Source organism: Larimichthys crocea, chromosome XV, assembly GCF_000972845.2.
Source record: "Larimichthys crocea isolate SSNF chromosome XV, L_crocea_2.0, whole genome shotgun sequence".
Taxonomy (NCBI): domain Eukaryota; kingdom Metazoa; phylum Chordata; class Actinopteri; family Sciaenidae; genus Larimichthys; species Larimichthys crocea.
In genome coordinates this window covers 6,785,194-6,927,381 of record NC_040025.1, presented here as the reverse complement: position 1 = coordinate 6,927,381, position 142,188 = coordinate 6,785,194, and the positions used below count along the sequence as shown (strand labels likewise).

Sequence of the window (142,188 nt, the reverse complement as noted above, 5' to 3'; positions counted from 1 at the left end):
AAGTAACTCTTAGTATTTCTTGTTAAAACGTTAATCCAATGACTGCAAAGACAGGCCAAATTACTACATAGTCTAAAAACAACCACAAAAATAAAAAATTACTCGAAATACAAGGCTGCCATGGAGGTATGGCAAACGGACACAGACAGCAAAATGACCGTGAAGAGATTGAAAATGACTTCAAACAAAGCAAAAGCAAAAACAACACAAAGCCGCAAAGCAACTAATGACCACAAAGAGAGACAAAACCACCACATATTGATAGATACAGAATGATCATTAAGACATTCAGCACAGTCAGAAAACTAGATAGGTGCAAAAACACACAAGACAAGACAACTACAAAGAGGCTACAAGAAGAACTACAAGGAGACGCAAAACAAGCACAGAAAACTAAAAGTGAGCAACAAAAAGACACAAAACAACTATATGCAAAACAACCACAAAGGAAGGTTTGCAACAATGACCAGAAAGAAAAACAAGATGACCACAAAGAGACATGAAATGACCACAAAGAGATAAAAAACAACCACAAAAAGACAACGACAAAGAGATGTAAGACAACTACAAAGACATGCAAAACAAATCCAAAGAGAAGACAAATGACTACAAAGAGATGCAAACTGACCATAAAGAGGCGTAAAACAAGCAAAATGGAATGCAACACAACTACAGAGAAATGAAAAAGGATTACAAAAAGAGACCTAAAGATGCAAAACAATCATGAACAGTCATGAATTGTGTGTCTCTTGTCCCACAATCCATCCTCGCTCACACATTGCAGCGCATGTGTGTGTGTGTGTGTGTGTGTTGAGTTAGTCGGGTGCCTAACTGATTTCAGATAAGAGCTTCAACAGGAAACACACCAGTTTAACCTCATCGATAATTTAGCCCACATCCTCTTCACCCTGCTCCACTCCCTGCTTCCCTCCCTCACTGTCTCACGTTCTCATGCCTCCTCGCCCATCCATCCGTATGTATTTCCCTCACTTCATCTCTTGTTTACCCCATTCGTGTGCCCTCTTTCACTTTCCTGTCTTTCCCCTTGCTCTCCTGTGTTTCTCCATCCCTCCCTTAATCTGAGAGAGAGACAGAGGCTGCAGATTGAATCAATTATTGAAAGAGCAGGGAGGCAGCCTGAGAGATTCAGGGAAGAGTGTTGGTTGGTCAACGCATGAAGCATTAGTCTATGCTCAGATTTGTTTTGGAAGGGCCCTGCAGTCAGACCAGAGCTGCATACAACAACAGAGGCTATACATACTTTTAGAAGCACTTAAGGTTAATATTATTACCAGTGCATCCATGCTTCTACCACTGCAGCTCTCACTCCTGCATGGGAATGTGTGCAGTAGTGTTAACATCTTGAAAAGGAGACTGTAGCATCCTGGACTGCAGAAATGGAGAACAAATAATAATAAAAAAAAAAACTCTTATTAAGTTTAATCTGTGCACTAGGATGTCTTTCAGTCAGTGCAGCAGCATCTGTGTGCTGGATCATTCAGACAGTCATTTACTGGAGCTAATACATTATTCATAAAATTCTACTAATGCCATAACTTGTTAGTTTTTCCTCATGCAATGTGGGTTTGCTATGGGGCTGTTCATTTTTCTCTTTGATCTGTCTCTCATATTAAGATTGTGCTTATAATCAATTAATTTTTAAAAATTCTATACATCACAAACATTCTACTAGTACACTTTGTGCGTACAAACATATGTACTACTTGAGTTTTTTATTCTTCCCCTTTTGCTCTCTTTTGTTGTCCCTTTTTGCCAAATCCTTTCATGTGCCCACCAAAACCTTCCTTCTTCACACACTCCCCAAACAGAGGGCAGTACTCAGCTGCTCATCTCTACAGATTCCAGTTACAGAACAGTCACCAATGGTATGTGAGAATAAAGTTGTCTGCCCTGTCCTGCTCCTTCCCTCAGCCAGTGAATGGACCCCAGTACACAGTGCAGTGAAAGTGACAGTGATGGACAGTGACATATAAAATGTCTCTTACTCTCTTGACCCAGTGTATGACGATGTGTGTACCTTTATCACTCTTCCCTTTAGTATTGTTTCTTTGTGTTATTTGTTTCTGGAACTGTGTTTGGCTGTCCTAAGATCAGAAATATAAAGTGATGATTACATGCTGACACATGTGAACAGTTTTTCTTTCTATGTATGTTCTGTTTAACCCACCCTCCCTTTCTGTCAGGAAAACAACCTGATGGAGCTGTGGAGAACAATCAGAACAAAGGTGAGAGCCCATGACGTGTGTGCGTGTGTCTATGTGTAAAAACTCAAGTGCTGAGCTTACTTCATCTGCAGGTGACGTACTGAAGAAACTGCGTGTGCTGTTTTTGTGTATGTGTTTCAGCCAAGAAGCAGGATGGGGGTGTTGCCATGGAGATGCAACCCCTGAAGAGTGCCGAGGGAGGGGAGGTAGAGGACAGAGAGAAGAAGAAGACCAACATTCCAAAGAAAGAGAAGAGCGTGTTGCAGGGCAAGCTCACCAAACTGGCTGTTCAGATTGGCAAAGCAGGCAAGAACTGTTATTTCTAAACTTGGCTGGTTTCCTGCTCTTTTAGCAGCCAAAGGCTAAAAAAACAACAACACATAGAGTAGATTCTGTAGCCGTCGGTCCTACAGAGCTTTTGTGGCAATGATGTGCATTTTGTGAATATGTGAAATGAATTGTGAGGGTTGTGTGATACTCTGTACATAAGGTGTAAAGCATCATAATTATATTTTATCACTACTCAATAACAGAGATGTGTTAAAGATTATCTTCCCAAATACTATAGACGGTAATAGAATGTGTGTCCCCTTATTGAATCTCCCCACAGGTTTGGTGATGTCGGCCATCACCGTCATCATCCTGGTGCTGTATTTTGTCATCAACACGTTTGTCGTTGAAGGTCTGTTTGCATAAAACTTCCCAACAAATACACCCCTCTCACTTCTCATGCTTACCACTCTGCTGAGTATGACTCGCTCTTTAAAGTGTTTGATATGTGGTATGGTGTGTGTGTGTGTTGCAGGTCACACATGGTTGACAGAGTGTACTCCGGTCTACATCCAGTACTTTGTCAAGTTCTTCATCATTGGCGTCACTGTGCTGGTAGTGGCTGTCCCAGAGGGCTTACCTCTCGCTGTCACCATCTCTCTGGCTTACTCTGTGAAGGTAGACCCACACGTCCTGTTTAATGACGTGGAAATGTTTGAGCTGTTTAATCAATGTAACAATGTGCACAGAGACTATATTGGAAAACAGGCTACAGTGAAAGTGTAGAGTGAATACTGAAGAAGGCATATGATAATTAGACTTGATTAATATAAACTCCCACTCACAGTCTGAACAAACCGAGCTATCATTAGCTAACAGCAGCTATAGTACGCAGCGGTTTATTTTACTGTCCATCAGGGATCACTAAAATCAATGAAATGGTTGGTGGTGGACTTTAGCTTTATGTACTCATGGGTAATTGTACCCAGAGCACAAAGTTAAATAGTGTGAGAACAGACAGAGTGGCAATGAAAGAAGCACCATTCACCTGATTACAAGTCAGTGTAGAATCAAAATCATGGCAGGACAATGGTGGAGAATTTCTGACTTAAATAGACGACCTATGGCGGGGTTATATCCACAGCCTACTTTCTGTGAGCCAGACTATTATAAAGCTAGAGGTCCGTGACAGAACAAGGTCAATTTGAGTGTCATAGTTGGGATAGTTGATTTTATTGTTTTGTATAATATGGCCTAATGGAAGCATATAAATGTTAAATAAAGGAGGGCCGAGGTTTGAACCTTGGGGAATGCCACACATAATGTTAGTCTGCACATATCCATAATTACCATTTGAGACAAAATTGTTCCTGTTGTGAAGACAGGATTAGAATCACTTTCGCACTGTGCCTGAGGGCCCAATGCATTTGCAGTCTGTCCAGAAATAGTCAACAGCTTGAATGGATTGATACAGCGCTATGATTAGTCTAGGACTGAAATCCTGTCTGAATCAGTTTCTAAACATATTTCATTGAGATCCTTGATTCAAGTGCACAGCTTATTTTAGCAAAAGTGTAACAGTAACTAATTAATACAATTAATTTGCATCAAAGCATTATATATCACAAAACATTTTTTCTTATTTTTTCATATTTGGTTTACATATAATTGTTCTGCTGCACCATTTTAGCCTACATAAATTACAATTCTTTACCCACACCAGGTCAATGTCAGCACAGGTTATATGCACTGCAGTGTTTATGGTGGAAATATATATTACACAAAACAAAGTCTTTCATCTGCCCCTGAATTTCCATTGAAAGAACAGTCGCTGATTTTTCCCTGCCTCCTTCTCTGCTTCCGTCCATCAATCAATTTGTCCCTGCCTCTGTCCTTCTGTCCTCTATCCATCTTCATTCACTCCGATCTCGCCCTTCCATCCACCCCTCACACACCCCTCTGCTCTCCATCACTATCTCATATGTAGAAAATGATGAAGGACAACAACCTTGTACGCCACCTGGATGCCTGTGAGACCATGGGCAATGCCACAGCCATCTGCTCTGACAAGACCGGCACCCTCACCACCAATCGCATGACTGTGGTGCAGACTTTCTTAGGTAAGCTGTCTGTGGTCCACCATTAGGGCAACACAATGTAATGCTAATATTGAATAAATGTTCAAAAACATCCTCACTGTGTGAAAGGGTTAGAAGTCAATCGTGTGGTCCAATTTCTACTTTAATAAGATCAGTGGTTCCCAGAGTGCTATGGCATCTTTGTGTGCCTTAACAATGGTGAAGGGATCCTGCAAGATTTCCCTTTTGCTTTCAAAGTATATTTTTAAAAGATTTCATCACACAAAAAACACAGTAACTACAGTACATTTTTTACAGTGCATTTTACAGTACAGTCAGCTTTCAATCATGTGAAAATGGAAGAAATAAGCAGTATACATCAGTTGTCATTTTCAAACTGTCTGTTTGAACGCAACTACTCACCTTACTGCTCCATTATAGTTTATTTTAGTTTTTATTTAGCATTATTGCAGCAGAGCAGCAAATCATTCAAAAGTTAGATTCACTCATTTGTTCACTAAATACTGTTCATCGTCATGGTTCAGCTTGATAGGAGAAGCTTAAACATCAATTCGATATATTCTAAATCTTAACAAACATCTGGAGGAAGAGTCAGATGATGGGGTGTTGTCAATAATCTTGTACTTTCTTACATCCACATCCACAGCTTACTTTTCGTTAATGTGTATAATTGTCATTTTAGCCTTCTGTTTTTTTGTTCCAGCTGTTTTGTTGCTGCATCTTGTCTAATTTTCTGTGGATTATAGATGATTTTAGATCAGTTTCATCGAGAACATGACAAAGACATAATGTTACAGAATGCAAGATGCAAGATTATTAACTTCAGCTGCAACATGTCAAGTGGCTAAATTAGCTGATTTTGGGCAATGGAGAAAATTGTCTTATTAATCAGGAGCTAGGCTACGTTTAGTTTTTATGTGTTATCAGAAAAATGAAAAACATAGGTTCCTTTGTTTTGTTTAGTTTCATTCATATTTGCCTCATGAAAGGTCCAGTGTGTTAGGTCATTCCTGCCCAGAAACTTCATTCTTTTTAAAGCTAAAAAAAAATTCTAATGGCATTCCTCAAGGTACTATTCTTGACCCAGTTCTATTTTCTTATACATGCCCACTAATATTGCAAAAATATTTCTTTAAGTCTTATTATGGAATTTTCTATCCTTAGGTTACACAAGGTCACCGGTGCCAGTCTATCTCAACACTGTGGTGGCCAGGGTCGAATAGACCTATTGCTGCTTTCCTAGACATAATAGATATCTTGCCGTTGATGTTCCAATCTGTGTAAACAGACATCTGTGTCTCCAGACTAGAATATGCTGACAATAACACCTCCATGGCTAAAAACATTCTCTTTGACTAATTCTGGGTGTATAGTATTTGTGGTGTTTAAAGTCTGTCCACCAGGATGAGTTGGGCAGAATGTGAGACCGACTCAGGCACTTCTGATGAACTTTGGGAGTGTCTCTAATTCTCCTTGGCCAAGCATCAATAAATATTACAGCATAAGACATCAGAGGCTCCTGAACACTTTCTTCCTTCCTGACCTCACCATTGACCTTTGACTTAGGCAATTTCTCCACAACAAGTCTTACTGATACAGTTTTTATATGTAAAGTACTAATTCATTAGTCACAAATGAATTATGTACTGTGCCTCCACTATATTTCAGCTTTTTACTGCAGATGTAATGCAAAATTTTATAGTTTTGTTTTTTTAATCATAAACATTGTTTCTGTTTTCTATTTATTGTTATTTAGTGCAGTCTTTGCTAGTTGTAGAGAACCCCTTTCCATTGTCACAGGACATTCAGTCATACTACTTTTTTACTCAGTAGTACAACTGAAGTGTAGCTTTTTCTTGACCTCACCACTGTAACCAATATACCAATATACAATATACCAATCAAATTTTGAGAGCAGAAAATGTTAGCTATTTTCATGGTCCGCTCACAGATTGGAGAATATATATGCAAAAAGGTGTCCACATGTACTGATCTCATCAATATCATAAATAAATCATTATCTTTTTCACGACAGAGGTAACACTGAGCAGGTTTGCTGGATGTACAGAGATTATGATTGATATGTATTAAAATTAGATTGTTGTTTCCCAGGTGACGTGCACCACCGTGTGGTCCCAGACCCTGGACTGGTCAATCCCCGGACGATGGATCTATTAGTCAATGCTATTGCTATCAACAGCGCCTACACCTCCAAGATTTTAGTGAGTCATGCACAGACAGAGTTGCCATTGTTTTGCAGAGAGTCATTTTCTGCCTTTATTGTTTTGTGTGCAGACCCTTCATCAGTCCCTCATCAGAGCTTCAGTAGTCCTTTAGTAGTCCTTTAGTAGTCCTTCATCAGTCCTTCATCAGTCCTTCAGTAGTCCAATGTTGGAATCTTTGTTTTAATAGAATCCTTTTTCCTTTCCTTTTGCCTCATCCATGTTTAATCTCTTCTCTGTCTTTCTACCTCACTTTTTTCACTGCCCCCTCTAATATCCTAACTTGCTTCAATGTTACGCAGCCACCTGATGTGGAGGGGGGTCTGGCTAAGCAGGTGGGCAACAAGACGGAGTGTGGCCTGCTGGGATTTGTGTTAGACCTGCAGCAAGACTACGCCCCTGTCAGAGAGCAGATCCCTGAGGAGAGACTGTACAAGGTAGGGAGACATGCACCACATCCACCTTCAAGTTTATTTATAGCTTTGTAAAAGTTACCTACTGCAAAAAAGTTAACTACAGGAGATTCTGTTTAGTTTATTTAAAACCTATCCAACTGATAGCATCGTCAATAGACAATTATGTTATATTACAATTATGTTGTTCTGTCTCATTTTTTTATTTTACTACTTTGTTTGCCCCATGATTCATTGTTTTTTTTTTACACATATACATATGTGCATGTATGAAGTGGAGTGACAGAGCAGAGCAGGGGCGTCCTTCTCTACCTTTAAAAACCTCCTAGCACTACATGACAAATCTACACCTTAAGAATTGTCACTAGCATTTATTGCTGCACTTCTTATCGCACTATACCATGATTGTTCTCTTTTCTGTAAGTCGCTTTGAATAAAAGCGTCTGCTAAATGACTAAATGTAAATGTGGTGCAGACATGGTTGCAGGAGGTTTTTAAGATAAATGTATTCAGATTTCTTTGATATGCATTCTGCATACATATTTTAAAAGATAATAATTATAACAATAAATAACAAATAAAAGGCAATGGTAGGATTGTATCAACTACATATTTTGGCAATATCCTTTACAGACACATTTGATATCACAGTTTGAAGCTTTCTGTAGCTTGGCACACTCGCAGACCCAAAAGGTCTGCAGTCTGTTGCACTTTAGATAATTTAGCGGGTCCAACTCTGCGTTGTGTTGTACAGTTTCAGCAATTCATTGTAAGACAATACAGACGACACCCGCATAACCTCCATGTAACTGTATAGGAGCAAAGAATTCACGTTCATCAATGCTCTGTACAGAAAGGGACAAAATTACAACAAAACAAACAGCTAGCCTCTGTGCAGTTCATTCATTCATTTTTCAATCAATTGCATTATGTGGATTCTACATCCTGCAACCAACATCATTGTTTAGTACATATATTGTAAACTGTACATATATTGTAAACTGTATTGTAAACGGTACACCATCCAACACACTCCCCACACCAAGAGAACTCACAGCTGGGTTTGTGATCAGAGATATGTCTGTCTGCCTCTTGTTTTACTCTCCTGAATCATCCATCTCTCTCTCAGGTGTATACGTTCAACTCAGTGCGTAAATCCATGAGCACGGTGATCAAGCTGCCTGACGGATCCTTCCGCCTCTATAGCAAAGGAGCCTCTGAGATCATGCTGAAGAAGTAAGTGACAGAGGAGGGTGAGGAAGGTGGAGTGGTCTGGGGTGACATTAGCCTGGCAATTGTTCAGAGGGGAGTGGGTTTGAATATCTTTTTCCACTTTGTCACTATATTCTGTCCTTCATCTCTCTCTAGGTGTTCCTACATCCTCGATCCCAATGGAGAAGCACGCGGTTTCCGCCCTCGTGACAGAGATGAGATGGTCAAACAGGTGAGACTTAATGACTTAAAGCTCCAATATGCAAAATAGTATCTAAATTATAATATATCATTCTAGGATTCATTTTGGTGGGTCATACTGGTGAACACTTTAACACAGATCAGTATGAGAACGACCAAAAATGATTTAAAAAAAAAACATCTTTAGGAAAAGATTTTTTTTTTTACATTAACTTTGATTGAGGCCTTTCTGTGTTGAGTTTGCATGTTTGTCCCCGTGTCTGGCTAGGTGATCTCCAGGTGCTCCAGCTTCCTCACAGGTTAATTGGTGACTCTAAATTGCCCATAGGGTAGGGTAGGGTCCAGGGTGTACCTCGCCTCTCACCCAATTCTTTTGGCCTTTTTAAGCTCTTGTTGGACAGAGACAGCTAAAATGTGACAGGAATGTGGGGAGAGAGAGGATGGTTTGTAGTCCTCCTCCTGACTAGAGTTGTGAAAATGGCCTCCGAGGCAAATGTAAGCCCTCTGAGGCAAATGTATTTTGTGACTTTGGGTTATACAAATAAGATTTGATTTGATTTGATTTGATTTGATTTGATGATTGATTAACAGGTGATTGAGCCAATGGCATGTGAAGGGTTGAGGACCATCTGCATTGCATACCGCGACCTCCCATCCAATCCGGAGCCAGACTGGGAAAACGAGGCAGAAATAGTGACAGAGTTGACCTGCATAACAGTGGTTGGGATAGAGGACCCTGTGCGGCCTGAGGTAAGTTACTGTGAAGTGTGTGTGTGTGTGTCTTAAGATTTAGTTTGAGCTCGTAATGTGTGATCCATAACATGTGGCTATAACCTGCATTTTAGAAGTAATTGGCACATTGGTGTAAATACATTTCCCTGTCCCTCTAAGGTGCCCGATGCCATCCGTAAGTGTCAGCGTGCAGGCATCACGGTGCGGATGGTGACTGGTGATAACATTAACACAGCCAGGGCCATCGCTGCTAAATGTGGCATTATCCACCCTGGTGATGACTTTATCTGTCTAGAGGGAAAAGACTTCAACCGACGAATCAGGAACGAGAAAGGAGAGGTGAGTTGGGTCAAGTACAAGATAAACTCACATAGCATATTCCTTGTGTATTCAATCAATCTACTTTTGGTAACTATAGGAACCACAAGGAACCCAGCGTCCTGAGAGCGCAGTGTTCTAGAAGGGTAGTAAGGTACTATGAGCTCTTTTAGATATGATGGTGCCTGACCATGAAGAGCTTTGTATATAAGGAGAAGAATTCTAGTCTATATTTAACAGGTAGCCAGTGCAAGGAAGCAAAAATGGGAGAGATGTGATCTCTGATCTTGGTTCCTGTCAGAACACGTGCAGCAGCATTCTGAATTAGCTGCAAAGTCCTAAGAGACTTATTGGAGCAGCCTGATAACAAAGAGTTACAATAGTCCAGCCTAGAAGTAACAAATGTGTGGACTAGTTTTTCTGCATCCACTTGAGACACAATGCGTCTGATTTTAGCGATGTTACGTAAGTGGAAGAAAGCAGTCCCTGAAATTTGTTTTATGTGGACGTTAAAGGACAAATCCTGATCAAAAACAACTCCAAGATTCTTTACGGTGGAGCTGGAGGCCAGGGTGATCCCATCTAAAGTAGTTAAGTCTCTATTAAGAGAGTTTCTGAGATGTTTGGGTCCAATTACAAGAACTTCAGTTTTGTCTGAATTTAACATCAGAAAATTGTAAGTCATCCAACTTTTTATATCCTTAGGGCATGCTTGGAGTTTAGTTAACTAAATGGTTTGATGGTTGATAAATATAATTGGGTGTTGTCGGCATAACAATGAAAATTAATGGAGTGATTCCTAATAATGCATATATAAACTGAATAAAAGTGGTCCTAGTACAGAACCTTGTGGGACTCTGTGACAAACTTTGGTATGCATGGAGGATTTATCATTGACTTGAACAAACTGAGATCGATCTAAGAAATACGATTTAAACCAGCTTAGGGCGGTTCCTTTGATGCCAATTCGATGTTCCAGTCTCTGTAAAAGAATTTGATGGTCAATGGTGTCAAATGCAGCACTAAGATCTAACAGGACAAGTACAGAGATGAGTCCTTTGTCTGATGCCATTAGGAGGTCATTTGTAACTTTGACTAATGCCGTCTCTGTGCTATGATGCACTCTAAATTCTGACTGGAAATCCTCAAATAAACTGTTCTTATGGAGAAAGTCACACAGCTGATTAGCTACAGCTTTCTCAAGTATCTTGGAGAGAAAGGGAAGATTTGATATTGGTCTGTAATTGGCTAAGACCTCTGAATATAAAGAAGGGCTAAATAGAGGTAAAACATCCTTGAGCAGCCTGGTTGGGGTGGGGTCTAAGAGACAGGTTGACAGCTTAGATCAAGAAATTATTGAAGTTGTTTGATGAAGGTTGATGGGAGAAAAACAGTCTAAATACACAGACATGCAAGAAGTAAACAGACACATTTAATTTGAATTTGAATAAAGGTGTCTATTTACTTCTTGCATATCTGTGTATATATCAGGTTTTACAGCTGTCCAAACTTGCTGTATCAGAATGCAGATCAATGCCTGTTGAGGGCAAGAGGTGATGGATTCGTCTCTAATAGTTTCTGCTCAGAGCTCAGTACCTTACTACCCCTCTAGAACACTGCGCTCTCAGGACGCTGGGTTCCTTGTGGTTCCTATAGTTTCCAAAAGTAGATTGGGAGCCAGTGCTTTCAAGAATCAAGCTCCTCTTCTGTGGAACAAACTGCTATTCTGGGTTCGGGAAGCAGACACAGTCAATACTTTTAAGAGTAGACATTTCCCCTATTTGATAGAGCTTCATTGTAATTCATTGTCATTTTATCATTCATTGTAATTGTACGATATGTCTCTGTTGATTTGTTCTGTACACGTGACATCTATTGTACATCTGTCCGTCCTCTTTCTGAGGTTTCTTCCACCTTTTTTCCCTGTTAAAAGGGTTTTTTGTGGGCAAGTTTTTCGTCACTCAAACCGAGGTTCTAAGGACAGAGGGTGTCACTGCTTGTACAGATTGTAAAGCCCTCCAAGGCAAATGTACTTTGAGCTATACAAATAAAATTTGATTTGATTTGATTTGATTTGATGTGAAAAATATACGAAAATCTGTTTAGGTGAGCAGAGCAGAGAGCACCGTGGCAGTATTACTGATAACCGTAGGTGACAGAATACGCTTACCGTAAAGTGAGAGTGAGACTTGTGACTCACAAAAACACAAAGAAAGTCTCCATATCAAATCTAAGCATCTAAGCATAAAGAAGTTCTTTCCAATCAATTTCTCTTGAATCAGATAAACAGTGAGCTCTATGAAAACATATTGTTGACACATTTCCTGTCATCTAAACATTTTGATTTCATTTTTTTCTTTTTTTATCCTTCATACAGAAAACAAACTGCATCCATGAACAGATGTTAGTAATCATAGTGTATACATTTATGCACCTCATTTATAGACATACACATAATTAAAAACAGAAATGGGGAAAAGGAAAAAAGAGAAAAGAAAGGCTTTGATATGTGATAAATAATTTAAGTTACACCCTACACTGTAGTTGTCATGAGATGATTTGTTTGCAACCAGAAACTATTTTCATACCTGCCAATTATTTTCTCTATAAATCACTTAGTCTGTGAAATGTCAACAAGCTCTGAAAAAAAAAAATCCCAAATAATATTTCCAAGTGCTCAGGGTGACATGTTTAAATCTGCTTTTGTCTGACCAGCAGTCCAAAAATCCAAAAATATTCAATTTACTCCAATATGTGACAAAGAAAAACTGCCAATATTCTCATTTAAAAAGTGGAAACCGGGTCATATTTGGCATTTTGGCTTGTAAAATAAGTTTTTCAAATTATTTTTATTGACACCATAGAAAGAAAAAAAAAGCCTATCCCAGCTGACTTTGGGCAAGAGCAGGGTACACTCATAGACACATAGAGACAAACAACCATTCACACTCACGTTCACCCCTACGTATGATTTAGAGTCACCAATTAACCTGTTATGGTTGGACTGAAGCTAGAGTACCCGGAGAGGACCGACACAGACCAAACACCTGTCTGGAACATTCCATTGACATAGAAGTCGGACATGTAGAGAATAAAGAGGAGAGCACCAAGCATTGAACTCTGGGGGACATCATGGGACAGAGGAGCAGTGGAAGAGGGGCAGTTTGAGGAGGGATTGTCTCTGCTGTGCTGTGAGCAGTCCTGGAGCCAGATTGAAATGGCTCAAATAGGTTGTTGGAGATGAGTCAGGAGGAGACAACACATCCGTACAGTGTTTTTGACAGAAATAGAAGATTGGAGATGGAGATGGGTCAGAAGTTTGTCATGGTATCCAGATTTAGGTTTTTTGATGATGGGGGTGATGGCTGCGTGTTTGGGCAACTGAACCAGAACTGAAGGAGGAGTTCATGATTTCTGTGATGATGACTGGGAGACTGTCTTTAACAAGATGGGATCCAGAACACAAGTGAAGCTTCTCATTGTTACCATGAAGATGGACTACAGGGTAGAACTGAGACAGGGGCTGAGTAGTGAAAAAGGGGAAGTGGGATATGGTTAGGTTGCTGAAGGAGTGAATGAGTCCCAGTTTAAGACATATTCACAAGTCGATTCTTCTCAGATCTATGTCTGATCACCACTGATGATTGCTATATACACTGTATTTAATGCTTTAATTTAAAACCTACTAAAGCCAAGCATTTGTACAGTCATTGGTTTTAATCCATAAACCATTTAACGGTTTGAATTGAGCAGAATGTTAATGTGATGGATGGCTGCTGATTAGTGATGTCGCACTCTAAAATTCTGTGTGTAAACTGTCATTATGTAAGAGCCACTTTCACAGTGCGTCTTTGATGCTTTTTCCTGCATCACACCTGCGTACACTTAAACACTCTGGACCAACAGTGACACCTAGTGAGAGTTGTGTTCTTCATCATCACACCCCTTTTCTTTCTTGTCTGACAGATCGAACAGGAACGTATCGACAAAATCTGGCCCAAACTCCGCGTGCTGGCCCGGTCCTCGCCTACAGACAAACACACACTAGTCAAAGGTGGGTCTTGAGTTTGCTAACCAAAACACTTGCACACACAAACATTAATTCACACACACTTATAGCCTGCTTATTTACCCTCAGGCATCATCGACAGCACCGTCATAGAACAGAGGCAGGTTGTCGCAGTAACAGGAGATGGAACCAATGACGGGCCAGCTTTGAAGAAAGCTGATGTGGGCTTTGCCATGGTAACCTGACATATTATTCACCATTAATGTTTATTTCTGTAGTTACATGTGTTAAAACATCGCTTCTTTCTCATCCCTCTATGTTTTAAGTACAGATAGTAAATGTATTATTGACTTAAGATAACTAATACATTCAAGTGTATTTTGTGAGGAGTTTTATTCTTCCCATCAATAATATACTATAATTATATTAAGCTATGACAGTATTATTATTTTTTTAGATTATTATTTTTGGGCCTTTTCAAGCTTTATTTTGATAGCTTTATTTTTTAATAGTATGATTTCTGTCACAGTTCCTAATCGCTTCAACTGGCAGAACAACAGAGTATTGAGACAGCAGGACACCAGAATAAGTCAGATGCTTGAATGCTCGCATGAATCATGTCTCCTCCTCAAGCTGTCTTAACCTTTGTCAGGGCATCGCAGGGACAGACGTGGCTAAAGAGGCGTCTGACATCATCCTGACTGATGACAACTTCAGCAGTATTGTCAAGGCGGTGATGTGGGGACGAAATGTCTATGACAGCATCTCCAAGTTCCTGCAGTTCCAGCTCACAGTCAACGTAGTGGCTGTCATAGTGGCCTTCACCGGGGCCTGCATCACTCAGGTAGACAACTTTATTAATATTGTAATAGTAAATTCAATTTCTTTGTTTCAGCCACCAGAGATGCACAACATTCCCCTTCTTAACATAAGATACCAGGTCCTTTTGTCTTTATAAATTGTGATACCTAGACTCAAATTTGCACCTAAATACAAGATCCTGCAGGATACCTCAGGTGTAAAACACACCAACGGGGGGTCGGTGCCAATACCTGCAATAGACAAAAGGGTGTGAAAACACTTCCTGGAGGGGCCAACTCCTGCAGCAGACAAAGGGATGTGAAAGGAGTGCCCCTCAGGTATAAATGTTTAGGTCTCCCCATGCTCGTGGGTCTTTCTTCATCTTTGACCGCTTGCGTGTTGATTGTCCTTTAAACCTTGTCGGCCGGGAGAAGTCTCTGTTACATTCTTCACCAGCAGCAGAGAAATTTCCACAACAATTTATATGTATATTAACATGTATGCTGACACGCATCCCTCATCCTATATCTGCTTCCTATGCATTTTTATATAAGCTAGAATAAGCAGAGATACGGGCATAGAAACAACTACATAATTTGATATGCAAGACATATCAACTTGCATTATTAGTAGTATTTCTCGCAATATATTTTAGTGAAAGAGAGTTAAATACATATAGATTTCCTCCCCACCCAGAACATCATCAGACAAAACAAAATGAGACTGACACACATTCATAACTAACCTGCCCTGGGCACGTCCCAATACTTTCTGATTCTGATATTTTATTTGGAGTGACAATGAATCTATTACTCAAGACAATAATCCGCAGGTCAACGGGCCAGCATGCAGTTGACTAGAAGAAGAAGATATACTTTATTAATCTCACAATGGGGAAATTCTTTTTACACTCTATTTTTTTTTTAATATGCTACATGCATTTTAACCCAGACACACACATGCAGTTGGAGAGAGATGGTGGAGTGATGGGCAGCCCCCCTGAGAAGCACCCAGTGAGCAGGGCCCAGGAGGTGAACTGGCACTCCTCCAACTACCAGTCCACCTTCCATATTTTGGTCCAGGGACTTGAACCAGCCACCCTCCTGTTCCCAAGCCAAGTCCCAATGGACTGAGCTACTGCCGCCCCCTATGAAAACCTCTAAACCTCTAAGAACATATACTATATATCACCATTATAATTATGGTTCATTTTTTGGGTTAATCTAATTATTTTGGTATGACAGTAAAAATTACAACAGAAGTAGCTCATTTGTCTGGTGTGACTATAAGGTTAGCATTAGCGCCAACCTCCTCGGGATAACAAGGCAGATGTGTTTCCCATTCTGCTGACAGTGTAACATCAGCCTCACCTAAGTGGACGCTACCATCTGCTCAGGTTACCACGGGGTGAAGTCAATCGATACAAACTTCCAAAGCATACACAATAAAAAAAAAAGTTCATCCAAGACTCCTCTCACTGTTTTACATGATTTCCTCACTGACCTCACTGATACATTTACAGATTTACTGAAACTTTGGACTCAAAGGAATGATTTAATATAAAGACAGCTGTTGGGAATCATCTGTGTTTGGGTTCATGAACTCAGACTCATGTGAACATGGTTTGTGACACAGGCCTTTGGTTACAAATCTCTCTGCAGGACTCTCCTCTGAAGGCGGTGCAGATGCTGTGGGTGAATCTGATCATGGACACGTTTGCTTCTCTGGCCCTGGCCACCGAGCCCCCCACGGAGGCCCTGTTGCTACGGAAACCCTACGGCCGGAACAACCCACTCATCTCACTAACCATGATGAAGAACATCCTGGGCCATGGAGTGTACCAGCTGGTCATCATCTTCACCTTGCTGTTCATAGGTGCACACACACACACACGCATGTGCAGGAGACAATTGAGCTGTTGAAGCAGCCAGAAATAGTTTGATCAATAGATTTATTCTAGAGTTACAGTTGTAGGATGGTCAGGTTGTGTTTCAGCAAGCTTTTAACCAAAAACTTAAAAAAAAAAAAAATGCTGCATTGATATCGGAGAAGCACACACAAACTCACAGCCACCTCTGCAGCACGTCAAACACACTTCCTAATGAACAACACAGCAGAATCTTTCTTCACACCTCATCTACTCCTTTTTCTTACCCTCCAGGTGAGCGCATGTTTAACATCGACAGTGGCCGCAACGCCCCACTCCACTCCCCTCCCTCTGAGCACTACACCATCATCTTCAACACCTTCGTCCTCATGCAACTTTTCAACGAGATCAATGCTCGCAAAATCCACGGAGAGAGAAACGTCTTTGACGGAATATTTTCCAACCCCATCTTCTGTTCCATCGTTTTGGGGACGTTTGCTGTGCAGGTTAGTAATGTTGATGTTTTTTTTTGGCTTGCTTTTAGTTGATAGCGATAGTAGAGATACAGAGAGGAAAAGGAGAGAGAGAAACAGAGAGAGGGGTGATATGCAACAAAGGTCTCTGACTAAAATGTAAGCAGACATTGTAGAAAGTCTTCTACAGATGCAGCACTCTGGTGATGGCCTGTGCTGTCTTTTTTTTGTAAGCATAAAAAATGAATGTGATCATCTTCAGCTTGTTAAACGTGATATTGTCTTTCACTGTGTAACCCAAATCTACCCCAAATACAGTCCAGATTTACGATTCCAAACTTCACCAATCACCGGAGGTGGAGGGAATTATGGGTACATAAAATGGAGAGAGAAGAAGAGGGATATTTTCTGAAACTCTTTGGTTCTCGGTGGCACTCTGGGGAGAAACAAGAGAAGAGAGAGAGCCTGGAGGAGGGGTATGAGGGTGATCTGCAGTGTGAGAGCGACAGAGACAGTGGAGAGGAATTCATAAAAGAAGAGATGAGAGAGAGAGAGAGCTGAAGACTGCAGACAGCTTGAGAGAGGTGAGAGAGGTGGAAGAGAGAAATAAGTAAGAAAGATGGATCCCTCCTCCCTGCAGTAACGATTACTGTATGTGATACACTGTATTGTACTCAGAGTGAGATTTATGACTCTGCAGTTTGGTGTCAGGATGATAGTGTCACTCCGATAAGCCTTGTTTCTGGTGTAAATGAGCATGTCGCCAAATAAAATGCTGTCACTACATCTACTGAGGCAAGTGGAGTGGACGCAAGTGGGAGCCCGGTGTTACGGTCCAAAATGCAGGTTAGAAACAAACCACAGGGCTGCGTGTACCACTCACTGTGTCATTTCTCATTGTTAAACAGTGATATAAGCTGAGATAGACTGATCACTGTGATGAATATAGCCGAGGCCGCGTGCCAGCTCAGAATACATCTTAATTCACTTTAAGGCATTACAGTAACACCACAGTATAACACAATTTCTGCTCTATTTCCTCCTAAATAGATTAAATCGACATCATATGGTCTTGAGAAACTTTGAAAAGTTCCTAGTAAAAACACAGAACTTCTTTCTATACCGTTAAGGAGCTAAAAGTAACTTTAATCAAAGCCTCATTGTCAGATCACACTGAGAAAAAGGACACAAACCGAGAGAGAGAACCAGAGATGTGCAATCTTCCTCTTAGTCAAAAATAAGTGTCTACATTACCCGTAATGCAATGGTAGTTGCCAGTTGACTGGTTGGTCTTATGCTAATGTGGCTTGGAGGTCTGTTCAGCTCAAATATTTTCAAACTTAAGGTCCTCAGCCTCAGCTGACGCTGACTCAAGTGACATCACTCAAGGACATTGATCAGACTTCACACAGCTTCCTCTGGAGACATTGATGCTTTCATACAGCTTGTTTCAGATATTAATTCTTAAATTAAACAGACTTTAACAGACTTTAAGTCACGTTGATGCTACACTGACTTGTAATCAGGTGAATGGTGTCTCTGTCATTGTTATGCATTCTTAATTATAAGAAAAGCAAAATGACCTTAAGCTTATATAAAGAATTATAATTAAGATAATAATTTTGATGCGTTTAAGAACAAAACTTGACTCTAAGCAGTTTTTACACATACTGGCCAGAAAACATGATGTTCTCTTACAGTGTTCCACACACAGAGTTTCCACAATCTGATGTTAATCAAGACACATTTTGAAAAGGCAGTTTATAATGTTGAGGAGGAGTTACCTATACCTCATTAACAACAGAAAACTTTACACATCTTGGTTTGATTTTTATTCAGTGCAGCAGGATTACAGCGATAATGCTACCTTGTATTTCCTACTTGAACTTGTGACAGACTGGAGACATGTTGATGTCCTGGTGTTTGTCTTCATGATTCAGACTGTGGTGCAGTGCCGGTTTTCTTTCTCAACACTGTTCTTGTATGTGTTTCAGTAACGTCCCTCCCTGTGTTTCTGCTGCAGATCGTGATCGTGCAATGGGGAGGGAAGCCCTTCAGCTGTGCCCCGCTCAACGTGGAGCAGTGGCTCTGGTGTCTGTTCGTGGGAGTTGGAGAGCTGCTCTGGGGGCAGGTAAGCAGCTCTTCAGCCTGCTGAGTCAAAGCACACTGAACGAGTGTACAAGTGTAGGCTGACAGACCTGGTTCACCTAGTTTTCTTTGAGCTGACTGGCTAAGGAAACATTTTCACTTAGATAACACCTCTGATCTGCTCCATTCTCTGCTGACTGTTGAAATAATCTGGTATCATCGGATTTGATCCTTCAAGTGTGTAAGATGTTCGGAGAAGCTCACACATGCTCAGTATAACACCATACTAAGCGTCCTGTGGTGAAATGACAAACATGGCTTCCAGGTGATCGCCACAGTGCCGACAGAGCGTCTGCCATGCCTGAAGGAGGCGGGCCTGGGCCTGGAGCCCGGGGAGGAGGAAGGGGAGGAGCTGGCAGAGGACGAGGAGGAGATCGACTGCGCTGAGAGAGAGCTGCGCCGCGGACAGATCCTCTGGTTCAGAGGCCTCAACCGCATCCAGACCCAGGTACCGTTTAACCTGACACAGCAAAGCATAACCAAACCTCTTTCACATGAACACACACGCACAGCACCTCAACCAGGAGCTTCACATGGTCATGACACACATGCAGTTTGTTTAAGGTGAATTACAGATAGATGGAGTGCAAAAGTATGATGAAAACATCACAAAGAAATAATTTGGGGGGAGGTGTTCTGAAGTTGTCTAAATAAACTGCCAGTGTCATGGCCTTTACACACTGACAAAAGAGACTTTTGAAAAGAAAGACATCTTCTGACCCCTCAATGATGTATATGCAATCTTAGCGTATCTGATTCGTTCTTACTCTTCAAAAGTCAATCTGTCTCTCATCCTGTCTGTGCTGTTCTTCTGACTTGTGCCAAACATAATAATTCCAGTTTTTTTTCCTCTCCAACACAGCTAACTTCTCTGCTCTCTAATGCTTTCTCTAACTTGGAAGTGGTATTTTTAGTCGCTCATAGACAACATGAGAGAGGATAAATGCTGTGTGTGTGTGTGTGTGTGTGTGTCGCTGCCACGGCACTTGTGAGTGTTTACACATTGTGTACAGGCTAATGCTAAGTAGACAGGTTGTTGACTTCCTTGATTGCTTTAATTGATTGATTCTCACACTGCTTTGTGTGCGAATGGACATTAAGACAGCGAGACAGCGTCAACATGAACAACAATCTGCTAACAGCCTCCTAAACAGTGTTAGAGAGCCAGTCCAGACTCTCTGCTTAAGTGCCTGTCTTTGCGTAAAGTGGTCAGTTTTTCATTAAGAGGGTTTGGTCTGAGTGTGCAGACAGTGAATACACATGCAGGCACACACACACACACACACACACACACACACACCTCAATTACACATGCAGTCATCATTTATAATTCTCTTTGTCAGTAATATTCAGACAGCAGTGTGATGCGCATTACTGATGCACATTTGCCATCAAAGGGAATTAGAATGCAGTTTCTCTCATTGGCTGTGACAGGAAATGTTTTAAAGGGACCACACACACACACACACACACACATGCACATACACACTCAGACCGGCCTTTCCTGCCCTCATTGAGTGCTGCTGTTTTGTCTCTGTCCTACAGATGGAGGTAGTGAGCACGTTCAAGCGAAGCGGTTCGTTTCAGGGAGCGGTGAGAAGGCGCTCCTCTGTGCTCAGTCAGCTCCACGACGTAAACACTATCTCTACCCCCTCTCACGTAGCTCTCTCCACTGCAACAGCCAATACCAGCCCAGCCCCCGGGAGTGAGTCCGCCGAACGCATGTACACACATAAACACACACACACACACACACACCTGCATACACACCTGCAGTCACTCTCTCTCTCACACACACTCATTCGTAGACACGAACACACACTGCTGCACGGCACGTGGACTGCAGTATTTTGACTCTCTATGGTTGTGTCCCCCCTTCCGGCTCGCTCGCTGCTCGTGTGTGTGCAATGTCTCCTCTATTCTTTTCTCTTATTCTCCCTTTCAAACAGCACCCCAGTCCTGACCGGCTGTGTATAGTTCTGGTCTGATCTGGTCTGGTCCAAATCCAGTCTCAGTCCCGTCAGTCCAGAGTCTGTTTTGTTGTTGAGTGTTGGTCGGTTACGGGAGGTCAGCTCGCTTGTTTTCTCTCTGTGCCTGAGGTGTCCTGACAGAAACGGAGCAGCACACAAAGTGACTCATGTTTGAAAGAAGGAAATTGAAGTAACCCAAAAAAACATTCACTCCAACAAGGCGAGGATGCATCCTACAGTTCAGAGAGCAAACGGCAGCTCCTCCTGCACCGTGTGTTCCTACAGTTCAGAGAGCAAACGGCAGCTCCTCCTGCACCGTGTGTTACCTCCTGTTTGTGACTGAGGTCAAGCGTGGTTACTGTGGTTGACCCCCCCCCCTGCAGACATCTCTCAAGTGAAGGAGAGGTGTCATTTCTTTCAGAGAATGTAGTGTAACAATTCTGTCACTCCTGTTATACTGTAGAAAATGCTTAGATCTCACTGCCATTACCAACTGGCTTTCATATGGCTTCTGCAATTCTCTAAACTGTAAACCTTCGAGTATAAAAGCCCGATAACACACTGCTGTTTCCAAGACTACAGTAAAAGAAAAAGTTACCTTTTCCTCTATCGCTCTTGCTTTCTTTCTCCTTCTTGTTCTCCTCTCACTTTTGTCCGGTGCCGCTGTTGTTGTCAACTGGTTATTTTTGTAACAGTATTTCCAGCTCCGACGTCACAAGTTTGGCCCCCCTGATGTCTCCAAAAAGTCCTGATTTTTCTCTCTGTCCAGTCTGTTTTTCCCCCTCTCTCTCTCTCTACGTCACACTTCTCTCCTCTTTCTCCTCTGTTGATGAGATATTACAGGTTCCCCGTTTGCAGAAATATTCTGTGAAATGTCTTCTTATTGTTCTTCATAAGTAGAGTTGTTCTTTTGTAGAGGTATTTAGATTTTTACCAGATCTAAATACAGGCTCTTGTGTAGCATACTGATAAGATTTCTTTAGTCGGTTTCTCTTCATTTTTCCCCTTTTTTTGTATCTTACTTTGTCCTTTACCTCATCCCTTTTTGTCATCCTCTCATCTCCTTACTAGAATAGTGTCCACCCCTCATGTTTTCTCTTGATTTCTCTGTATGTCAGTTCTGCGCGTGTCTGTTTGCAAGTGTGTTTACGTGTGTGCATTTGCTGACATATCCGAGAGCCGTAGTCTGACCTCTGTGTGTTTCTCTGTCAGTGTGTGAGTGTTTGTGTATGAGTGTGTGTGCGCCTGCGTGTGCATGTGTGTGGTTGTGCTTGTCTCTTCATTTGATTGTCTTCATCCGTCTTCTCAGTTGCTTCTCCTTACCTTCCTTGCTCCCTTCCCTCCTTCCATTCCACGCTGCCTTCCTCCCCCCACGTTGCTCCATCACCTGTAGGTGTAGATACAGAGAGGCCCAAGTCGGCGCTGCTGACCCCTCATTGTTGTGATCATTCTGCACAGACACTAGAAGTTACTTTGGAAACACATCCTTCTCTCCATCACTTTGATCATTAATATAAGATTATATGCAATAAAATGTATGATATCAGTATTCAGAGCTGGACTTTGCTACAACATTGGCTGCCTGATAGAAAAGACTAATGTGACAAAGGTGTGGAAAGAGGGATGTACAGTCAAAGTATGGAACTAGAGTTCAGGCCCCGCCACTGCTAGCTCATTGCTTGCTTTTTTAATTCTTTCCCCTCGATTCGAAGAAGCTTGTCTTGTCCAAATCTATTATTCAGCAGCAGTGTGAGACATACTTTCATCCTCTTGTGGTAAAAATCCAAATGAATTTGAACGAACAAATGGGACAAGGAGGGAACGTGAAGGAGCAAGCATTAAATTTGAGTTTAATGTGACCCAGGTTAGTTTCTCTGAATCCTGTCGTACGGAGGCAGCCTGTGGTCAAAACAAATGTGCTCCCATCTGCTTTAGCTCTCATGGATGGGGTTTACACAAAAAGCAGAACTCACATCGTGCCAAATAAACCAGCACAAAAAAGTATATCAGATCTGGTTTTACTTAAAGGATATGTCTGTTGATATTCTATCATTTCTTATTGTCAACAAATCCCATGGAGAGACCAAAACAATGAGTGTACCAACAAGTACAAAGCCCTCATATATCTGATTCATGCTATATCATTTGGTCAGGTTAGAGAAAATAAGATTTTGACCTGATAATAACAATCAATCCAAAAAGTGGAGATATTTTAAATCCATGAAAGGTCTGGACCCAGTTTTCGTGGTGTAGATATTTAGATTTTACTGCATGTGAGGAAGTAAAGTCCTTGACCTGCTGGTCACCAAAGTGTTGAGATATTTGGGTTGTGGACTGACTGAACGACCTTGACGTGGCTCAATGAGCCACACTGTTCTTGTTCTTTTTATGGGATTTGGTGACAATGCCACAAATACAGAACATCTCCATCCTTCTCCTTTAAGTACCTCCCTCAGGTCTGATGAGACCCTCTGGTGTGAGAATCCCCAAACAGCAAACACACACTAAAATGTACAGCCTGTGTGTTATCAGGACAGACTGACCTCCCCCCCTGCGCTGCTGCTCGTCCACAGTTAGCTTCAGGGTCATTACTTTACTCCACTACCCAGAATTCTTTGCAAAACAGACCCAGCCTTCAGATTTGGCACTGTGCCCCATTGCAGTATGATGTGCGTAAGTTGTGACGTCGACACCATCACCTCCCCTGATTTATTTTTTTTACAGCCAAATCTATCATCACTGGGTAAGAAAGGAGTCCAGGGATATCTGAAAGAAACATCTAAAATATTAATCAGAGATATCAAAATGATAAAAGTAGATGTCTCTGTTTCATGCTTTCATCCACCTGAGCTCTGCTGGACTGTAGTGATCCCTCTAGATCTTAAAAACCGATCTATGGATCCAGTTTGTTTTCATTTCAGACTGGGCTAGTTTCATCTCCCTGCCATTACAGTACAGCTGGGATAAGAGATGAATATGGAAGTTTAGGAAAAGATAAAGGGGTTATAGGATGTTTAGGCTGAATCTCAAATCCATCCTCAGCTCCTCAATTCTTTGCTTAAGTTCTTCATTCAAAAAGATTTCAGCCTCCGCCCTCAGTGTGTGCTCCTTTCATAGTACACAAGACATGAAAACAATATGCATCGAATTGAGGAAGGTGTTGCTGATCTGTTGCTATGGATTAGAGCTCAGTCATCACATATCAGAGGGTGGGTGCTGCTCACAGTCGGGCCACACGGTGGGAAATGGGAGCCATTAACCAATCATGTACCTCACAGCTTCTCCCTGTATTTATGTTGCGGTTTCTCCTCATCAGCAGTTGTTTTGCACACAGCAGCCTCTCTACCTCCCAGCGCCTATTTTCCTCTTCGTACTTTAACCATCATCGTTTTTCCATCAAGCACTGCTGAAAGAGCCGACAGGGAGAGAGGGAGAGAGAGAGAGAGAGAGAGAGAGAGAGAGAGAGAGAGAGAGAGAGAGAGATAAAGAAAGGAAGTGGGTGAGAGAAATAAGTAACACGGCAGTGCCCTGACCTCCAGGCATGTCTGGTCACACTGTGGGCATCATATACTCGAAAGTTTACCATGGAGACAAAATGAAAACAAACCAAGCGAAGTGAGAAAGTAACATTCTGAAACCTTCTCAATCTGCATGAGGTGTTTTTCTACTGTCTGACAGGCTCTTTGGAAAAACAGATAAGCACTGAACCTACTGCTTGACCGTCTGTCTGTGTCTGTCTGTCTGTCTATACGTCTGTCAGTCTATCATATATGCCAGAGTCATATATAGAGACTCCTCTTAGTTTGGCCAGCTGCAGCACTGATCTCCATTCAGCTGCCTGACCATCCACACCTCATGATCACAGTTTGGACTCCAGCTGGTGCTGCAGTGGACATAAAGCTCCTTCTTTGTTGATCTCATTTGGCCAAACTGTCTCTATGTAGGGCTCTGTCTGCCTGTGCCTGTCAGTATATCTGCACTGAACTGTCTGTTTCTTTTGAGCTCATGCTGCTTCTTTTCCTCTGTTTGGGCTTTGGGGGTCAGAAGGGTGCATGGACCAACTGCCATGGCAAAGGAATGTGTTTACGCACGCATACACCATAGACTGCATAATTCACCTTGAAGTACACTCATAAACTTCACTCGGGTGTGTGTTTGTGTGTGTGTGTATGTGAGAGAGTGAGAGTGTATGTGAGAAAGATCTGATTCAGCATGACCCGGCTGCCTCTCTGTGTGTGACAGGGCTGACTCCCGAGCTTCACTCCAGCCTTTGAACCAGTCACCTTCTGTTTCTAGTAATCTGACCAATCACATGCTGTTCTAACCTGCTGATTCTCCGTGATGTCACCTTTCTGTTTTGCAAGATTTTTTTTTCTTCTATCCTGCAGCAACTTCATCATCAGCATCATCATCATTTCAGTCACTTTACTCTGCGCTGCTCGTCGCCACTGCATGGCTACAGTACACATGTGCGTGTGTGTGTGTGTGTGTGTGTGTGTGTGTGTGTGTGCAGTGATGCTGACAGACCATCTCACTGTCTGTCTGTTGATGTGTTTGTTTGAACCAGATCTCTTTAACAAACCCACAATTCCAAACTGGCCGATGCATGTAGATGTCAGACTTCAACTCAGCTGTTGGGTCACTCAGTTACACTGCTGCTGCATGCACTTTTGTGTGTGTTAATGTGTGTGTGTGTGTGTTAGTATGCGTGTATGGTCACTGCTATAGGTTCTTGCTAATTTCTTATTTTATTATGCGTTAAACTAACACTCACCATTCCTGCTTCTTTTCCATCTGTGCCTAACGACCACCCTCATCTGTGTGTGTGTGTGTGTGTGTGTGTGTGTGTGTGTGCATGATGAGTGTTTTCCCCACACATACTGTATCATCCTCCCTGACACACACACACACAAACACACATGTATGATGTGAAGCAGCATCTGTGGTCTTTGTGGTGGTGGCTCCTGAATGCTCTCATCTCGATGTGTCTGACTGTGTGTGTGTGTGTGTGTGTGTGTGTGTGTGTGTGTGTGAGAGAGCGAGAGAGAGAGAGAGAGAACTGACAAAAACATTGTGTGTCATTAGCCAACTCATTTTTTTAAATTTTTTTTTGGTCTGGTGGAGACGCACAGGATCAGGTGGACACTCCATTGGTGCTGAATTAGTTCAGACGCTGTATTTGTGATCTCAAGATTAAAAAATGTAACTGGAGAGTTGTAAAAAATTACACTGAAATCGTCAAAATGAATCATTCACTCTGCATTAAATATGTGAGGACAAATCTGATTTGTCTCCTGATGGAGTCCTGAACAGGAGATGACAGCATCTTCATAATGAAATAGAGCAGTGGAAAGACGAGGTTGCCCTGCCTTCAAATTTGGTGATACAATCTCGCGCCAGGACCTCCTGTCAAATTCATTAATGTTGTTTTATATATTTTTTATTTCTTTGTTTATCCATTACCAGATAAATTGATATCAAACCTTGTTGTCTTGCCTAAACAAGACCACATGTTCCCCTCTTCGGCATTAAATTTGTGAGTTGCTTAAAGAAACATTTGGACTTTTAGAGAAATGACCAGTTAACTTAGCCTCAGCTTAAAGACTGGAAGCAGGGGGAACCGCTAGCCTGGTGCTCTCCAAAGGCAACAAAATCTGCTGCTGGGACGATTATTTTCAGACAGCGTGAGTCTAAAAAATAATAATTATAACTGATTTCTCAAATGTCAAAATATTACTTTAACTTATGCTCTATAAAAATGTTGTTTGTTCTGGTTTAATCCAGCCAATCAGAGTCAAAGATTTTTATATAGAATCAGTGTGAGCAATACAAGTTATCTTGACACCACCTGGTCCTGAGCCTGTCTGTCTGTCTGTCTGTCTGTCTGTCTGTCTGTCTGTCTGTCTGTCTGTCTGTCTGTCACTCTGTTTGTCTGCTGGAGGACACAGTCTGCCTGTCTCTGGGTTTCCCTTGTCTCCTTTTTCTCTTTTGTATATCTGACTTTGTCCTCTCTTTCTTGTGGTCCTTCTCTCGTCTTTCTTCCTCTCGGCAGATGCGAGTAGTGAAAGCATTCCGTAGTTCGCTGTACGAGGGCCGGGAGAAACCGGAATCCCGCAACTCCATCCACAATTTCATGGCCCACCCAGAGTTCCTCATCAACGACCTCATCCACAACATCCCGCTGATCGACGACACTGACGTGGACGACGAATCAGAGCTCAGCAGATACCAGCACCTGCACCCGGCCTCCGCAAGCCACCACCCCCCCCTCCCGCCCGCCCAGCCCCGGCCCGCACCCGCCCCACCCGCCCCTACCCCAATACAGCCCTCCGCGTGACCCCGGGCAACGAACAACAACAACAACAGCAGCAGCAGGCAGCAGCAGCATCAGTTCAACAGTTACCCATTGCAACAAATACAGCACCAACGCAGTTACCCCCAGCAACCGGAGCCCCCATCACCACCAACACCACCACCACCACTATAACCATCATGGCAGGGACAGGCCGGTGAAACCCTCTGCCCCTCACCTGGCCCATCTCTACTGCGTGGAGACCTCCTTATAACTGAGCTGAACGTGGGTCGGGGGAAGAGGAGAAGGGGAATGGAGTCTTGGGGAGAGGGGAAGAGAGGGGAGTGGAAGAGAGGGCTGAGGACTCACACATGACATTTTCATCCAATCTCCCAACGACAAGCTGACAGGAGGGAATGAAGGACGAGGGAGGTACAGGAGGGAGTGGACAATGGCTGGAGACTTCTGCTCGCAGCTCCCTGAGAACATTGCGACTTTCCCTCCCTTTGCCCTTGCTCCAGCCCTCTCAGTCTGACCCCCTGACACCACCAACACCCCCTCCACCCTCGAACCCACCGACTCATCCCCGAAGAACAACCCCACCCCTGCCCTCTGCCCAACCTCACGCACAGTCGCCACACACATGCACAGGTCAGCTCTTGCTGCTTTGTCCTGAGCGACACGGGGAAGGGGGGACATTAAAAAAAAAAGAAAAAAAAAAGATGACACATCCCTCAATGTTTCAGTAGAACAGGGCCGTGACTCACTCTGTTTCTATTGGTGTTCATCATTAGTGTTATTGTCATTACACACCCACCCACCTGCCATGGCACCATAATCACCTCCACCATCTACAACTACAGCCAGTTTGAAGTCACCACTTTGCTTGCGGTAGAAGTAAAACGCTTTGTTAAAGCTTTAACTCGTCACCTCCATCCTCTGATTCATTCATTTCTCAACATAATGGTGCTCATTTTCTCTTTCTTTCACATCAGTTTCTTTATTTCCGTTCTCTCTCTCTCTCTCTCTCTCTTTCTCTTTCTCTTTTACATTGACTTCATTTCCTTTCCTTTCATTCCTCTCTCTTTCAGTGTGTGTATGTGTATTGTCTTGTCTCTTCTGAAAAAACTTACAAAAACACAACAAAAACAGAAATTGCAAACAAAGATACTGTTTATTTAAACCTAATAGTAAATAGAATGGCTGCAAAAAAAAAAAACAAATAAAGGAGTGGGGGTGGGTACATATATATACTCTGTATATGTATATGTATATATAATTTGAATGTTTGGGAAGCGACAACACAGAACTCTTTCTGTTCATCACTGTTCTTTCTCCAGCCCAACCTGCCCAATCCTTGAACGCCACCCCATGATTCCACACGACCTGTTATCTGTAATACGGTCCACCTGCTGAGATGATACAGTGTGTGGGATCTCACATGATTTGTGATGTATACATGTATACATACATTAGCCCCATAATAGAGGACTAACTTCATTTCCAGCCTCCTGCCATGTTGATGAACTGATGAGTGTGGTGTGTGTGTGGGTTAATATCTCGGGACGTCACTCGTGTGTGATGTTCTCTTCCAGTCTCTTCGTTTCTGTTCATCTTCTCTCTTGCTGTTCCTCGCTCCGTCTTGTTTCTTTGTTCATTTTGTCTCGCTTCATCCTGTCTGGTCTCTCGTCAGTGTGTGTGTGTGTGTGTGTGTGTGTGTGTGTCAGCTTTCTTTTTTTTGTTGTTTTTTGGGAAAAAAAAGCTGAATGCTTGTAAAGCATTAACCCTTTAATTGCCATCAAACACACAATGCACAGGCGATGGCCCTTTAAGACTAATGTACACTCACTCACTTCAAACCTGCTCCTGCTCACGTGCCATCGGGTCATCTCCACCGTGTACCAGTTTCCTTTCTGCGAGTGTTGTGGACAAAAGACATTGTTTCATTTGCTGTGTTGGATGTTCGAGCCAGTTATTTTCACAGAAGAAGAAAAAATATATATCACTGTTTGATGTTGAAAAAGCAAACAACCACCGGAGCGATCAGGCCCACGTCTAAATGTTAGTGTTCAGTTTTAGCTTTAGGCCCAAAGCCCGCTCAGATCTATCAGGTACGACCAGTGAGAGCTCATGTGTCGTGTCTTGTGTCACATACTGTGCATCCCCCCCATCATCATGATGTGCAATTAGCTGATTAGTCTGACATTTTGGAAAATTCACTTTCATATCTGTACGGTAAATATGAGCCTACAGCCACTAAAGACTGGAAACAGGGGCAACCAGTCAGCCTGGCTCTCTCAAAGGTAGCACCTCTGATCACTAATTAATATGTTAGATCTCCCTTCTTTAATCTGTACCAACAGGGTCTCTGCAGGTTTTGAAAACACAACACAGTTTCCTCAATCAAAAAAGGGATTCAAAATTTCATTGACCAAAGTCAAATCTTAACAGTGGCTTTGTTTTTAATAGTGGATTATGTTGCAGGAGGCTGTTTCAGTCAGCACCATCACACCTACAGTGAACACTCAGTGCTGCGCATTATAGGATGCTCATCGGCTATCAGTGTGTTGATTTTATTAAAAACCTAAATGGAAATCATTCTTTTATAGTTAGTTATTGGGAAAGCTGTTACCTTGGGACAAACCCTGTTCCAGTCTTTATGCTAAGCCAAGCCTCAGCTTCAGGCTGAATGGACAGAAATGAGAGCGGTATCCATCTTTTCTCGGATGCGCGTTTGCCAAAATGTTGAACTGTCGTTGAGGCGTCAAAGGACGTAAACGCAGCATCGCGAGAAAATTTTTAAAAAAGAGGAAAAAAAAATCCACAGGAACATTTGGATAGCTGCCCATGTGACGACAGGTAACAGCGCTCATGGCATCACAATCCACCGTCACCTCGTCGAACTCCACCTCAACATTCCATCGAACACGTACATTCCAAACAAACTGCATCACATTCCAGGCTGAGTGTGAGAGCGCCCTCCTGTACCCCATGTTGCACTAAGTGTGGGTGAACTGACTTCATGTTGCCTCGGAGCGTGACTGCAATGCAAAAACCCCTCCTCCTCTCCCTCCCATCCCCGTCCATCCTTTCCTCTTCCCTCCCCCCCCCTCCCCCCTGTGACTTCCCTGAGTTATCAACTGGTTCCATCGCCAGAGAAAGACAAGGGCAGACAATATGCAACAGACTGCCATGTTGACACCTGTACCCAGACGTAGGATTAGAAGTAGAGATGAACACATGCAAACACGGCGAGAGAACATGTCTGTCCTGCTAGTTCTGTTTCAGGATGCACGCAGGGCTCTCTGGGAACACCCTAAACCTGTACAGAACTCTGTCTTCTTGAATGCTCATCATCATCGTCACCACCCTGACCTGACCTGTTGGAGCGGGCGGGTGGTGACATTGTATTGGTCTGTCTGTTTTGAAGCATGCATTTGGTATCATTAATGTCACTTTATGTGTTGGTAAATCATTTAGGCTACTGTCACTACTGTGTGCTATGATCTCTCCACATCTGCTCTCTTCCTCTCTCTCTCTCACACAAACACACGCACACACACACACACACACACACACACACATATCCTTTTCAAGTCTAACCTATTCTATTTCAGCACCTCTTAGCACAGCTCTAAATGCTTTCTGCGGTATACAAAAATACACACAGAACACACGCGCATACACACACAGCAAACAGGCGAAACATAATCGACAGTGGTGTAAATTTGACTGTCCAGTTCCAGCCATCTCTGTCCATCCGTCCAGCCACGTTACATCATGATGTTGTGAGACAGTTTCACAGAAGGCAGAACACAATGTGAAAAAGAATATATTATATTTATCAAAATTATAAATTGTACAACTGCACCACTACTGTACAGACCGCCCAAATGTGCACATGTGCATCTTTGATTTACAGGTACTATGTTCCTGTTACACTTCTTTTTATTTTATTTTATTTATTTCTTTTAATCCTATTGCTTTTTGTAAAGAGAGGAACAACAAAATGGAAGCGCTTGTATATTATTATGATTAATATTATTATTTTTGATTTTCTCCACCGGTGCGCCCACTGATGGAAAAAGACAGTTGCACATTCTCCTGAGCATATTCTGAGGGCTGTGTTTTCTGTCCACTGAACAGCCCTGAAGTGTGCAGAGGTGTGGAGGTGCTTATAGTCTCTTAAGACCAGAGACACCACTCTGTAAATAGAGAACAGGAGATACAATTGTACCTCATTATGATCTAAAGGACTGGACAAAGTGTGGACCCAGGGAGGACGGAGAACTGGAAGGTGACGCAGAGCTAGAGACTGCAGAAGTGCAATGCATCCACGCGTTGTTTAGGCTGCTCTTTTAGATCTGCCACAAGTATTTACTGCCATGTTACAATGGGAGGAACTTAAGGTTTTACATTATTCATTATACATACTGTTGTAAATATTATGTGTGGAATGGTCCCCCTTCTTGCACAATGCAGAGCTGTTCTGCAGACAGAAAATGCAGCCTTAACTGTGCTGAAACGAAAAAGACCAAAAAAAGAAAAAAACAAAACAAAACATAAAGACTATTGAATATATTAAAGAGTTACCTGCCTGTTATTTAAGCGAATAAATATCTATATATGAGAAAGAACACACCTGTATACTGTAGACTAAATCTGTATGGAAATCTAAGAGAATTTAATGGGAATTAAGTCCAACACCTTTTGTCTGTATGAAAGAAAAAATACATCAAAGTATTCTACAATAATAACTTTGACAAAGTCTGTGTGGTCCTGTGTTGTTTGTTCACAATGATGCGAGTGTTCATGTAGCACACTGAAACATCCATTAACCCTAACCATGTGAAGTCCACGAGCTCGTGATCTCAACAGAGGCTGAGGTTTATTGCCAAGTATGATTTTTCACATACGAAGGGATTTGTAAAGAAAATCTAGTATTACAAGTATAAACAATATAAATATATTTACACCATATGTTTTAAAATAAAGAGCAGTACAGCTGTGCGGTAATTGCAAGTACCATATTCATGTTAATGTGAGTTTGTTCCATTCAAAATCTCCCTCACTGAACCCTTTGTGGGCACAACCTGTTCAGGTAAAGGTGCAGAGACCTTTTCACAGCAGACATGATGACAGGCTGACCTGAAAAGATGGGGCACGATCAAGCGGCAACCTCCTGTGGCCAGAACCTGCAGTTCCTCAAATAGCCACTTGGGGCTGGCTACACAACGTCAGTCTCCATAAGTCCCCATGTTCAAATGTCCAACTTCACAGCAGAAATAAACATGTTTACAGCCTGGTAAAAACAGTTTTAGTCTCTATAGCTAATTTCCCCGTTCATGACATCTGTACTGAGTTTATATTTATATACAACTAACCTGTTCAAATGATATTAAGGCTTAAAGTTATGCAGAATTAAGAGTGTGGCAGCTTTGATTGTGTAACCCGCCTAGAAGATAAGTGCACACTGGACCAGTTCAATCCAGATTCATAGGGAGGGGTAATGAATTGAACACGACGCCACCATGAGTAACCAGGACACAAAGTTAAGTTGTAGCAAAATTATTGTATTAACATAGATTTGTAACAGTCACTGTGTCATTATTCACCGGACTAAACACGGATATATACATGACACATACGTCATACGTCTGTTCTGTAAATGACTGATGTCACAGCAAAGTGTGAAGGCCAGTGCAGCTAAACTTGCTGACTCAGAATGCACATCTGTAAAAATTATTGTATTAAGATAGATTTGTAACATTTCACAACAGCAGACCGGTCTTACTTAATACTTACTCAATTAAATGTCTTTTGAATCTGGTGCACTAAAAATAAAATATTCCCCCCCATAATGAAAGAGTTTCATTCAGTTCAGCCGTCTCCTGAAATCCTTTTCCACAATCCTACCACGCTGATAGCAGGGCAGATGAATAGCTCATAGGCTTCCTCAATCCAGGTACTCGACAGGTCCCCCTCGTCAGGGAGAGAATCCAGTCCAGTCCAGGATCCAGGATCAAGAATCCAGGGGTATCTTTTTTAACTGTACAACTTTAACTTTTTTAAAATCTGTTTTAATACAACCTTTAATACTTAATCCATGAATTTAAGATAATTGTTGTACTGCAATGTTAACATGTGAAATGTCAACTTTTACATTGTACAACCAACTTATTTAATGGCCATAAGCAAATGTAAAAATAAACTGAAATGCCGTTTGTAAAGTGGCTCGCACTGAAAATAACAGCAACGTTTTGTCACATTTAGCTTCAAACAATGTTTAAAAAACTAGTTTGATTTTTTTGAGAGTCACTTTTTTGCACATTTAGAACAATATTTGTGAATTTGAGAGTCACTTTTTTGCACATTTAGAACAATATTTGTGAACTTAAGATATATTTTTAACATTTAAATCTAAATCTAAATGCTAAATGTTAAATAAACGGCACCCCATATTGTGCAGCACGTGTATTATACTCAAAACTCAGCGAGAAACAATGAACACATGTCATCAAGTTTTCTCCAACTCTTTTCCTTCCACGTGAAGTTTCATTAACGAAAGTTTCACTCGCATTTTCAGCTTGTGTTCATTCATTCGCTGTGCTCACGTCAGACCGCGAAAAGGCGGGACTTAGTTCATGTTACACCAATGGGAATGAATCATTCCTCCTGAACCAATAACGTATTTGTTATCAAGTTCTTTGCTTACTGACTGAAAATTAGACATCTGAGTTAAACAAAATAATGATTTAAATATGAAATAGCGAATTTCATTGAAATTTTTTTTTCATTGAAAGGAAATAATTTGTCTTTTAGTAACACTAATTTCCCAACGGGTTACAATTGACAGGTGGGTCAGGTTGCTGATTGCAGCACCCAGGCGTCATTCAGATGATGATCCACGTCTTTGAGGATTTGTAAATGAGCCGGGAAACGTGTGGCATCATGCATACACTGTCTATTGTTCATACTACACACACACACGACAGGAAACATTTGTCTTTGTTCTGAGCAGAAAGAATTTGGATGAAATGTTTATTGTTTCTATGAGGTTCTTACAGAGGAAAACTGTGGAGAACTAGTTTAACCCAGACAGATTATATCCAGTAGGCCTACTTACAACAAATGTGAAAAATACTCTTCGGATAAGATACTTAAATATGTTGTCAGATTTCTTTAATGGAAGATAAGATACTTAAATATGTTGTCAGATTTCTTTAATGGAAGCACTAATACATTTATCTGTTAAAAAAGACAAAGGTACTTTTAGATTTGTCTTTATTGTTTGAGTCTTTAAAGCTAAAATAAAGTTTCATGTATTTTCTGTTTGTATGAATGAAGGTGTCACTTTAGATCTGTGCCCAAACAACAAGCCCTCTTTCAGTCAGAAGATGTATATAAGCAAGCTTCTGCACCCACCATGTTTCTCTGCTCATTCATTCAGGTTTGTCCTTTATCACCTTGAAAAAGCTCATTTGATCAGCCATGTTGGTACCGAGTATTTGATACCTGCAGCAATCTTCCAGTGTGACTCTACCTATGCTGGTGTGGTCCTGGTACTGTGGGGACTAACCAACCTGTAAAGCCCATTTTAACCTGCAGTCATTGTCATGGTTAGTAAAGACTGGCATTGGCGGTTTCCGTTTTTCCACCAGGTAAAACAATGGCTCTGGTGTATTCAAGGGTCCCAATAAGACTTGACAGTGAGCCAGCATTAACAGTACCAGGACCATGAAACTGAGGCAGCTAAATTTAAATTATTTAACCTGAGCTCCTTCCAGAGGAGGACATGAAACTGTGTGTATGCATCTCTTTCACTTTACCTGCATCTGACAGCTGAAGTAGGGCAATAAGAAATGTCTTCTGGTTGTGGAGAAATCACTGATATGTTTGTGTTCTGACATTTCTCTGTCCCGGAGATGTTGGTACCAGCCATGGTGTAGAAGGGGGAGTAAAGCAGACATTTACAAGGGTAACCCCCCGATGCAATAAGGGTCTCTCCTTTTTATGGTCTCAGACGAAAGGGAGGGGGAGAAATGTCTACAAAAGGAGCAGTTGAATGTATTAGCAGCAGAGAGAACTTTGCGACTGTTGTACTCGTACTGTTGTCGCTCCTTGGCCAAGAATAAAGTTCTCATTTAATACTGATTGTGTGCTCAGTCTTTATCGAGTTTTGTCTTGTGCTGTAATATTTATTGATGCTTGGCCAAAGAGAATTAGAGACACTCTCAAAGTTCATCAGAAGTGCCTGAGTCTGTCTCACATTCTGCCCAACTCAGGCTGGTGGTCAGACTTTAAACCCAAAGATAACACCACAAATATTATACGCCCAGATCTAGTCAAAGAGAATGTTTTTATCCATGTTAGTGTTACTGTCAGCACATTCTAGTTTGGAGATACTATTGTCTGTTTATGCTAATGAAACATCAATGGCAAGCTATCCATTATGTCTAGGAAGGCAACATTCGGCTTTGACCCTGGCCACCATAGTGTTGAGATAGACTGGCCCCTGCTGTTCTAAGGCAAAACCAAACAACTAATAGTGCAGAGGACCTCGAAGCCTACACGTGACCTGTGTAACCTAAGGATAGAAAATTCCATAACACTAGTTTGCAAATACAGCGGTTTATCTGAGCTACGATGTCTACCAGGCTGCTTTGTCAAAATGACCAATTCAATTTTGTAAACATTGAATTTATCAGATTCTGTAGTAGCTACTGCATTAAATGGATCATGGTCAGCTTTACATGCACATTAAAACTACATTACAAAATGTATCAGACACTGCTAAATTAAAACAGTTAATCAATTATTGATACAGGGTGGACCAGCATGTGTTTTTTGTTCAGCACAGGTAATCAGTACTTGATGAGCAATCCAGACAAGTATTTTAAATCATGACTCATCTTCAGCAGGCGGGCTCATTTATAACAAACTAAATTTATGAAATCAGTCTTTAGATTATTTCTGATGGAGTGCTTGTGTTAGACTCATAACAGATACTGAGCATAATGAAAGAACTTGCTTATACAGGCTCTGAGAAGCCTGTTTGTAATTTCTGCTCGGATGATCTATAAATCTCAAATTTAAGACTAGCTGCACCTCCCTTACCATCGCTCATTCCCTCTTTAGAACGCTGGACAACAAGAGAAAAAGCACATTTACGGTCTCAACGGTACAGGAGATTGAAGCCAGTCACTGTGTCGTTTTGCACCGGACTAAACATGGATATACAGTCGTCCCTCGCTATAACGCGGTTCACTTTTCGCGGACTCGCTGTTTCGAAGATTTTCAAGTGTAATTTTGCATGCTTTTTTTTTTTTTTTTACAGTGTACTGTACAGTATGAACGTGCATTGTGTTCTGCGTCCTGAACTGGCTAAGGGAGAACCGCACGTGTACTGCGTCCTGATTAACTAAGGGAGTACTGTACAAAATGCGTGTAAAAAGGTGTATAAAAGTGTGTGGTTAGGGGGCTATACGGCCTTAAAACATGTAGAATAATTGTAAAACTTACTTCGCAGATTTTGTTTATTGCGGGTTATTTTTAGAACGTATCCCCGCGATAAACGAGGGACCACTGTATACATGACACACTATAGATCATGGTGTCCTGTTTCTCATTCATTACGCCTTGTGTCTGGCAATTAATACTTCAAAACTTTGACTGATACTTCCTCATAAAACTAAGTTCACTACTCCAACATGAGCAGCAGGAAAATTGTGTCAAGTCTAAATTTTGTTCCAAGATCCTAACTGATCATACGTCTGTTCTATAAATGACTGATGTCATAGCAATGTGCGAAGGCCAGTGCAGCTAAACTTGCTGACTCAGAATGCACATCTGTAAAAATGTGAAGCTTCAGTAGCAGCCTTCAGTTGGCGGTATACAGAGAAACAGCTAGGCTGGCTCTGTCCTAAATATGACCAGGACCAGATCACTGATGAACACGGCATCTTGTTTAAATCTGTGATTTACCAGTGATGTAAACTAATCTTTTAAATCTGAATAACATGGAGGAAAAAAGATTTATTGTGGCGTAACAGATTTCAAATTAGTGGCAGGTCTGTATTGGATCTGTAGTGTTTTTCCAGTGGGGTGGTCATGCTATGCCAAGAACTGTGGAGCCCTGCTGACGATGAGTTTTTCCACTGCACTTCACAGCAAAGGTAACACAGTTCACCTTGACTATGCGCTGGTGTTGTGCTGATCACAAACCAGTTAAGAGAATAGAACAGCTTAATGCAGCTGGGTCTGTTTGTTGTACTTCTTGCAATAGCACAGAACGTGTCCATAGCAGGTTAATTAGACCAATCTTCACTGGAGGATCGGGCATGGAGCGGTAATGAAGCTCTGACAAACACACTGCATTTCCTTGACCAATCAAAGCAAAGCACTGGTTTGCCAGTGGAAAGCTCTTTATGTGGAGCAGAAACTCTACTTGGACAATGTGTGACGTAGACCTATTTCACAAACTGTTAACTTCCTGTCAGCTCTACAGTAACATCACCTTCCATTTTTATCTTCAGTTAGCATTCTACATATTATTGGATTTAGTGTCTGTATGATTTTTGATCATTTTTAGTCACCTACATCCATTACAGTGTGAAAAAAATGAAAAGCAACATTAACCAGCCTCCCAAAAATGTGGCTGGCTAACCTTGGGAAGATTAGACTGATCAAGAAGGCTAAAACATTACAGTATACAAAAATGAACAGTAAACATTATTTCCACTCATTACTGATGAGCTGACAGGAAGTTAACAGATGCAGTTCATAAAACACACACACACTTATGTGGTAAATTAACACAGGAAACACTAAAATAAGACGTACAACAATCTGAATTATGTGGGCATTCCTCTCACCATCATTGGTTGGCCTCAGGTTAATCCCTGCTGTGAGGTAGCAGTGGAAACACGTCGTCAAGGCTTGGCAGAATGACCCAGGCCCAGGAATAAACTATTTGATTTTATGAAGTGTTGATAAGTGACTGCCTGTTAGAAGTATCTGACCGTAATGAATAAAGGGGCTTAAATGTGGGCAGAAATCCCTGTAGGACCTCTCAAACTGTGTACTGTGCTTCCATCAAATGCGGTCTCGGTCATTTGTTTTGACAACCTTCACCAGACTTGACCCAAATGTTGAGGAAAAGTTAGACCTTTATCGGCAGAGAGCTTGCTGTTCAGAAAGAGAAAAAGAGATGCATTAATATCAAAAGGTCCAGAACAAGACACAGCAGATATTTGTAACTCAGACATAAAGAAAATATGATTTATTTTTTTTGTCCAACATCTCTCAGAGGTCATTTACCTCAAAACAATACATACTCAATGTTATATACACATTTACAATTTGTTACACTTGATCAAACCTGGCAATTTAACCACTTGAAGCAGGTTATTTGGATGTATTTAACACATTCCAATGTCAAGTATATACACAAGACATAATTAGACTACTTAGCTTCTAGTAGTATGTCTCCAAGTGATGGAGCAGCTGTAGTCAGCCTCCCAAAAATGCTGCATGACAGGTCTACAGCTACAGATGGTGTGGAGTATTGGTAGAATAGAATTTAACGTATACCATTTGTTACCGATACTACCTTTAAAAAAATACCAGGACACGTTGGCAGCTGCTTGTCCAGCCTCTTCACCTTCCACCAGCAGAATCCACTTTAGCATAAAGAAAAATAGGTGGCGCTAAATGAAAGTATTCTTTCACACAATGGTGCTGGTTCACAAAGAGATCAATTCTTACCAAACAAAGTATTTACAGACTTAGATTTTCCCCCCACCCATTTCATTTCCAATTTGACAGATGATTCAATAACTCTTTGTGGACCTTCACCTTCATTTTAACATCTCAGCATTCATGAATCTTTGATTTCACTCTTAAGTTTCATCTGAACTAAAAATCAAATATTAACAATACAACATAAAAGAAATGCTGAAAGTACTGAGAATCCACTAACTGAGGACAGGAACTCTTTATAAAGTGAAGTACTGAAGTTGCTTTGAACAATAAAAGAAAACAAAACACTTTTTTCTTGTCTGATCCTTACCATGGAGTCAAGCAGGTAAAGGTGTTCAGAAAGCCACTCAGCCCGCATGGTGGATCAACCATTACCTAGAAGAAACTGTCAACAAGGTTTAGCAGTAACGTGTAATCCATCATCACACAGAAATACATGCACATTCAGCAGTTCTTAGGTAATTTTAACTACTTCAGTGTTCTTCCACCTTCAGGTTCAGTACACTGAGCTTTATCAAGTTCAGTCTCAATATCTGAAAACAGAGATAGGTACTTGACCCTACATTTTGAGCGATGTGCTTGCACTCTCGGCACACTTAGTGCAGAACTCCACCGAGACGCGGTTCTTGTCCACGTGCAGACACACGCCACCAGATGTCTCTTTCTCCTCCACTTTCACACGTTTCCTGGGTAAGGCGTAGTTGTGTTCGTTTGCGTCAGGCCCCTGGAAAAGTGAGCAAGATAATTTCATCCCATTCACACCGCTCAGTCTGGACAAGAGCTGGGCTAACATGCTCTCATTGGCCAGCACAGCTCTCAGGTACCTTGTCTCATCTTCCAACTCCTCCACTCTCTTGGTCAGCTGTAGGTTTTCCTGTCTGAGCTCGTCCTTCTCCGTTGACAGGATGCCGACTTTCTTCTCCAAGCTGTTGACATATTCTTTCTTCTTCAGGCGATTCATCCTGGCAGCAATGGCATTTTTGTTGATCCTGTGGCTTGACTGGTTTGGCCTGTTCTTCGTCTTCAAGTCAGATGGCACCCTCTCTGGAGATGAGGCTACCGAAGCTTCAAACTCAGAATCTTGATCCTTGGCACTGCACACACCAAGATCGGCCAACTCAATATCGAAGAGCTGGGCGGCGGCATCTCCCTCAGTCCACTTTAGGTAATCTTGTCCAAACAGATCTTCTAGCTCCATTCCAGCGGCGTAGATACTGTCAGCAGGGAAGCCCTCGGACGGACTTGGAAGATCTTCGTCTGTGTCCACGGCATCTACCACGTCAACCTCCACAGACTGCACCTCTGTGGTGCTCACGGTGCGGCCTCTTCTCCTGGTGATCATTGTGGTTTGACAGTGGGATCACAAGGACACGGTTCCTCACCTGTGGAGACAAAGAAATTAAGAGATCAAGGAACAGATCATTTGATGCTAATTTACATCTGTGTGGAACAGCAAAGGCTGTCAACTAAAAACCTTTTCTCCATTTCAGGACATAGACAGAACCGAAACTATCATTTTCACACTGAACTTGGTAACATTAACATCTTTTAGGCAGTTATTTGGGTGTGTGGTTGTGTTTTTAATGCACTAAACATGGAACATTACTGAATAAATCCTTTGTATCCGACTATCTCACTGAGGTGTGTGCTGGCTGAACGTATCACCAACGTAAGTGCCACACTACATGTAGCATTAGCTACAGAGTCATGCGGTGCTTTCCCAACAATGTTCTTACGTTATACTACACAGACAAACAAACCGTGCCCTATCTCCACAGAAACCAGTTAATGCATTTGACTGATACCAGCATATCGTGATATTAAAGCATCCTTTACGACTTTAGCTTCGGGTCAAGGCTTTTTGGATGTCGTAGGGGCCTACTAGCTTTTAGCACCGAGCTAACGTTAGTTGAATGCGGCCTGAATGTTTTGGCAAACAGCGTACACTCAAAAAGTGACGCTGTCCATCGTAATTAGCGGCATATATCTAATTATTTTCGATATCAGCAGCTAACCCAGCTTAGCAGCTTAAAGGCGCTAAAAAAAACTGAGCTATCACGAATGACGCAGCATCTTTTATCGGCACTTCCTTTAACCTAAAAAACTTACCGTTGTGTTTGAAAAAAGAAATGCAAGAAGCGAATCCTTCGACGAAATACTGCTGCTGCTTCTGCTGCTGTTGTTTACCGGAAAACTTCCTCAAACGCTCACGAAAGTTTCGAGAACAATGGCGCGTTTAACGACTGAAGAAGACGACACAGGCCCGCGCGCGGACAAAGACACTTCCGGACAAGTCATTCAAAATAAAAGCACGACCGAATTTAGGCCAACGAGTAGCCAAATTTCAACATGGAGCAGTCACTTTTTTTTTCCTGTCTGTGGCCTTACATCAACATTTTTTATTTATTTATTTATTTATTTATTTATTTATTTTTTTTTATTAGAACTTTGTTTCACAAACAAAGGAACACAGATCATATACAAAACATTACAAAAACATTCATGTATATTCTACGCCAGGGGGGAGAAAGAGTTTACATAAATATATTTAAATGTTCACATATATTAAGCGTTTTTATAGCTTTTGTGTTATTAGAAAACTTAATGGAAGCGATGTACTGCCTGAGCTCACTGTGAAAGGCAACAAAAGATGGTTTTCTTCGAGTAAATTTACACTTATGAATATGAAATTTTGCCATCAGTATGATGAGATTGATAATAAAAGTTACGTCTAATCTTACTCTATTTTTGTTCAAGTCAAAGAGCCCAAACAGTACATCCCTCCAAAACAACTTAAAATCATTATCAACATTTTTCACATTTTTTCACATCACAGGGGTGGAATAAAATATATGTATGTATGGCCTTTTAGGGCTTCCGTAGTCTCAAAGAAATTGCATATATTAAGCTTAGTATGTAACATGACTGTTGTTGCATTGTAAACAAGTGTTTAGATTATTCAGGTCACTTTGTAAATATGCCAAGAATCCCTCTATACATTATGTTTTTGTTTGTGTTTTTAGCAGCTTGCCTTTACAGAGATTAAGAATAACAAAACAGATGTTAAACTTTTTTCATTTGCTCTAGTCATAGATGCAACAGGACAAACAGAATAGACCTTTTTTCCCAGCAACCATTTTGACATGAAATAGTGGTGAACCTCTTTTTACTGTCATTGGTGAACACAGGTGTTACCAGTGATACTCATTAAGTATCAGTCAAGTCAAACACACAACCTTGATTAGTATCATTGGTAACACCTGTGTTGACCCTACTATTTCATGTCAAAATGGTTGGTTCGGTTCCGAACAGCCCGGGGGCAAATCATGGCCTGCGGTCTGATTTCATGCAGCCCGCAGCTTCATTTTTATAATATATTATTTATGGGCTGCTAGGATTGTCAGATACTGTATGGCTGGAAAATGTGGCTTTTTTGGTTGCCATAACGAAGCATTTGAACCTTTAAGGATATAACTGCTGCTGTTATATATCTGTAGATGTGAACCAAAATATGACTTTCTGAATGATTTTGTTAAAGACAAAAGCAAGAGTGACATGTTTTGAATTGAAACATTAACAGACTTTGCATTACTCATTATCATGTTCAGATTTGTATCAACTTCAATGAAGTTTAACGTATTCCATACAATTTATTCTTTCTTATCTGACTTCAGATGTGAAAGAAAGAAAGAAATGTTTTTAGATTTGTTGATGCCTGATTGGCTTAGATTTGGTTACATTGTGATTTTAAAAAAAAGAAAAGAAAAAAAGAGATATAATTATGACAATGAAAACAAAATTGTTACAGAACAGTGCATTTGTATGTAACTTTTATTAGTAATCTTTTCATTTATAGAAAATGTTAGTATTGGCCCCCGGGCATCTTCACATTGTCAAATCTGGCCCTCTTCAAAAAAAAGTTATAGATAATGAATGGATGGTTCCTTTCACAGAGTTGGCACTTGTGTCATTTGGACGCCATTCTCCACATAAGATCACCTTTACAAAGCAACATGCTGCAATTCAGCCCCATAAATCTTACACTCTTAAACACAAGCATATTCCTATAGTAGAATAAGGTTTTATTGACCATAACTACACAAAAGAAAATGCATTATGATACAATAATATGCCAGAATGTTCAACTAAAAAGGTATTTAACCCTTTTTATGAACGCAACAGCAGCTGTATTACCAGTGCAAGGTAACTGACATGAGGTTTAAAAAAAAAAAACACCTCACTGTGCTCTTATACAGCAGCTTAATGAATGAACCATAGCTCAGTATATTTCATTCTTGCACGTTAAATCACTGCTTTATTTCCACTGTTGTTTTAGCCAAATGTTGTCATTGTTGTAGACACAGCTTATTACATGAACATGTACAAATGCTTTATATAAGGAGAACAAATAAAATGCCAGATAAGACAAAGTTATATAACAAAGTCATTTAAAGACGTTCATTGTAACAGGCATTTTCTGGAGTTTTAGGAAACCATCAGCATTAACTTGTAACTAATAATTACAAATTATTGCTTTGTAATTAATAAAAAATAAACATTAGCTGCAAGTTGGTCCCGTGTGATGTAAAACAAATCCTCACATTCAAGAACCTGGAAACTGAATGTTCTGAGAAAGGACTTTAATGACAACTGTCTAATCCACTCATTTACATTTTGTTTTAACTGCCAACTGTTTTGCCTTGAAGTTTACACATTATGAACATTTTATTTCTTCCACGTGTCAAAACAACAAGCATCCAGTAAGGTGCCAGCAGTCCACAGCAGTGCAACGTGATTCAGAAAAGCTGCAGTCCAGATTTCAGCTTGTTCACGTCGCTGTGGTTCCACAGGCCGTCGGCTGATCTCACTGCCGCAGAGCCTCCCGGGATGCTGCGTGCTGTGCTGCTCTCCATCTCCACCGGCTGGTCAAATACAGTCATTGTTGAGTAATTTTCAACCATGAGGCATGAAGGGTCATCTGACTGTCCGGGGACTTTACCGAGAGGATAGTTCTTCCACTGGACTTTATCAACACACACCTGCCATGGAGAACCTCTGAGCACTTTGGCTTTTTCAGCCTGAACGTCGGCCCATTTGTACTCCTGGGAGGACTCGCTCCTCTCAGAGTTGGCCGTGGAACGCCATGGTTTGCCGTGGCGCCATGAGTGCTGCAACTTTTCCTGCAAGCTCTCTAGCGTGTATATTGGCTGCTGTTTCTGCTCATGAGAAGGATCATATTCAGAGTGTGCAGTCTGTGTGTAGATGGAGCAGAGCTGGAGCAGCCTCTGTCGAGTCTCCAGGGGAAGAGGATGCTCCATGTCATCCAGGATTAACTGGAGCAAGTGAGGCGTGCTGATACATGGAGCGTCCAGGCATGCCGATAGCAGCTGCTGCCACCTCAGCTGGATGCGGTTGACAAAAATCCTGTCCTTCATCCTGTTCTTCCTCTGTGCCTTGGTTTCAAAATGGTACTCAAACTTGTTGCTGTTACAGCAGATGACCTCTGAAATCCAAGCCGAGAGGTAGAAAGTCCTGTGATTGTTCTGCTCTTTGGTGAGCAGCTTCAGTTCAACAAAGAGCTTCTCCAGGAGGAGGTGAATGAAGGACGGCGAGTTGAGCATCTTCAGAAGGGGCAGCCAAAAACGCAGGAAGTTCTGTGGGACTCTGGGTTGAATGGGACTGGAAGTGTCGCACGTGTCGCAGCCTAATGTTTCCAGTTGTTCAACAGTAGGAACTAGAAATCCGTCTTCCAGCAACACGTCTACCAGCAAGTCACTCGACTCCAAAGCAAACTGCTTGATCTCACCTAGTAACCAGCTCATGTCTGCAAAGGGGCCGGGCCACGAGCTCTTTTCTCTGTCTCCAACAGCCTGGTACTGCTCCTTCTCAAACGATATCAGGAGCTCCCGCGCCTTCTTGTAGGCTTCCATTTCCTTCTGCCTCGCAATCAGCTCGTCCTCTTGTTGCTTTAGGTCCGTCTCCTCTTCCTCTCCATCCGACTGCAACTCCCAGTCCGCATTGGGCCCTCCTCCCAACTGCCTGGACCAGAACTCCTGCTGGAGCCACTCCAGAACCACCTTACAGCCCTTTCGACACCATTTCAAGGTAGGCAGCTTCCGGTGTGTGAAGTCATGCCTCAGATCCACCACCCACTCTGGGATGTTTAGGTTCCCGGCCAGCCTTCGGAGTGGACGGGCTGTTCTCCCCTGCTGTCGCTCAGTGATCAGATTGACAAACCTCACCAGGGCGGCTCCATACAGCAGGATCAGATCGTCTCCGTCCAGTTGACTGGACCTGTCCAGCACCTGGCACCGCACCAGGTCTGCGGTGCACTCCACTGCCACAGGTGTGCTGTTGGCGTACCTGCCCTTCCAGGCTGAGATCCTCTGCAGGGCAAACCTCTGTAAGGCGGAATCCTTGGAGTACAGGTACTCCAGAACCTGATCCCACTCAGCTTTGTTGACCCACGCCACCACATGGCGTTTTTTCTCGGAGCTCTTTTTCTTCATTCTGATGGCGGAAGCGCGGCCCGGTAGACTTCCGTTAACACCTCATACACGTGCCGCTGCGAGACGCTGAGAACGTGCAGACACCGTCACAAAAAAAAACACGTTACACCGGAGCCACCGACCGTTCACCGACACCGAGCGTGTCGCAGCTCGGAAGTGACGTGTTCATCTTCTTCATTGCGGTTTAACGGCAGCTGCTTTCCCCCGGTGTCACATTACCGCCACCGTCTGGAGGATGCAGGGGTCTTCAACCCCTAGGGGGTCCGCAGAGCTACTGCAGGGGGTCCACCAGTTTTTGTCATAATAATTGACAATTTTCAACCAAAATAATTTGTGAGAATTCAAAAATGTAAAACAATTATATTGAGTAAACTGCAAGCATTAATACACAATAAAAAGCTACTTTTGACAAAAACTATTACTATGTGTATTTTTTAAATAAATTATTCCATTACAAACATTCCACGTTTTATCAATGATAAACACATATAGGCTAATAACCCAGCATATAAATAGGTTCATAAGGTGAAATAAAAGGTGAATAAAGTAAATATAAAAGTTATTGTTATATTATTATTATTATTATTATTATTATTATTCTATATATTTATACTACTACATATATAATCTATAGGACCTGTATAACACACACACACACACACACCTATATCTATATATATATACTATCTCTATATATTATATATATTTATATATATCATACTTAATATTATACAATCATATCTCTCTATATATATATATATATTATATATATATTATATATGTGTGTGTGTGGTGTTGTGTGTTGTGTGGTGGTGTGTGTGTGTGTGTATGGTCCTCAATGTGATATAAAACGATTAATCAAAATCAGTTGTATGTATGTAACCGTTAGTGCTCTTTATTTAGAAAACCCTCATGTCACATCTACATTTCAGGATCTGATTATTATAGACACAGATTAAATGTTAAATATAAATATTTCAATATTTATCATCACAGTAACAGTGTTACACACATTAGTAGCTGTAAACACTCAGCATTAGAAAAATACATACGTTGTTTTGGTGCTTACATAAGGAGTAAACATTTATAATCATCACTTTAAAAGTTACATACGTTGTTTTTGGTGCCTGTTTGTTTCCCAGATATATTAGTGTGTGTGTGAATGGGTGTATAAGAGACATTAACTTAAAGAACTTTGTAGAAAGGCGCTTTATGAAGTTCAGTCCATTTGCTTGTATTAGTTCATGGGGCAGATCTGCCACATCCAATATGGCGGACGCGTTAACGTAACGCAGCAACGGACCAACCCGCTCAATGAGGCGTCTATGTATATATGTCTGTGTATATATGTCTGTGTATATATGTATGTGTATATATGTCTATGTATATATGTCTGTGTATATATATCTATGTATATATGTCTGTGTATATATGTCTATGTCCACAGACAGTATAAAGCAGACTCTACACACTCCGACACAGTAAGTGGCGCTCTGCACATTTAAAGCTGGTTCTCTATCAGCCGCCAAGAAGAAGAAGAAACGTCTGTTTGGAAAATGGCGGGTGCTTTAAAGGAAGAACAGCTGGTTCGACATGTTTATGCGACGTTACAGGTAAAACAAACTAAACTAAACTAAACTAAAGATAAAATAATGGGGGGACATTTTAAATAATCACTGGCTCTCCGTGACTCGTCAGAGTTCAGCGTAGCATCCTCGCCCAGAGAATATATTTATATATCTCTGTCCGTGGACCCGAACATGTGGAATACAAACTGTGAAAGATTAGTTTCAAGCTGCCAGTGAGAAGAAGTTTAGATTTTGACATGAATGTACAGTACGAGTCAAAGTCTGAACACTCCTTCTTTCTTTGCTTCTGTTACTTTGACATTGTTAAATAATACTGAAGATTATTTTGCTTGACATGCTCTCTGTCAGTTCATGAAGTCATCACCTGCAATGGTTTTAATTGACAAAGTGTAGTTTCTTGTCCCCTTAATGCGTTTGAAATCATCACATGTATTGATCAGAGGTAGTGTTGTCATACAGCAAATAGCTCTATTTAACTTCAACTGTATTTATTTATATAGCACCTTTCATACTGAATTGTAGCCCAAAGTGCTTCACAGAACAGAGTAAAAACAGAAATGGACAACAGAGCAGTTTCATAAAAAACTAGAAATTAAAAAGGGAAAAAGTAAAAACATTAAACTACAACAATAAAACAAATAAGAAAAGAACCTATAGGATAAAAAGCATAATTTAAGAACAGCTGTAGTAAAAGTAGATATGACCTGTACAGTAAATAAGCACCAGAGATAAAAGTAACAGGGAGTGATCAGGACATACAAATTCAGTAGTGACTCGCCAGGCACCTTAGGTAAAAGCCAGGCTAAAGAGATATGTTTTAAGTTGTTTTTTAAAAACGTCTACAGAGGTGCAGTTCCTCAGATCCATATGCAGGTTGTTCCAGAGATGGGGGCCTGCGGTAGCTAAAAGCGGCCTCACCAAACTTCTTTGTGGAGGTTCTGGGGACAACTAGGAGTCCAGATGCCGAGGATCTGAGGGGCCTGCCTGGTACATACCTCTGTAGCATGTCACAAAGGTAGGTCGGTGCCAGGCCAGTCAGTGATTTTAAAAACCAATAAGAGAATCTTTAACCACTGTAGTCATGTATATGACGTCAAGAACTAGTCAAGTTAACTCAGGATCTGCCCCTGCCTATCTCAGCGTCTTACTAAAGGCTCACGTCCCGACCAGGGCGTTACGCTCCGCTCATACAAACCGTCTAGTTGTACCCTCGCCTCTCGCAAAGCGAGGTCACTCTAAACTCTTCTCTGTGGTCGTCCCCAAATGGTGGAATGACCTACCAACGGCTACTAGAACAGCAACATCCCTTTCTACCTTTAAAAAACTTGTAAAAACCTTTCTGTTTCGAGAATGCTTCCCTGCCTAACAAAACTAACAACTACTCTGTGCTCCTTTACACCTTTCTCAGCTTATGTCCTCCTCTGTAAGTCGCTTTGGATAAAAGCGTCTGCTAAATGCAATGTAATAATGTAATAAATGTAATAAAGTGACTATAGAGAGTCAAAGTCCATCATTACTCTGAGACATGAAGGTCAATCAGTAGCATTCCAAAATCATTCCCGGTGACGACCTCCTGAAGCTGACTGAGAGAATGCCATGAGTGTGCTTATGGTTTACCACATGGTTCCATGTTTGTTACTTATTAGTTTGGATGTCTTCAGTGTTGAGCTGAGAAGAAAATCAATTAAATGAAAAAAGGTGTATCCAAACTTTTGACTGCTACTCTTGTGTGTGTCTGTGTGCGGTCCAATCAATTTGTTGCAAAATAAGAAAAGACATTGATAATATTTATTTTTCATCTCTATATAGAGATATACTGTTTGTATTGTATATTGTCTCTAATTTAAAAATATTAAATACATATTCTTGGATCATTTTTAGCACAGTTTTATGATGTAAAACCTGCTGCTTCATTTTGTTCATGACCACCATGACATATTTATAAATTAGAGAAGGGAAGCATTGAATTGTCTGTTTTGTCTCTGTTGAGGCTGTGTCTTGTCCTTTGGTGGAAGGTCTGGACCTACAGGAAGCGGACAGCATGCTGGAGCTGCTGTGTGTTCCCTCTCAGCACCGCACCAACATACTAGCATGGATCTGCAGCAGGTAGAATAAGCTACACAGAACATCGCCCTTGTTCTCATCTATTAAAAACATATATAAGTATAAACTTGTTCCTTTGTCCTGTCTTCACCTGTCACTTCACAGCATCAACCCTAACTTTGGCACTTCCAAGAGATCCAATGACCCAGATGTCTTACCCAAAGGTAACATTGACATGTCTGTGAAAAGGGCACATGTAGAGCAGTGTAGTTTCTATCTAAAGTACTCTTACTCTGGTGTGGTCTGTGTTCCAAACAGAAATAGCTGTTCTTGGGCAGGAGCTGATGCTGTGCAGAGCTGATGACCTGGACCTGATCATAGAGGTTGCATAAAATGAGTATAGACACTGAGTTACAGATATAGATATGCATTGTCGCAATAAATTGAAAATGTTTTCATATGTATAATTTCCAGGGCGGTGCAAGTGTTCACAGGCAAATTCAGTTCCTGGACCAGCTTTTAAGTCTGGTCCCTGGCTGCAAGAAGTCTGCTAAACCCAGAATGGATGCAGAGGCGCTTCTGAACGAGCTCTATGCTGCTGAGAATCTGCATCAACTTACACAAATGCTCAAACCCACGCTCGACCCGTGGCCTGCACACATCAAGTATGTATGCTGTTTAATGATCCTGATTACACATATTCTAACCCCTGCTGTCTGTGTGTTGTCATTGTCTCTTTAAGTTTACTTCTACTTAAGGATGTCTCTGCTCTCTGTCTGTATAAAGAGCTGCTGGTCTGTGCGTCTCTCTGACTGAGGCCGTAGCTCAGTTACACATGAAGCATAACTTCAGCTACATTTAACAAAGAAAATGAAAACGTGGCTTCCTCCTTGTGTGGAGGAGTGCTGTCCAACAATCAGCAAATAACATTTTATTTCTCAGATTCACTGCTTTGTTCTTAGAAACACACCGCTCCCTCACTTCATTCACTCTCTGGGTCACTCGACCACCACTGCTCTCGTTCTGCAACGTGTTTGAAAGGAGCAACTAACAAATTTTACCTTTTTAAAGAGTAGAGGGAACTGATTTGATTCCATGAACCAGTATTAAAATATGATGTCACATTCAAATAAATATTTTTTAAAATGATCTTCAGTACAGACCTATTACCTATAACACACTGACTTATAGATGTTTATGTCTTCATGTGTTGTTTCCTATTGTTTAACGGTTGTTGTGTTGTTTCTCTCACCTCACAGGGCTTTACAAAAGAGCACCAAGTCATCCTCTAAGCCATGTAGAGAAGAGGCTGCTGATGTTGCCGCTCTTCTTCAGCTCACTCAGTCGGCACTGGACCAGCTACAGTCAGAGGTGATGCCTGCACCATCACAGAGCATTCAGTTGGAGCATGATGCAAAACTGAAAATATTTGTCACAAAACTCTGTTGAGCTGTTTTTCCAATGTTCTTTAGATGAGTCATTTAAAAAAATATATAGAACAATGTGTCAGGGAGAGAAACCTTCAACTCTTATTCCAATTTGTCTAACAGGCCTATTTATGATTAAAAAATGGAAAGAACATGATACTTTTTGAGTTGAATTGTATAAAAAGTTCCTAAAAAATATCAGGAAGACTCATCTCACATTCCCAGTAAATAATCAAAATTCAGCCAGGTCACCTGTTTGACCTGCAATTATTGAGTTGATTATTTGGGTTCCTCGGTGCTAGAAAAGGGCTCAGAAACCATTGTTATACAAACACAGACACTGTAGATTTGGCTTGACGTGCCTGAATGTCTGATAGTCATGAGTGCTGTCTGTGTTCTCCTCAGTGTGAATTCCTGAACAACGAGGCACAGAGTCCAGGCGTCTTTGCTCCAAGCTCGTTGCGCGTGGCTGCGTGCGACCTCCAGCAGTTGATGGCCACTTTCAGCCACGTGTTTGAAACCGACCTGAAAGCTTACTGCAGCAGAGATCCACCCAGCTTCAGCGCAGAGACCGACATCTTCCAGAGAGTACACCAACTCCTGCTGGCCTTCATCACGGTACTAACACATATGTAGAAAATCTGTCCGAACACAAGCCTGACCTGTACAAATAAGTCATAATGACATTTTCTCCTCCTCCTTGTCTTATTTCTCAGGAGCTGGAAATTCTAAAAGAAGTCTCGGAAGCTTCTGTGTCTATAAACCAGGACGTAAACAAGCTACAAACACAGCCTTGCTACCGAAGCCGAGGGGGGAAGAACTCTTTACGTAAATGAATATTAGTTCTCACATGCACACTCACACATAGTTTGTTACTCTTTATTAATCATTTTATTTATTTGTTTTCCAGAGGACCAACTGGAGGAACTCACCAGGCGAATTAGAGACTTGTTCTCGATGCTCCATCCCTGATGGCATCCTGTACATCATGCAGTGCACAGACTGCACGTTGACTGCTGTGAGAGTCTGTTCTGTGGTTGTGTTAAAACTTACAGCATGAAACAGAACTGTGAGCAAAAGTTAGTTTGATTTAAGCAGAACCAGACTCGTTGCTCACAGAGTCATTTCAGCAGAACTGCACTCATCTATTTGTATTTCTCACAAACTCTTAACTCCAGTGTGACTGAGGTGTTGTTCCCGTCATCCTACTGACAGTGCAGTTTATGTCAATTACATAATTGTTCTGCAGACTGGTTGCAGTAAGTAGGACTCTGTTTTGCTGAGATGATTTGGCCTCTGGTGTCAGTGTTTCTGGAAATCTGGTGTAGCCAGCAGATGTCTGGATAATGGATCAGACTTCCTCTGCTGAACAATTAGCAACTTGATATGCAGGACTAATGGAGACACATTTGTGTACAGATGTACATTTTTTTTAAAAGCTTAAAAATCATCATAGGATGATATGATTGGTCCCCAGTTTGCATTTCAGCCAATTTGTTTGCCCTCTCTTCATCTCCACGTGAACAAAAGGCAAAAATCAAATCCTAGTCTAACGTGACTGGTCAAAAATCTGAACACTTCAGACACCGAAATCTTTGTTTTATACGATATGCAAATGTGTTTAGAGATTAGAAAAACATGTTTTGTATAAATGTGCATATTGTAATACTGATTAAATTTAAACGTTTTAATCTTCACTGATAACATCGGGTGTCATCTCTTTATTATTCTGTGTATATTTAGCAGACAGAACAGAAAATCGTCAACACGTGGTTTTAGGTTGTTTATCCGGCATCTCTGATTGCTTCACTGGACAAATAAGAACAGACAGTGGGCTGCACTTTGTTTGTTTTTAATGTTGCATTCAATTATTTAATACAGTATATACACAGTCACACAGTGTGATCCCACAGCTGCAGCATCTCTGGTGTAAAAACGTCCTTCAACAGGAGCAGTCTGTCTCAGAGTACTGCAGGACAGTTTGAAAGATGTTGCCATGGCAGCAGGTCCAGTGAGGATGAGTCCTCTCCACGTCCACCTGCACCCTGACATGATGCCGGGACAGTCCTCAGTCAGAAACCTTTGCTGGTCAACCACTGCTTCAGCTCCCCATCGAAGTGACCTTTGACCTTCAGGGTCATGGTGACCTCGTTGACCTGCGTGGGCAGCTCTTTGCCCGTCACCTCCTTCAGAAACTCCTTCACGTCCTTCTCCAGAGCCCAGATGTCTCCCTCCACTTTCCGTATCAGGGTCATCTTCCGGCTGCCGTTGGTCAGGTCGGTGTACACCGGGATGTTGTGCATGCGGGAGCGTCGGATAACGTACGGCAGAGGCGGAGGTGAGTCCGCCGGAGGGCTCCAGCCGGACGGGGTGACACCGGCGTGTCGAGGCGGAGCGGGCACCCGTGACGGCGGGATGAGCCGCTCCACGAACTTATACTCCTCTGTGGACTCGATTATCCCCGCCCTCCTTTCCTCTGGACCGGCGTTGCAAACGAACCTGAGCCCGGCAGCGCCGGCAGGAGGTCCCGGTGTCCGGCAGCGCAGGCGGGAAACTCCGAGCAGAGCCCCGCGGAGGGTGAAGGAGGCCGCCATGTTGTGTGGGGAAGAAGCAGCAGCTGCCCCGGAAATAAACGGCCAACAACTTCCGGTAGCATTTTTTTAAATATATTTTTTTAACTGATTAGACATACGTCATTTTTATTCTATTATTATATTATTGATGTATTATAAATATTATAATAAAATAATGATAATATTAGTATTAGTATATGTTATTATTGATTGATTATATACACAGTATAAAAATAATCCATATATATTATATTTATTGATTTATATTAGCTATAATCTAAATATCTATTCATTACTATTATCTATACTACTACTATCTATACTATTTATATATGTTTATGTTTGATGATTTATATACACAGTATAAAATAATTCCATATAGATTTATTCTGATTGATTATCTAGATATTAATACTATCTATTATATATAAATATATATGTACATATATGTGTGTATATGTATATATATATGTTTATTTATTGATTGATTTATATACACAGTATAAAATAATTCCATTGCAGAAGCTTCAGCACCTCACACCGACATGGAGTTATGTAATTGGTGTGAAAATGTCTGCTATTAAAAGCTGTATTATCAACCTAAACGACATGTTTACAGCTGCTCACATTTATTATAGAAGGTAATGTTGAACGCAGTTATGATTGTGCTAAAAAAAAAAAAGGCTTCTGCTGATTTTGGCAGGTTTATGCAGGTCAACATATTTTCTGACACAAATCTGGATTGTTATTTAAAATGAATGGTAATAAAACTGTAAACCTCCTGTAGCGCGAACTTGAGTGGCCTCTACTGCACAATGTAAATGCATAAAAGAAATATTGAAGGTATGTACATTAAGCTTTTGCATTGTTATGTTTTTAACATGTTAACGTTGATTTAAAGTTACTCCTATGAATGTGGATAATTATTACATGAATAATAATAGTAATAGTAATAATTAGACTCATTCATGGAACAGAACAAAACACAGTATGTATGTCTGTATATCTATAGGACAAACCATATTACCTTATGGGTGGCCTTAGTAATTCGGCGCCTCTAATTATTCTTGATTGAAATTTAAATTTGTTAAATTAATAGAAAAAATAATTGAAATATTATGTCAAGCAACATTTTTGTATGGCATCTCAATAACAAACCCTGAAACTTGAACATGTCATATAAAAATGAAGTGAGAAGATGCGCTGTGACTGAAACACCTCTCTATACGTCGAACACAGAGTGGGAGGGGTCTTTAATGTTTCAGTCACTTGCAGAGTTGTCTGACTTGTTAGTCCAGTCTACTCCCTCAACTTTCTCTGTGTCGGGTACAGCAGTGAGCTCAGAGATCACACCCGAGCACAAAGAGAAGAAGAACACAGAGGGGAATTATGGACAGAGATCGCAGACTGCACACAGGAGAGGACATAGCTCTAAATAAAGCCGGCACAGACATAGAGGTAAGCAACTCCTCTTCCTTTATTATTTTCCGCTTAGTTCTATCCTGCTCTGCTTCAGTTCGGTTCTCTACCACAGACCCAAAAGACGTCAACTTCATTAAGGACTTTGGCAGATCAAAATTCAAAGGCAAAGTATCAATATTCAAAGGCAAAGTATCTCAACCCCCTGAATACAGTCTCTAATAACCAGAGATGTATAAAGTACTGGAGTAAAGGAGTGGAGTAGAAGTACAAGTGCTATTTCAAAAAACTGACTTGAGTAGAAGTTGAATTGTTCTTTAAATACCATACTTAAGTGAAAGTACTAAAGTATTCAAAATGTTTTGTACTTAAGTATTGCAAGAAAAAAAATGCTACTCAAGTGCTGAAAGTAAAAGTACAAGTAAAAGTACTGTTGTTTATATTATTTCAAATATTTATTAAGGAACAACTTCTAATGGTACAGTGTTACAATGTTCATGGTAGAGTTCTATGATTTCCCAGGGTCTGTGAATGCGTCTGAATAAATGCGAGAGCAAGGGGGCGGGGGGAGCAGGTGAGAGAGAGCGCGCCTGGGTGTCAGGTGTATGACGTCCGGCGCACGAGCGAGGTTGATCTGTGAGACCCGGACTGTTATGTATCAGAGTAAAAGTATTAAATTTATCAAACATATGTAGTGCAGTAAAAGTGGAAGTTGTGGAAAAAAATAATACTCCAAAAAAGTACAGATACTGCATTTTAGTACTTAAGTACAGTACTTAAGTGGTTCCACTTCATTACTATACATCTCTGAAACCACATCAGAGCCACAGACTTCTTCCCGGGGCTTTGACCTGTCCTGTAACACAGGTAGACGAGATGTCACACCTGGGCGCGACTCTCTCACAAAGTGTTCATTTATCTGTACACACACACACACAGCAGCTATGGAAAGAAACACTGATTCACTGACATTCCTGCAAACACACCAGACCATCGATTCACAACCAAGGGGTCGAGACCCCCACAAGGGGTCACAGGTTAATTTCTCACCTTTATCTAACCCTTAATTGTTTGTTAGTTAAATTAGTTATTAGCAGAGATGTATAGTAATGAAGTGGAACCACTTAAGTACTGTACTTAAGTATGCAGTATCTGTACTTTACTCCAGTACTTTATACATCTCTGTATGGTTTACAAATAAACAGTCACATTCTTCTCAGTGAGACGGAAGGAGGAGAAGGTGGAGATCAGGATTTTTCTCTGTGTCCTCAGATTTCAGTGTCTGATACCACCTGAGCACATGCATGAAGTATCAAGTGCCAGCATGTTGTTTCTTGTTGCGTCTCTCTCTCTGAGTGAGTCATCACCTGCTGCTCTGCCACACCCCCGTCTCTTACAGCCACACCTGAGTACATAGAAACAAAAGACACAACACCAAACATAGTGACGCATGGACGTGTGGAGAACAAAAGACAGTTGTCAGAGGTTGATCTGTATGTCTCCAACAGTGTCACAGACTTAACCTATCCTCTCCACACTCACAGGCACTGACCCCCTCTGGAAAAGTGCATCGCCCCATCAACATAAATCACTATGCCACCAAGAAAAGTGCAGCTCAGAGTATGCTGGACGTCGCCTTGCTGATGGCCAACTCGTCGCAGCTGAAGACCGTTCTCTTCGTGGGGCCTCATTATCGTTTCTACATCCCCCTCATTGTCCTGCTGTCTGTGTCCATCGCGTTACAGGTCATAGTGGGACTGCTGCTCGTCTTTATTGGCAAGTGACTCAGACTTTTGCTTATTTCTACATTGTTATTGTGTCTTCTCCATCTTTCTTGCACTCTGAATCCATACTTTTGATCTTAGGATCTTTGATTTCAGGAGGTGCAAATGAATCAAAGCAGGCATACTGTCCATACTGTCATTGTGTCTGTACCTTCACTTCCTGTCTTTGTTGCCAGTTTTAATTGTTGTTTTTCCATCCTGATTGGTTTCCGCCTGTGGCTCTCCCTCATGTCCGTGTGTTTCTGTGTGTCAGTTTGATGTACTTGTGTGAAGTGTCAGTGTTTCTTTGTTTTGTGGATTCTGCCTGCTTCATGTTCCTGGACTTATTGTTAATAAATGATTGACCTGCACTTACATCTCCTCCTCCAGCATCTGCATTTGGGCACTTGCTTTTGTGTTTCTTGTTTCCCACTTCTAAAATTGTGACATCATGAACTGATTGGTATGGATCCAGCAGACAATGCATTTGAAGATGTACTTACTGTCACAATTATGGAAGAAACAAGCAACACAAGAGGAAGTGCCCAAATACAGATACTAGAGGAGAAGACCATGAGGCAGCATCCAAACTCCAAGAAAACACTAGGGATGACCTTGAACACTTCACACATGGTACATCAAATCGACACTGAAGCAAATGAACACATGGACTAAATACAGACAGGATGAGGTGACACAGGTGAAACAGTGGAAAAGACTGGAAAACAAAGACAGGAAGTAAAGTTAGAGACACGAGGAGAAAGGAGAATAAAAACACTCAGCAAGAATCCCCAAGGCATGGCGTGTACAAGTACAAGGAGTTTGGATAAATGGAGAGGAGACAATCTAACTTGAAAACAAGCTTCAGCCATGTCTGCCTGTCTGAGGCTAAAGATAACATCAGTGCTTTGTGTTTCCTCTCTGTGTGCCGAGTTCCCTAGCAACAACCATAATCAATGCATTCAAAGCTGTAAGACCATAAAGTCCAAACCATTTGTACTATAGCTAAGCATACAGCTATGCAGATAAATCTAATCTGTATTTCAGTATAATAAATGCTTCCATTGTTAAAGGGATAGTTTAACAGCTCTAGATGCTTTCTTCATTAAAGACTAGTAAGAATTGTTGTACTATATTTAGTTGTCAAACACTCAACTTCACTTTTATATGTATTATAAATAACATTTATTTCTATCTACAAGTCTGTACATCAGTAGTATGTTTTCACTGCAACATTTAATCTGAGTTTTCTTTTCTTTAATCTGGCAGCACTTCTTTTTTCAAAGACTGTTTTATCCCTTCAATGAAAAAGTTCTTGTATAAGAGACTTTCTGTCAGCGTTTCATGTAACTAATGACGACTGTGCTGTGTGATTCTGTGTCAGCAGTGAAGTATGATCTGAACGATGTGAGGAAACATCGCAAGTTGAACACAATGAACAATGTAGCGACAGTCTTCGTCTTCTTCACCGTGCTCGTCAACATCTTCATCACAGCGCTTGGATTTGAGGGACATATCAGGTAGGCCATCACAGAAAACGCACACGGTATACAGGAGGTTCTTCTGCTGCTTTAAACTCATCTGACCTTGTTCTTGTTTTATTTCCCAGGACGGTACAGTCACCTGTGATAGCAATACCAGAGCCTAAGCTTTCCCCTCTACCCCTCGACCTCAACATAACTGGAGGCATTTAGGTCTTTGCACCACAGAGACATTTCTTTTAAATGTAAAGGGATCACGTTAGTGAGTTAAGGGACCACATCTATCACATTAGTGCTGAGGAGTTTGTGTGGAACCAGGCTGAGAGCAACATAAGCTGAGGAACACTAAATAAAACCATCGACCCACAACCTCAACTCAGGATCAGCGTTCAACTGGATCAGCTCGACTAATGATTGACAACCAACAACCCACTTTGAATACATCACCACTGCCTCGAGGACAAATACCTGCAGACTACTGTTACCTACTGTACAGAATGTCAAACTATTTAAAGCTTCCATCGTGTAAATATAAGTGTTTTGTATTGTTTCCGTTGTCAAATGTTAGACTGGTGTTATTACATGCATTTATACTTTTGTAACTGAATAAATCAATTACTGATATCATGTTTGGAAACGTATCTTTTGTTCTGGTAGTATTTAACTCTAATCACATTATACAGAAAGTCCATAGTGAAGTGTCTTTAAAGATGGAGACCTGATTTTATTTAAAAAGATTTATTTGGTTTTTGATTGGACATACTGTGTAGGGAGAACCCCAGGTCATAATTCTATTGTGCAACATGACGTCATGTTAATATCACAAAAAAAAGAACCGATCACGTTAGAGAACAGCTGCATGAAATCACACACACACACACACACACACACAACTGCTAGCTGTAAAAAATAGTGCAACATTTTATGCAGCAAAGATAAGAAATCAAAGGAAAGTGCTGGCATTCTTTTTTATAATTTTCTCATTATCAACAAATCCCATGAAATGACCAAAACTATGACCAGATGAAATGTTTTAGTCTGTCTCTCAATATTTCCCTATGTCTGATCTTTCAGCTCCCACACCTGCTGCTTACTACTGAAGATAGAAATCTTTAAAGGCTCCAAAATATACATTTTTTACTTAAAACAAAAGCAATAGATACATTTGTTGGGGATAATTTCAGTGGCACATTAATACACATTTGATATTCACGTTGCACTCCTTTTAGGGATGGACAAACGTAGCTAACCAAAATAGCATGTAAAAAAAAGCTCATGTGATTTTATACATCTGCAGTGTTAAAATAAATGAATGAATTATAATTGTGAAACTGAGATTTTCCTCATCGCAACGTCAGAATATATATATGCAAATATGGTTGCAATCTTGCGACATATACAGATGCACAACACAGACTAAACTCTATCATTGCATCACAGCTGCACTGATGACGTACTGTCATTAAAACAACAAAAACTCCATCTGCAAAAGGAAGAGTTTGAACAAAAAACAACAGAACAACTAAAAAGACTGACCACTGTACAAAAATGAAATATGGCTACATCCTTCTGTAAAAATGGTATACATTGAATATTTCAATGTATTAGTGGGGCAGCAGGACGTGTGTGGGATTGAGTTACAGTTACAGTGTGTGTGTTCACACATTCCTAATAGTTGTAATCATTTTTGAACAACAGTGGAGCTCTTTGGCACAGAGGAACGCGATGTATCAGACTTTGAATACACAGACTATAATTTCTTTGGTCATTTCACAGGATTTAGTAACTAAGAGATACAGCCTTTAAAACTTTATGGAATGTGGTCAAAATTGGAATGAGGGAAAAAATCAGTTCTCACCACTAATGACATTAATGGAGAAGGAATGCCTTCAACGGAATAGAAAAAAAAAAACCCTGACCCTAACGACAAATCAGATCACTGAACCCCAAAAGGACTTTCTTCATTGTTAATCACGCGGCAGTAGGCGTAGTAGAGGACGGCTGCTAACACAGCTAACAGCAGCAGCAGGCGAATCGCCCTCCACACGCCGCCTCCAGACTTTCTCACTGGCTCCTTTGATCGGACTGCGCTGTGATTGGCTGTTCTTTTAGTGATCCGGATAGGGGGCCTGGAACACAGGAGGAAACATTTAGACGTTTAGACTAGCAGATGAGCTCAAGTTCTCAAACACACCACTAGTTTACAGCACAAGACTCACTCTGTGTCTCGGTCTAAATCCTCATCTTCATCTGGCTCAGCTTTGCCTCTTCGTTTTAGCCTGGATGGAGGAACACTTTGCACTTCAATTTCAATGTGGTCAAAGACATTTATACAAAGTGACACACACTGCTGTCAAGTCATTATGAGGACACACACACACACATACTGCAGCATACACGTGGTATAACACAGGTGTTACCAGTGATACTGATTAGGGTTTCCTGCTCACTGGAAAGACTTCACCTAACAGAACCATGATTAGATAGATAGTTGTCCACCGCTGTGTTGCTGGTAAAGAGACATTGTATCCATAAGGTATATAAAGTGTACTTCATGGAGGAACACTTGAAAGAAAACACACTTTAAACACTAAAGATGACACAACACATACAGAGCTACTGGATAGGCGTCCTGCTCGCGCCGACACCAGAAGCAAAGACAGCATCATACTTGTGGTAACACCCCACTATTTGATTTCAAAATGACTTACTGTATTGAAAATGAATTCAAATCTGATACTGTCATAAAATATCTGATATTGTAAAAAACAATACTTATTTTAAAGCAGAGTTTCTCAAACTTTTTGGGCTTTTTTCAGGCGAGACAAAGGAGGCATCTAAGATCCACTCTGGTTTAATGGACGATCCTTACAGAGTGACCGATCAGCCAGTGTATCGGATTTAGTGGTATCTAGTGGGAGAAGTATTGTGCTTTTTATTCAACTGCATGTATCTGAGAGTTAAGTGTAGTCCAGTGCAGTCAGAAAAAATATTTTGACCTGTTTTGATGTTTTTTGATTCATTTAGCAGCGTGGCTCTCTGGGTGGCCATGTCAGTTTGTCAGCCCACCTCTTATTTTGACATAAGCGAAAACATAATTAACAATATTTCCACAAATACATATCCCTACATAAAGAAAATTAACTCTTGGTGTCTGTGTGAACTGTACTGAACTGGAACAGAGTTCACACACAGAGCACAGGGTGGGTTAATACTAACTTTGTGAGGCAGCAGGACAAAATTTGGATCACAGAATCCATCTTGCTCGGCTTTGAGTTATGTATTTGTGTCTGAACTCAGTGGTTCACACCAATCAATGTCCTATGAGGAACTACAGACAGCTAAGGTATGAGCTACAGGCGTGGGTAGATCACTAGATTTTTCTTCATTGAATGAACTGACGGAGGAAAATATGATTTCTCCTTTCTTCTAATTGGCTTTGATAAGAGTTTGACTGTGTTATATGGTCCATTGATCTGACTGGTGATAGACAGATAGTTCATCCAATCAATCCAACAGTTTCCAACAACATTGGGTGCAGTCACATTAGCTTTGTAGCGGCTCAACAACACAGTTTTGCCCTCTGACAGGTTAATCAAAGCATTATTTTACATCAGCATAGTTTAGTGTTTCCTCCATGTGTATATATTTGTGTGTGTGTGTGTGTGTGTGTGTGTGTTAAAACTGCACTCACATGTCCGCCTGTGCGTAAGCCTCATGTCTAACCTGTGAAAACGAAAGCAGGATAGCTTGGAGATTATTCACAGTCACAGCAGAGGGTTTGGCACAATCACAGACGGATAAGCAGACGATCAGGACTCACCGGACTCTGGTATGTGATGTAGGTAATCTCCTCCTCTGTACACAAATAAAAACTCATTAGCAAACTTTAACACACATGTCTTGAGTCTATCTTATACATTTGAAGGATATGGTAACAGAAATAATGAAATGTTCACAGAGAATGAACAACGGGTTTGATGAGGACAGCTACCAGAGTTGTCTGCAGTTCACATTACATTAGATCAGCACTTCTACTATTTAAGCTGTTTGACTCTCCAGAGCAGGCAACACCCAGAAATATAATAAGGAAGATTCAGAGAGTTGGAACTCAGCAGTCAGCACTCACTCAGACTTATTTTGTGCAGATTATGTTTTATTATCTTTTATTCTTTGCAAGAAGCAGCATGGTAATCATAGAGCTGTCGTTATTGTTTTTAAGAACAGACACAAAATGGCCTGATCCAAACAAACCCTGCAAAATCTCAGTCTGTATAATGAAGGGAGATAGAAAAGACAGCAGAAAAAGAGTGGACTGTTTTCTCTTTAATGATCAACACTGACACTTTTGTGGTATTGGACATTGTTGTCTAGCTATTGATTAACCACTGACGTTAACCCTTGTCTATTTCTTTCTTTTTTTAAAAAGATTTTTTGGTCTTATTTTGATAAAGACAGCTGAAGAGCGAGGGGAAAGTGGAAAGAAAGAGAAGGAGAATGATATGCAACCATGAGCCGCTGCAGCAAGGACCAATTTTTTGCACATGGGACACACAATATCAGGTGGGCTGACTTATAAACAAGAGAAAAGCAAGTACTGTAAAGTCAAGAACATACTGCAAACAAAAAACAAAATAAAAACATATTATTTATAACAATCATCAGACGACAGCTGATGGCTTCCGAGATTGTATTTCGGCCAATGTGATCCGGACTGTTGCAAACCGAAGCCTGCCAATACTACTCAGACTACAAACAAACCATTTGTCCCGTCTACAGATTCTGAATTCACATGCAGATATGTCTATAGAGATTACAAACTTGCTTAACAGACAATAAAGTATTTAAAATTCAAATTACCCATTATTTTTTATATCTATATGAACAATAAAACAATTCAATAATCAAGAGATTATTCAATAATAAAAATAATCTTTAGCTGCGTCTCAAAAGATTTAAAACAAAAGTATCTCAAATTATTTAGTCAGTCATTCAAACTCCATGTTATTGAGTTTTTATATCTTTGAAACTTTTGACATCTATAGACCTGTACATGAAGGAGCTGCTCTCTGCAGGTCAGCAGACTGAGATCCTACCTTCCTCTCTGTAGTAGGTCTTATCAGACGAGGCTTTCACTGGAGCTTTCTCCATCGCCTTCTCCAGCTTCTTTTCATACAGCGTTCGAGTAGAGCCTGTGTTCACACAAACATGTTAACAGGGCTTCACTATCCTAAAAAATGAACATATACAGTAAGTTCTCTGCATCATCAGGGTTGGATGGAAATGTTAAATGAATTGGTGTATTATGATAATAAGTAAGGGATAGGTCTTTATGATGTATGGCTGCATAGAATAAAAGATAAAACTGAACAATCTGAATATGGAGAAATATAAGACACTGGAGTAAAAGGGAAGGCCAAATATAGACAAATAAAAAACATGCTGGACATAACAGCCTAATATCAACTGCAACTAAAACAAGAGCTGGACATAACAGCCTAATATCAACTGCAACTAAAACAAGATGGACGTTTCTATCTATTTATGTCTGTGTATTTATTTGATTTAAAACATTTTTTAACTTTTCTTGTACAGGTATCGTATTTTTATGATCACAGTTCTCACTCGTGTAACTGTTTAAACTGTTTAAATATGATGAAGTGGTGCTTATGAAGCCACTGATGACACAATTAATAAAACAATTCATGTGAACATACCAACTATGGGTCCATGTTTGATGCCATACTCAGCAAGCAACCTGCTGATCTCCTCATTACTTTTGTCACTCAGAGACATCTGCAGGTAGACAGAGAGACAGACAGGTAGACAATACACAGGTTAACAGATAGATAGATAGATAGATAGATAGATAGATAGATAGATAGATAGATAGATAGATAGATAGATAGATAGATAGATACTTTATTGATCCAAAAGGGAAATTCAAGGATCCAGTAGCAGCATGTAAACGTACATTAAAATTAACCTATAAGATAAATCTGAATTTAAAACCTGTGCAAAACAAGTGAAATGTGCAGAGATAAAATAGAAAACTATATAAAAAGTTTAAAATATATATAAATAAAGGTGTTTATACAAATAAAAACAGAGCTACAAATAAAAATACAAACTAGGAGTTACTTTATTAAAATAATAGATAGATAGATAGATAGATAGATAGATAGATAGATAGATAGATAGATAGATAGATAGATAGATAGATAGACAGTGTAAAGAGGTGGAGGGAGCGGTGATTGTAAAGCATTATGCCCGCCAGGCTGCGACTACACTCCGCAGGCGAACTTGAAAAACAGCCCTTAAAGCAAAGTGCAGAAGCCGGCTCACAGCACAGGCAGTACTTTGTCAATGTTATTCATTCTTAACAGGTTATGACCCTTCCTTTGCTGCATATACATATTAAAGCGTAATAAAACAGACTTCGCGGCTTTTTTTTTATTATTAATTTTTTTATCTGGCGCGAGCGATATGAGCGAGCGATAAACAGAAGTTATGAATAAGGAAGTGGTTTATATGTACAGATTTAAAGTTGAAATGAAATGAATACACTCACCTTTGGAAAAGAATAAAGAGTTTCAGGCCTGAAAATGTAAATGAAAGCAGGACGAGACGACTGAGAGAAGAACCACAGCAGCGGAGTGGGAGTTTACTTCTGAGGGCGACGTAAGCTGGCACACCTCCATGTCAGAAAGCTCTGCTGTGAGTGATTGATAAAGCGGACAGTGCTTATTCAGACTGGATTATTAGACATTATTATTATATTATTATTATTATATTATTATTAGACAGGTTCATAAGAGCACAGGGCACAGGAAACACAGGAAGGGTTAGGGTTAGGGGTTCCATTCAGCTGCTGCAGCTTCAGGGTCCTGGTGTTATTGTGCCTGCAGGCTCACTGTCACACTTTGTATCCAAAAAAAAAAATCACATTTCTGCTGAATCCTGTGCACTCTGTTTGCTATAGAAGCACTTCTATATTTATTTATTGAATGCATTTATTTATGAATGCATGTGAGACCTTTCAGGATTGATGTGGAGCATGTATTTGAAATGATTGAAGATCTGTCCCTCCTGTGTTACCCTTAAATGGTTTTGCATTCATATCAAATCAAATAAAGTTGAAACAATGATTACTAGCCTGCAGTACTGCTATAACAACCACAAAAACGTCCGTGAAATATTGAATAATTGTTGGTATGTAGTTAAAACTACACATAGTTTCTTCTTGATGGTGTTGGAGAAGCATTTATAGTCTTGGATACATTAAGTTGGTCTCAATAATACTCAAATGTTTTCACAAAGAGAGGCAGGCCTGTAGTTGGAAGCTGGACACAAACAAAGCCATGGAGACTTAGAATAAGATTTCCTCTCCTGCAGCGGCCTCTGGAGTTAGAAAGTGAGTCAGGCCTAATAAGGAGTTGCAGTTTTCCAGGAAGGGCGTTGGCTGCAGACTCCAGTAATGTACACACTTTCCACTCACTGGAAACTTTGTGGATAGAACACTCAACATTAGGTCCATGATTTTACTCTGAGCTTCATCAGACTTACTGATTAGAAGATGAAGTTTCACATTTAGATCAAAACTCTCCAGTGTGAAGCACAGTATGAACTCAGTGCTCAGCACAGGCACACTGTTAGAATATCAGTGAATTCTGATCACATGTATGTTATGTTTTTATCATGATGATGATTCATGTTTCCATCAGACACATTTTCTCTCCAAAGTTTAAAGACACAAAACAAACAGCCATCAGATTGACAGAAAAATACTTAGACAACTTTATTGTGTATCAAAATACTGTCTTACAAACACTTTTAAAGCCTTTTTCTTTTTTTATTAGGACAAAATTTATTTTTTTGTTCTGAAAGATAGATTAGGCACAAAGCGAGCTGGAAAGAAAGGGAAGGGGTGGGTGGGTTGGTAGCGGCTGAAGGGGGTGAGATACAAACACTGAGCAGAAAACAAAGCAACATCTGTTCTCGTTTTTGGTCATCGTGTTTTCAGGACGTGACAAATCAGAACATCAACTTCAGCCCTTCTGTCCAGCACAACTTTAGAAACATCCCTTTTTAAACCTTTGAATTGATATGAAACAGTTCCATACTCAAAAGGTGAACCACCACAAACACGCCACATGTCATGTCGATGTTATTCTGAATCAGAGGCTGTCTGTATCGCAAGACCTTTACGACCTAATGAACATGCAGAGCACGTCAGTATCACAGGTTAAAAACACACTAAAAAAAGCATTGTTTCCCAGCAGCGGTGTTGAGAGAGCACGTGTGAGACAAACCACAAAGCTACTGTGAAATGTGTCTTTCTCCTCTGTTCACGTGGCACCATATCTTGAATCTTTTGTAATTATTTCCCTACACTAATCCATAATACGGCTTTAAGAACAGCAGTGCCTAAAAAAACTGGATCACACTAGCAGCAGGTAAAACAACCGGGTTAGTTAAAGAGCATCATGAACACCACATGCTGGAGTGGACTGGGCCAGTGCTGAGCATTAGTTGTTAAGTAAAGGACAAGCATCTCATCTGACTTTTAGATGGACAATTAAAGGACTTCTATCAAAGTGTGTCACAGTGTGTGTAAAAAGGCACTTTCACACACTCTTATAAACCCAGGAAGGCAACAGGAAGGCACATTACCTCTGACACTCTTTGGTTCAAGTCCTGTGATTGTTCATATAAAACTAAAAACCATTATTTATGTATATAAGAGTAGCTCCTCCAGTGTAAACTGTAACCTTCCATCCAATGCTGGGCTCAGCGGGGCCAAAATCTACTGCTGCTACACTACACTAAGCTATCCTAGACTTCTACACGACTTGAGACAAATCTACTAATGTCCACTGCTTGCTTACAGTAATAATAAAAAAGGTGCATCTCTTTCCTCCCCAAGTTTACTGAACGACGTGATAAGCAGAATGCAACAAGAAATGGAGCGAATGACCACAAAGAGAGGAAAAGTCTGTGTCTATGCGTTTATCTTTGGGCGATTCTGATCTGGTTACAGTGAAGATTTTATTTTAAAATATTCACTTGTGGAAAAACACACAGACATCTGGCTGAGGGTAAACACTGACGTGAGAGTTTGTTTTGAGTTGGTTAAATAGTTATAAAATAAGATGCAAAAAACTTAATTTGTAACATGGGAGGGACTTGGAGCTGTAAACAATGATCGGTTAGACTCTAGATAGAATTTCAGTTGTTTAAACAGTGGTATACGTTTCTGATTGTGGAGCTGGGTTTTTAGACAGTGATGTGGTAGGGGCTTCCAGGGATGTGCTCGTCTCCCCACTTGACCACCAGGATGTACTCTCCCTTGTCTTTGAGCTGGTAGCTGACGTTGTACAAGCGGTTGCCCAAATGTTTCACTAGGATCTCCTCACAGGGGACCTTGGGACCATCCACACCGACCAGGAGCATGTTACGACCTGTGGACAGACACAGAAAAGATGACTATCTACATCAATATATTACTATTCAATTAGTATAAAGACTAGAACTATACGTATGTGGTATTATACAGTATATATGCATCAATTCTCAGCATGCAAAAGGGAGATTTTGAACACAAAAATATATCTGAAGCACCTAAATGATCATTTGGAGAGACATTATCCTGCAAACGGGAATTCAATATAAGAAAACTAAATTCTATTTTGTGCTAAAATTATGATAATGATCTTCTTCCTGTTTTCTCTGTATTTATTTTATGTGACAGTAAGTTCACAGTTTATTCAAAGAAACAGTTTATATATTATAGAAATAAAAGTGAATAGAGCTAATTAGCCACGTCAGTGTTAGGTGGTTTTTGGATGACTGACCTCTAATGATCAAAATTTCACACTCGTGTTTCTATATTATCATCATAATCATATTATATTCTCAGTATTCCACCTTAACTTTAAGATATTAAATCTATCCTTTTGTGGTATACGTCTCCTCGATGATTATGTGTCAGCCTTTACAGCCAAGTAGATCAGACACAGGGACTCCTCCCTGTCACTTCTCTCCATAAAAGGCTTTGTATACATGTGCTGCCTGAGGGCCGAGAAGATCTCAACACACAAAGACACATAAGAATTCACTCATCACAAAAGACACATCTGTGCAAACTTCAGCTTATGAGGGTCTGGTCACGTCCACCACAGAACACATGAACATATAAACACTGTTGTCTCTCTGCAGAGTCTGATTGTGTACTCTGTACATCTAGTTCCTCAAAGGTCAGCACTGTCAAGACAGCGACATGGATTCATGGGTCAAAGTTGAGGAAAAGCAGAGATTCACTTCAGCCTACTAATCATTACAGGAGTTTATTTTGTGTCATCACTTCTCGAAAAACCCGAAAAACTGCACTTGTTTACATCATAGTCCTACACACCTGCTTTGCTGCAGTCGACACTGAAGCTGTTTTTCTGGCCAATGAAACCTTTGTTTAGACCCAGGCCCTTGGCCACAACCTTGCTGGCATCTGACTGGACAGGGGGACTCTGCTGAGAACAGCTGATGGCACGGGTCACAGGGTCAACCATGACAGAAGACGTTTCATGCATACTGTGGCTGGACACGAGCTTTGATCCTGGAAGATGGAGAAGAGTGTAAGTTAACCCCTGAGGTTGCATTTAGTTTTTAGATAAAAAACAAAGATCTCACTCACCAGTGATCTTGGCTTTGAAGGGGCTTCCCACGATATGGTAAGGACCGCCGTATTTGATAGAAATTAGATAATTGCCAGGAGCCATTGGGGTGTATGTGACCCTGTAACCCTCAGGGCACTCCACACAGTCCATCTTCACCTTAGAAGGCCCGTCGATGCTCACAGCTAAAGCACCGGGGCCAGCGTTGCTTGTGTTCACCACAAATTCACATGCAGTTCCTAGAGCAAACGAGACAGGAGAGAGAGAGGATGGAGGTGACAATGAAGATAATCATGGAAGGTTTAGTAAGACACGGAAAGACACTGTTCAGTTTAGGGGGACAGTGCGTTACCTGTGGTGCCTCCCTCCAGTCCTGGTCCGTAGGCAGACACCATCCCTGGGTCTCCAGCCTGGCCCGTCTCTCCAACTCGGATCTTAAATGGACTACCAGGGATGTGACTTCCGTTGAACTTCACATCAATTAGATAGAGACCATTCTCTCTGGGGATGAACCGGACTGCGTACTTATCTGACAAGACAGGTGGGGGAAGGTAAAGCACATGAAAACATTTCCTCATGTCTGGCGACACCATCCAGAATTCTCCATCATGTCTGGTCTGAAGGTTTTGGATGTCATCCCTGTGGTTACCTTGATCAATCTCAGTGACGCAGCATTCCTCCAGAGCTCCAGATGGGCTGTGGACCTTTGCATCAATCACACCCTTTGCACCGTTCAGGCTGACAGCAAATGACGCCGGCTGGTTCACCTTCAAACCCGACTCCTGCTCGACAACACATACTCACACCCTCAACACTGTATCACCATTTTTAAAACACCCAGCTGAATAACTTCCCCCTGCTGATGACAGTCAGCAGCTCTAGACTGTCTACTTGATATAATCACCACTGCATCATATTCAACTTATGCTGCTATTTACCTTACCTGGAGGTCGCTAACAAGGCTAAAGAGGAGGGCTGTGCAGTAGGAGGGCAGAGAAAGGCGGTTTTTGTTTGACTTAACAGTTAAAGAGAAGCTGAAGAAAGCGAAGAAAGAAAGACAGAGTGACAGAAGGAGACAGAGGTTTGACAGTTTCTCTGTGAGTATATCTGTAATTTCATGTTTATGTGTAAAAACATCTGTGCTTGTGCTTGTGTACAGAGAGAGAAGAAAAAAACAGCCCATGTCAGACCTCTTTAACCCTTTAGCGCCCCATATCACTTTGAGAGGTGGGAGGTTGTTGGGAGCCTTTAGAATGAGGCACGAGAAACACACACAGTCCTCTAGTATTCCAGAAGCCTTTACGCCGCCTATCAATGCAGTAGCAGCTGCTCATCCTACATCTGCACCTCTGAACACTCAGCTCTAACCATGCTGGCCTGCTAAAACATTCACCACTCTGATAGAAAGTTAACTTAAAGCAAACTATTTAAAAATAATTAAATAAGTCATCTGCTTTTGTTTCCAGCTTCACACTACCATGGTCCTCGTGAGCTGAAAATATTTGTGCAAATCCACTGAACTTAAGAACTTTCATACAGTAGTAGAACTTCTTGCAGTGTTTGATATTCCTTCAATCTGATATAGCACAAAGTAAAACTATGATTTGCTGCTGCTGCATTGTAGGCAGTGCACTGTGGCCTGGTGTGTGTGCACACGGATGTGTGTGTGTCTCAGAGCCTCACCTGAAGACTGGCAACAGTGAGGCGACGGGCATCGTCTGATGGCGAGGCCACGGGGACGATGAAGGGGCTGTCGGGGATGTGTTCATCGTTGAAACGGATGGATACCTCGTAGTCTCCTACAGGAGAACAGATTTCAAGTCAGAAGGCATTAAACAGTCACACGAAGACAAACACAGCGAGAGGCCTCTCCGACATGCTTATGTAGATTCAATTTCTTCGTAATAAACAACATTTCTGCCAAAACGGAAAAGAATAGAACTATATGTAGAGGAGGCAAACAAGAAAACAACATTAAAGAGCAGAGGTTTACTGGATATGTAACAGTTCTCATTTATTCATGAACATTTGCCCCTCTCTTCTCTCACCAGGCTCCTGCACGATGTACGACACTCCACTGGAGCCATCCTTTCGGTCCTCAAAGGCAATTTCAGCCTTGCTCGGTCCCTCCACAGCAATGCTGAGACCTCCGGCCCCAGCCTCCCTTGTCCAGATACTGAACTCCGCTACACATGACACAGAGGCCGAAACAGAATCAGCTACACTGAGTAAAATGAAACACACACACACACACACACTAATAATCCAGCCACCACACCTACCTGGTACTCCAGCCTCTGCTCTCTCCAGGCCTGGCCCTCCAGCACGGACCTTATGAGAGCCGCCCTCTCCCAGTGGGCCAACCGTGAACTGGAACGGGCTGCCAGGCACGTGCATGCCGTTGTATTTCACACAAACGGTGTGCACGCCCGTCTCGGTGGGGACAAAACGAATGCAATAAGTGTTGTTCTCTCCCTCCATGATGTCGGCCTTGTGAATCTGTCCGGATGGGCTTGTCACTTGAGCCGTCATGTCCGCTATGCTGATCTCTGAAGACACACACATGCATAAAGTAAGACTATATAACTTTTATATGATAAAGGAAAGATTGGGTGGAGTGCTTTAAGAGCAGATCAACATCAGGGGTAATATGCTTCACTTTCTTGCTGAGATAGATGACGTCTGTCTGCAGATCCAGCAGTTAGTCCAAAGGTACCAAAATCCACCTAGCACTTTGAAAGCTTTTTTTTTTTTTAAATGGATGAAGAGTCACAAAGTCAGTGAACTGCCTCTGTGATGCCTCAGCCAGTTTGAAATAATATCTCTAAAGTTTGCTGACATTAGCTTAAGTTGGTCACCATGATCTGGCACATCAGACACTATAGCAGCAAAATCCCTAAATGCTGAGCTGGAATGGAGGAAGGGTGTGTCTGCTTATTTAAACTTTTCAGTTTTCAGTTTCAAGCATAGAAAAGAGACAAAAGCAGCACCGAGGTGTGTTTTGTGTCATAATGTGGAGTTTCCTGTCAAAGTCACCTGGGATCTTCAGGCTGAGGTCACACTGACTGCCAACGTTGGCGACCGACGCTGCTCTCCTCTTCCTGGTGATGCTCTCCTTCATCCTACCCTCTCCTGTTACCTTCACTGTAAATGCGCTCCCTGTGCACAGACGCAAGCATTGATTCAGTTTAGTTACTCAGAACAAAGCTGCTGTGCTCTGTGATCCAAGGCTATTTTAAGATATTCACCTGGAACATGCTGGTCAGCAAACTTGATGTTGATGATGTAATTTCCTGGTTCGGTGGGGCAGTAGGTGACCTTGCAGGTTCCGTCTTCCTGGTCCTCAGTGTTGATGTCCACTTTGCTTGGTCCCTCAATGGACAGGCTCAGGCCACCATAGCCTGTATGGAAGAAACCGGAGTGCTCAGAAACATCACACCTGGATGACTGAAAAAAACATGAAAAACTACCATATGTATGAACATGTTTATCAAGCGTGTACCTGCATCACGAGTGTCGATGATGAACTCTGCAGGCTCAAAGGTCCTGGCCTCGCTCAGGCCCTGGCCACTCACACGCACGCGGCTGGCATCACCGATCTCTGATTGGCTGATCATAACAGAAATGGGGCTGTTGGGAATGTGGCGACCGTTCTTCTTAGTGATGTTCACCAGGTGCTCTCCGATCTCCTTAGGAACGAACGAAATGCCTGTGACAGACACATGGAGGAGACAGTTAAAACAAGACCAACAGTTAAAACTCCTTGTTTTTTTCTCCTCGTTTACCACCCACACACACACCAACATGTCCGTTGCGCAGCATCTTCAGCAGGCAGGGCTCCTCGCGGCCCGAGGGCGTGGTGAGGGAGGCAGTCAGCTGGTTGAGGTCAAGCTCTCCAATGTCCAGAGGAATATCTGCAGCCGAGCCCACCTTCAGATGGGACATCCTCATGGAGTCATCGCCTGAAAACACAGTAGTGGTCACTACTGATCAAACATCACCAGGCATTCTCCAGCCATGCATAGATCTTTCCAGATAAAAAGAATGAGGACTTGAAAAAACTATGATATTACCAGTAATTCTAGCAGAGAAGGGGCTGCCAGGGATGTGCTTGTCGTTGTATTTGACCAGGATGCTGTAGTCCCCGGGCAGGACGGGCAGGTAGGACACAGTGCATGTCCCATCCTGGTTGTCCACACAGCCGATGTCTGCCTTGGATGGACCCTCGATGGCCAGCGACAGACCACCTAGAAGAACATGAAATGAACACATGGTGTTTTGTGTTATTCTCTTTGTCTCTTTCTTACTAACTTCAGCCCTCTCTCTTCAGTCTGTGGTGGTGGTACATTTTGAGCAGACTGATGAGGCATGGTTGTGTTACACAATTAAGTGCTGCATACAGTCAGGTGACATATGACAGCTAATGTACATACCCTCTCCAGCATCTTTAGTGTTAACAGTGAAGACAGCAGGCTTGTTGACAGTGCCGTGGATGAGGCCGGGGCCATAGGCACTAACATTACCACTATTCATGTAGTCCACATAGAACTGTAAGGGACTTCCTGTGAATGACAGCGATTTGAACAGTGATTTGTGATGTCATTTTCTCCAACAGAGTTTACAAATGTGTTTGTTTCTGCCAACATTTAAGAGGTAAGCTGTACCAGGGATGTGGATGCCGTCGTATTTGATGTCCATCTCGTGCAGGCCGGCCTCAGTGGGAGCGTACTTGACAGTAACGGTGCCGTCTTTGTTGTCTGTGATGTCAGGCTTGGCCACTTTGCCCGATGGCATTCGGACCTCACCTTCAGCAGAGGACAGAGACACACAGTGAGGTACACACACCACACAGACATCATCACCGCAGATTGAGCTCAGGTCAAGTCTGTTTTTGTTACCTGTGATCTCGCCCTTCTGGATGGTGAATGGGATGACCAGGTCGAACGGTCTCAGCCCAGCCACATCCAGGCCGTTCATTCCCATTGGTCTGTCTGTCGCCTGGGTGACAAAAGGGACAGAGGTCAGATCAGATGCACTGTCTGTGAAGAGGTTGTGGTGATGGGTGTGGTTACAGTAACACAGTCTACACCACAGATGAAATCAACAGTGCAGGGCAGAGGGGTAAAAGCTTCCAAACGCCAACAAACAAAATGGGATGAGGTATTCATGAGGTGAAATGATTGACAATGGAAGTGACAAATGGGGATCATGGTCAGAATGATGACACCAACACAAACTGCGAGAGAGAATGAGATGAGGACAAAAACACCGGTAGTCAAGAATGAATGAAGTTAGCCATTTTGTAAAATGTGGAGCAGCTGCCCACATTGATGATTCTCAAAATGGCTGCTTTTGTCTCCTAAGCGAGCGGACATGGAGCACTGCTGAACAGATGGCTGCACAACCATTCATCCAAAAGATTTCATTCCCAAAATTGCAAGAGAAATATTTATTTTGTTGCTGAATAAAAAAAAGTGTGCACATGGTTCAGAACTGCAACACTCAGGAGAAGAATATTCATGTGTTTTTATATTGTGCAGCTCTGCAGCACTGTCCATTTGTTTAAAGGAATCCTGTTTATGAGGTGATGGGAGCGAAATGAGACAAAAACCCCCCTTTAGAGATGAAACACCTGCAATGAGAGACAGCAAACACTGACGCAGGCTGATAAAAGGAGGTCGTGTACGATGATGTGGGTGAGAAAGAAAGGGGGAGAGGAAGGGGTGAGAGAGGAAGATGAACAAAAATTGAGTCAAGAGAGGCTGGAGGCAGAGGTTTTAGGTACCCAGGGCTGTTGAGTGTAGTACTGGGGCATTTGGCTCTGCTGCATGAGTTGGTCTGATGGAGCTCCTTCCAGTGCCTGAAGTGGGTGGGAGGTGGTGGGTAGGGGGTGGTGTAGGGGATGGAGAGGGTAGAAATATGGACAGGGATTGGAGGGGAATAAAACAGTCAGAGTGGTTTAGAAAATGTCCACCAGGACCAGGACCCAATCATGAAGCTTCTGTAGGGAGAAACAGTGTCAAGGAGATCTGTGGTCCACGTAGCACCAAACACAGACAGAGCTACGTGTGAGACTGTTGCTCTGTGTGTGAGCCTAGTATATCCACAGCGTCCTGCCTGTCAAAGATCACAGCAGCTGAAGGCAGCTCCAGTGTAGTTTTAAAGCAAATCTATAGTGTTGAATAATGGAATCATTCATTCTTAAGTCAGACCCTAACCCCAAACTAAGACCAATTAGCCCTTCCTTACAATAATGAATAATTAATTAGTCTATAGCCAACACATAAGTACCTTCACATCCATCTTGCTCTCAGCAGCCATGCAAACTTTTCTGACTTTTCTTATTTATATGCTTGTGTCTATATTTAGTTAAAAGAATACTATAAAAATATTGATGGTCATCATCTTTATTATGATTCGATTATATACAATTATTATTATGTGGTTTTGCTTGCCTGTATGATTATGTAATTTGTAATAAAAAGATTCCAGATGTTTTTGTAGTGAAGGATTCAAAAACATCAGATCTGATTAAAAACAAATAAACTGTTCACCATTTCTATAAATGAAACAAACAAACAAAAAAAAACATATTTATGCAGATGATGCTGTTTTACAGTGTTGCTGATTCTGTCCACTGACTAATTACAACTTTCCTTCAATGCATTCAAAATGTACTTCTTAAATTACTCCAGGTTGAGAGAGATATATTGCAATGATACAGATATATTGTGTGTCCATTGTGTCTGGCTTTAACATTGAGAGGACGGATACAATTATCCATATTACACTTTTCAAACAGCACTCTGCCCTCATCTTATACAATAGATGGAGTGCCTTTGCTTGTGCCTGCATTCCCATCTAAGAAACAAAACACTTCCATCGGTCTGTAACTCAGTGATCATTCCCTCCTGCCTGTGATTGCACTCACTGAGCCTGCAGCTCGTTTATTATCAGTTTCTCTCTTTAATTCATCGACTCATCTGTTCTTTAGTTTGGTCCTGTTGTATGCTGAACCTGCCCTGCGTGAATCAAGGTTCAGACGCACATCACTCACCGTGACTTGGAAGGGACTGTTAGGGATGTGCTCCCCTCCAAAACGGACGCAGATGACATACTCGCCAGGCTGCGGCGCCGTGTAGAAGATGTCAAACGTGCCGTCCTCATTTTCAACAACGTCCACGTCGAGCTCCGCGCCCTCAGGTGTGCACACACTGCATGTCACCTTGCCTTTCCCAGCAGCCTTGGCGTCCACTGTGATGACTGTCTGTTCGCCAATCTGGATCGTTGGGCCAACGCCGGCGCCTTTAAGAATTGGGAAGAAAGGGTCAGCGGTGAGAGGACGGTTATCATCATCTTACAGAGACACAAACAGACACACACGTCCTCACTCTGTCTCTCACATACACAGACACACACAAAATATTCAGCATGCACATTCCACAACCATGAGACCAGGTTAAAGTCAGATGAGATCTAGTCATGTTATTTCTGTCTACTGTATGTTGTTACCAATGACTCGGATGTTATCATCACACAGTTTCCATGTAGAACTGAAAGCTAGATTAGCCATTTCCACCATGCCATCCTACCTACTCTGTTAGTCCATTAGTTTGTCCAAAAATATGAAAGAAAACTTAGGCAAACAGTTATGAGAGAGGAAGTAAAAAACAAGATGGGAGGAAGAAAAGGTATCCGAGAGAAAAGAGGAAGAAGAAGAAGAAGAAGAGGGAGAAAGGATATCCTATTAAAGCTGGTGCCACTATCCTCCATGCCGACAGAGAAGAAAGAAAGTTAGAACTTCCTCTACATTCCGAAGTCGTTCAGAAGGCTTACCTAAACCGTGACCGCCGATTGAGACTGATAAAAGGAACGGTGAGAAGCAGGGGAGCGAGAGAAAAAAAAGTGACAAATAAAAGACAGTCAGGTGGGGGTGGGGGTGGTGGGATAGCAATAACTGTGCTCCAAACACTTGGATAAAAAAAACAAATGGTGATGGTGGAGTGTGAAGCGGGGTATGTGTGTGTGTACAGCGTGGACTTGGGTTGGGGAGGGAGTGTAACTGAGGAGCACAGCGTGAGGAACACAACATGACAATGCACGAAAAATGAGACATGAGCAGCAGAGATCATCTTCAATAAACGAAGCTGGATTATTCTGGCAGTTTATAGGAAATATACTTAACTGCTTTCTTGGGTTTTTTTAATTAAAATTTTTTAGTTTTATTTTAGACGTTCACTTGTTGAGAATTAGACGAGAAATTAAATAACTCTACATTGCATATTGTAAGCTGCTGTAACAAGTTAATGTCCCCTGTGTAAGATCAATGAAATGATCAAACTCTTCCTATAAACATTAAAAAAACGAATGAAATATAAATAACACTACACAAAGAGTTCTTCTTTTGTTAATTACTTTGTGTTTTCTACTACAAAACCTTGTTAACTATAAAATGTGGTCAACAGCAGTAGAAAGTAACCACATAAAAAAATCTGGGTGTTCTGTATTCCATCCAAATTCATCATTAGGCACAATGACTGATACGCCTGGTTACAGAGCACAGAATAGAAACTGACCAACAATACTTCTGATTGAGTCAAACTAATGATAAAAAGTCAGAGTTCATGTTTCAGATATGAGAACAACATGCGCACAGTGGTCTAACTGTCCTTCACGTACCTGTGACGGTGCACTTGCTGGCGTCTCCGGTGGGCAGTGCCCTGATACGGTAGGGGGAGTATGGGATCTCATCCCCTCCGTACTTAATGAGGATGGTGTATCTGCCGGTCATGTCCGGAACATAGGACACCAGGTAGGTCCCGTCATGGTTGTCACGGATGTTTGCCTTCTTAGGCTTCCCCTCTGGGTCCTGTGAGAGGGAAAATAACCATAGTTTGAAAACAGTTACCAAAATAATAATTTGATTTTTTATTACGTGTATCACGTCTGAGCACTCACAGTGATCTGCACTGCCAGCAGTCCCTCGCCTGCGTCTTTGGCATCAATGGTGAACTCGACTGGCAGAGAGGCAGGCACACCGGTGGTGTTAAGGCCAGGTCCACTGGCACGCACTTTACTGGCGTCGTGGGTGGGGAGCACCTTCACCTTGTAGGGGCTGATGGAGAGCGAGAGGAGAGACGCCATAAGCGCAAACTGAAGAGGAGGAACAAATATTCTGATGATAGAAAATGTTGGTGTGTGTGCTTCCTTGTGTTACCTGCGTGGGATCTCCTCATCAGCATACAACACATTAATGGAATAGGGCCCCTCTCTGGAGGGAACATAGTTGACTGTGTGAGTCTGGTCGCCGTTATCCACCACCTCCACAGGCTCCACCACACCTAAACACACACACAGAAAAGTGTTCAGATTCTTGTCATAAGCACAAGGTTACAATAGAAACATCAGAACACACACACTTACCTTTAGGTCCCTGTACGCGGACCTGCAGTGGGGCCACACCAGCTTTGGAGGCGTCCACTGTGAATGCCTGAGGAATGTTGGCCCTGACATTGTTGCCCAGACCTGGACCCTGGCACTTCACCTTGGTACTGTCCACAGTGTCACTGACAGGCACAGAGAACGGGCTGCCTGCACAGACGAAATGTCAGAAAAGTTTTTATTAAATAAGTGTCTGGTCTGACCTGTGTTAGAGATCATATAACAGTGTTATAAAAATGTTTTTGGTCACATTTTTCCAGCTGTACCTTTGATGGGCTGTCCTCCGTAGGTGATGTTGAGGTTGTATGGACCAGCCTCGTATGGGATGTACTCCACACTGCAGCTGCCATCCTTGTTATCAGTGCAGGACATTTTGGCCTCTGATGGACCCTCCATTGCCAGACCAAGACCACCAGTACCCGCTCCTCTGCAGAGAAAATGACGGACATTAAAAATACGAGCAGGAAACACTGACATTTGTGATTGATTCGTTTTCACTTACCGAGTTTCCACTGTGAACTTGTTGGGCTTGTTGGTGATGCCGCATTTCAGGCCAGGACCATGCACGCGGACACGAGCTGGATCACAGCCTTCAGTGACGGCGACGCGGAATGGACTTTTAGGTACTGGAGAGCCATCGTAGCAAACCTCCACGCTGTGTGGGCCTACAGCATACACACAGTATGAGGACAGCTCCAACTCAAAAAACAAAGCTACAAGTTCAGCACACACAGACTTCTGAACTCACCCTCCTCATAGGGAGTGTACTCTACGTTGTAGGTTCCATCTCCGAGGTCAGTGATCATGGCGTCTGTGCGGCTGCCAGACGGGTTGCTGATGAGGGTTTTGATGTGGTCACCTCCGGCCTGCGTGAGAGCACGAGCGTCCACAGTGAAGTCTGTGGTCGCCTCGCGGAAAACACCTAAAAACAGGGAACAGACAGCACGATGGTGAAATGTTTGCAATCTTGTGCAGGGTTAGATTACATCCAGAGATGAACCAATCTGACACCAGTGCAAACTCTGTACACCGCATCATGTGGAACTCATTGGAATCATTTTGATGTGGGATAACATGAGGTCAGGGATCACTGTGCTGTGCATCGACACAGACAAAAACTAGTTTAATGTGGAGCAGCCACATCTAGCTGATACCCATCTGCTTTACATGGTCAGTGCTGGCCCTTATACCAATCCGGTAGATCAAATCGCACATGAAATTCTAATCATTCTAAATACAGTGCCTATCATAAGTATTCACCCCCTTGGATGTTTTACCCTTTTATTGCTTTCATAAATCAATCATGGTCAATAAAATTTGGCTTTTTTCCCCCCACAAAAAAATTTACTGGAAAAAACTCTTTAATGTCAAAGTGAAAACAGATTTCTATAAAGTAATGTTAATGAAACTAAATTATATAAATAAAAATAATTGTTTGCATAATTATTCACCCCCTTCAAGTCAGTATTTAGTAGATGTACCTTTGGCTGCAGCACTGTCTGTGTGGATAAGCCTTAATCAGTCTTGTACATCTGCCCACTGCAATTTTGCTCCATTCTTCTTTGCAAAACTGCTCAAGCTCTGTCATGTTGCACGGGCATGAACAGCCCTTTTCAAGTCCAGCCACAAATTCTCTAAAGGATTGAGGTCTGGGCTTTGACTCAGCCACTCCAGAACATTTACCTGGTTCTTTTTAAACCATTCCTGTGTAGCTTTTGCAGTATGCTTTGGATTATTGTCTTGCTGGAAAATAAATCTTCTCCCAAGCCATAGTTCTCTTGCAGACTGAATAAGATTGTCCCCCAGGATTTCGGTGTATTTTGCAGCATTCATTCTGCCCTCTGACTTTATAAGCCTTCCAGGGCCGGCTGCTGAGAAACATCCCCACAGCATGATGCTGCCGCCACCATGCTTCACAGTTGGGATGGTGTGTTTTGGGTGATGTGCAGTGTTTGGTTTCCGCCAAACATAACGTCTTGTCTGATGGCCAAAAAACTCAATTTTGGTCTCCTCAGACCAAAGAATCTTCTTCCACATGCTTTTTGGCGAACTCCAGTCAAGATCTAATATGAATTTTCTTCAAGAGTGGCTTTCTCATTGCCACTCTCCCATAAAGCTTTGAGCGGTGAAGAACCCGGGCAGCAGTTGCTATATGCACAGTCTCCCCCATCTCAGCAGCTGAAGCTTGTAACTCCTTAAGAGTAGTTGTAGGGGTCTTGGCTTGGCTGACTAGTCTCCTACTTGCACGGCCACTCAGTTTACGAGGGCGGCCTGATCTAGTCAGATTCACACATGTGCCATATTCCTTCCATTTCTTGATGATTGATTTCACTGAACTCTAGATATTTTTTTTTCCATTGACATTATTTTTATAGAAATCTGTTTTCACTTTGACATTAAAGAGTTTTTTCCAATAAATTTTTGTGTGAAAAAAAGCCAAATTTTACCGTGATTGATTTATGAAAGCAATAAAAGGGTAAAACTCCAAGGGGGTGAATACTTATGATAGGCACTGTAATAATATTGACACCATATATGCAGGTTATGCAAAATGAAACAAACAATTTCTGTACATCTAAATAGATAAAATGGTGAACAAAGCACTTTACCTTTCCCCTCCACTCCTGGTCCAAACACACGGACTCCACTGGCATCCACTGCAGGCTCCACATTGAGCCGAGCGGGGAAGTTGGGCACATCTTGGCCACCGTACCGGATGGTGAGAGTGTACGAGCCTGGGTATAGAGGGATGTAGGTGATGGTGTAGGTTCCATCCCCGTTATCCTGGATGTGCACCTCGGCCTCGGTACCGCTGTCCGAGATGATCTCAATGGTCAGGTCAGCTGGGCCGGCATTGGTACAGTCCACAATGAACTCCCCTTTCTCCCCGACCTTGGCACGCTCCAAGCCTGGGCCAGAACAGCGCACCTGGGATGAGAGACAGGGACAGAGATTAAAGTGTGTCGGCATGAAAATGACTATTAATTTAATTTAAAATGATATAAAACTGTGTGTAACCTTGGAGGGATCTGAGGCAGGATAAGCTGTCGGGGTGAAGGGTGATCCAGGGATTGGCACACCATCATAGGTCAGTTCAACCTGGTATGGCCCCGTCTCCCGGGGGATGAATTTCACCTGGCTGGTCTCTGGACTCAGGCCTGGTTCAACCTGGAACACGGAATATGAACATATAAACAGGATTTTAGTAATTGAGCTATATAGATATCTATAAACAAATGTAAATATATCACTCAAGACTCTAGGCTCCTAAAGACGTTTTGTCAGAAGAAAGACAATAAATTGACATCATATGTCATACCTTGCTGGCCACAGCCTTCCCTGATGGTGCGGTCACTTTGGCGGCGACCTTGCCCTGACCGCCAGCACCCTTTGATTTGACAGTCACTTCCTGGTCTTTGCCTACAGTCATCTCTGCAATTACACAAAATCAACCATCAAAACACCAACACTCCTGATCCAGCTGAGAAAAAACGATGATATAGACTGATATAGATTCCTGATATCGGCACAGATAAAATATGGAATAGCGAGTCAAAACTTTATCAAATCTTGATATAAGACCAATGACACTAAAAGTACGTACTGTCTCCCAGGCCTGTGATGTTGATCTTGCTGAGGTCCACTGTAGGTGCCACAGCGACGTTGAAGGGGCTCTTGGGAATGTGATCTCCACCGTAGGTCACAGCAACTCCCAGAGGACCCTGGAGCAGGAAGAAGAGGAGTGACGTAGTTGTGATGTGAAATAGGAAGAAACAGCTAGCCTGGCTCCGTCCTAAAGCTCACTAAATATAACAGGTTGTGTCTTGTTGTGTGTGACATATGCCAAAATATGAAAAAGTATGTCGCTAGAGAGACAGGACGTGCGTGTAAACTGTGTATCGAAAACGTTCATATGTGTGAGTGCTTTCTCATCTTACCTGCTGCACAGGTGTGTATTTCACAGTGTGTGTGTTGTCGTGGTTGTTGACGATTTCAAAGTCCTTGACGGCCTCTCCTTTGGTCGGTCCGCTGAAGTTGCAGTCCAAGTTGGCCTTTCCTGCTCCTTTAGTGCTCACAGTGAAATGAGTGGGTTTGTTCAGCTCAACGCCTGAGAGACAAAAGAGGATTCATCAGAGTTAATAAGTTCATGAGAATCCAGTGTCCAATAAATAAGTAAATCAAACCCAAAACTTAAACATATGAGATCAAATCATTGACATTTAATAGGGAGATAAATAAAGAATCTAAACACTTCACAGCAGACATACTGAACAGGTGTTCTTACCACTGCGGCTGAGTCCTGGTCCCTCTGCCTTGACTTTGCTGGCATCATGAGAAGGATCCACTTTGATCCTGATAGGTGTCATTGGAATAGCCTAAACAACAAACACACATTTTATCACACAGAACGCACTCAATCCTACAAATACACATTCTGCTCTCATTCGTGCTGGAAACAACACATGATCCGAACTCACCTGGTCAGCAAACAGGACCATGATGGTGTAACTGCCTGCTCCAGGAGGAGTGTATTTGACAGTGAAGGTGTCGTTGTCGTTTCTAATGATGTCGAAGTCGATATCGGCCTCTGCGGGTCCCACCACACCGGGGGCACACTTGATTCCTATACTGATGTCACCTTAGGAGAGAAGACAAAGTCATCATATCACACTGATCCTTTCCTTCCTTCCTTTATTTTGCATGTAATGTCTTCATTTAACCGATGAGTTAAGGGGAGAAAACCAAATAAAGCTTAAACAAACCACTATTGAGACAATTCACAAGACACAGACAGACATTAGCATTCATCTCCAGATGTGTTTCTGGATGGATGACAGCTCAATATTCACTCAACTTACAGCTCAGTTTTGCTCTCCACCAGCTCCAGAGGTAAATATGTAGCTCATTAGCTCCTGAATACTAATGATTCAATAACTTTGTCTGTCATTCAGCTGAGCAGTAGGTTTAATAGTTGGAGCTGAATTAATGGTCAGGGAAACAAAATCAGTTTTATGGAGCTTTACCTTGACCAGCCTCTGCGCAGTCAACAGTGAAGTATGTTGGCTCGAAGGCCTTGAGGCCAGTCTTGGCCACTCCAGGTCCTGACACTTTCACCTTGTTTGGATGACAGCCTGCTCCGATGTTCATCTGTGGTCAGAAACACATCAGCTAATGAGACTTTTCTGTGGTTAAATGACCTCTGTGTGAACTCCAAACAAACCTTCTCTTTGTGTACTCACTCTAAATGGGCTGTCAGGGATGTTGACTCCTCCCCAGGAGACCATGGCAGTGTGCTTTACAGGTTTACGTGGGGTGTAAGTACAGGCATAGGTGCCATTGCCGTTATCCTTGACCTGTACATCCACAGGAGTACCTTCACCATCCTGTGCACATGTGGAAAAGCAAAGAATAAAATAAGACAAAACATCTATCAAAAGGTGTGTAAAACATGAAGACAGAAACAGGACCAGCCTTACCTGGGCCACGATCTTCAGAGGAGCTTTTCCTCCTTGCTTGGCATCAACTGTGAACTCAGTGGGCTTTCCGACAGCCAAACCACTGCTCTGAAGGCCTGGACCATATGCCTTAACCTGGAGTTAACACATTTGTTGAGTTTTAAGAATAGAATAATGGCTTTGACAAAAATGATCTTCATGTTTAAAGATGTTTCAAGTTGTATGTGTGCACGTGTCCCTGTGTGTGAATACCTTGTCGGGGTAGAAGTCTTTGCCTGGTGGGTTGACAATCTCAGCCATAAAGGGAGAGTGTTGAATGTCTTCGCTGTTGCAGAGGACATGCACAGCATACTCCCCAGGCTCTGTGGGCCAGTAGCGCACGTCACAGGATCCATCTCCCTTGTCGTCACATTCAATCTTGGCCTGAGATGGACCTTCCACAGAAAATCCTAAAGAGACATTGACAAACACAGCAAGATTAGAAAAATACACATAACAAAAACACATACATCCAGGAATCTTTTACTGTGTCCCATCTCTGTCATTTCTCTGCCTTACTTACCCAGTGTACCGACGTTGTCTCCAACAGCCTCCACCACAAAGTCAGCAGATTTTCCAACAACGCCACCCTCCAGTCCTGGACCCCAGGCCCTCACCTTCTGCTGGCCGGCCTCAGCACCAATCTTGACCTCAATGGGACTAAATGGAGCAGAGAGTGATCAGTCGTAATGACCTGTCGATGTAGCTCAACTGTAGCATATGTAGTATGTATAAACTGTAGTAGTATGTGTGTGTGTGTACCTGCGGGGGATATGCTGTCCACCCCAGGTGATGGTGATGGTATACGTTCCAGGTGTGGTCGGGTAATACTCAAATCCATACACACCATCTCCGAGATCTTTTCTTTTACATGGCTCCTCAAGACCCTCTGTAAACACAGCGATGCACATCAGTATCACTTTTTTTTTTTTCATTTTAGGAACCAAGTAAAGAACAAAAATAGTTTGTTATTCCTTGTTTGCAAGCCATCGAGTCTGGAGGCTCCGCAGGGGACTCGACCCCATGAGGACTGCTCGTGCCAAAGCCTGAAAGAGCTAAATGGAGGTGGCAAGATGTGGGTACACCACCAGCACAAATAGGAAGAAATAGGCAGTGGTACCAGTTGGTGGTGAGTTGGATCAGTGCCATTTTCTGTTTTGTTTATCTGCTTGTCTGTCAGGATTATGAAAAGATAACTAGACTGATTATTATAAAACTTGGTGGAAGGGATCCAAATCACGGGGTGGATACACATATTATTGTTCAGTGTCTATGGCTAAATGAAATAAATCAGTTATATATTGCCATAAAGACGCCTATTATTATAATCCCAGTCCTCATCTTTCATTATCTTCCCCCACATGATCTTAATTTTGTCTCGTCTTGTCTGGCCCGAGTCTCTGAATCCTGTTTAAGCTTGTCTGTCTTGTCTGTTTTTACAAAAAGTGACTTGAGTCATGGTTTATATATACACATATTGATCAGTGCAGCATTAATGGGGCAGTATTAAATCCAGTGTAACTTTCTAACATCTATCTGAGGGTTGCATTTATTATTCAATGCTTCAAATGAGTTTACAATCTACTTGCATCATATTAGATATTGCCTAAAGTGATGCATTACAGTCGATGCAGAGATGAATGAACAGGCATTAGTGGAAAAGTGCCTGCAGTTCAACTCACTGGGCCCCTTGATGGTGACTTTGAGCTCTCCAGTGCCGGCTCCTTTGGTGTAAACCTTAAAGTCTGCAGTCTCCTTCACCCTCAGGCCCTTTGGCTGAAGACCACGACCCTTAGCTCTGCAGAGGCTGGGGTTACACGCTGTGGAGAGACACACACAATGAAAAGAGTGAGAGAGAATCAGACGGAGAGAGCAGCTCTCAATACTCTGACTCCAACATTATGACCACATGTGAGTTCAGTGGGGAGAAGAGGAATGAGGTGCGGGATGAATGATATGAAACCAAAACTATTTCCACCCGAACGGTACATCCATCAATTTCAAGGAGGATGATGGATTACTGGAAAGCCTTCAGTGCTTTTCAATTGTCCTTTCCTCCTACCCTGCACACCCCTCCTATGCCGCTTATCCATCTATCTTATTCTGCAGAGTGAATTCATAGACCGCAGTAAAGGAAGTAAGCCTTTATCCTCACACATGAAGTGGAGTATCCTTCCTATCTCTCTATTTAAAATGTATAAAATAGGAGGTGCTGAGTCATGGTTGGATGCCCTGCAGGAAGCAAAGGAAACCATGCAGGGACAGAGACACAAGATATTTTCTAAGAAGTGGACTTAGCACACTGAGAAAAGGGATAAATCTACATTTAATTTCATGATATTAAATTAAATAATTTTGTTTTGATGTAGAACCAGTGAAACAAATAGATTAATAAGGAGGTCTGACGGGTTCAGCAAGACAACAAAAACCAAGAAAAACAACTGGTTAACATTTAAGTATTTACTGTTATCCTGTAACCACCAACCACTTGTTGACCAGAATTTAGAACTGTGTTATTATCAGACAAATATATATTATGAAATTATTTTGAAATCATTTATTAACTATTAATGACGCTGTGATTTACAGCCCTATGTCTCTATATTAAAATGTTTTCATATCACCATATTGTTTTATTTATTAGCATCCTGTCTTTTCACTGTAAGTCATCTGGAACAGACACACCCAGAGCAGCTTAAAGGTCGTTATCTCTCAGAGAGGCAGAGCTAATTACAGTCGCACCACATATCTGTTGTTTTAATTTTTAGAATGCATGAATCATTGTGCCAAAAGCTACATTTAACACAATGCTGGTCACTCAGTGCAAATCTAATTCTTTGTGAATTGTGTCATTGCGTAAAGTTAAGACCACAAGTGAGCTGGAAGCAATGAGGCATCTGTTTCCTGAGCAAACACAAACTACAGCTTAATGCTGCTGCCCTTCCATCGAAATCTGAGAACATGTTTAGGAATTTGTTAGCAGAGTGTTTCCTCATGGATATGTTGACTGAGTTATATTCAGTTTAAAGCTGACAGGCGGAGGACACACAGCACACATGTAAAGCAAGTCTGCAGGGGGAAATTAGTCAGGAAGTCAAGACAACAACAACAAAAAAAGAAAAGAAAAGACACACACAGAATCTACATGAATACACAGATCACCCATGCAGCACATATAGTGGGTACCCAAGAGAGATCCCAGGAAACAGGAAATGACAGCAGAAGGAAGAGGCCGTTCCAGAGAGAGGACAGATACCATCAGGTCTCTATCGAGGAGGAGAAGGGAACGAGGGAAGGAGGGAGGGGACAAGAAAGAGACAAGAGAGGAGACAGCATCCAGTACAATGACAGAAAAAGACAGTAAAGCTTTAAAAAGCAGCAAAGAGAGAGCAAATACTGAAGGTTTAAAAATGGTTTGTCTCTCGTTTCCTTGAAGACACATAGTGGATCCTTGTAGCAAACAGCAACAATACAGTAAAGACATAATAGTCACTGAGATGTCAGACTTCCGTTAATATAATCTACAGATAAAAACATTAGAGCACAGACTGTTTCAGTAACATCTTTTACAGAAGGACTTATAAACAAGCTTTCTCAGTCTAGCTGCTGAGGAATCATATCTGGAACTCTTACCCTCCCCCACGTTGACCGTAAAGGGACTCTTGCTGATCTGACCACCGGCGAAGGTGACATAGATGGTGTGCTGGCCCTCCAGGGTGGGTTTGTAGGTGCAGCGGTAGCTACTGTTGCCCTTATCCTCGATGGTGCAAGTCACTGTGTTTTTTTTGCCAGCAGGATCCATAATCACCACCTCCACCTCGCCAATACCAGCACCTGAGAGAAACGTGAGGGTTATGAAAAGACACCTTTAACACCCTTTAAGTGTATCCATGCAGACTTTCTAACCTGATGATAGCAGAGAAACCTTATTCATATCATTAATCAATCAAATTTTATTTGTATAGCCCAAATTCACAAAACAAATTTCGCCTCGGAGGGCTTTACAATCTGTACGAGGAGTGACACCCTCTGTCCTTCTCATCATCTGTGTTATTACCTGCTGTGTAGACGTCAAAGTAGGTGCTCTTGTTGGCGATGTTTCCTGAGGGCTCGATGCCTGGTCCCTGGGCTGTGGCCTTGCTGGAGTCTCCCTGAGCCATGCCGATCTCCACCTCGAAGGGGCTCTTAGAGATGTGCTGCCCAGCAAACAACACCGTCACCTACAAAGCAGAAAGGAGAGAATGAAAGTTGTATCCGGAAGCTTTAAGTCCAGCTCACAGGGTGTCTGCAGGTCTCAAAAGTCTGCTTTAATTTCAATGTTTATGTCAATTAAAATTTATCTTGAAACGAGCAGGTTGGCACTAAAATGATCAAAAATCTGATTCTTGAAGCAAGTGCAATTCTCTTTGATTAAAACAATGCATCATATTATGTTTTCCATATGACAAATAATCTGCAAAAAGTAACTAGGTAAAGACAAGATTAATGCAGTGGATGAAAAGTATGAAGTAGCATGAAATGAAGTAAAAGAATTGTATAACTATATTTATACACAGTAAATAGTCCACCTGTCCTCTTATCCCTAAATTCCACCAGGCACACTCTGTGCTGCCAGTTCTTCACATGGCTTCATATCCTACCAAGAGCGTTTCAGAAGACTGTTTTACCTGGCAGACTTTGTTAACTTGCTCACATTTGGTCATTTTCCCATTGGTGTACGTGCTTCTATCATGAGTAAGTAGGCTACATGATTAAATGGTTTCCCAATTGTCTCTTTTTATGATCAGGAGTCTGTACAGGCTGCTTTACACGGCTTCAGTCAAAAATAGAACAGCTGTGTATTCTCTGTGGAGCAGAGCAGAGAGCTGCTTCGGGGATGCTTCTGAAACTCAACACAGTGCTTTTCTAGAACAGGCGTGGATCAGCGCCTGATGGAATTTAAGGGTTTGAGAGTCACATCAGCCTCATGGATTAAAAAAGTACTTACCTTGTGCATGCCTGTGACTTTAGGGATGTAGAAGACAGAGTAGGTGCGGTTCTTATCGTTGTTGGCGGTCACTTTAGCCTGGAGGACATTTATAAAATGTTAACAAAATAGTATGCCATGATGTCCAAAAACATGTAAAAGACAACATTTCACAGGAAATGCCCACATGGTCGGTGTCTCACCTCCTCTCTGTGTCCTGCAGGGTCCTCCACATAAACCAGCACCTCTCCCATTCCTGCACTGATGGTCTCCACGGTGAACACAGCCTTCTTCATCACAACATTACCAATAGGCTCGATACCTTCACAGAGGAGGGAGGCAGGAGAGTTAGGAAAGAACAGAAAATGTACTGTGCATTATGGATTACATGATCCTGGACTGACACAGAAAGGGCTGCAGGTGTGGATGAGACCAGTGTCTGCGTCCAACCTCTTGGACCAGCTCACAGTTTTTGTGTCCATGGGCGTAAATCACCCCTGCTCTCGGCTCATCCAGCTGTTCAGCTCGGAACGACTACATTTCTCTCACTGTTGAAGTCTAGCTGCAGATGTGTGTGTTTGTGTGTACCTGGCCCATAGGCACGAGCCTTCTTGGGGTTGAGCTTGGGTCGGAGAGGCGCGCCAGGCTTCAGTTTAGCCTTGGGGAACTGGGACAGGTAGGTCATAACTGAATGTTCGTCCACGTTGGGGTCAACGATCTCTTCAGGGGTTATCACCTACGAGGACATGAGGAGACAAATGGAGAGTTGTTCCTTTTCAGCATATTTGCTAAAGAGAAGAGAGACTACAGCTGTGCAGCCTGAAGCTGCTTTGTTGTCATGGATACGATTACCCACAATAATCAACTGAGCAGTGTTGTGATTTAGTGAACAAAACCACATACCAACCTCTTCCTCTTCTCAGAAAGTACCTGAGACAAATTCACACGCAACCCGGCTGGCAGACAGACACTTATTTTCTGATTTTAGAACCCACAGAGCGAGCAAGGGAAGGGACAGAGATAGCTTCTTCACAGAAACAGAGCTGAAGGCGGAAACGGTGGCGACCACAGACCCAATTGTCGCCATGTTATACTGTACCAGCTGCCTGCTCTGTGCCAATCATGGCAACACAACACTGTCAAACATTTACCATAGCAACCTAACCAAAAAACCAGCATGGCAAAAACAGTGCTCCACGGTCGCCGGGCTGCCATTGGCAACCGTTTTGAGAAAATGGCAACCACTTTTTGGTTGCCATCAGTGGCGACCACTTTTTAACATCCAAGAATGTGGACATGTTAAATATTTTTTACATTAGTGATGCCTAAACATTGCTGTTACAGTCGGAAGCAGAACCAGACCACGCTGCACATGTGTTGGTATGTTTGCGGTGTTAAGACCAGTGACATGTTGGATTGGATCACTTTTGATACAGCTGCCCTGCAGAATCTTGTTCCATTTACAGGAATGAGGCCTCTTTAATGTCACATTTTTATTATGAAGCTGACATGTAAATGTAGAGTATTTAAATGACTAAAATACAAAGTGACTAAACATGGCAACCATATTCTCAGCTTCAGCAACCAAACTCTGTTGTCTGGTTGACAACCTGGCAAAGAAACTTATTGCACTATTCTAACAGGGATTTATTTTACCTGTGGGATACCCAGCCAGTCGTCAGCTTGCTGCATGGCCTCACGGGCGTTGTCCACGGGTTTGGTCTGATCCCACTGGTCCCAGTCAGGACAGAGACCTGCAGGTAAGGAAGGAGATGGGTTAGAAACATATGACTTCCATTGTTAATCATTTATAATGCGAGCATCAAGAACTAAGTTGAAACACACAGAGTTGTTCTCAAAAGGCGTGTCAGGCAGTGAAATGCTTCCACTGTAAAAAGAGTCAGTACATTTATGGATTATGGTACATTTAAGTTGACTTCACTACACGAGTGACAGATTCTTGTATTAGAGACAGTCTAATTAAGGCCAACGTGCTGACTCCAAAGTTACAGCCTTGACGACGTCCAGCAGATAAAGGGGGAATGTAACAACAGTGATTAAGTGTGGGGGTCATACATCTGTCTCTGTGACTCGTCAAGACGTCTGCCCTTCAACCGTTGGATGTTATGGTGTCCCTTCATTATCAGGCGTATCCCGGCATTGTGTGTCAGCACATTTTACTTGCTGGTTCATAACTGAACCAACTGGGAAAATCTTTTGCTGGACGGAGACAGCAGCTTTGTTGAATCTTTATCTCCAGCTCGAGGCTGTTGGTGATCCACAGGTATGCCAAACATCCAGAGCATGTAAACAGAAACCTCCTTTATGCCTCACTTTCCTTCACCTACATCCCTCCTCCCGCCTGTCGCCTCAAGGTTCAGTACCTTCCCCCGATTCCTCGCCCTTCTGCTCAGCTCATCATCACCCCTGTCCTCAGTTTTCACTCTCACACAGATGAGAATTATGCTTTCCCTGACCTCAGATCTGCAGCTGTCAGTCATCATTGTATGCAGATAGTAATGAGTTCAACAACATGTTAACATCTATGGAGGCACCATTCAGTTATCATCACCTCACAGAGCTATGGGGCAGTGTTCCTGAATTTTGATTTTCCAGAGGTAAATGTTTCTAGCACTTAGGCTGGTATTCATTTCAGACCCTTGCTGTGGGGGAAACACATGCACACCACCCCCAAACATTCTAATCCTTCATCACCACCGACCCCTGAAAGACACAATGTCCCCACCCTCGGCACATACAAACAAATCCCTCTCCAAGACATAGCAACACAGAGATGCTCCACAACACACACACACACTTTCCCTCACCTGGAGCACAGCTGTCGACCAAGGCACCCAGGGCCCGGCCGGTCTGCCAGTCCCTGTGGAAGTTAGTGATAGGAAGCTCGGGCAGTTTGTTCTGGATCCATCCCAGCAGCCTCTGCTTGGGCGTCTTCTGCTTGCCATCATCCGCCTCCTCCTCCTCGTCCCACATGGGCATAGAGATGGAGTAGTGCAGGATCAAGGTCCAGATCAGACCCAGGATCAGCTTCAAGTTCCCATCCACGATGGCTTTAGAGTCTGGAGTTCAGAGGAAGAGGGAGAGGGGGGACAGATTTAAAGTCATGTTACCACAATGTATGCAAAGCTGAAAAACTGGCATCTAAATCTGCAACTAGCCAGTCAGACATTTAGAGTGTTTAAGTACAATAAAGAGAAAGGAGACTAATGCATCAAAAGGCTGGAAGGTGAAACTTGACGATTTTAACCTCCATTCAAAATACAATCTGGTCAAAACAACCATAAAGAATGTGGAAAGCAGAAATAAATCTGTTTACTAGAGGAATAACGCTCTCGTTAGATCTTTTATTTAAACCCCAGTGTTTCAGAAGTGAAGATCTGTCTCTGCTATCTGATAGATGGTGATGTCTTTAAGATGGAGTGGGATAAATACCTAAAAATCTTGGACCATGTTCTGGTCTGTTGAGGGTAAATGATAGTTTACTCCCCACATGGTACTTTTGTGCAAACATGTCAGCATTGAGACTGCACATGATAAAAGTATTAAAAGATAGTCATCTGAATATTCATGATTCAGATAAAACGTCAGTTTAATCTTAGTGCAGACATTCCAATTCAGCCTGTAAACCATTCACAGATAAATCTTCTGTACGCTTCTGATAACAATGCAAGTCAACACCCTGATTTACTCACTTTCTCACCAAATAACTCTGGTCCCGCTGACACAATGCTTTTATCAATGACAATGAAAACCAAAGTTAGAAAACTTGAGTTCACACATGACTTTCAGCAGCCACATCAAGACGGAAAACTAAATCAGCATTTCAGACAACTATTAGAGCTCTCATGTCCAGACACGATGCACAGAAATGTATGCATGCCTTCATCTCCTGCAGAGTTTTACTTCCCGATTATCCTAAACATATCCCCAAATTTTAACCACTTTTGAAACTAAGCTGAACTTTCCTGCGCTTGATTGATTGACTGATTCTTTACAGCACCTTTATTGAAAATATTTACAGCAACTTATTACCACTGCAACCGAGTGACACAACAGCACATCCACTGACATGTTTGGTTGTTCATCAGAGGGATTCATCTGTGTTCAGACAGAGCCACACGCGCCACTGAACAGGAGAAAGTGATGCAACCAGAAGCTAGCCCAGGCATGAGGAAGACACACACACACACAGACACACACACACACGTTGCACAAGAAGCAACAGTTGATCAGGAGGGATGATTGCTCAGGTCCAGCCTTGAGGAAAAGGGTGGAGCAGTGTGTTTGTGAGTCTCCTAGCTGATGGTGATTAGGACATAGTGAAGGAGGGAAAGTGCTGATGGATATCAAGGGTGTGTGTAGGGGGTCTCTACAGGTTTTGGTCTGTTAATAGCATGCATGTGAATCCAACTTCTGATGGGCTTCATCTGGCACTTTCTGTGTGATTTGAGACTCTTCAACAGTTTGATAAGAGCTGCAGAAAGTATGAAAACAGGAAACGTGGCTGAAAAAAAACAAACATATACCAAACATCTCTGGACAGGAGAGCGGCAGGCTCCAGCACCGCTCACGTTCTTATCAACTTAATTTGCTTTGTTATAGTTGTCTAGACTGGAATAATTGTTGATAGCAGTAGCTCAACCTCAGGAACAACAAGCTCTTTTTTCCCCCTTCGTCTTTGTTTTTGCATAAGAGAGTGCTGGGGGCTCCAGTTGGGGGCTGGTGCTACTGAAAAGGCTGAATATTTAAGGTCTGTGGTAGGAGGGAAAAGAAAGCAGCAGTGAGGGTTTGTGGACGGGGTCGGGCTGGATGGGGGTCTAACCCCAAAATGGGGTGGGAGAGGGGGGAGTGTGGAATTTCATGCATGATGAAGATGAAGAGCTGAGCAGCAAGACAGTTGGGAAAGGAAGGCTGTTAAGACATGAAAAAAAGTCAATCGAATGCACAGAAACACATGCATGCTTCACATTAGATGACTTGAAATTAGATGAGTTCTTTGCCTACATGGAGAACTACCGACCCTGCTGCCGACCCTGTGATCCACGACATGTCAGCTGCTCACAGTGGAAAAACACACCCGGCATGGTTGATAAAAGTGCAGCAGGGTCAGACAAAAAGGTCTGTCGGGATGACCCATCGCCATGGGAACTTTGAGTGAGTCGGATCGTTATAGCAACTGAGTGGCAACTCAGTCCATTCAGGAATGATAGGAAAGAAAAAGAAGAAGCTAAGAAAACAGACAGGAAAGAGTGATTGTGAAGGAGACAGGAAGCAGCAGAGGGGGGTGGACGAGAGAGAACTGTTGCCTAAAGACAGAGGTAACACTGACAGCTATAAATTGTCATTTGTACTGACAGGAGGGTGTGAATGGTTCATGCATTTGTACCACAGGCTGGTACTTGCAGCAGGAATGTGGCCCGTCAGCCACTGCGGCACAAACACACTAAAGCAGAACCACAACATTACCAGAACATGGAGCAGGACGGGTCAGAGGGTGTGTTTAGCTAATGATTATTTTAAAAACAGTGTTGTTTTTTCATTTAATTGAATCATTATTTGTCTATTGCAAGTTTTAATTGTCTTTCATTTTCAGTGGGGAACAAGACCCTGCCTCTGCTTGTTCATCCACTGTATCTAGAACAGCTGATAAGCACTTTCACAGGGCGGTTTCAGGAACCACGCAAAGGTCAACAACATTCAAAGCTGTCCAGCGCAGGGCATCATCTCCGATCGGGACAGCAGATAAGCCTGTCCTCCTGACAGTTAGCATTAGGACTTCATTCACTCACACGTTGTGAAAATGTGTGTATGCGTGTTGCTCTTTGATTCATGCCTCTCACACACATAAAGCCACTAAACACGCAAGGAATCTGCCAACATTCCCGGCAGACCACAGTGCACCAAGCCTGACGGAGCCCATATACGGACACAGACTGCCGCAGACTCCCCCCTCTGCCTGCTGACTCATAATGCCCCCCACCCCCACCCACCCTCTGTAAGAGTGTGTGTGAGTGTGTGTGTGTGAGTGAGAAAGAGAGTGAACTAAAGTGTGGAGGCTACCGTATAGAGAGTTTGTGTCTGATGCTCATTTTGCCCCAAAAACTCCCATGACTCATCTATCTGGCTCGTTGCTGCAGTCCCCCCCCCACCTAGTGGACATCGCTATGACATCATCACAACCCCTGACCCACAGCCTGACCTCATCCCAGCTTCTCGGGAAGGAGGAGAAGGGGGGCGGGGGGGACAGCAGGAGAAAAGGTTCTGCACAATATTCAGGTTGTACTGCAACATCTGGAGCAGATTAGTCCTGACATCTTGTAAGGCGAAGGACGAAACAGCACAGCAGGTCTAGATAGTCCTGAGGTCTCTCCCTGCCCTGTCCCTCATTCATAGTATCCTTAGATTTATTTATATACAATATATAATCTTAGAATATAGAATTGCAGGACTGCTTGTATAACACAGTCTTTACTGTATGTATTTTGGAACAAGGCTGATAAATGTGCCGGTAATTTTAGAGCCAATTCTAAATTACCGTTTTTAGCAAAACCTCAGTAAACCATGAAGGTTGTTCTTCAAGGTTGTTTACTAATTAATAATAAGATCTTTGACAATTTCCCAAGAGGTTTCCGTGCAGGTGATAGCACGAAATTTGGCCTTATTAAGTTACAAACAATATTTTACTCACAGCTGATTCTGGGATTTTAATTCTCAGTATTTGACACAGTTGAACATTTTATTCTGTTGGACTGCCTTGAAAAGTGGGCTGGCTATAAGAATACTAGACTGGATTTGATTCAAATCTTATTCATCAAACACATTTTTCTCAGCAGTGTGGTGTTCCCACGGCTCCATCCTTGGCCCACTGTTGTTCTGTGTATACATGCTGCCACTGGGGCATTTCATCTAACACAATTAACTGATTCAGTATAATTATTATGTAAATGACACAAGTTTAAAAAATAAAGAGCTGAATATCCTAATACTTTCTCCAGCATAATGAAAACTTCACTAAATCTGAGATCATTCCTTTTGGTCCTCTAAAGTCTGTCCCTGTTTTTTGAAAGGTCATTCAGTCTTTTTTTACCCAATTGAAGAGCGTCTCAGAAAATCTTTCTCTTGACCTGATCTCGAGAAGGTCATGCATGCTTTTATTATTTATTTTTATTAGATTATTGGAATTCAACACTGAAAAATCTGCCACCTTCAGCTGCATGGCTTTTGACAAATACTAGAAGACACAATGACATCAGCAATGTTTCAGCCTCTCTCCACCAGTTTTAGAATTGACTTTACCGATTACCTTAAAAGCACTTCATGGCTTAGCTCCCAGTTATATTGCTTAAGTGCTGCTCCCCCTATGAGCCAGAGCACAGTCTCAGGTGCTCAGGCATGGCTCTGCTGGCTCTTCCTAAGTCCTGGCTCAAGACTAAAGGTTACCAGGCTTTTACAGTCAGGGCCCTTTAGCTCTGGAACTCCCTGCCTGAGAATCTGAAGGTGCAGGATCAGTGACATCTTTGAAATCTCTTCTTCAGAAAAATCTGTTTTTTTATTACTTTCCAGCATGTCTTACCAGTTTTATTGTTGTTGTTTTGTATTAAAATGTATCACTGATTATAGTATATGTTGTGACAAACTCAGACATTAAGATGTAATAGATCAGGCAGACAGACAGACAAACAAGTCATGGCTGGAAAGAATGGTTGGAGTGACCAAAACCCAGTCAGAAAGAACACGCCAAGGAAATGTTGCACATTCCACACTGCCCTTATCACATAAAACACACACACACAGAGAAAAAAAGAAAAGAAAAAACATCTCAAGACTTCTCAAAACATTTGCTTATTGCTTTACAACTCTAACATGAATTCAGCTGATAGCCTCAAACGTCCCAAAGTTGAAAATCTATGACCTGGAGCTCTCTTTTCTCTCCCTCCCACAACTTCTGCTTCCCTCCCTCTTCTAACTCCATGCAACAAACCACACTGGAGCTACTACACTTCCTCCTCTTCCTTTCTACTCCTTCCAGTCATCCTCCCTCCCTCCCTCCGCTCTCATTCTCTTCACTCCCTCCACTGGAAAAAAGTTCCTCCTGGTTTTTTAGCCTTAAAAGGGCAGAAGCAAACTGGATCCTGGCAGCCCTCCAATTCCCTGGGCTCTGGTTACAGGCGGAGGGAGGAGGGAGGACAGGACAGGGGAAGGGAGGCAGGAAAGAAAGTGGAGAGCCAAGAAAGAAAAGAGAGAAAAAGTCAGGGAAAAGTGCTGTGTGAGACATTTTTAAAGCCCGCACTGACAACAGCACCCGCTGAGGATGGGCTGAGATATGTTCATTTAAGTGAGGAGACCAGATAGGACAAAAATGAAAAATGAGATTTGTAAGGGATAGGCAAAGAAAGAATAATGAACACATGAGGAGAACAGGGAGTGGCAAGAAGGGACAGGCTAAGACAGAGACTGAGGAGGTGAGCGGAGGACACGGACACCGCATAAAATGATGAATGTGGAGGTTTAAAAAATACCATGCGGCTTTAATCAACTGTTTGTTTCCTGGAACCATCAGAGAACTACGATCGGCCACAAGAGCAGAGTTTGGGTTTCCAAGTAATTGATAGTTCTTGGCCTGGCAAAAATGATTCAGGTCTGGAAAAGTAGATCCCCTCCAGACGCGTTTCTGGCACGGGAATGCAGGCCGTGTCTGTTTGTAGGTAAAGTCTTGTAACATAACGACAGTAAGCAAAGCACACAGTAAAAGTTGGTTTTCTTGGTTTGGCTTTAAATATTTCATATAAAAAAGAATGTTAGCAGGAGAACAAGATGGGGATACCAGTTTATTTAAATATGAGACATAAAAACGGTAGGTTTCTGTGAGTTCAGTTCAAGAATATGTTGCTTTATGTCTGCGTGTTCAGTCTGAACATGAGGCATGGGGTGTTGGGGCATATTTCCAACTCTGATGTAATGCAATAGCCTGAATACCACTGTACTGAATGGGAATGCACATTCCACTAATCCTCAGTATCCACTTGACCAGGCCTCTTTTCGCCTGCGCAGACAGGAAGTTATGCTAATGATAATGAGCTGGCAGGAAGTGATCACTTTTAACGGAGAGGCTACATCGCTCCGTTATCTCGCTCTCTGGCCAACATTCATCTCCTATGCTTTTATCTTGTTTCTGACAATATGAGATTAAACTTGATGCTGCTCACAGTGTACAGATTACATAGATGCCCCTATGGGTCTGTATGGTGTTCTCTCATTATCTGATGACTGACGCTGCAATTGTAGGAATCCCAGGAGATGCTTTTGCACTACTGCTGTAATTATTGAGGGACGTGCAGTTCAAACCTGCATTAACTGATGTTTTAGGGACAGTAGAAATAAGCACATTGACACATTATCACCTTGTAAAGCTGATATGACGAATAGTTTACACATCTTAGTAACATTAGCATTGTGTTTCTAGAGGCCTGATAAAGTCCAATATTTTTACTTCTTTTAACTCTGCTTTGGTCTCCACCAAAAAGCATAGTTGATAACATTGTCAGTCTGAAAATAGCTGCCTGCTGCTGGAAACGACATTGATAAGAGCAGCGAGGATGAGCTAAAACGGTAAAGTTGCGGGTTGTGAAGCCAAAACAAGGGGCTAAAAGACACTAGAGCTGAGTGGGGAACTGCAGTGTTGGTGATAATCTTTGGAGTGACACTTTTCACATCACACGCAGTCATTTGACCCATTTTTAAAAATAAAATTATTGATTGTAGCAGCTTTAATTACAGCGTGCTTGGAATTGGGATTTTGGTTATATGACAACATATACAATGAGACTATTGAAACTAACCAACTATTAAAGATTTTAGTACACAGTATATACCTATTTGGTCATTGCTAATGTATAATTAATAACCTGGACTGCTTAAGTGCAATATTTTATTCACAGGATCTTCATATAAATATAATATGGTGACCTGATGTGTCTGGCTTTTCTTTCACTTTCATTCATTTATCATTGCATAATATAAAGTGTGGATGGTTTGGGGATTTTCAAGTCTAAATAAAGACTATGAATGTTGCCGGGCAGCAGCCGTGGTAGCAAAAACATACAAAAAAAAAACATGCCCATGTGTTGATAGCGTCATCCAGAGGGATGGCTGATATCTTGTCACGCATCCTGACCTGTTCAAATCTAACAATCTAACAAACATTATGCCTGTCTTTGTTACTGCTCCACTGCTTTCTGTTGTTTTCACAGATGAGTGTTTTACCTGTATATACACACAATATAGAAAGGTTAGGTAGCAAACTGTCTCAGGAATGTCAGCCGTACAGCAATATCTTTGCTGACATTAGTTCTATTCTCACCAGGATAACTTCTGTTATAAGCACTATGGTTCAGAACAACTTTCATTGTATTTCGTGTATCAATGTAATAGGAGGAGTTTGGAGTTTAGTTGTTGCCACACAGGCGTCTGTCTCAACCTGCATGTCTCTGCTCCGAGGCAAAGACAAGGGAGCAGCCAGGTACAAAGTTACACCACAGCTCTGTAAGTTTCATATCCTCCCTATGTGGATGACGGGAAGAGTTTGGCTCAATCGCTTCCATCTTACTGTTTCGACAAACTCCATGCAGGCTCAGTCAAGTACAGAGGTTTATTGAAGGGTCTTTAAAATCTGCTGACATGGAGCTGACAACGATTGAGCGTCTGCACAGGGAGCACATTATTTAATTAACAAAACAGGCACCAAGGCTTAATCTATTTACACACGCAAACAGGATGATACCAGGTGAAATGATTGAACTTGTTCAAACATGGGTGTGATGAGCACAGTGGAACAAGTCTTTATGCATGCAAGAATATCCTCACAGAAGTCGTGACTTAAAGATGAACATGTTCCAATTTCAAATAATAAAACAGCAAACTAAACACGCAGAGCCATGACAATCACATGGAGGGTTTGCAGCTTAGCAACTTGACCAGAGTTGATCGGTGTTACACTCACAGTGTCTCTCCCCTCATTTACTCCTCTGCCTGCTAGATGGCAGCCTTGCCACTTGTGTTCCTGACTGAATACATGTGAGTTTTTCCTTTTGGATTTATCACCAATCATGTGTCTGCCGCCGGTGCCAGATCATGTGGGGTTTTGTAAAAACTGCAGAAAGAGAGATTACCTGTTGGCTCGAAATCTCATTACAGTGAGCACTAAAGTGCAGTCTGTGCTGGCAATGTGAGGAGCCTGCCACTGAGGCTGGATGGACTGCAGGGCACAGCTCAACTTGTTTAACTGTTGAGAGTCTCCAGCCTGCAGCTCAAAGATCCGACACAGTAACAAGAGTTTATCTATTCCAAGTACTAACCCTGATCTCAGTGATGCTAATAACATGTGGGAGTGCTGTGATTAAAGCTGGTGGGTCAGACCACAGATAATGGTCAACAGGAGTGTAGTGTTAAGTGGCAGTCCTTCCTGTTACAGTAGCTTTCTAGTTTATTCTTGAGTCAACATGAAATTAAACACCAACTATACAGATGTTCATCATTTTGAGATTCTAGGGAACGTGTTTATTTGCTTTCTTGCCAAGAGTTAGGTAAGAAGATTGATACCACTCCCATGTCTGTACAGTATGAGGCTACAGCCAACCAATAGATGTTAGTTCAGCTTAGTATAGTCTCACATTGCCAGACTCATCTCCACAGCAAAACACTCTGGCTTGTTTGTATTTCTTTAAAACCAATCACCAATCATGCCATAAGTCCACGATGCAGTGATGGTGCCTGTGCATGAGTCCTCCGGTGAGTCGGACTAAGCTCAGCATAAAGTACTGGGAAATCAGATAACCTGGTTCTGACTAAAAAGGTACCAAAATGAACCCAGCAGTCCCCCTGAAGCTCAATTATTCAATCTAAATGCATACAGAAATTAAAATGTAAAAAAAGACAAGTTGTGGTTTTACAGGAATATATGAGGAACTACTTCTTGGCCCGATGTAGCAACTTCTTAGGAAGTTGTTTTTACACTTGGGTTTTTGTATGGATTGAACAAACAAGATACAACGTGGTGAGCGCTCCAGCTTCATATTTACACACATTCGAGAGGTATGCGAGCAGATTATGGTTTGTCTTAAGTAACCCATGATGACAGTGTTACTTGGTGTTGCCCATCAATACACCGAATTTTGCAAGTGAAATAAAAGTAAATGGGAAATGAAAGAGGTGTGGTCGTGTAGATACCACAAAAAAAGAAGTCACGCACTGATGAAATGACTTTAAAGACAGAAAATGTGAAAATAAAGTTTAAAGTAAAATTGTGAAAGAAAACAGAAATACAACAAGAGCTGCAGACTAAAGAGAGAAGGAGGGGTGTTGTGCATCATACTGAGCAGTGATGGCAGTTTGGTAATTTGTGGTGAGGGTTGCTTGCTGGGTGTGCCCATTTACTGCAATGAAAGGAGGAAGTAAGAGAGGAGAGCAGGCTTCCCTGTCATCTTCAGATTAAATGACTCAAGAGAAGCAGCTAGGATGAGGGTGAGTCAGCTGGAGGGACAGACAGACGGAGCTGACTAGGCTGGCTCATTGGTGCCCGGTGCTGCGCCCTGAATACCAGCAGAGCATTGTTTGATTAAACACAATCATCTGGCAAAAGGATCAGAAAAAAATGCAGGGAGAAGGAATCTCCTTCAGGAATGAGTGAGACTGCCCAGCATAGTAAAGAAAACATTTCGGAGACACACTGCATGTGAACATGGCTGTTTACGTAGATAGTTATCTTATACTGCCAACCACAACCGCAATAAAACACTCTCTCTTCCTTCATCACCTCCTCCTGTCTGATAAGATGAAGCTGATGTCTATTTGACATGAGGTTCCAGCACAGTAACTTGTGTGGAAACCATGAAGTGAGCCAGACGCTACCCCCAGCAGGGGATGACAGGGACTCACTCATGTGTGATTCACACAGACCCAGTCGCAAACCACCTTCCTTTCATGCCAACCACAGACTGTCTGTCGAAATAGGTTCTCTCCAGGTGTGTGGAGGGTGAAACATCTCATGGGATTAGACATTCCTTTTGCTATTTTAACAATGGATTGAATTAACAGTGAGATTAAATGTGGGACAAAGTCCATCAAGGACCTGTGAGCCTCTTTGAGAGCTCGTCCACTGCAGTGAGGAGATTTCTTCTGTGCGGGGAGGGGTGGCGTTAGAAAGCGCAACACAAGCATAGAAACTATATTCTCGGTGTTTTGGATCATAGCTCAGCAGAAAATGACTTTAATCCACTCATTCTGATAAACAACTGCAAAAATCACCAGTGTTGTGAGCAGGCAGGCAGCTGCATGTAGACAAAGCCCATTAAACTCAGTTTTATGTCACCAAGCGTGAGCCAAGTCCTGTTGAATGCTGTGGAGATCCAGCCCCAGCCCACTGCACGACATGAGCATAGACAATAGCCCTGTGTGTGTCTCTCTCTCTCATTCTCTCTCCTTTTTTTCTGTCTGAGAGAGTGTGAGTGTGTGTGTGTGTGTGTGTGTGTGTGTGTACAGGATCAGCTCTATCCTACTAGGCCTGAATGACATCCCCGGCCCACAAAGTTTGGCTCGGACCGGCCCAGCCCAGCTCAGGCGGCAGGGGAACACAGAAAGCCTGGGGCCCCCCTTCTCTGCACAGCCAGACCCCCTCCTCCCAAAACAACTCGCCTCAACTCTGGACAGCCGGAGACAAAAGTGCTGCACCCCTGGACACCAGGGAAACGCCTGCTTTCTCACTGAAAAACACACTCTGGAGTGTTACCAACACCGGCAACTCTGCTGTAGACTTATGTAACAGAGAAAAGGCTGGACCCAAGTGTGCTTTCACCACTCTCTCTTTTTTAAAGTTCTACTGGGCAGCTAACATGCTCAACTTTGGTCGACCCCTCGGGCATGCACACATGCCCTGTTATTTTCATTACCACCATCTATTTGACACTGCAGTTTATCTGATGCTCGGCAACACTCAAGTTTTTCTTCAAGACAAACAAAGTTCAGAAGAGAGGAGAGGCCACCTGGATGAAGGTGGGGTGTGTTTGGGGACAGTTACCAAACCAAAGCGCACATTCTGGCACTCATTCATTTACTCTCAGCATTGTTTCTGCGCTGCGCAGAGGCTCATCTGACTCACCTATGGACACCAGCTTAATGTTCTCCTTGTCCAAGAACTCCAGAGCCACCGACACGTTCTCCAGCTGCATCTGGCGGAAGGTGGGCCTCTGGTTGTACTTTCTGAACATCTTCTTCTGGGACAGGACCTCCAGGAGCCCGATGAGCCGCAGCCCGTCGCTGAGGTCCGTCTGCAAGTTGCCGATCCTCTTGTTGACGCATTTCAGGTGCTCGTTACACCAACGCGTAAAGGTGTTCTGCTGGATCTTCTTCCACGGCGCATCCTCGGCCAGGTCCTTCTCCGTGGCGGGCATTTCTGCGTCCTTGTCCGTGGAGAGAGCGTTGGGAGCGGGCGCGGCGCTCTGGTGGAGCCGGGGGTGTGAACCACTCATTTTTATGGTCTCGTCTGTCTCTCGGTTCGCTGGCTTTTTTCTGGGTGGAGTCTGCTCAACTTTGCGTGGCCGCTCCCTCTTTCTCTCTCGCTTTGCTTTGCAGCCTGTCTGTGTCTGAGAGAAAAAGAAAAAGAAAGAAAGGAGTGAACATGAGAGGCTGACTTATAGCCCGGAGATAGAGATTTTTACAAAGAAAGTAGGCGGTTATGGCACCGGAAATCAGAAAAGTAAGGAGTCGTTTTGGATAAAAGTGATGACACACAGAGAGACGGATCCAGCTCCAATCACACACTGTTATGTCTTTAATAAAACTCACATTTGAACTCAGTCTTAAAAAAGATGGCAGTCTTTAATTTCAGACTGACTGAAGCTGTGGGAGAGGAACACAGGAGAGGAAAGTCCAGTCAGCAAATCTGCATAATCCACAACATATTTTCCAGTGATTCATTCACATAAACTGCAACAGTGTCCACATATCAGACAACTCTCTGATAAATACAACTTTAATATCAATACAGACAAAGAGAATGGACTTGAAATCTGTTTTCTGTATGTGCACACTGACTGTTATTTTCAGAATAAGGCAAACATGGAATATAATATTCACAACTATGTTTTCATGCATGTTATAATCACCTTTAAATCATTATCTTTAAATGTTTTTTACTTAAAAGTTATCCTTTTATATCTACAGTGGGAGCGGGTCCTCTTTCATGGAGGCCGCACCGTGTTTCTACAGTAGCCCAGAACAGACAAACTAAACACTAAACAGAGTCCTTAAAGTGTTGTTTCTCCTTTATACTAGGAAGGTGAGATACACCATGAGATGCAACTGAATCCTACACACTGCACCTTTAAAGTGTGTTTTAGGATTTCCTTGTCCCTCCTCCTCTTCCTCCTCTTTATGCCATCCTCTGTCGCTGGACAAACACTGTGACTCTGTGACAAATGTGAAGCGATGAAGAGCCCATGTGAATGTATGAGCTCATCTAATGCTCACGTTCATGGCTCCCAGGCGGCAGCGAAATAAATATTTGAGATACCCAGAGGGATATGAGCATCGCTGTCTCCTCATAAGGTCACAGAGTTACGTTTGTATGTCTCTGCTGATCTGCACACAGCTTTTTTTTTGTTGTTGTTTGGGGCAGTGTGCTTATTTCTGCATGTATTTTCAGAGCGCACATCTTCATCCGTGTGTGTGTGTGTTTGTGCGACGTCACTATGTGTGTGTGCAGCCTTATCTTATCTTTAAATAGGTTACAGTGCAGATCAGGCACTGAGTGTCTAGACACCATCCTTTACCCACCACCTCTGTTTGTCTTCACTTCACTGACTAATCAGCCAGATGAGATCACACAGCAAGTATGCACTGTATGATGGACTAATGACAGCGTGAGGGTTTTATAAGAGCACACAGTTTCTCAGTGAGTAACAATTCATTCGCTATTTTTCTTCATTAAAGGTAGTTAAGATAGAAAATCACTGGGAAACAAGCCAATTTTACACATGATGCTCAGTTTATTAGTCAGAGACGGTACTACTCACAGTGAGGAAAGAACCCTGGTGATGTCATCAGGGTTATTTTTGAGTGAAGGTACTTTCAGACAGTCCGTCAGCTGCTGCCTGGCAACATCTTGTTTTGTATTTTGAATCTGTGGCAGCAAGGCGCAAATACACCCACACATCTGATTAGGCGATTTTTTGTCGCTTTTATCTATCTATCTATCTATCTATCTATCTATCTATCTATCTATCTATCTATCTATCTATCTATCTATCTATCTATCTGAAGGTTGTTTAATCTCTCAGACCAGATAATCCCGCTTTAAAGTTGATGTGACTCAGATAAAGTTATAATCAGTCTCCTGTATCATTTCCTTAGCTGTCGTTTCTGTGGTTGCCATGGTGACACAGGGAATGACAAGTTTTAAAAAAAAAAGGTGAACCATCATAAACAACAGAAGAGCTTGTGCATGTTTACAATAGCACCGGTTAAATTTGCACCTCGAGGCCTGAGATTTTGAGGTCACGATTGCTTGAAAGATGAGAGTGTTTAACAAGCTGGGACGGTCTGGATGGACTGAGTTGCATTATTGGAGTTGCAGTATGGGAGTTGTAGATTTTTGAAGCTTGACTCATTCTATTGACTAAAAGTCAGGATATTGTGACATATTCCATAAGTCCCCTAACTTTGCAAAAATGCAGTACTAAATGGCTGGAGCGCCCATTTAATACGACTAACTCATTTTATTAAATTTGCACATCTCAAAAACACAAACACACACAAGTTCATGTCTTCTTGTTTTCTTGCTGTGAGTAGCAGAGCAGCAGTGGCTGTAAAGTCAGAGGGAGAGATGTGACTCTGCAGCTTTTTTTGACTAAATAAGGAGCTCAGTGCCAGGAGCCACTGTGGCCAAGACATCCAGAATGCTTTGCCTTTGTGTGTGTGTGTATGTGTAAATGTGTGTTTGTGTGTGTCTGGTCAAGGGAGAATCTGAAGAATGCCCCTCACCCCCTTAACAAACCCTGGAGCCCCCCAGACTTAATAACACCCCAATAAAAGAGCCCTGTTAATGTAACACACACAGACAGACACGCACACACAACCCGGGATCAGCATGTTTTTAAATTCATGTGAAACAATAGAACAACAGATTCAGGTTCAGCTCTGGTCCCTGTAGGTACATAACTTGCTCCAGTATAAACTTGTCACAGGCGTTTACAGGCTTTGACTATCATTAAAATATAAAGCCATGACGACAGTAGGTGGTGATTGTGGCAGAGCAGGAGAGCAGGGCAGATTAACAGCAGCACAATGTATTGAAAAGAAGAAGCGAGGCACAGAAGACACAGACGACCTAAAGCTTTAAGTGAATGCACACACTGAATCATTCATGGAGTCACATCATACTGAACTTCAGATAAAGTTTTGCTTGGAAGTAATGAGAGCTGAGAGGAATGGTTAAATATTGACTGCGTAGCGGCCTATTGTTTGAATGGAATTTGCCAAATAAACATGAGAGAAAAACATTGGGCGGGGAACAGAAAGAGTTGACCAGAAATATTAAAATGTCTCAAGATCAGACTCACCTCTCTGCCTTGTTATTTGGCTCCCTCTAGTGATATTTATCAGACTACATTTGATCTTTGAATTGGCAATATAGTGAGCTTGAGGTTAAGACACACACCATATAACTCCAATGTAATAGAGAGTACACCACATTTAACGGACATATGCTTACATATGGTACTTAAGTCTCTAAAACAGCCGCCCTTTAGGACTTTAAGTGCATTTTTTCTGATAATACTTTTGTAACATTTCATATTTTTAGATTTTGATATTGATGTAAGTAAATTATCTAAATATTTCTTTCATCAGTGATTTAAAAAAAGGCACAATCAATCAAGTTTTGATGAAGGTACGGCCAGTAAGGATGCAGATGAGAACTTTTTGTAACCAACAAACAACCAAGAAACTTGCCTTCAGGATTTTTGGAAACTGAGCCGAATCCAAAGGTGAGCTGAGTAATAAACTTAAAGCTTAGCAGTGCTATTTCAATTTCAGACTTATTTAAAATGCAGACACTGATGATTGTATTATGTATCAGATAATGGTGATATTAGGAATACAGAGAGTCTGTGCTGTATATTAGCAATCAAATTCAACACAGTTAGATGAGTTTAGACATTGTTAAAATGAGTGTGGGCTCTTATTACAGTGATACAGCTATTATTACAGTGCCAACTTCTCATCATCACTCACCCCGCCCGATCAGCAAAGGAAACGTGATGAGCGCTGTGTGCAGGCCCGATAACCACTTCACACACACACAGTATGAGAGAGAGCAAGTCAGATGCACAGATTACAGCAAAACCATGGCTTTCCCCTTGGTTTCCTACAAACAGTATGAGTGTGTGTGTGTGGTTTTTTTTGGTGGCACTTGCTGGCTGAATGTGAAGTGTCAAATAAGGACAGGTTTGGTCTACATGTTTACACCTCTCACTTTCTGTGCTAGCACCCTCTTCCTCTTCTCATCACAGCTCATACGCCACTTCTTTATCATGAAGGCGTTGTGAAACCAAGAAGCTGTAATAAGACTTCAGAGTATTAAAGCCCACAACCTGAAAAGGCCTGTGTTTTAAATGAAGACGGATAAAACTACATATATTGTATAAAACTGTGTTGCATATTAAATTTGCATGTACAATAACATAGTATAGTGTTAGCTCATATATTTGGATGAGGGTTCATGGGTAACCTATCATCAATCTTGTGTAAATGATTATTTTTTCTACTACTTTATTGTATTTAATTTACGTTTGTGTGTATTTTCAGACATACTTTGAAATTAATATGTCTGCAGTAACTCTGAGGACCCCCTAGGGGTCGTGGACCCCCTGTTGAAGACGCAGAGTGTAGAGGAATGTTCTGACGTCAGTGTGAAATCACCTGCCAAAAAAGGTTGGGACTTTTGCTGTTCAGTGTGGGAATTAAAGAGCCACATTCCTTCTTTCAGTCTCATCGTCAGAGACATTTAAAGAAGAGGGGAAACATGATGAGCTGTGAGGATCATCCTCATCACTTCAGCTCTGTTCCACTGAGGACGGCCCTGTTGTAACACGTTCATGACATCACAGATCTTAGATTAACCAGATGCACAGATGAACACCAGTTCATCATCAGAAAGATCCACAAACTGACACTCGCACTATACATGATGTTGATGAGTATAAACTATGTTTTTTGAAAAATATCTTCACATCTTCTGATAATATATCAACAAAAAAAAGATAACCACCACACACTGTCTCTCAGCTCACTCACACACACACACACACACACACACACACACACACACACACACACACACACACACACACACACAGCATTGTGCCAACAGGCTATAACAAAATATTTGTAGAATAATTGGGTTCAAACAACATCCAAACATCCACAAATTTCACATTATTTATTTTGTAAGTTTCTCTGTTCATCTGGACTCATTTCTGTCTTTGAGCACCTGAACGTCCACTCCGGGTGTGGTTTCTCACTCTGTGTGGAGCCTCAGGTTCAAGTTGTTTCAAGTTGGTGGTGAAACTGGACTGTGGACGACACATTTGGTCATTTAACTGACACTTTTATCCAAAGCGACTTACAAAAAGGGAAACAATCGAAGTACGACATGGACATGTAAGTGCAGCACTAAGTCACAGTGACAAGTAGACACATCATCTGCCCTCTGTCTCAGTTATTCAGCATGTTTGTATGCTCACAAACTATTGGTTCCTATCCATTATACTTCCACAGTAGTCCATTCTACAGCTCAAGAAAACATCTGCTTGTATCAAATCATATTTTGTTTTACAAATATGAATTTCTATGAGGTCTGACGGTTTCTGTGTGTTTGCTGAAAAGAATCTACCCACCACTGCCTGTGAATTTGACATTATAATAAATCTGCATCATTGAGCCTGATGTTCCAGGCCAATATACAAAAAGTTTACACACACACACATACACAACAAAAACACAGCATTCGCCCTCCCAGCCTCTCCAGTCAACCATTAAACATGTACAAAGATGAATATTCATAAATGAGAGGATGTGATGTGGAGGAAGAGCTCCAATTGAATCTGACCAAACGTCCCTGAACATGGACCAGGTGGTCCACCCTCTTCTCTTTTGGTGTGAGTGTGAGGCCCGTTCCCGGCGGCGGAGGGCGCAAGTGGCCACCACTCGCCCCCCGGTAAAACAGCTCCAGTGCAGTCAGTGTCCGTGCATTGCCTTATTTGGTGTGGAGCCCCTAATTGTAACACCGGCGAGATGCTGCTGCCGCTGCCGTGCACGCGGATGAGCGTGCTCGTGCGCTACAGCCCATAAACAAACTTTGTGTGTGTGAGTGGAAGAGAGGCGGATGGACACATCCACGTTTACATCATCTGCTGGGACGTCCCGACTGACCACCGCAACGCACCGAAAAGTGCGTGTGTCTGTGCGTGAGCTGATCAAAAGCTTCAGAGACTTTTACAAAAGTTAGCGGTGCGTGTGTGCGGGCGTGGCGCACCGCACCGCACCGCACCGCAGCGCAGCTGCAGCCCACCCGGTGAGAGCAGCCGACCCTCCGGTATTATCTCTCCCAGCACCGCTGCTGTCTTCACCGCGCTCCACCCACCAGCAGCCCGGTCCAAACACACTCACACACTGTCGCACATGATCAGACCTCACAGAAAACTTCATGACACCGATCCACAGCGCGCACCCAATCACTGAACGCGGTTCGGTCAGGAGAAAATAAAGACAGAAAAACCTCCCGCAGCCGCAGCCGCGCATCAACAGCCAGGGACAAAACTTACGTGTGTGTCGTAGCCTGTGGTCTCCAAGAGTGCGTGAGTCCGGTGTCTGTCCCTTCCGCTCAGTCAGTGCGCGCTGTTACTTGGTGTGTGAGTGTTGCACCGAGGTCCCGGTCCTCCCTCCCCACGCGCAATCCCGGTGGGGGGAAATGGGTGTATTGGTTTGGTGGCGTAAAGGAAAGAAAGAGATGGTCCCTCTGCTCTTTAGCTCTTTTCTATCTCCCTCTCTCTCTCTCTCTCTCCCCCCCTCTCTCTCTGTCCTGCACCGTAAGAGCCTTAATTGGTAAACGGGTATAGCAGACGAAGTGCTGTGGGGTGTTACTCTCTTTCTCTCTCTCTCTCTCTTTCTTACATGGGTGACGTCATGACCGCGCCTTTCATTTTAAAGGTATGATGTGAGCGTCCCGTGCAGTGTCACTATCTCCCCCATCCTGTCTTTATTTCACCCTCAGGGCTGTGCGTGGATAGATCCTCATCTTCACTCTCTCTCTCTCTTTCTTGCATCTTTCTCCATGTGTGTGTAAAAGATAGATAGATAGATAGATAGATAGATAGATAGATAGATAGATAGATAGATAGATAGATAGATAGATAGATAGATAGAGGGGGGGGGCACATCTCTCTGCACCCATGTGTCCTCTTTCTCTTTCCTGTTATCTGTTATTGTTCTGACAGACTAGTGGACATGGGGAGTTGTGTTTCTCTCTGTCAAACTCTGCTCTGACTCAATGCGGGGGAGGAAGGGGTGTGTGTGTATGTGTGTGTGTGGGTGTGTGTGTGTGTGTGTGCATGCGTGTGTGTGTTTGAGTGCTCTCCAGCTGAGCATTGGCTCAGGAAGCAAGAATGTTCGGCCTCTGCTGTGCCCTCTACTTACAGTTCATCAGTCTGGTGGGAGGATGGAGGGAGGACAGGGGAGGAGAGAAGAGGAGAGGAGAGGAAAGGAGAGGAGAGAAGAGGAGAGGGGAGGGGAGGAGAGGAGAGGAAAAGAGAGGAGAGAAGAGGAGAGGGGAGGAGAGGGGAGGAGAGGGGAAGCCATGGGGGAGGAGGAGGTGGAGTGGTTTGGAGGTTAAAATAAGAATGGAGGAGAAAAAAAATATTATTAAAAATGAATATTAGAGATTACAGAAGGAAAATCTTTTGGTGCTTGATAAAAAATCTAATGAAGGAATTTGACATTTTAGGGAACAGTGTCAGAGACTCACGGACTCCTAGTCAACTTTAAAGGTGATGTGAGGCAGATGTTTTAACTCTGGGCAGAGCCTGGCTAACTCTTTCCCCATGGTTTTTCCCCAAGCCATTATGCTAAGCTAAGCTAATCACCTAAGCCTACTGGCTTTAGTTTCATATTTAGGTACAACATGGGAGTTTATAAACCGTCCAGTTTGAGGTCAGGGTGGATGGGTGGGGTCAACAAGACATCCTACTTTAACAGGACATCGCTGTTCATTTCCTGTTTCCAACCAACAGTCAATGTTGTTTCTTTAAAGCATGACTACAACTCTAACCTTTCCTGTTTTAACCATGACATGTAACCATAGCAAAAACATGACTAACCAAGCCTCCACCATGATGCTGTGACATCACAAAACAGATTTCATATCAATCATTTGTGACATTCTTTAGACAAATGACGTCATCTTTCTGATGGCGGTGTCTGATCAGATGAGCCTCACTCGACCTTCTCGACGATCTTTAGATGGTTTTGATTTATAGTTGGATGTTGTATATCATAACCTCAACACGCAGAACATCATACATGATTATGCTACATTATGTTTGAATTACATTCCTCACTGTGCTGTTGACATTGTTTGGTTTACTTGTGATGTAGAGATAGTGGACGCAAAGAAAAACTGCAAGGACCTGAACCCTATAAGAAAATGATGTAACTCAATACTGAATACTACTTAATGTTTAAATTTTAAAACAACAATTTAAATATATTAGAATCACTTTAATTTGCCAGATATATACATACATGAGGAATTTGACTCCAGTTACATTTTGCTCTCACAGAACAAACAGATATAGACATAGGCACAGTTAAAAAACAAAACAGAGAACTTCATAGGTAAACGTAGACATAAACATAAAATCTATGTACATATAAGAAGGTAAATATATATATATATACACACATAGACAAGAATAAAACATTTTACACTGTATGGGAATGTGCAATGAAATGTGCAAGGAGCAGTGCAATGGAGCATAGTGCAGGGATGATATAATAAATATAGACTGTACAGTAGGTTGACTTATAGACATGAGGACAATATAATAATAATATATGGTATATACAGTATGCATATGTGTATGAGTGTAAGTGATGAAATGTACATAAATCATTTTAAATTTACAGTTCTTGTACAGGCAATGTATAATGCAATATATATTTTACTTTGAATGGTGCCTGAATCTTAAGTTGTGTGATTTGATTTCTGCTCTTCAAAATTCCAAGAAAGTAATGCCAAATTTCAGTTTTATTTTTTTAATATTCAGATTTAAGCAAGCCATTTTTGTGAACCAACAATTCTAATATTATGGCATTGTTGTTTAATACGTAGTCATCTTCAGATCTAAAGATTCAATTCAAGTGAGAAAATAAATTTGATAAAATTGGATCGGTTTAATACGGACACCTAAACTTGAACTAGGGCTTCTATCATATCAGGTTATATTTTGTATGTAACATGATATAACAAGAAAGAAAGGTTCAGATCCTGGATAAAAAATACAGTCTGTACAGGGAGTGACACCCTCTGTCCTTAGACCTTCGGTTTGAGTGAGGAAAAACTTGCCCACAAAAAACCTTTAACAGGGAAAAAAGGTGGAAGAAACCTCAGGAAGAGCCACAGAGGAGGGATCCCTCTCCCAGGACGGACAGACGTGCAATAGATGTCACGTGTACAGAACAAATCAACAGAGACATATTGTACAATTACAATGAATGCTTACAGCTGCAGTGGAATCTGTGATAGAGATAGAGAGACACAGATGCACAGTAGCAGCAAATCATAAACTAACTATAAACTGTAATGGAGATATGGTAGCAATAATGACAGTAATAATATGTGTAGTGGATGTCGTGCAGGATCACAGCAACAGCCACGATCCATGAGAACCTGCTGGACGAGAGAGCACAGAAACTCTAGGGAAGAAGTTTAGTTAGTAACATTCATTAATGAGACATGTGTTTACAGATGGTGAGAGAAAGAAAGAGACAGACAGAGGGAGAGAGATAGAAAGAGAGAGAGGAGGGCGAGTCAAATTCTATGGCAGCATAACTAAGGGATGACCTGAGCCAGCCCTAACTATAAGCTCTATCAAGAAGGAAAGTCTTGAGTCTACTCTTAAACGTGTTGACCGTGTCTGCCTCCCGAACCCAGAATGGTAGTTTGTTCCACACTTTCACTCTTTAATCTTCTTGAAAATGAAGCACACAAGTACCCAGAGTTGTTTGTGTGAGAGAGGCAGAAGGACATAAATGGACAGAGGACAGAAACAGAGAGGCAATGAAGAAAGGACAAAATATAGTGAGATGGCTCAGCAGACAGACAGAAGAAAGAAGAGGAAGAGGAGGGGGAAGAGAGGGAGGACAATCGAAGTGATGGATCTCTATGAAAACACTATAAAACTAAGTAGTTATCAACTTGTCCCTTTAACCTCGATTCATTTTTCTATAAAAAGTAGAGCTCTCTCTCTCTCTCTCTCTCTGTCTTGTGTGTGTGTGAGTGTGTATTAATAAGAGCCAGATGTTTGCCATTGTGGTTGTGAGCATGTCCAGTCGGTCACTGACATCATCTGTGTGCAGCTTGTTGAAGTTACATCATCAGGGGCTGTTGGGGTAAACACATACACACAAACATACACACGCCTGCGTGCACACACACACACACACACACGCGCACACACACACACACACACACATTTTTCTGTAATTGAGTGAGAAAAAGATAAAGCAGAGCAAATAAACATTTTTAATTTGTGACAAATTCCAGCACAGTGCTCTGCAGCCACCCAACTTTCTCTGACATTGTTATGTTGATGACAACTCAGAAGTCCAGCCCTGCTCTGCAGAAGAATCTATTTCTGTCTGCAAATATTAATTCTGCAGCCAGAAACCTGGAGAACTTTGACACTGGTCATAAATGGTAAGCGTATTCTGTCACTTCCAGTTATCGGTGTTACTGCCACGATGCTCTCCGCTCTGCTCACCTAAACACATTTTCGTATATTTTTCACATCAGCGATTATCTTATCTCTACACTATTCTTAGACTTGTTCTGCTTGTGTACGAACAGGCCTGTTAACTTTAGTGACCACAGTCCGATAGTTTTACCAGTTTCTGTTAGTCACACTAACTAGCTATAGCAATGGCTTCTCTCTCCTCTCCTGCTTTCTCCTGCCACATGTTTAGCTACTCCTCGTTCTCCTATAGCGATAACGGTACTTGTAATAAATGTAGTTTATTTGGTCAGTGGCAGCTCCATAGTACGAAACGTGAAGACACCGGGGGCCATAGTTAAATGAATCCCGGGGCCCAGAGCGGGCGACATTGAGTCTAATTTAAAACTGCTGGCTAAAGATAAACGTAGATACAGTAATATTGTTATTCACGTCAGTGGTAATGACACCAGGTTACACCAATCGGAGGTCACTAAAATTAATGTTTCATCGGTGTGTGCATACGCTAAAACGATGTCGGACTCCATAGTTTTCTCTGGTCCCCTGCCTAATGTGACCAGTGATGACATGTATAGCCGCATGTTGTCATTCCCACCGCTGGCTGTCAAGGTGGTGTGCAGCAAACGATGTGGGCTTCATAGATAACTGGACACGTTTCTGGGGAAAACCTGGTCTGATTAGGAGAGACGGCATCCATCCCACTTTGGGTGGAGCAGCTCTCATATCTAGAAACATGGCCAAGTTTATTAGTTGACCAAAACCATGTCGACAACCCAGAGTTGAGACCAGGAAGCAGAGCTGCAGTCTTAGACGCTTCTCTGCGCCTCCATTAGAGCAGCTGCCCACCCAGTCCTTTAGTATAGAGACTGTGTCTGTCCCCCGTCCACCTACATTATTTCAAGATAAAACAAACAAAAGAGGAGTTTATCATAATAAATTAATAAAAATCAAATCAACATCTCCCACAGTCCAAAATAAGAGAATTAAATGTGGACTCCTGAATATCAGGTCCTTGTCCTCTAAAGCTGTTTTAGTCAATGAATTAATATCTGATTATGATATTGATTTATTTTGTCTCACTGAAACCTGGCTGCAGGAGGATGAAAACGTTTCTGAATATGCTTTTGATAATTTTTTTGGCCTTTTCAGGCTTTATTTGACAGAGACAGCTGAAGAGTGACAGGAATGTGGGGAGAGAGAGATGGGAATGACATGCAGGAAAAAGCCACAGGTCAGATTCAAACCCTGGGCTTCCCAGCAAGGACTGAGCCTGCACATGGGGCAGATGCTCTACCAACTGAGCTAAACGCCACACCACCTTTCTGATTATGCTTAAATGAATCCACTCCTCCCAGCCATTGTAATACACATATTCCTCAAACTACTGGTTGAGGTGGTGGAGTTTGGAGTCTATTAACAAATCCTAAACCTAAATTAAATTATAATTAATTTGAAAGTCTTGTTCTTAGCCTCACTCACCCAACCTGGAAAACATTACAGCCAATTTTATTTGTTACAATATATCGAGCTTCTGGTCTTTATTCTGAATTTTTATCTGAATTTTCAGAATTTGCATCAGGCTTGATTCTTAAAACAGAATGTTGTGGAGAAATTGCTGAAGTCAAAGGTCAATGGTGAGGTCAGGAGGGAAGAAAGTGTTCAGGAGCCTCTGATGTCTTATGCTGTATTATTTATTGATGCTTGGCCAAGGAGAATTAGAGACACTATCAAAGTACATCTGAAGTGCTTGAGTTAGTCTCACATTCTGACGAACTCGTGATGGTGGATAAACTTTAAACCCAAAGATCACACCCCAAATACTTTATGCCCAGAATTAGTCAAAGAGAATGTTTTTACTCATGGAAGTGTTATTGTCAGCATATTCTAGTCTGGAGACACAGATGTCTGTTTACACAGATTGGAACGTCAACAACAAGCTATCTATTATGTCTATGAAGGCAGCAATAGGTCTCTTCGACCCCGGCCACCACAGTGTTGAGATACGGTGGCACCCATTCAAAGACAAACAATTAATACTGCTTTCGACCTTAAGGTCCACACGTGACCATGTGTAGCCTAAGGATAGAAAATTCCATAACACAGATAAAGTAATTACTTTAAATTCACATGGACAACCACAATGATAGTCTTAGTACTGTGTTTATCTCTTTATTAGATTAAATCTCTTTATTAGATTCAACCTTCTCTCTGACCATTTTTAATAACCTTTGAGTTCATATTACTGGACTATAAGCTTTTTGGCACAAACTCCTACATCACGTTTATCTGATAGTGCTATAGCCAAATTTAAGGAAGTGATTCCTTCAGTATTGAATTCAATGCCATGTCTCAATGTAGCAGCTGCTACAATGTTACACCTAAATGGTAAATGTTAAATGTCAAATCTTAATCTTAATGTTAAATCTTAATCTAAATGTCAGATCTTAATGTTAAATATAAATGTTAAATCTAAATGTTTCGGGTGAAAATATTTTACTTAATATGCTAATTGGGCAGTCGGTAGCGTAGTGGGTTAAGCAGCCGCCCCGTGTGTAAGAGGCTATCGTTCTCGGTGCAGCTGGCCCCGGGTTGAATCACGCATCGGACGGCCAGTTACTGCGTGTCATTCCCCCTCTCTCTGCCCCCTGCTTCCTGACTATCTTCAGCTGTACTATCATTAAAGGCATAAAAGGCCCAAAAAAAACAAAAAAAAACAAACAAACACACTAATTCAAATGCGGGTAACTGGGAGTACAATATGTTTGTGTTGATTTGTTCTGTACACGTGACATCTATTGCACGTCTGTCCGTCCTGGGAGAGGGATCCCTCCTCTGTGGCTCTTCCTGAGGTTTCTTCCACCTTTTTTCCCTGTTAAAGGTTTTTTGTGGGCAAGTTTTTCCTCACTTGAACCGAGGGTCTAAGGACAGAGGGTGTCACTCCCTGTACAGATTGTAAAGCCCTCAAAGGCAAAATGTGTTATTTGAATAAAATTTGATTTGATTTGATTTGATTTGAAGTGCTGTCATGTTTTTATCCAACCGGTATCTCAAAAATCTGACCCATTTCCTGTTAACCATCGATCTTCTAAGTTAAGGAGCTGAAATTATCATTGAATGCTGTCTGTCTGCGGTGGTGAAGATGATGTCGAACACATTACTTTCCATATTTAATAGTCTGCAAGCCATGCTATATATTAAAAATACATATATCTCAGTGTGTACTTTTGTGAACAACACAAAGTTTAATATTTGAAGTAGTTCAGTATGAAGATGAGTTTTAATGTGCAGTGAAGAGTCTACAGCTTTCAGCTTGCTGCAGTTTCTGATTCATGGTTCTAGAAGTTAGTTTCGGAAAGTCAACTTTGATTGATTTAGCTGCTGCTTGGAGCAGATGATACTCTAAACTCATATCAAACCAAAAATGAAGCAGTGGATGCTCCTTTTAGACTTGATAGATAGATAGATAGATAGATAGATAGATAGAGTGACAATAGACAACATAAGAATACAAATATAAAGTAAACTATAAATAATAAAATATCAAAATAGCAATAGTAAATAAAATATATTGTACAAAAGTATATACAGCATATATATATATAAGTATGTGTCTAACAGCTCATGCAACAAAAATAAAAAGAGAAGCTAGAAGATGCAATGTGAACATGTCCCATCAGGAGAGTGTCCTTTCAGCTAGAAGAAATAATCACGTCATCAGGTACAAAGAGGGAGAGAAAGACAGTGTTGACAGAAACTGACAGATTAAATGTAGATCCAACTGCCTCCAACCAAATATAAATCACTTAATTCATTTATGTGGGTGTGTTAGTTACATTGTACTTTCTTAGTTTCTGAATGTCCAGTGTGTCAGATTTAGGAAGCTCTATTTACAGAATATAATCCAGAATATAATATAGTCCACCATGTTGTAAAGCAATGGTGAAACAACAAAGACAAAGATCATCAGTATTCATGTTAACAGTATAGACTAAACAAAAAAAGTTGAATAAAGTGAGTAATTTTAGATTTCCATATATCTGTAACTGCCAACAACAGGTCAGCGTTGCTGTCTTTTACAGTTTATTCAGCGATGACTGATGGCCACCCGAGTGCAAAGTAAAAACACTGTGTTCCCAAGATATTTCCTGTTTTTATGATGACAAATTCCGCTTTTAACATTATCAGCGTACAATGTATTATGGGGTACTTTTTAGACTACATTTGACTTTAGAAGGGGAAAGTCTCCAAATTCAGATGCAGTGACCCCAGCAGGCTGGAGAGGTGTGCCTGTATTCCTGCATTTGAAATTTGACTAATAGTTAGCAAAGTAAACAGGCACTCGTCAAATTAAAAAAACAACAACTCTCAGCTGGGTCGTCTGTCAGGTAACATATAATACATCAACTCGCTATAACACAACACTTGAGGTGTTGAACATTAGTTCATCAGTCTCTTATCTTGGATGAATCATCAGTCATCTACTGTCTCTGATTTCTAGTTGTTCACTGGTAACTGTGAAGATATTCTACCGTCACTGTTTTCAAGCAGGACACCACAGAGCGGGACAACATGGACATCTGTCCTGATTTAATTCAGCACTGGATGAAGGTAAAGGTAGACATGATAATGAGGGAGAATGAGAAAAGATGTGATAAAACAGGTTTCGATTTCGATGAGTTGCAAAGAACAAACCTGGTTCCAAGTGGGTTGTGATGTGATCTGGGCTATTTGGCACAATGTTGCCTCAAGAGAAAGATCAGCCTATTATTACTGATACAAAAACACTATGGAGTGAGCTTCAAGCAATGGAATGTCCGAACAATTATCACATTTTCATTGGAAGTACATGCAAAATGTTTCACCAGTGCACATGCTGTATCAATAATAGTAATCCTAATAGTAATCCTGCTGGGTAGCTATACTGGGAGAACTATGTGAAGGACAGAAGACGCTATGGGGTTAGGGTGTAACAGCTTTATGCAGAAAGAAGTCACAGTAAGTCAGCGAGTAGCTTCAGCAGAGGTTATGTTACTTTGAGTTACAGTACACTACAGTCAAGATAATGCATTTCTCCACTGTAACAGTGTAAGTCCAGGCCATGCAGGTTGTAAAATAAAGTGCCCTCCAGCTCACCGCAATAAACAGAAACACAATACATCCATCTGTCTCGTAAACGAATCATTAATACCAGTGGAGTCCTTTTGGAAATGTTAAGTGAATGGTACCTCCACTCTACATATATTTTGGACATGCACGTTGTTATTTTTGAAGTGCTAAACACGCAGTCCAAGTCTCTGCAGAGCTGTCTATTTTGGGCTCAGCCACTGTACTTAAGGACTGCGGCTTCTTGGCCTCTCCTCCTTGAAAGGAGATGAACTTTTCTTTCTTGCTTTTTTTTTTTTTTTTTTTTTTACATCGGCTAAACCTCTGCTGCTGAGACACTGAGGACAGATCATCCACATGTGTGTGAAGAATCAGCAGCTGCAACCAGCTAGCTATTGACAAGCTTTATACAGCAAACACTTTAAATTCACGTAGGGCCCCGTTTCTATCTGTAATTTAGAGTTCAACTTAGTAATCCATTGAGAACTTCTCTGACAGGGAGGGTGGTTTTCATTTTTCCTTCCTTGGACCACTTTGACCTGAACCACTGCAGACCGAGAACACCACACAAGAGCTGCAGTTTTGCCCTGACCCAGTCGTCAAACCATCACAATTTGTCAAAGTGGCTCAAATACTCATACTCGTCCATTTTTTCATCTACTAACACGTCAACTTTGAGGACAAAATGTTGATTAGCTGCCTGATGTCCCACTCACTGACAGATGACATGATTACCAGATAATCAGTGTTAAGGTAACTTCATCATTGAGTTTGTGTATACAACAACAAAGGGGTGCAAAGGTGAGACAGGAACAGATTGATGCTTAAATGGTGGAAAGAGTTGGGGTGTTGATTAGCTCAGTTGTACAAAGCCTTGCCACATTGGCCCAGGGTTTGGGTCCGACCTGCGGCCCTTTGCTGCATGTCATTCCCCATCTCTCTCTCTCAGCTGTCTATCAAAAATAAAAAAATGGAAAATGGAAAAGAAATGACAGTTTGAGAGGAAGTAGTTAAAAATCAGGGAGTCGTGGCCCAGCTGACGGCATCATAACAAGGCTTCTCTCTGTTAGTCTGTTAAGGAGTATAAGTGGTAAATTGTTCAACTGGAAGTGATGGAGGAATGTTTGTCTAAAATGGTCCTCGTGCACTTACTTTCTGCTTCCTTCACACACACATGACTGAACTAAAGTTAACCATACATGTCGTTACTGACAAACTGTAAACATGCACGAACATTAAGTCGCTGGGAGCATAATTGCACTCAGACACAGAGCACTTAGATTAGAGCCATAAACAGCACATTAAATCCCACTTGCAGGTAATTAAATAAACATCTTCTGTGTCTTTACTCACATTGTTTGATCCCCTCCCCTCCCCACACACACACACACACACACACACACACACACGCACCACCCTTCTGAAGCTCTCAAAGGCGCTCACACATGCAGATAAAAGTGGCTCCCATATGACAAAGTGAAGTAAATATGGAAAAACTTAACTCATTAAATGGAATGGAGTCCATATTTAGACATGTGAAATATGGCGTGGCTTTCATGACCAGCTGAGGGAGACTAATCAGTTACATAGAAACAGCACTGACAGAAGAGGAGGACTGGGGAATGGCCACGAAGTACATGTAACCAAAATGAGATGACATGCTCGTCCTGATGCTGACGAGACAGTAACTCTTAATTCTCAAAGGTTGATCACTGAATCGATAAAAAAAACCCAAAAACTCTATTATTGATTTGCAGATATTTACAGCATCAGTATACGTGACTCAGAAAATGAGAAACCTGTGAGTGGTTAGACCTAACCCCTAACCTTAACCTTTTTACACAACCTGGCAAAGTTATTCTTGTTACTGTCTCATGACTAAACTGATCAGTCAGAACTGGTAAATGGTAAATGGACTGTACTTATATAGCGCCTTTCTAGTCTTCCGATCACTCCAGGCTCTTTTATACTACATATCTCATTCACCTATTCACACACATTCATACACTGATGGTATTTACCTCGGAGGGCTTTACAATCTGTACAGGGAGTGACACCCTCTGTCCTTAGACCCTCGGTTCGAGTGAGGAAAAACTTGCCCACAAAAAACCTTTAACAGGGAAAAAAGGTGGAAGAAACCTCAGGAAGAGCCACAGAGGAGGGATCCCTCTCCCAGGACGGACAGACGTGCAATGGATGTCACGTGTACAGAACAAATCAATGCAAACATATTGTACAATTACAATGAATGATAAAATGATTACAGTAGCTGTGGAAGTAATATTAGCTGGCTGCTATGTCTTGTGTTGTTGAACTTGATTGATGTTTGGCTGTTAGTAAAGTTGTCGACTCGTTAGTTTTTGATCATAGTAATGTAATCAGAACAAATACTCAAGTACAGCTGAACATATTTACCACAGTGGGATTACACTAAAAAATTCCAGTTTCTATGTAGTGTAGTTTTATTGGTTGTTTGTGACTAAACTATTGTAGCTCAACAACTGATGATGGCTAGACTACTGTGGGGCCATGGTTTTTGTAGTTTAGTCTAAGCAGATACACAGTGATCAGAGAGTTGTCACCTGTCTGAGGAATACAAGTATGATTCCTAGTGTGGCATGAATAAGGATCATTTTAAATACATTTTTCCTCAACAGAACTAAAATTAGCTTATTGAATGAACTAACCACACAACGCAAACAGTCCAAAACTATATAAAATGAAGCGTGCAAAGCTAAGATTAAGTGAATAGTCAAACCTTTGTGCAAACTTCTGCACACGGAAGAAGACAGCAAACAAAGCGGAGTGCTGCAGAACAAGAGCTCATTGTCATTACAGCACAAACCTCCACTTAAAATCTCCTGCACCTGCACATGCACTCCTTCATCGCACTTAATGTGTGGTATCAACTCTTACCGCAAGCACAGTAAACTATACTGTGAGCATTTGAAGTCATACTGTAAAAAGACAGTCAGTGCCGAGCAGAGTAATCACACTGACTCACCGAGCAGCAGACTCTGATGTCTGCCGCAGGCTGAGTCACATACACACTCAGGACGTCAGAACCTCAGGAATAATGACATGTTTGCAAGTGTATTGTGTGTGCGTGTGTGCTGTTGAATGTGCATATGAGTAAAATATGTGTGTTAGGTTTAGCCCTGCATATGTGTGTGTGTATGGAAAATGTGTTAATATCTTTTTTAGGGGTCTCCTTGCAGGGAAGTGTGTGCTCTGGTGGAAAGTGTGTGTCTGCTTTCTTCTGTGTATTCCCACACTATACAGCCTGAGAGGTAATCAGGCTAAAAGTTATGTGGTTCTCTAACCTGCCTGGAGATGAAATCATCGATGTACTCACATGCCAAACGTGTGTGTGTAAGTATATTGTGTGTGTGTGTGTGTGTGTCTGTGTCTGTAAGCCAGCTATAGTCAAACCAGCTGTTCAGAGCCAAAGGCACAGAGAGGTGACTAAACAGAAAACAGCTACAGAACAGCTCACCTGGTCTGAACACTCACACACACACACACAGACACACACAGACACACACACACACACACACACACACACACTCACGCAACATGTGCATCATCTGGTCTCACTTAAATTTGTCTGTGATCTCCCTCTTTCTCTTTGCTCACCATACTCTTAATTGTCCACTGAATCCAGTCACATGGTCAAGATTTGCATACTGAATTCAATCGCATATTAAGATCTTCCGGTACCATTTTCAGACTTTAATCTCTGCATATATTCACCATATTATTTATTTCATCATATTATTATTAAAATAAAACAATCCAAGAAGAAAAATCTGTTCTTAGGTTGAAACTCTCACAGCTCATGTAAACATAAAGGCCACAGCCTGAAATAAAAGTTTAATGTTATGGGGCTTTTTTACCACTATAGCCGCACTATAGAGCAAAGTTTACAACATTTCACACGTTGTACATTTTTTTTGTTTTGCATGTTACCCCCAGGTATCAGAGGAATAGTGTGCAACCATTGGCAGGGGGCGCCCTGGTAGCTCACCTGGTAGAGCCTAAGCCCCATATACTGAGTCCTTACTGCAGCAGACTGGGTGCCATTGTGGCTCTTTGCTCTCTCTCTCTCTACAGATGTCCTTTCAAATAAATCAAAGCAAAAACACTGGCAGGATATGACCTGCTTTGCATGTGTGTCCTGGTGCTACAGCACTACTATTGGTTAACACACAAAACAAAACAAAAAACCCAGAGGGTCCCTTTAAAATATTCCAAAAACCAGCAAATGTTCTGTGAGGGAGAAAATGTATCCATCTCATTTGTTAGGTCTCAAAGAGTCAAACAATTTGTCATGGTGACAAACTCTGAATGTAAACCTACCTTTCTTTGTTTAAAACTCCACCGTGCCCGTGCAGGCAGTTATGTGCATGACATAATGATAAAAACAATTATTTAAATGACTCACAAAAGTAAAAAAAGACCCTTCAGTACTAAGTCTGAATACAACCTGCATTAACACGTCTAGAGTTTGTGTAGTTTCAGGGTGACTGTGAAAGTAAATAAAACTTCTGATTGTCTAAACCCAGTCTAGTACTAAGTGGCAAACCTTAGCCGTGTGCGCTGTGTGAATAAATAAAGACTTGAATCAGGTCTGCTTTGGACGGGGAGGTGAGGACTGATGATCGATGGAGCGCAGGACATTTGAGCTACTTTACTAACTGTGCTTGGATGTCCAGCTCTCTCCTTCTCCTTTCACTCCCTCTCTGGCCATATTAAGAAAACAACTTAGATTGGAGGAGAGCAAAGCTGATAAACCGAGACAGAGAAACCTGGAACTGTTCCCAGATCTTCAGTTCCTGTTGGGTAATGAGTACGTGGGGCTGAAACAGGATGAGTGTGTGTGTGTGTGTGTGTGTGTGTGATCATGTAATCGGCACATGCACACTTTTGCGAGTGAGTTACAGTAAAAGTAGAATAGCTGTTGTGTGTGTGTGCACATTCCAAGCGGATACTGAAGTTAGACAAGCGGTGTTCAGCATCAAGACAACACATTCACTGTCTTTAAAAGGAGACCTGGCTGAACTGAATGAATCAGACAACAGGAATCTATTGCTAGTAGCTACTGGCCATTTTGGCAATACACACACGCACCCTTAAAATCACACATACAACTCCTCCATCATCACTAAGGCTGGAAAGTGATGTGAGTCCAGCTCTGTGGAGGGTGGTCTCTAACAGACTGAATCCCTTCAGTGGTTTTGTCTATATTCTGCTCTACAACCCCCCCTCCACCCATCTGTTCATATAGTTTAGGGACGTTAACAACCTGGGAATGCACATACACAAGTACATTTAAACACTCTGACGCCCTTCTCCATCTACAAACACAGCCTTTTAAGGTAAGCTCTCCCTTCCTTTCTCTCTGCCTGTCTGTCTTTGCCTCCTCTCAATAACTCTTGTGTCTGTCTCTTTCAGCCTGCCTGTGTACCCCCCAAACACCCACTACCACCACTCCCCCGTTGTGTTTCTACTCGTCTTATTTTTTTTTTCTATTTCTCTGGCTCTTTCCCCAACCAAGCACTGTCGGATTCCCTCATGACCAGCGTGCCTCTCTTGGGTCTTCTACTCTCCTGAACTCATCTAAACAGAGAGGAGGCTTGAGAACGGTGGTGAACAGGCCAAACAGACCCGAGCGAGGAAAAGAGCAAAGCAAACAAACGGAGGTTTGCAGCGATGCAGAGAGATGTGGACTCTGGATATCAGCGTTTTCATCCCAAGTCAGGGTGCAAAACGGTGCTGGGAGGCCACATGAGAAGGGCAGCAATATACACTCTGGATTCTAGGGAAATATTATATTTCTTCAATTTGGATCAGAAAGTAACTGTTTATAGTTTGGTGGGTTCTCTCTCTCGCTCTCTTTGTGTGTGTGTGTGGTATAGAGATGGAGAGATGGGCTCCAGTAGTTTTGTCCATATAAGGGGGGAAGGAATGTGGAGAGAGAGCAGCTATGAATGACTGATCTACCGCTCACCCTCCCTCCCTCCTCCGATCTGCCCCCCTCTTTCCTCTCCTAAATCTAGTTTTCATGTCTGTTAAGTGCGCATACACTAATACACACACACACACACACATATACATGGCGTACACACACACACACACACACACCTCTACTCAGACAGAGTACTGTTTCAGAGATCCCAATGACATCATCATGACCCTAGTGGCTCACTGACTTGTCAGATATGTGTGATGACTGTGTGTGTGTGTGTCAAAGTATCCAGGTCACACTGTGTGAATTATGTGCATTACGTCACCTCAGTAGAAAAACACAGGTACCGCACAGACACTCATGAATACATCACACCTGTGCGAGGAGTGTGTATGTTTGTCTCTTTGTGTCTCTGTCGGTCGTCCTCTTCCGCCGACATCCTTGCACGATCACATGATGAAATATACGGTGACGGACAGCCGTCCTCTTCACCTGCATCTGGACTGGATTCACTGGAAACAGATGTTAAAAGAAACAAATAATGATGTCAGGCGAACGCCAGCCCAAAGTATTTGAGAATGATGCATTCCTCGTGTGACTGTGTGTGTGTGTGCGTGTTACTGCAAGATGCATAGAAAAGAATGTGTGTGTATTTGGGCGGGAGGGGGCTGAAATCAGAAACCATTTCTACTGAGAGAAAAAAGAAGGGTGAGAGGAGAGGGGAGGAGGTCAAAAATAAATGTGTTTGGCCTGTTTCTGGTTGACCCTCACGATCTGTCTCTATGGCTCAACACCTCACGCTATGCTTTCTTGTTTAGTCATCCCCCCTGCATGTTTTCTCCTCTGTTCCTTCTGCCTCTCTTCTGTCATCTTTTTTAGCCTGTGATTCACACTAAAACATCTCTATTGGATGGATTACCATAAAATCACATCTATTGTAGTCAGAGGATGAATTGTACCGGAGATCCCAGGCTGTTAGCGTCATTATGAGGTTGTGGTTTTAAGTGAAATATCTCACTAGATATTGGACGTATTGCAAGCGGTTAACCTCTGTGGCTGTGAAGTGAAGCCAAGGTGGAAGTGCCTAAAACCGCAGTTCCTCAAACGCCCACTTGAGGCTGGCTCCAGAAGTGAGTCAGTCTCCATAAGTCCCCATGTTCAAATGTCCAACTTCACAGCAGAAATAAACATGTTTACAGCCTGGAACAAAAAACAGTTTTGGTCTCTGTAGCTAATTTCCCCGTTCATGACAACTGTACTGAGGGTGAATTTATATACAACTCACCTGTTAAAATGATAATAAGGCTTAAAGTTATGCTGAATTGAGAGTATGGCTGCTTTGATTGACAGGTGGGTGCAATCACAGGTAAACCTATTTGCCTGCCTCAGCTCCACCAATGCTCCACCTCTTTGCCTATTTCATTTAGTGGTAAGCTGGAGCTGTCAATCCTGTGAGTGACATCACAGAGACTACATCCATGTTTTATACTTTATACTTTACTATTGCCATAAAAAACATTCAGATGTTCACAGTACCCTCATGAATTGTAGTAACTTTGGTGATTTTCTCTCTCAAACCATCATCAAGTGAAAGTTTCCAGTATTTTGGTTTATGACCAAATAAATGTTAGAATGCTAACACACTTAATTACGACTGTGAATATGGTAAAGCTATTATTCTTAAAACCATAGCAGGATTCACAGCATTGTCAGTGTTAGCATGTCAAAGTACAGCCTCACAACAATTGTTTAAAGAAAGTCAGGAACAGATTGGACAGAAAGAGAAAGCGTGTGTAAAAAAAATGGCATTTATGAAATGAAACGGATGAATATCTAAAGACAAGCTGAGGGTTTAATTTGAAGTTAAAACTGGATCAGCAGAGAGACACTGTACAACTGAGGCCTAATGCAGTGTCTGATAGATGAAAAACAGACAGAAGAGTGTTGGAGAAAGAAATAAAGAGAGAGAACAGGCAAGAAGTTACCTTACTGTTACAGAATACACGATTATTGAAAATGTTTAGTTTGTGTGTTTCCTGTGAGGCCCATATAACTTTCTCTCTCTCTCTCTCTGTCTCTCTCTCTCACTCACACACAGACACACACACACACGCACACACACACACAGACACACACACACGCACATATTTCAGCCAGACTGATGGGAAGGCTGCTCCCACATGAACTGCATGACATCATATGATCTCATTACTGAAACAGTTCAGCCTGACACAAAGACCTGCAGAGACATGACCTGAGAGAGAGAGAGAGAGAGGGAGATAGAGAGAGAGAGAGAGAGAGAGAGAGAGAGAGAGAGAGAGAGAGAGAGACAGACAGACAGACAGACAGACGAGGAGACATACAGTGAGACAGCTCAGATCAAAGTCCTGCAGTATTACATGATTTAATATAGCATACATACGTTTTACGTTTGAAGTGATTTGGTGTCTTTGTCTTGACTGTCTTTTGTTTCTCCTGGATTCAATTAATGTCTTTTATTTTTGGTCCTGTTTCTACCTTTGCTTTGGCAACACATGAATGTACTTGTCATGCCAATAAAACCAAATTGAAATCGGGAGTGAGGGGTAGACACGTTTCAACAGAATGCAGGAGACATGGTTAGGTACTAAGACAAGCGCCCTATATACAGATTACTTGGAGCATTGCTAAATTTTAAGGGAAAGCACACAGGGGCAGATTTTTACGAGATGTCTTCTCCTGGTTATTTCATGTTTACTGGGGTTGCGCTCTGGTGGAACTTCCCGATGGTGGCTGATAGGAGAGGACACACTAGTGAAGTGATGTGCAGAAGGCTCAGTGGACAGAGAACAAGAGAGAGAGAACACAGAACAAATCATAAGGAGGATGGTAAGGAGGAATGAATCACGCTCCTTTGTTTATGTTTTCTTGGTTTTGGTCTCCATGGCAACCCTTCATTTTCACTTCCTGGTAAACAGTATGGGCACCAAATGCCCATTCAGCAAAAAAATCCCCATGTTGCACAATCTGCACACGCATGCACAGCTGTGTCCTTCATCCTCCAGACACTGACCTGTTGGTCATCTCATTCTTCACAGGTCCAGTGTGTAACATTTAGGAGGCTCTATGGGCAGGAATGGGATATAATATTTAAAAGTATGTTTCCATTCATGTATGATCAGCAGAAAAATCCTTATGTATTTGTTACCTGAGAATCAGCCTTTTATATTGGGCCTATGTATGGGCCTTTTGCATTTTTCATTTTATGGTAAGCAGAGTTTCTCCTTCATGCTTGGAACACGACAGTGAGGCAGGAACGTTTCAGCTACTATCAACTACACCGCAACTAAATCCTACACACTGGACCAAAGAATATTTCATTTTAAGCATTGAAACTACATACTAAATATTTGGTCCAAGCAAGCTATTTAACACTGTTTAAACACACACAATGCTGGGCCTATTTGCGCTGTGTTGTACGGTAACTAGGAAGCTTGACTGTTTAGAGCGGAGACGATACTCAGAAAAATGACTGAAATGTAAACAGGGACTAAAGCTGGACAGAGCCTGTCGCTCAGTTCCATACATAGAACACTTTGATATAAGTGATGACATCAGGAGGTTTTCCTCAAAATCCAATCATTTCTTTTTTCTTTTATTTTGTATTTTTTACCTATATTTCTATAAATTTGAATGAAAATTCAAAACAAGGAATGATTGTATTGGCGATACAGTGATTAAACAAAAAGCTCAAAGACTGACATGACACTATCTGAAATGTGTGACTATGTCCCCACCCATCTCTACATGCACTCACTCTGAACTCTATTTTCATACAGGACTCAAGACATGGTGCTGTTGTCTGATTCTTTGTCTCTAGCAACCAATTCTTAAGATAAAAAGGGCAGTAAAAATGATGCAATGCATCTTGCATGCTTTGGAACTGACCTCGACCTCCACTTGTGAACTCACCCAGCCTAAACACACTTCCGTTTTCAGAGTAACACACAGGGTGTAACCACACCCTCGTGTATCAGTCATGGTGTGTGTGTGTGTGTCAGTGTGTGAAGGTGTGGTTGGCACTATGAGCAATTCAGAGTATTTCTCTATTTAGGTTGTCAAAAGAGAAGCAGCCATCAGCCATCATAAACCACACAGAAGCATGCAGCATGTTATCAAAAAATATTGGAGCACAATTTGAATTCATCAGCCTGAGAGCTGCACATGGGACACACTTGGACTTTGCAACATGACAACGATCCTAAACACAAGGCCAGGTCAACACTGCAGGGGCTCCAGCAGAAGAAAGAGAAGGTTTTGGAGTGGCCATCACAGTCTCCTGACCTCAGTATCAATTAAGCCACTTTGGGGAGATCTCAAGCGTGCTGTTCATACAAGACAACCCAAATAATTTCCAGGACCTGGAAGCCTTTGCCAGGAAGAATGGGCATCTTTGCCACCTGAGAAAATAAACGGCCTCGTCCACAACAATCACAAAGACTGCAAGCTGTCATTGATGCTAAAGGACATAGTATTAACATGTAAGGGTAAACATTTGAACAGGGAGCATCTCAGTATTTTATTTATTGCTATGTCTGTTTAATGATTATGCTATTCTGTGATGCCTTATAGTTTCATTTGAAGCCCACTAAAAATTAAAAAATATATTTTGTCTTGCTCATGTTTTCTTTATAGAATGGTACATATTTTACATATTCTGCAAGGGCTATGTAAATTTAAGAGCACAAGTGTAATGGATGCTCTAATCTAAAAAGACTACCATGAATTCGAAGACTGGAAACCTGGAGTTAACCTGGTTGTTTTAATCAATTATATCACGACATTTCTGGAGTTCTTGGAGAAACTTGTGGAAGTCACTGTTCCCAGCCAAGAAATAGTGGAGCACATAATTCCCTGTAAAAAAAAACAACAACAAACCCTTATTTTTATTTATTGATTTACCTTCATTTTATATTTTATTTTTCATTTTACTTTATTTTTTTTCTAAATAAAACAAATGAGATATTAATTAATGAGCTCCAGGTTCGGTCTACCAGAGACAGAAATAGGCTAATGGCTTCAAGTCAGTATGCTCAAGTCTCCTGGCTCATAGCTTCATATTTTGATTACAGTGGTATTAATGTTCTCATTTAACTTTTGGCAAGACAGCTAATGAGCGTATTTCCAAAGAAGTCAAACACTTCTTTAATCGCTGTTTACCAAAAACAAACAAACTGCTTTACAGTTACACACAGAAGCATCTTATTTCACAGCCAGGATCTAAGTGGGAGATTAAGTCCTGCTTTTGCCTGAAAAACTAGTATGCTATTTCTGTCGTAATGTGTGTGTGTGTGTGTGTGTGTGTGTGTGTGTGTGTGTGTGTGTGTGGGTGTGTGTGTGTGTGGGTGGGTGTATCTGTGTGTCATTGGTCACCAGAAACAGGCACATACTAGAGGACCATTTTTGGTCCTTGTTTCTTTTCCATCTTAACACCGTCCTCCTCAGTCTTCAGTGAGGTTCAAAGATTAAGACAACAGAACCGAAGGACGAGACAAGATAGAGGAGCAGCAATGCAAAGCTGATAGCTGACCTTCACATGAGGCTGTGCAGGGACACCAGTCAGAGTTCAGAGGTTTTCCTGACTAGTATATCCGCTTTGCTGTTTGAGTCACCCACCAAGGAGCGGCAGCATATTGTCACTTCATAATCAGGGCTGCGGTGAATTGATTGTGTTTGTAAAAGGATATTGTTTCTTAATTTATCTGTGTCTTTGTTAATTTGACTGTGAATTTACAATAGACCAGTAAAAGTGTGAAATCTTAAACGCCAGCTTTTCATACAAACTACAAACAAGAGATGTGAGGACATCAGACATGATGCCTGGACTGAGGAGACAGGAATAAATAAACCCTTACAAATCCTTCAAGGCTCCAAGAGTGTAGAAAAACCTTGTTATGAAGAGTGATGTCGGAGCGGCTCTCAGATTGAGTCAGAATGAGGTTAGGATTCCTCAAATTCCCCAGCTAGAAAGCAACATTTGTTCTACATTATCAAGAGTTTAGATGTGAGCTCATTGTTCCTTTTTAAGAATTAGCAAACTAGGGCACAGAGAGGCTGGGACGTTATGTATTTTTTAAAATATATGTGGTACAATAGTGCCCCCTAATGGCCACTTTGTAGAGTGCATTAGGAATCTGCACTGATCCCAAAAGAGTTCTCGAGGATGTGGATGATAAGGGACATTTCTCTACCTCATAGGCCTTGTTCACAGTTTGGTTATATTGGTTCAGTGAATGTAACAAGCTTTATATTATCTTGAGATAAACCTTGGAATATATTTTTGCACAGCTTCAACCAATTATCTGCTGAGCGTGACCAAGACAGCCCACTAGACACAGGGAGGAGTCAGACACAGCAGGAACAACACAAAGTCATTAATAACATTAACAACAGCTGTATACAATTGAGGGTCGCCAGTTCCAGGTTCCTGGTGTAATCGGACAATTTACTACAGTAAAAATAGAACCAGACCTTTTTATATTCCAAGTATTTTTTATGACTATGGGAGTAATGGTAGTAACATATTTCAGACTGGTTGATTTGTGCTCATAAATTTACATACCCCTGGCAGAATTTGTGAAATATTAGCCATTTTTCGGAAAATATGAATGATCATGATGCAGACCTTTCTTTTATTTAGGGATAGTGGTCAGATGGTTGGGCAGGAGATTCAAATGGTAAATGGACTGTACTTATATAGCGCCTTTCTAGTCTTCTGACCACTCAAAGTGCTTTACACTACGTATTTCATTCACACATTCACACACATTCATACACTTATGGCATTAGCTGCCATGCAAGGTTATAGTTTATAGTTTAGTAGTTGGTTGAGGTAAATGTAATTTTTAAATCATATCTCATTTAATGATCACGTGTTGTATGGAGACCCTTAACCTGGAACAACAGAAAAAGAAACGAAAAAAAACTAGTACCTATATTTCGTAAATAAATCAAGGAGGACACCATGCAATATTTCCCTCTGAAATATAAAGGTGTAGAGGCATAAAGTACCATATATAAATCTGACAATCCAGAGTCATAAAATGTTTTTCAACAAAGGCCTGCACACTCCAAAAGAACTCAGTCTCCTCAGCAAGTGAAGACAACTTTGGACCTTCTTGTACAGAACATGAGTGTCTGGCCAGTCCAGTTTATTATTGATGTGAACATTCATGTATTTGTATTTGTATCCACCATCTTAATATTCAATCCCTGGATGTTCACCAGCTTGGTCTTTCTCTGGAGGTCAATCACTATCTCCTTCGTCTTGTTGCCGTTAATGTATACGTATCTGTCCTTCCAGTTGGTGTTCTGGCACTCTTTCTGCATTTTTCTTCAATTTCCCTTTTTGTGTGCTTGTGTCAAGCAGTAATGTCCGTTGAAGCTGGGCTGATTTTCATGGACTTCATGGACTTCATGGATCTTCTTTGGACATTTCTTGTTTTTCCTCTGTTGACTTCATTGAAGTCAGAATTGTATTGCTTCACCAGCAGGTTCTCTATGTTAGCAATGGATATTCAGTTAGCTGTAATGGTGGAACAACTGTTCCCAGTTTCATTGTTTTCTCTCAGTGGTCCATTGACAAGCCACCCCAACAGGGTTCTGACAGCATAATGCTTCACTGTTGCTGTGTACCACTTCCCATGGTTCCATTAGCTTTGAAACATTAGTTTAGTGAGTTTGCTCAGAGCAATATTGGCTGTGGTGCAAGGACCTTGGAATGTATAAGTCTTTATCATTTTGCTGCCTTTCTTAGGTTTGATCTGTACTGGCACTATTGACCATCTTACGAGGAACTGCACAACTCTTTTCTGCTGTTTTTGCTGTGTATCCTCTGACTTGATTTCTTTCTGCTTTGAATAAATGTAGAGACTGGTAGGATGTATCAGGTTACACAACTTACACGACCGACAAGGATACAAAACAATCACCTCTCTTTGATTTTCTCTCTGTGTTGCTTTTCCATTTTGGGACACAACTCCAATTGGTGACCCTCTTCATACAGCAGACAAGATAGGTTGGGTGGCTTTTCAGTAAGTTTTTTAACCTTTGCATTTAAGTTGTATTTCCAGAATTCTTCAGAATTGCTTCCTTTTTGATGTAAACCTGTGAGACTTTTTCACTTTTATATCTTAGTGGTGAGCTAGTGCCTTAAATATTGTGTATAAAAGTGGATTGGGGGCAATAGACACTGATGAAATTGACAATATCACTGAGTCGACAGACACTAACTTGAAATATGTACCTCTGAATGTCAAAAGACATTTGTATGATGCATGGCTATTATTTTATTGGACCAGTGTAGTTACATCGTCCATGGCATTACATCAGACCAAAGAAACAAGGTAAAAATTTACAAGCTCTTGACATCCTCTAACTTCACTGGTGACCATCCTAGAGCTTTTTCAAACTTCATGCTCAAACGCTTTGGTGAAGGTGTTGTAATCCAGAGGGTCTCAATCAAAAGCTGATATGTTCCTTAATGGTAATGAACTGCTGCTGCACTAGTAGAACCAGTATGTTGTTTTGCCTTGCAAGTTTTGAGAAGATTGCCTTGCTCCATATTGGTTTGCAATAAACCAGCATGCTGAATGGGTTCCGGTGTGAATGGGTGTAATGCATGGTGTGATGTTTGTATGTATGCTCATTTTACCAGATTCACACCTGACACCTGATTTTATACATTTGTTGATATGTTCAATCATTCATTTGGATGAATGACCCTAACCCTAACCCTAACCCTAACCCTAACCCCTAACCCTAACCCTACCCTAACCCTAACCCTAACCCTTAGTTACTCTGGACTACATTTCACTGTAAGCTATGAATGTTGTTAATAGAAGAATTACAACAACAACAACAACAACAACAACAACAACATTTCACATCTTTTTGCTCATTTTGCAGCAAAACGCCCACACAAAACAAACTCCCTATCAGATTCATGTGTTACGTGCAGATGCTTTAAGAAAAACTACATTTCCCGGCATGCACTTGTAGCTTGTCAATTGCCATTAAATGAATTTTTTGATTATATTTTACATATATATTGTATATTAACCCATTTATGTCGCAATAAACGCACGCTGAAACAAAAATGACGCGTTAATAAATATAAAATATATTTCCTCACACGGCCTTCGTCCTTATGACGCGGCGGAAGTCGCTTCAACTTCCTTTCCTCCATTAGGTGAGTGCGTGGTGGGAGCTCGTTTTCTTCGGCTCTTCGTAAAATTGGCAGATTTCAAGTTGTTTTTCAGATATCGACGCCACGGTTTAACTAAAATAACTTTTCTCTATTTGTTCACTTACAGTTCGCAACCATGGGCCGCCGACCAGCCCGCTGGTAAGTTCTCCGTCATGTTTTTTTCGGAGTCGCTTCAGGCAGGAAAATGGCAGCGGCTCCGGGTCCAGCCATGTGCGGCGTGCGGGAGGCCTCCCGCACACACAGCGGAATAACTGTAGCCTCAGAGCCGCCTGTCTGTCTGTGTGTTTGTGTGATAGTTCATCATACAGCTGGAGTTTATCTGTATTAAAAACGTCAGAAATGTCGCTCATACAAACGAGCTGCCCCGCTGAAAGCGACCGGAGCTAACGTCAGCTAGCACCGAGCTACCACACAAACCTTCAGGTTCCCAATTTTAAAAACTTCATCTCACCTGTCTGACTCTCTGTGACGCTGCTGGTTTTGGTTTGAAAGAGTTAACCAGTGAAATATATCCACAAGTTGACGGCGCCTGTTGCATCACCTCAAACACCAGAAAAGAAAATCAATGTTCTCCACATCACTATGAAGATGGGACAGAGCATCACTTATTATTTTCTATTGTCAGCAGTGGAAGTGTCAGAGCTTCACTCAGTGAGCCACACTGCTGTTTATTTTGACTCTGTCCCTCAGAGCATGATGTCCAGCTGTCCTCTCTCCTGTCTGTGGAGAAATGGATGGGACATAATTAGGATTCGTTCACAATAAGAAATGCCCTTATGGACTGTGGATTACTTATGGATTTGTGAAATATTAGATCATGATGATGATGGGGGCTTTATTTGTCATTGTAACAGTACAAGTACAACGAAATTGCAGACCAGTCTGTCCATACAAATAATACATGTAATAGGACAAATAGGGGGGGGGGACAGGACAGTGTATGGTAGCCAAAAGGAAAAGAAAGAAAAAAGGGATACAACATAGCCATTTTTTTTTTTTTTTGGAAAATATGAATGATCATGATGCAAACCTTTCTTTTATTTAGGGATAGTGGTCAGATGGTGGGGCAGGAGATTCAAATGGTAAATGGACTGTACTTGTATAGCGCCCTTTCTAGTCTTCGACCACTCAAAGTGCTTTACAGTACACATCTCATTCATACACATTCATACACTGATTTACATTGGCGACCATTCAAGGTGCCAACTGCACAGCCTTCGGGGGCAATTTGGGGTTCAGTATCTTGCCCAAGGACACCGACATGCAGACCGGAGGAGCCGGGGATCGAACCGCCAATCATCTGATTAGTGGACGACCCGCTCTGCCTCTGATAATAAAAAGTAACTTGTAAGTTTGGTCACATTTTAACACTTGTGTCTCCCACAGCTACCGCTACTGCAAGAACAAGCCCTACCCCAAGTCCCGCTTCTGCAGGGGTGTGCCTGGTAAGCTGTCGACATCAGTGTAGAAGTTTGATCTGCCTTGTTTTAGGATCTTTTTGAATTTGTGCACAGGGCCAGTGGTGTACTTGTATGTCGCAGTACCCTGCTGGTTTTTAATCCTGCAGCTTATTAAGCCGACCAGTTCTGCCCTCAGTGCGTTTCTGGTGTGCAAAGGCTGCAGACAGCGACTCTTTGGTTGTGTATGAACTCAGCTGGGAGGTGCTGAGTGCTTTAAGGGACCACTGAGACAAAATAATATTGTCCATTGATTAATGATCATCTGCAGATTCATCAGTGGTTACATTTTCTTTTCCGTTCTCTCCTGTCAATTTCTTCATCGCGTGTAGATCCCAAGATCAGGATCTTCGACTTGGGCAGGAAGAAGGCCAAGGTAGATGAGTTCCCTCTGTGTGGCCACATGGTCTCTGATGAGTACGAGCAGCTGTCTTCAGAAGGTGAGAAGCCAGGACCAGACACAGACAGCCTGTTGACTGTTTAGGTATACTGCCAAGTTTAGACATTTGGGACTCAGTCACTGTTTTAGAAATAAAAAAAGAAAAGAACACCTGAACAAATGTTTCCAACATGTAATGTATATGTGTTTTATATGCAGTAGAGTTGTCAGGATACCAAAATGAGTAACCATGATACTATACCAGACAAAGTATCACGGTTCTGGGTATTATCGCGATACTGTGGTCTTTATTAATTATTGTTATGAACTGCAATGTATTTGTACAAGTTATAAATACTTATAATGTTTTGCATGATAAACATAATACTGGTAAAGTAAGAATTGGACCGAAACAAGTTTGGTTTTTTGAGCAAAATTAGTGGTGCTACCGACGACGCTGCGGCAGACTGAGCATAGAAACGAGCACATGAAAGTGCATGCCGTTCTTTAAAATGCTCTCGCTGCACCCAGGCTGAAGCGCTGATGTCACTTTAATTCTGGTCCCCCTCTGCAGCTCTGGAGGCTGCCCGTATCTGTGCTAACAAGTACATGGTGAAGACCTGCGGTAAGGACGGTTTCCACATCCGTATGCGTCTGCATCCCTTCCACGTCATCCGCATCAACAAAATGTTATCCTGTGCTGGAGCTGATAGGTGAGAATCAGTCGTCTGTGTGCACGTGGTCACATGGTCAGCCTGGTATGAATACAGTCTCACACGTTCATCTTCATCATTTGCTCTGGTTTTCAGGCTCCAGACTGGAATGCGTGGTGCTTTTGGTAAACCCCAGGGCACCGTGGCCCGTGTGCACATTGGTCAGGTGATCATGTCGGTCCGTACCAAGGCCCAGAACAAGGAGCACGTGGTCGAGGCTCTGCGTAGAGCCAAGTTCAAGTTCCCTGGACGCCAGAAGGTGAATGAGCATGTTCTGTCTCAACATGCAAACCTTGGTTATTTTTGGCTAGTTGAATTGAAAAATCTTGTACTGTGAAATGAGGGAGGGGGAAATAACTTCACATGCATCCCAAACGCTGTCCTGGCACAGCTTTGCAGCTTATTAAGCCGACTGGTCTCGCTGACGTGCGGTTCTGGTGTGCAAAGGCTGCAGACAGCGACTCTTTGGTTGTGTATGAACTCAGCTGGGAGGTGCTGAGTGCTTTAAGGGACCACTGAGACAAAGAGCCTGTCAACGACCGTTCACAGGATTGTACTGTTGTTTCTAATGCCTGTTGTAACCTCGTATTGACTTGTCATTATTCTCACAGATCCATATTTCCAAGAAGTATGGCTTCACCAAGTTCAACGCCTGCGATTTCGATGACATGATGGCCGAGAAGCGTCTGATTCCAGACGGCTGTGGCGTGAAGTACATCCCCAGCAGAGGCCCTCTGTCCCGCTGGAAGGCTCTGCATGCCGTCTAGAGCTGCTGCAGAATTTCTTTGACAAGAATACCAATAAAAGTAGCTTTGACTACAGAAGTGATTGTGGTGACTTTGCTTTATCACGGGAGTCCTCCATCCTCCTATTGTATTCTGATGGTAGAGTACATTCATCATCCCAAATCATTATGTACAATTACACATCAAATCTGATGACTTCTGATAAATCATTTCTATAAAAAATGAAATGTGAAATTAGAAACCTTGATTTAAATGTTAACTTATTACGTGTACAACTGAAACAGCATTTGTCAGGTATGAAGCCTTAAATGGCAGAAACGCTTATGCAAATTATATAATTTATAATAAATTGTTTGTAACCTTTTTAGCCTTTGTCTTCAGACTCCTGGTCATAGAGTGGCCTGGAGTGGACAAACTAAACGCTGGCTTTACATCAGGACTTGTGTTTTGCTTATTACACAAACACTTTGGTTTCCATTTCTATAGGATGAATATGAAATGAGTGTTACAGTGTGCAGCTACACCTCTAGATGCCACTGAATGTTAAAACAGTCGAGTTGTTGAATCCTGACGTGGTTGTAAAGTTTTATAGTTATTAAACTATAGATGAGGTGTTTGAGATTGATTTATATAGCACTAAATTAAAACAAGGTATAAGAAGAATACTTGCATACAGAGAACACTAGACAGTTCTCTAATAGACTCATTTGTGCATTCATTTAAGCATTTGATTTTAATTTACATTATGGTGTTAAAAGTCTGAATCTATCCACTGCACTAGCTGCAGAACTTTGAACCCTGTGACATATTAAGATCGTAGAGGTCAGATCACAGAATTCAACAACTAAAACAGGAATATACAATTTCCCATCAGGTATTTAACTCTGAATGTTGCCAAGCGTATGTTTGTTTTGTTTTTAAAGCATATAAGTTATAGGGTTAGGAAGCTGTGACTTTTGTTTGTGGGGTAATCAGGTCAAAATCATCTTTGGGCTGTCAAGATGTCTGCTGGCAGGTATGATGGGATGAATGACATCCGCTCACCATTCACTGCAGTGAGGAGAATAACAGTAGGCACCATAACAATCGCATCATGGCATCACAATAGAATCAGTTTGCAGTGTTACATGTAAATGTTTCTCACTACCTGAAACATCAGTATTATTCTTACTAGTGTTTTGTAATTTATTGTTTGCACATCAAAAAGTCATGATGCAGTTGTCATTCATCTTATCTCACGACAGACACTAACAATCTGGCAGAGGGGGAAAAGAACACTGGGTGATCAAGGGCGGAGGGGACAGACTGTGACACTCACCCTGTTTTCTCAAAGTTTACATGCTGCATTTGTTTTATTTATTAATGTATGCCAGTCTGTTTTCTTCTTAAAATGTAATTGCATCGTCACAAATCATTTGAAAAGTTTAGGAACTCCCTCGGAGTTTGACAAAATAGGGGCCCCCCATATAGCATCTTGCATAGGGCCTGTCTGTTTCCTCAGAAAGACATGTTTGAAAATCTCTACATGTAGAAAAGCTTGTCTGATTTGTTAGTTATGTCTAACTCCATTGTCACATAAAGACTTGAGAAATAAGGTGAATTCAATTTGAGAATCAATCAGACCAAATTAAAAACATACAGGTAAAACACAACCTTCTTTATATTTATTGAAAGTCACCACGTAGGTCAGTGAAGCAGTTTACTTAAAGTCCCTTAAAAGGAATTCTGACATTTGTTCCTAATGACTTTTAAAATACTTTTTTTAAGATTTCAATTTGGACTTCCAGCTTTCAACTTTTTGTCCACTAGATGGCACCACAGTACCCCATTTAAAGCAGTAAAACTTACTGTTTCTGCAAAGGTGCCTTACTACATGCATTTTGCTTCCAATCATTGAAAAAACACAAAAAATAGTTAGTTTAACGGGGATGTGATAAAAAATTACATTCCCGGCATGCACTGTAGCTTGTCAATTGCCATTAAATGATTTTTGATATATTTTACATAGAATTATTTAACCCATGTCTGTCACAAAACACACGCTGGAACAAAAATACCGTTAATAAATATAAAATATATTTCCTCACACGGCTTTCGTCCTTATGAGAGGCGGAAGTCGCTTCAACTTCCTCCTCCATTAGGTGAGTGCGTGGTGGGAGCTCGTCTTTTCGTCGGCTCTCGTAAAATTGGCAAATTTCAAGTTGTTTTTCAGATATCGACGCCACGGTTTTAACAAATAATTTTTTCTTTATTGTTCACTTACAGTTCGCAACCATGGGCCGCCGACCAGCCCGCTGGAAGTCTCCGTCATGTTTTTTGGGCCGTTCAGGCAGGAAAATGGCAGCGGCTCCGGTCCAGCCATGTGCGGCGTGCGGGAGGCTCCCGCACACACGCTGAATAACTGTAGCCTCAGAGCCGCCTGTGGTGTTTGTGTGATAGTTCATCATACAGCGGTGTTTATCTGTATTAAAAACGTCAGAAATGTCGCTCATACAAACGAGCTGCCCCGCTGAAAGCGACCGGAGCTAACGTCAGCAGCACGAGCTACCACACAAACCTCAGATTCCCAATTTAAAAAACTTATCTCACCTGTCTGACTCTGTGACGCTGCTGGCTTTGGTTGGAAAGAGTTCCAGTGAAAATATATCCACAAGTTGACGGCGCCTGTTACATCACCTCAAACACCAGAAAAGAAAATCAATGTTCTCCACATCACTGAAGATGCAGAGTCACTTATTATTTTCTGTTGTCAGCAGTGGAAGTGTCAGAGCTTCACTCAGTGACCACACTGCTGTTTATTTTGACTCTGTCCAGCTGATCACTGTCCTCTCTCCTGTCTGTGGAGAAATGGATGGGACACATAATTAGGATTCGTTCACAATAAGAAATGTTCTTATGGATGTGGATTACTTATGGATTTGTGAAATATTAGATTGATGTGATGGGGGCTTTATTTGTCATTGTAACAGTACAACAAATTGCAGACCAGTCTGTCCATACAAATAATACAGTAAATTGACAAATGGGGAGGACTGGACATGTATGGTAGCCAAAGGAAAAGAAGACAAAAGGGATACAACATAGCCATTTTTTTTTGTTTTTGGAAAATATGAATGATCATGATGCAAACCTTTCTTTTATTTAGGGATAGTGGTCAGATGGTGGGGCAGGAATTCAAATGGTAAATGGACTGTACTGTATAGCGCCCTTTCTAGTCTTCACCACTCAGAGCGCTTTACACTACATACTCATTCATACACTGATTGTATTGGCTGCCATTCAAGGTGCCAACTGCTCACCAGTTTGGGGAGCTAACCATTCACCGTTGGCACAGCCTTGGCAATTGGGGTTCAGTATCTTGCCCAAGGACACTTCGACATGCAGACCGGAGGAGCCGGGGATCGAATCGCGCCGATATCCTATTAGTGGATGACCCGCTGCCCTGAAATAAAAAGTAACTTGTAAGTTTGGTACATTTTAACACTTTTGTGGTCTCCCACAGCTACCGCTACTGGCAAGAACAAGCCCTACCCCAAGTCCCGCTCTGCAGGGGTGTGCCTGGTAAGCTGTCGCCATCAGTGTAGAAGTTTGAATCTGCCTTGTTTTAGGACCTTTTTGAATTTGTGCACAGGGCCAGTGGTGACTTGTATCACAGTACCTGCTGGTTTTTAATCCTGCAGCTTATGCCGACCAGTTCTGCCCAGTGGCGTTCTGGTGTGCAGGCTGCAGACAGCGACTCTTTGGTTGTGTATGACAGCTGGGAGGTGCTGAGTGCTTTAAGGGACCACTGAGACAAAATAATATTGTCCATTGATTAATGATCACCTGCGGATTCATAGTGGTTACATTTTCTTTTCCGTTCTCTCCGGTCAATTTCTTCTATCTGTGAGATCCCAAGATCAGGATCTTCGACTTGGCAGGAAGAAGGCCAAGGTAGATGAGTTCCCTCTGTGTGGCCACATGGTCTCTGATGAGTACGAGCACCTGTCTCAGAAGGTGAGAAGCCAGGACCAGACACAGAAACCTGTGACTGTTTAGGGTTACTGCCAAATTTGGACATTTGGGACTCGCACTGTTTTAGAAAAAAAAAAAGAAAAGAACACCTGAACAATGTTTCCAACATGTAATGTAGTGTTTTATATGCAGTAGAGTTGTCAGGATACAAATGAGTAACCACGATACTATACCAGACAAAGTATCACGGTTCTGGGTATTATGCGATACTGTGGTCTTTATTTTATTATTGAACTGCAATGTATTTGTACAAGTTATAAATACTTAATGTTTGCATGATAACATAATACTGGTGAAGTAAGAATTAGACTGAAACATTTTTTTTTTGGCAAATTGATGGTGCCACGACGACCGCGGGCAGACTAAGCATAGAAACAGCACATGAAGTGCAGCCGTTCTTTAAAATGCTCCCGCTGCACTCAGGCTGAAGCACTGATCACTTTAATCTGGTCCCCCTCTGCAGCTCTGGAGGCTGCCCGTACTGTGCTAACAAGTACATGGTGAAGACCTGCGGTAAGGACGGTTTCCACATCCGCATGCGTTGCATCCCTTCCACGTCATCCGCATCAACAAAATGTTATCCTGTGCTGGAGCTGATAGGTGAGAATCAGTCGCCTGTGTGCACGTGGTCACATGCTCAGCCTGGTATGAATACAGTCCACAGTTCATCTTCATCATTTGCTCTGGGTTTCAGGCTCAGACTGGAAGCGTGGTGCTTTTGGTAAACCCCAGGGCACCGTGGCCGTGTGCACATGGTCAGGTGATCATGTCGGTCCGTACCAAGGCCCAGAACAAGGAGCACGTGGTCGAGGCTCTGCGAGAGCAAGTTCAAGTCCCTGGACGCCAGAAGGTGAAAGGGCATGTTCTGTCTCAACATGCAAACCTTGGTTATTTTTGGCTAGTGGAATTGAAAAATCTTGTACTGTGAAATGGAGGAGGGGGGAAATAACTTCACATGCATCCCAAACGCTGTCCTGGCACAGCTTTGCAGCCATTAAGCCGACTGTCTCGCTGACGTGCGGTTCTGGTGTGGCAAAGGCTGCAGACAGCGACTCTTTGGTTGTGTATGAACTCAGCTGGGAGGTGCTGAG

At 41.9% G+C, this 142,188-nt stretch overlaps 9 protein-coding genes, 4 non-coding genes and 1 pseudogene across 18 annotated transcripts in view; 9 read left to right on the top strand and 5 right to left on the bottom strand.

Moving 5' to 3' along the window:
- The window catches only part of atp2b3b (ATPase plasma membrane Ca2+ transporting 3b), a 42,617-nt gene extending 15,481 nt beyond the window's left edge, over nucleotides 1–27,136 (top strand). The window contains exons 7-26 of the mRNA XM_019255484.2: nucleotides 2,205–2,246; nucleotides 2,367–2,531; nucleotides 2,836–2,907; nucleotides 3,031–3,173; nucleotides 4,483–4,615; nucleotides 6,707–6,816; nucleotides 7,119–7,253; nucleotides 8,359–8,465; nucleotides 8,598–8,673; nucleotides 9,234–9,392; nucleotides 9,534–9,713; nucleotides 13,659–13,746; nucleotides 13,831–13,937; nucleotides 14,354–14,545; nucleotides 16,164–16,377; nucleotides 16,664–16,875; nucleotides 18,866–18,973; nucleotides 19,256–19,438; nucleotides 20,536–20,695; nucleotides 27,013–27,136. Coding sequence (XP_019111029.2) covers nucleotides 2,205–2,246; nucleotides 2,367–2,531; nucleotides 2,836–2,907; nucleotides 3,031–3,173; nucleotides 4,483–4,615; nucleotides 6,707–6,816; nucleotides 7,119–7,253; nucleotides 8,359–8,465; nucleotides 8,598–8,673; nucleotides 9,234–9,392; nucleotides 9,534–9,713; nucleotides 13,659–13,746; nucleotides 13,831–13,937; nucleotides 14,354–14,545; nucleotides 16,164–16,377; nucleotides 16,664–16,875; nucleotides 18,866–18,973; nucleotides 19,256–19,438; nucleotides 20,536–20,695; nucleotides 27,013–27,038 — 2,612 coding nt within the window. The 3' untranslated portion in view covers nucleotides 27,039–27,136. The remainder of the gene's footprint in view (nucleotides 1–2,204; nucleotides 2,247–2,366; nucleotides 2,532–2,835; nucleotides 2,908–3,030; nucleotides 3,174–4,482; nucleotides 4,616–6,706; nucleotides 6,817–7,118; nucleotides 7,254–8,358; nucleotides 8,466–8,597; nucleotides 8,674–9,233; nucleotides 9,393–9,533; nucleotides 9,714–13,658; nucleotides 13,747–13,830; nucleotides 13,938–14,353; nucleotides 14,546–16,163; nucleotides 16,378–16,663; nucleotides 16,876–18,865; nucleotides 18,974–19,255; nucleotides 19,439–20,535; nucleotides 20,696–27,012) is intronic.
- Nucleotides 27,137–38,501: 11,365 nt separating this feature from the next.
- Nucleotides 38,502–41,316, bottom strand: crebzf (CREB/ATF bZIP transcription factor). Of its 2 annotated transcripts, XM_027288863.1 has the most exons (4): nucleotides 41,122–41,316; nucleotides 39,576–40,394; nucleotides 39,323–39,397; nucleotides 38,502–38,933 (listed from the first exon to the last, which is right to left on the bottom strand). In XM_027288863.1, the coding sequence occupies exons 2-3, from the start codon at nucleotides 40,352–40,354 to the stop codon at nucleotides 39,388–39,390; spliced, it is 789 nt and encodes a 262-aa protein (XP_027144664.1). In that variant the 5' UTR covers nucleotides 40,355–40,394; nucleotides 41,122–41,316; the 3' UTR covers nucleotides 38,502–38,933; nucleotides 39,323–39,387. The 2 variants fall into 2 exon arrangements, with proteins under 2 accessions (XP_027144664.1, XP_010750444.3); XM_010752142.3 differs by having other exon boundaries at nucleotides 39,323–40,394.
- A 1,983-nt stretch (nucleotides 41,317–43,299) lies between these two features.
- On the bottom strand, nucleotides 43,300–45,773 carry las1l (LAS1 like ribosome biogenesis factor). The gene has a single exon (XM_010752139.3). The coding sequence runs from the start codon at nucleotides 45,519–45,521 to the stop codon at nucleotides 43,809–43,811; it is 1,713 nt and encodes a 570-aa protein (XP_010750441.3). The 5' UTR covers nucleotides 45,522–45,773; the 3' UTR covers nucleotides 43,300–43,808.
- A 1,228-nt stretch (nucleotides 45,774–47,001) lies between these two features.
- haus7 (HAUS augmin-like complex, subunit 7) lies at nucleotides 47,002–52,277 on the top strand. The gene is made up of 9 exons (XM_010752146.3): nucleotides 47,002–47,134; nucleotides 49,101–49,216; nucleotides 49,319–49,377; nucleotides 49,472–49,536; nucleotides 49,628–49,818; nucleotides 50,413–50,524; nucleotides 50,986–51,198; nucleotides 51,297–51,408; nucleotides 51,491–52,277. The coding sequence occupies exons 1-9, from the start codon at nucleotides 47,078–47,080 to the stop codon at nucleotides 51,550–51,552; spliced, it is 987 nt and encodes a 328-aa protein (XP_010750448.3). The 5' UTR covers nucleotides 47,002–47,077; the 3' UTR covers nucleotides 51,553–52,277.
- A 139-nt stretch (nucleotides 52,278–52,416) lies between these two features.
- On the bottom strand, nucleotides 52,417–53,221 carry mrpl49 (mitochondrial ribosomal protein L49). The gene has a single exon (XM_019255263.2). It carries the CDS (start codon nucleotides 53,172–53,174, stop codon nucleotides 52,653–52,655), a length of 522 nt encoding a protein of 173 aa, XP_019110808.1. The 5' UTR covers nucleotides 53,175–53,221; the 3' UTR covers nucleotides 52,417–52,652.
- On the top strand, nucleotides 53,112–58,440 carry si:dkey-93l1.9 (ninjurin-1). 2 transcript variants are annotated; one of them, XM_019255245.2, is made up of 5 exons: nucleotides 53,112–53,229; nucleotides 54,486–54,611; nucleotides 56,117–56,348; nucleotides 57,720–57,855; nucleotides 57,945–58,440. In XM_019255245.2, exons 2-5 carry the CDS (start codon nucleotides 54,543–54,545, stop codon nucleotides 58,027–58,029), a joined length of 522 nt encoding a protein of 173 aa, XP_019110790.1. In that variant the 5' UTR covers nucleotides 53,112–53,229; nucleotides 54,486–54,542; the 3' UTR covers nucleotides 58,030–58,440. The 2 variants fall into 2 exon arrangements, with proteins under 2 accessions (XP_019110790.1, XP_010750440.2); XM_010752138.3 differs by lacking the exon at nucleotides 53,112–53,229 and having other exon boundaries at nucleotides 54,374–54,611; nucleotides 57,723–57,855.
- Nucleotides 58,441–58,544: 104 nt separating this feature from the next.
- On the bottom strand, nucleotides 58,545–64,491 carry emd (emerin). Its single transcript, XM_019255302.2, has 7 exons — nucleotides 64,388–64,491; nucleotides 63,534–63,612; nucleotides 62,913–63,008; nucleotides 61,640–61,674; nucleotides 61,511–61,542; nucleotides 60,036–60,095; nucleotides 58,545–59,945 (listed from the first exon to the last, which is right to left on the bottom strand). Exons 2-7 carry the CDS (start codon nucleotides 63,610–63,612, stop codon nucleotides 59,753–59,755), a joined length of 495 nt encoding a protein of 164 aa, XP_019110847.1. The 5' UTR covers nucleotides 64,388–64,491; the 3' UTR covers nucleotides 58,545–59,752.
- Nucleotides 64,492–65,589: 1,098 nt separating this feature from the next.
- flna (filamin A, alpha (actin binding protein 280)) lies at nucleotides 65,590–109,539 on the bottom strand. 3 transcript variants are annotated; one of them, XM_019255413.2, is made up of 49 exons: nucleotides 109,286–109,538; nucleotides 102,562–103,045; nucleotides 91,217–91,468; nucleotides 90,045–90,142; nucleotides 88,977–89,124; nucleotides 88,592–88,710; nucleotides 88,410–88,487; nucleotides 87,480–87,642; nucleotides 87,056–87,256; nucleotides 85,105–85,242; nucleotides 84,185–84,311; nucleotides 83,946–84,082; nucleotides 83,636–83,832; nucleotides 83,405–83,518; nucleotides 83,168–83,311; nucleotides 82,952–83,075; nucleotides 82,406–82,566; nucleotides 82,213–82,303; nucleotides 81,866–82,035; nucleotides 81,532–81,649; nucleotides 81,247–81,359; nucleotides 80,946–81,095; nucleotides 80,537–80,855; nucleotides 78,676–78,849; nucleotides 78,430–78,592; nucleotides 78,194–78,354; nucleotides 77,910–78,077; nucleotides 77,704–77,827; nucleotides 77,445–77,601; nucleotides 77,166–77,355; nucleotides 76,323–76,346; nucleotides 75,544–75,791; nucleotides 74,272–74,346; nucleotides 73,385–73,484; nucleotides 73,151–73,291; nucleotides 72,920–73,048; nucleotides 72,560–72,733; nucleotides 72,287–72,448; nucleotides 71,989–72,195; nucleotides 71,735–71,887; nucleotides 71,523–71,645; nucleotides 70,769–71,035; nucleotides 70,535–70,672; nucleotides 70,170–70,285; nucleotides 69,136–69,268; nucleotides 68,839–69,015; nucleotides 68,507–68,725; nucleotides 68,231–68,428; nucleotides 65,590–67,277 (listed from the first exon to the last, which is right to left on the bottom strand). In XM_019255413.2, the coding sequence occupies exons 2-49, from the start codon at nucleotides 102,929–102,931 to the stop codon at nucleotides 67,093–67,095; spliced, it is 7,638 nt and encodes a 2,545-aa protein (XP_019110958.1). In that variant the 5' UTR covers nucleotides 102,932–103,045; nucleotides 109,286–109,538; the 3' UTR covers nucleotides 65,590–67,092. The 3 variants fall into 3 exon arrangements, with proteins under 3 accessions (XP_019110958.1, XP_019110969.1, XP_019110963.1); XM_019255424.2 differs by lacking the exon at nucleotides 74,272–74,346 and having other exon boundaries at nucleotides 109,286–109,539; XM_019255418.2 differs by lacking the exon at nucleotides 76,323–76,346.
- A 24,221-nt stretch (nucleotides 109,540–133,760) lies between these two features.
- Nucleotides 133,761–137,161, top strand: rpl10 (ribosomal protein L10). 2 transcript variants are annotated; one of them, NM_001303391.1, is given in 7 exon segments: nucleotides 133,761–133,770; nucleotides 133,895–133,926; nucleotides 135,175–135,233; nucleotides 135,578–135,685; nucleotides 136,199–136,337; nucleotides 136,434–136,596; nucleotides 136,949–137,158. In NM_001303391.1, coding segments are annotated over 6 exon segments (648 nt in total). In that variant the 5' UTR covers nucleotides 133,761–133,770; nucleotides 133,895–133,903; the 3' UTR covers nucleotides 137,105–137,158.
- LOC113747800 (small nucleolar RNA SNORA70) lies at nucleotides 135,350–135,483 on the top strand. Its single transcript, XR_003463900.1, has one exon. It is a non-coding gene; the product is annotated as a small nucleolar RNA SNORA70 (small nucleolar RNA).
- Nucleotides 136,731–136,863, top strand: LOC113747801 (small nucleolar RNA SNORA70). Its single transcript, XR_003463901.1, has one exon. It is a non-coding gene; the product is annotated as a small nucleolar RNA SNORA70 (small nucleolar RNA).
- Nucleotides 137,162–139,357: 2,196 nt separating the features above from the next.
- Nucleotides 139,358–142,188, top strand: part of LOC113747771 (60S ribosomal protein L10-like) — a 3,098-nt pseudogene continuing 267 nt past the window's right edge.
- Nucleotides 140,758–140,881, top strand: LOC113747803 (small nucleolar RNA SNORA70). Its single transcript, XR_003463903.1, has one exon. It is a non-coding gene; the product is annotated as a small nucleolar RNA SNORA70 (small nucleolar RNA).
- LOC113747802 (small nucleolar RNA SNORA70) overlaps nucleotides 142,083–142,188 on the top strand; it is a 132-nt gene continuing 26 nt past the window's right edge. The window contains exon 1 of the small nucleolar RNA XR_003463902.1: nucleotides 142,083–142,188. This exon is cut by the window's right edge and continues 26 nt beyond it. This is a non-coding gene — a small nucleolar RNA (small nucleolar RNA SNORA70).

Coding starts and splice junctions, on each gene's coding strand:
- las1l (XM_010752139.3), bottom strand. CDS start 45,521: ATGAAGAAAAAGAGCTCCGAGAAAAAACGCCATGTGGTGGCGTGGGTC.
- flna (XM_019255413.2), bottom strand. CDS start 102,931: ATGAGTGGTTCACACCCCCGGCTCCACCAGAGCGCCGCGCCCGCTCCC. Junction 78,593..78,675: donor GTACACTCCCTATGAGGAGG/GTGAGTTCAGAA, acceptor TGTATGCTGTAG/GCCCACACAGCGTGGAGGTT. Junction 75,792..76,322: donor AATCGGCGGTCACGGTTTAG/GTAAGCCTTCTG, acceptor CAATTCTTAAAG/GCGCCGGCGTTGGCCCAACG.
- mrpl49 (XM_019255263.2), bottom strand. CDS start 53,174: ATGGCGGCCTCCTTCACCCTCCGCGGGGCTCTGCTCGGAGTTTCCCGC.
- crebzf (XM_027288863.1), bottom strand. CDS start 40,354: ATGATCACCAGGAGAAGAGGCCGCACCGTGAGCACCACAGAGGTGCAG.
- rpl10 (XM_010751520.3), top strand. CDS start 133,904: ATGGGCCGCCGACCAGCCCGCTG. Junction 133,927..135,174: donor GGCCGCCGACCAGCCCGCTG/GTAAGTTCTCCG, acceptor TGTCTCCCACAG/CTACCGCTACTGCAAGAACA. Junction 135,686..136,198: donor CGAGCAGCTGTCTTCAGAAG/GTGAGAAGCCAG, acceptor CCCCCTCTGCAG/CTCTGGAGGCTGCCCGTATC.
- haus7 (XM_010752146.3), top strand. CDS start 47,078: ATGGCGGGTGCTTTAAAGGAAGAACAGCTGGTTCGACATGTTTATGCG. Junction 49,819..50,412: donor CCGTGGCCTGCACACATCAA/GTATGTATGCTG, acceptor CTCACCTCACAG/GGCTTTACAAAAGAGCACCA. Junction 50,525..50,985: donor TGGACCAGCTACAGTCAGAG/GTGATGCCTGCA, acceptor TGTTCTCCTCAG/TGTGAATTCCTGAACAACGA.
- emd (XM_019255302.2), bottom strand. CDS start 63,612: ATGTCTCTGAGTGACAAAAGTAATGAGGAGATCAGCAGGTTGCTTGCT. Junction 61,675..62,912: donor GACCTACTACAGAGAGGAAG/GTAGGATCTCAG, acceptor ATTTGTGTACAG/AGGAGGAGATTACCTACATC. Junction 59,946..60,035: donor GATTTAGACCGAGACACAGA/GTGAGTCTTGTG, acceptor CCTGTGTTCCAG/GCCCCCTATCCGGATCACTA.
- si:dkey-93l1.9 (XM_019255245.2), top strand. CDS start 54,543: ATGGACAGAGATCGCAGACTGCACACAGGAGAGGACATAGCTCTAAAT. Junction 54,612..56,116: donor AAGCCGGCACAGACATAGAG/GTAAGCAACTCC, acceptor CCACACTCACAG/GCACTGACCCCCTCTGGAAA. Junction 56,349..57,719: donor ACTGCTGCTCGTCTTTATTG/GCAAGTGACTCA, acceptor ATTCTGTGTCAG/CAGTGAAGTATGATCTGAAC.